The 144,179-nt window shown below is 34.6% G+C and overlaps 1 protein-coding gene across 1 annotated transcript; it reads right to left on the bottom strand.

Annotated features, from left to right (window-relative positions):
• Nucleotides 1-53,893: 53,893 nt before the first annotated feature.
• LOC149546541 (cytochrome c oxidase subunit 5b-2, mitochondrial-like) lies at nucleotides 53,894-124,168 on the bottom strand. The gene is made up of 6 exons (XM_089791247.1): nucleotides 123,917-124,168; nucleotides 93,343-93,431; nucleotides 93,189-93,239; nucleotides 70,163-70,229; nucleotides 66,607-66,686; nucleotides 53,894-54,531 (listed from the first exon to the last, which is right to left on the bottom strand). The coding sequence occupies exons 1-6, from the start codon at nucleotides 124,095-124,097 to the stop codon at nucleotides 54,490-54,492; spliced, it is 510 nt and encodes a 169-aa protein (XP_089647373.1). The 5' UTR covers nucleotides 124,098-124,168; the 3' UTR covers nucleotides 53,894-54,489.
• Between the last annotated feature and the right edge of the window lie 20,011 nt (nucleotides 124,169-144,179).

Genomic DNA, 144,179 nt, shown 5'->3' with positions numbered 1-144,179 from the left:
AGAAAATGTATCATAATATAAATTTTAGAAAACAAATTTTTAAAAAAATTGAAAAAAAATTAGAAAATTTACAATAATATAAAATTTATAAAACAAATTTAGAAAAACATTAGAAAATATATTAAAAATAGAGCTTGAACAAAAGTGTTTGCCAATGGAGATACTCAAGAGTTTGATGCAGCAATAGTAGAATTGATGGAGAAGAATAGAGCTCAAGCAGAAGAAATCAGAATACTCAAGCTTGAACAAGGGTCACATGCCATGATGTTGTATCAGATAACTGAATAGAAGAAAAGAGCCATTGAAGACAGGGCTATGATTGAGGATGACAAGAGAAATCTTACCATAGACTAGAGAAGAAGACAATTGAGTTTGAAAGAATCTCAAAAATGCAGCTGGACACCTTAAGTCAAATGATGAATGCACATCATGCGCTAAATATGAAAGACATTGAGATCTCTACACTGAAGATGCAAAATGAACAATTACAAAATGACCAAAAAAGAGAAAAGGAGATTGTAGAGAGCTACAACAAATCTAATGAGGCCATCAAGTACTTTGAGCAACTATTGAAATCACCAAGGGCTAGCACTGATACTTCAGGACTTGGTTACATCAGCACTGAACAAGGAGAGTCTTCCAAGACTATAGAAGAAAGGAGCAATAAAGGTAAGAACACTAAACCTACTTGTCATTCGTTTGGTAAAAAGCGACATACTTCCAATTGTTGGAATTATAGATGGAGTAACTGAGAGGGGGCGAGGGTGGCGGTGAATCAGTTATCCCAAAAATAATTCACAAATCCCTTAGATGTCTATAATGCTTATTTACTGCTAAAACTTGGTAAACAATGCAGGAATACTGTAACTTGGTAGATTAACTAGTTAGCTTTCATAGTAATTAATATGCATGCAAAGGTTAAAATAAATGAACACAAGAGACACCAAATTTAACGTGGAAACCCAATATGGGAAAAACCACCAAGTAACTAGTCACCAATTTTTCACTCTTCTGAAGTGATCCCTATTAGGAGCCAACCCTGCTAAAGGTTACAATACACACTGTTAGATGTGACCCTATTAGAGGATTTAATCACCCTGTTAGGAGTGGCCTTGCTAGAGGTCTTTAGAACAATTCAACTGAACTGTCACCTTGTTAGAGGATTTACAAAATGGTTGTTAAACCAACTTTGTTAAGAGGTTTAAAATCACTGCTACAATGGTTTGAAAGCAACAATGAATTGACCTGAACAAGTTACAACTGAATTTGTTGGATACAGGTCTCTATTCAACATTATTAGATCCTCCTTGATCAAATATGGCTCTGCTACTCCTTAATGATCTTTGATCATCCTTCAAATTTGTTTACACAATAATTAGTCTTCATATCACATTAACTTCTCATACCTCCACATACTTCTTTTTAATTCGCAACTTGACCTCTTACTTATACCATTCAGATTTTCAAGTCGGCCCATTTACATGTTACATTTACCAACAAACCATTCATTAGTCGGCTACAGATATTACTATAAAATAATGAAATACTTTACTGGCCTACCGTGCTTGGTAAATAATGTTTTCAAGAATTTCCTGAGTTAACCATCTTGACTCGGTTAACATTGCAATATCCTTAAAATTGTTTGTCTGCCGAGTTTTACTCAGTAAGAACTGCTTTTGCCAAATTTCCTTTGATGACTGAGTGAGCTCGGTAAGAACTAAATTTCATTGATTACCTTGAAAGCTCGGTAAGAACTATATCTTCCAATTTTCCTTTGATGACCGAGTGAACTTGATAAGAACTACTTCTTCCATATTACCTTTGATTATCGAGCGAACTCAGTAAGAACTGCATCTTTGCTTGGCTGACCTTCTGAGCTTGGTAGACACTACCTTTGTCTTGCTGACCTTCTGAGCTCAATAGACACTATTCTTTGCCTTGTTGACTTTCTGCGCTCGGTAAACACTGTTTGATAACTGATATGACATTTGTGTGACATCAAAGACAACACACAATTGAGCAATTGTATCCAACACCAATGTATGCAAGAGCAAGAATGCCCATTAGCATGATAAGCCTAAGAATACAAGTTGTTGTCATAAGTGCAAAAAGCAAGGACATCAAGCACATAACTACAAGACTAGGACTATCAAAACACCAAAATTTGAAGATCATTACGACAATTGCAAGAAGTATGGACATAGAGTATTTGAGTGCAGATCAAAGCGTATGTGGACATCAAATCAGGAAACAAGAGAAGGTAACCATGATTATCACTACAGTTGGGACTATAACACCAAGTATAACTATCATTACTGTCAGGAATATGGACACATTCCTAAAAATTACATAAGGACACATTTCAAAGGGAACTACAGTAGATGGTTAAATCAAACCACATGTTTTAGTTGCTTGAAGATCGGTCATGTCAGCAAGAATTTCTCAATGAAGTCAAAGGAAACCAAGTTAGAAGTCAACAAAGGAAAAGAGAAGGTAGATGTTGAATACATCAGAGGAAAAATGAACAAGACTTGGAAAAAGAAAGATGAGGTTAGCACATCAAATGAAGGGATCACTTCACCTAACAGGTCAAGTGGTCACACTTCATCAAACTAAGCAAAAAGGTGTATGGGATTGATATACAAAGCTACATTATACATCAGTCCCAAGATTAAAAAAACATTGCAAAGAAGAAAACGTGAGAAAAGATGCAAAGTTAAAAACTTAAAATTTTTGCAAGTGTTGCTAAGTCGTCCTTGGATGCCAAGAAAATGTTAGTATATGTTGAGTAGTCAATTGTGACCGAGTTAATAGTTGATGCGGAGCTAATCTTTAGTTGACGTCGAGTTAGGGAATTCCAATGGAAGTGGAGTTATGTTGAAATATTCAAGAGCAAAGTGTACAATTGTATATGCTCTAAGCATTTAATGCTAGGTTCTGAAAGAGTATAAGGTCAATTTTTTCATCATTTCTTTTCATTCAAACATAGAGCAAAAATGAGAAGAGCATAAAAGTGATTGATGAATAGCATTAAAGCTTTTTCATGGATTTCAACAAGATCAAGCACCATTTTCATCAATCTAAGGTATTCTTCAAGTGTCAAGTTGTGCAATTATAAATTTTTATATCTTTTGATACCCTAGAATTACAAAAGGGCATCCAGTTCTGAAAACCCCAAGGAAAAGGAAGGTTTTGAGGTTCAGTTAGTTAGTAACGAGGTAAAATAACCCAATTTTAGGCCAATTCTAGAGGTAGCCTATAAAAATGACCCTGCTGGTGCACTCTCCATTATTCCACCCAAAGTCATGATGGTGTAGGATTTGAGGAAGTGTTACAATTGTAAGATAGGAGTAATAGGAGACCTAGAGATTTTTCAAGCATATGATAAACTATGTGATAACAGAGTGTTGAAGGAAGAATTTCAAATAGTTGAGAAAAAGGGTTTAACCCATGCCCTACTTTTCCCCATAGTTATCAAAATTGAGTGGATAAGAATTGTCCTAAGTAGGATACATAATGGTTGTTTATGGCTAGAAGAAGGACCCATCAAGATAATAAAGAGAATCATGCATAGGGTTATAGGTTTTCCAACCCTAGATCGATAAAAGATCCTGTGAAGTGATTCCAAGGAAGCTATTGAAAATAACACCAGGGCTAAATGGAACAAAAGGGGCATGACTATTAGTAATATCATAGATCCCCTTCTAGATTTTGCATTGAGAGTGATATCCCACAAGTTCTATTAATCAAGCAGATTGAATAGTGTTCCTTGCATTGTTGTGGATGTGGCTTACTAACTTGTCAAGAAAGATCATACATATGATCTAGCAGAATTGCTATTATAGAAAATCATGGAGAATTTGGGAGCAATCAGAAGATCAAAAGGTGTTCAATGTAAGTTTGGATCAGTCCTAGTCTGCATATTTTTCTATGTTTTGAAAGAATTTCTCTCTTTTGGCAAAGTTAATTGGAAATCAAAAAAGTTAGCTATTACTCAGATCAATGAGTACATTGAGAAAATGTGAGACAACTTTGAAGCTCAAATGACAAGTTACTTTGAGGATTTCAAGAACTCCATGAAACAAAGGCTTAGGATACCAATTTCCTTAGTGGATCAGCATATCAATGATATTTTCTTTTAGTTGATATTGATCACACTTATATCCAAGTAGTTGTTCCAAGGGTTAGATCAATAAGACCATTGGGATATGAGCTAGACATTGACGAAGCATCAGTAGCAATCACAACATTGCTTGCAGAGGAAATTGATAAGGAGGCACCCCATTTCAGAACATATGATGTTGTGAAATTCAAATTTGAAATGGAGTTGAAGATAGACTTTGTGATAAAGAGGAAGGATAACCTAGTGGGGAAACTAAAGAAGAAATTTGGAGAAGGAATTGAAGGGGCTACTGAAGAGGAAGAAGAAGATGATGATGAGAGTGAAGAAGATGAACAGGGGCAAGGCCCACTATAGATTACACAAGGCTTAGATGAGGATGAAGAAAAAAAATAAGGTGCCAAGGAAGAGAAGTTGAGGAAGCACTAGCTCAAGTGGAGCCCAAGAAGAGAAAGGCCAAAGCTTAGCCTATAGCCAAGCCCAAAGCAAGGAAGGTTGCAAAGCCAAGCCAAGCCAAGCCAACACTAGTGACAAGAGCCAACATAAGGGCCTCAAGTCAAAAGGAAAAGGAAAAAATCAAAGAGAAGAAGAAGGCTATTGAACAGACTGGTGCAGTGCAGAAGAAACAAAGGAGAAAATATGTTGAACAACCACAATTTGATGACAAGGAAATAACACAATCAGAGGACATCAGCCAATTTAGAGTGGTAAGCCATGTTCCCAAGTCCAATATTGATAAAATCTATAATAATGTTAGAAAGAATGTAGATTTTTCTAAATTAAAAGGTATTGATTTCAATAAATTAAGTAGAGAGGATTAGAATAAGGTAGAAGAATCAATATATGCCATGATGGTTGAATTCAAGAATACTCTTCTTGAATTGGACAATACAATGCCCAAGGAGTTGCATGAAATTATTGAAAATAAGTGGCATTATTGTTCGAAAATGGAAAAGGAAATAAGAGAACCAACATTGGCACAAGTGATGCTAGAATTGACTAGAGGTCAAATTGCTAAGGCAAATAAGAAACATGGGGGCAAGTTTGCACCAAAATATAAAGCCTTGTGCATTTTGCAAAACAAAGTTGAATTCAAGAATACTCCTCTAAAATTGGACAATAGAATGCCCAAGGAGTTGCATGAAATTATTGAAAATAAGTGGTATTCTTGTTCAAAAATGGAAAAGGAAATAAGAGAATCCACATTGGCACAAGTGATGCCAAAATTGACTAGAGGTTAATTGCTAAGGCAAATAAGAAACATGGGGGCAAGTTTTCACCAAAATGTAGAGCCTTGTGAATTTCACAAAACAAAATTGAAGAAGTTGTAAATCAATCCACAAGATTGTGGAAATCAATATATAACTTGGCTTTTGACAAGGATGGAGAAGAAGAGGGACAAAACACTAAAGAAGATGATAATGAAAATAAGGAAAAGGCTAGTGAGAAGGAGAAGGTAGAGAAACAAAATGAGGAAAAGGAAACAAAAAAAGGAGAAGAAGAGAAGAAAGAGGAAGAAGAAAAGGATAAAGGAAAAGAGGAGGAGACACAAAAAGGAGATGAAATGGCAATAGCTAATCAACAGTAGTGGCAAGAAGAAAAGAGTGTGCAAGACACACAATTGCCACCTCCTAGCCCTCCACATGTCATCACCAGATTTGCAGATACCATAATTGTGAAAGATGTTCCTGAAAAATCTTGTTAGAACATCAATCCACTAACTATAGATGATCTCAAAATTATCCTTGACCAATCCACTCAATAGGATAAGTTATGTACATATCCAATATTGGTCAGTGTGGATGAGTTACAAAAGGCAGTAGCTAACTCAATTAGAGGTAAGGACAATCCACAAGAATGACCTTCTATCATCTCTACAGCTACTAGTGCTCAACTTCTAATGCTTCCATTACCATTTCCAACAATTGACACATCAGGAATATTTAACATAATGTAGCTAAAGCTGACTGCAGAAGAAGAAAAAGATACATCAACAAAGCAAATAGGATAGACTAATACATCTGATCCTATAGTAAAAATTGAAGGTACACCCCTATTGATTGTGATTGATCTAAGGATATTAGATGAAGATAAGGAAACAACAAAGGAAGAGGAGAAATCTATCATATAGACATTGGTTAATCTACCCACTACTAGCACTCCTACACAAGTCCTTCAAAAGTCGAGCATTGATGCAATGCCATTGCAAATTTCTACACTAGGCTCGAGCTCTACTAAGGTTACAAGGGTACTTCACTATGGAGACCCTACATTAGATGAAGATATAGAGATACCAAAATTTTATTATGCAACCATGAGCCTTGAACAAATAAACATCATGCAGCAGGCCTTGGAAAGGAAAAAGAATCAAGAGATACTTAGGAAAGAGTATAAAAAAAAGAAAGCATTACATGAAATTAAGGACATCTTTTTGGATGCCTTTAGCTTGCAAACACCTGATGGAACCAAGCCAATATTGGAACAATTGTCAAATATTATAGAACAGGTGACAAATGAAGACCAGGAAACCAATGTAAAACTCATGGAATGGTCTGAAAAGAAATTCCAAGGAAAAGTCAATGAGAAAATATCAAACAATCTAGTACCTTCACAAGTTGAATTGGCAAAGAAGATTGAAAAGACAAAGATTGTACTTGACAATGTATTCTCATTGTACAAAAAGTTGTGTGACTTCTCATATTTCACATAAGAGACATATTGAGCTTGGAGAGAAATCTAAAGATTTCTAGTGTGCAGCTACCAAAAGATCCAGCTCAAAGTGAGAAGCATTTTGCTCAAACACTTCACACACAAAAAGAATTAGCTACACTAACAATAGAAGAGGCCAATATCAAGGCCAAACTGATGCAGATATAATCTTCCATTACCCCACATTTGGAAGTACTCCATAAAGAACAAGCCTATGTAGAGACTATTCTAAAGAAAGATCTTAATCTTTCTACTTTGGAAGGACTTGTTCATCTTGCAACAGAGACTGCCATCCAGCATAAATCATTGGAAATTGCTTTGGAGAATTGGGATGCAACTCTCAAGATGATTATGTATGTAAATAGTACATTTTTGGCAAAATATGGTCTTAACCTTTAGTACCCTTTGACATCAGTGTCGAAAAGGGGGAGATATAATAAAGGGGGAGAACCAATAACAAGGGTAAAGACATAACATGTAAATAGAAAGGGAGAGATATAATATTTTGCGGGAGTTGTAAATAAAAGTGGAAGGTAGTACAGAAAGTAGAAACAGGGCAAAAGAAAAGAGTATCAGATACATTAGCATGAGACAAATCTAGCACAAGAATTTTGGTTATAGGAATGGAAATGGCACATCAGCTCAAGGGGAGTTACAAAACTTTTTGAGGTATATATATAGATAGTTTTCATATAATTTTGAGAAGTTTTGAAGTTTTGTATATATGCTAAATTGTATGCATATTTTAATCGAGAAAATTAGACTTTGATATATTGCTAAGTGTTTTTGACACTCATGTCAAAGGGGGAGATTGTTGAATCTAAGACTTGGTTTTAATAATTGAGTGTCAACACACTTAGCCAATTTTCATATAAAAGCCAAGTACACTATATATGCCAAGCCACAGTATGTGCCGAGCCAAAATTCCAATAGGTGCTGAGTGATTTCAGGTGTTGAGTGAACTATATGTGCTGAGTCACAATTGATGCTAAGCAAGCCAGAATGCTACATGTGCCAAGCAAGCCAGAATGCTACATGTGCTAAGCAAAATAGAATTGCTATAAGTGTTGAGTGAGCCAATTTTTCTATATGAACCAATCATCAAAGGTAACAAGTGTTGAGTAACACAGATTTGATATAGTTGTTTATAATTGCACAAATGCCTATGTAAACCATTTTTTTGAATCGACATAGAAGAATCTCAAAGGATATTAAAGATAAGAATGAATCTTTTATATTTCCCATGCAACCAACATGCAATCAATAAGAAAAATGGAGAAGGCATGTAACTAATAAGAAAAGTGCAAGGAATGAGCAGAAAATAAAGATTTAATATGGATCATAGATTCATTTCAAACCCTAAGTCTTCAAAGCCTTTATAAGAAGGAAAAGATCCCTTAATTTAAAGGTGCTAAGAAAATGAATAATTGAGGTAAGTGAATTGTAGAACAAGGCAAGTAGTAGGAGTGTTAAAGACTTAGTGATTAGATCATCATTGCATATTCAGTTGATCAAAACAGAGCAAGGGCATCAAACAGATATCAAATCTCAAAGGATCAATATTAGAGAGACCAGATCAAGTGCCTAAATTCAGCAATCAAGGATTGTAAGCTATCAGGTTTATTAATCTAATACTTTACCAATTGTATTAGAAAGAAAATCCTATGTTGATAGGTTAGCTTAATAGCTAGGTTGTAGAACCTTTGACAAGGTGATAAAATCCTTTAATAGGGTGAGACTTCATATAAAGTGTTTTTAAATCCTTTAAATAGGTCACTATTGATATAGTGTAAAGCCTTTAATAGGTCAGGCCTTTAACAGGGTAGACCATAGAAGTGGTCAAACATTATTATTGCAGTGATATTATGTGGGTATCATCCCCATCCCAGCTTTACCTTCTCATTTTGGAGGGTTTCTAGGTTACCAACTTTGGTATTATGTATTTTGATGCATGTGTTTACTTTATGCTTAACTGATATGTTTACATTCATGCAATTTATTTTTAGATAAAAAAATTTAACGTTAAAAGTGTGATACTTCTGATTCACACCCCCCCCCCCCAAGAAGTATTGTTCCCATTTGATTATTCCAACAAAAGATCCAAATCTTTCTACATTAGAAGGCCTAGTACATCTTGCAATAGAGATAGCCATCTAGCTCAAAGCACTAGAAATTTCCTTAGACAATTGGGATGCTTCTCTAAAGATAATAATGGAGGTAAATTTTAAAAAATTGGCTAAATATTCCATTCATTCTTAGGACCCTTTGACATAAGTGTCAAAAAGGGTGAGATATAATAAAGAAAGGAGATAACAAGAATGGAGGAGATAATACATTATGTAGATAAAAGGGGGAGATATAATAAAGATGGAAGATAATAAAAGGACCCAAAGGAGAAAGAATACCCAAAGGGGGAGATATTCAAATTTTGAGTTTTGAGGAGAGATAAGGAAATAAAGTCAAAAGGATAACAAAAAGTGAAAGGAGATATGTGAAAGGGGGAGCAAAATCAAAGGGGAAGTACAACCAGAGTAGATATAGATCAGAAATAGAGCAGACAAAAATAGAGGCAAAGGAATGATAAGGAAAATAATGAAATTAGCATGAGACAAATTCAGCTTAAGGAATTTTGGATACAAAAATGGCACATCGGCTCAGGGGGAGTTACAAATTTTTAAGGTATATGGTCTTTCACAAAATCTTAAACAAGTTTTTTAAGTTTTGTACATATGCCAAATAGGATGTGTATTATACTCATAGAGGCCAGATTCATAATGCTTAGTTAAGTGTTTTTGCCACCCATGTCAAAGGGGGAGATTGTTGGTCTTAGATTGGTTTTGACAATTGAGTGACAATACACTTAACCAATTTCTAAGTTGATGCCGAGTATAATATAGATGTCGAGCTTCACTATGTTCTAAGCTAGGAATTCAATAGGTGTCAAGTGAACTTCAGGTGCCAAGAAAGATTCAAGTTCTAAGTGATAAGTGATGCCAAGTCACTATTGGTATCGAGTAGAGTATAGATGTCAAGCAAGACAGAATTACTATAGGTGTCGAGTGAGACAAAATTCCTATATGTTTCGAGCATCAGCAATTAGTAAGTGCCAAGTAACACAAAATTAGTATATGAGTTCGTGTCTTCACAAACTTAGATATAAACCATTTTTTAGCCCACTCAAGATGAATCTCGAAGGATCTTAAAGATAAGATCAAATCTTTTGCATTCCCTATGTAATCAACATGTAGAAAATAAGAAAAATGGAGAAAGCATGCAACCAATAAGAAAAGTGAAAGAATTGAGTAGGAAAAGAAAAATGAATATTGATTGTAGATTCATACCTAACCCTAAGTCTTCAAAAACCTTTAAAAGGATTTCGATATCCCATAATTTGTGTGTGTGACTATTGTATGGGAGAATACTAGTGAAGTTTAGAAGGGTGTAAGGACTTAGATAAGGAAGAGCAGCATTGTAGAATCTAGTTGGTTAGAACAGAGCATCAACATTTTGAGTAGAGACATATAAGATTAGGAAGGATCAGATTAGATTGGGTAGAACAAGGATATGGAATCAGTAATTAAATATTATAAGTCATTAGGTCATCAAATTGTAATACTTTCTAGCCATTGTATTAGGAATGAAAATCCTATGATGATAGGTTGGTCGAACAACCATGTTGTAAGTCTTTAAACAAGGTGCTAGATACTTTAACAGGGTAACATTCCAAGTGAGTATTTGTAAATTCTTTAACCAGGTCACTTTTAATAGAGTGTAAAGCCTTTAATAGGGTAGGCCTTTCACACAACAAACCATTAGAAGTGGAAGTGGTCAAACTTTGTAAGCTTAAACAGTTACATATTACTGCAGTGATAATTTGTGGGTGTCATCCCCGCTCCAGTTTTACTTTCTCATTTTGGAGGGTTTTTGGGTGACCAAAATCTTATGTTATCTATTTTCATGCATGTCTTTATTTTTCATGTTAAGTAGATATGTTAGATGCATGCAAATGATCTCAGCTAAAGGTTCTAATAGGTTAAAATTAGTTACTTTTGATTCACCCCCCCCCCCCCCCCTCCCCACTCAAAAGTAAACCTTCCCACTTGTAAATTCCAACATCATTAGCTCCTACTTGGTGGGAAAACCCTAGTGACACCCATTTTTTGGCCATGGAGAGCCTCCATCATTTATGGCCATCCTGTACTGGAGAGTCTCCAAGGTGCTCTATGTGTGTTCCAACTCATGGGCCCTATCAATGAAATGTCTAATGCTACAAGACGATCATGTCAAGGTCTAACAATAACCTATCTCATTTTTGAGAGATTGTATTCTTTTTGGATTCAACACAGCAATCTCACTTGAATCCAAAACTCATATTGTGCCTAAGCTCATTAGTGCATCACTATGTAACTTTGAAACCATTGATCTTGGCATCAAATCATCAGTTTCATTAGCTCTAGATGGGTAGGTGAACCCTAGCGAAACCCTTTTTTGGCTACAGAGAGCTTTCATTATTTACGACCACCTCATACCAAAGTCTCCAAGGTGCTCTAAGTGCATTTCAAGGTTAATCTTTTGAGGGTCATAACTTAGAGCACATGGGGGCTATCAATGAAACATCAAATACTAAAATATGATTATTCCAAGATCTACAGTAGCCTATCTCATTTTTGAGATATCATATTCCATTTGGATTCGGCACAACAATCTCACTTGATGCTAAAGTTTGCAGTGCGCCTCGGTTCATAAGTGCATCATTGTATAACTTTGAAACCATTGATCTTGACATCAAATTGTCAATTCTATTAGCTCCAAATGGGTGGTTGAACCCTAGTGACACCCTTGTTCTAGTCACAAAGAGCCTTCATCATTTGGGGCCACCCTGTACCGAAGAGTCTCCAAGGTACTTTAAGTGTATTTTAAGGTCAATATTTTGAGGGTAATAACTAAGTTCATGGGGGCTATGATGAAACATCAAATGATACAAGACATTCATTCTCAGGCCTATAATAACTTATCTCATCTTTGAAAGATCACATTATGTTTGGATTCCGCACAACGATCTCACTCAAATGCCAAAACTAGCAATGTGCCTCAGTTCATAGGTGCATCACTATGTAACTTTGAAATCCCTAATCTTGTCATCTAATCATTAGTGTCATTAGCTTTGGATGGATGAGTGAATCCTAGTGACACTCTTGTTTTAGCTACAGAGAGCCTCCATCATTTGTGGCCACCCCATACCAAAGAGTCTCCAAGGTGCTCTAAGTTTGTTTTGAGGTCGATATTCTAAGGATTGTAACTCAGAGCTCGTAGTGGATATTGATGAAATTTGGAATGCCATAGGATAGTCATGTCAAGGCATACAGTAATCTATTTTTGAGAGATCACATTCTGTTTGGATTCGGCACAGTGATCTCGCTCGATGCCAAAACTCACAATGTGCCTCAATTTATAGATGCATCACTATGTAACTTTGAAACTGTTGACCTTGGCATCAAAATTTCAGTTCCATTACCTCTGAATGGGTAGTTGAACCCTAGTGACACCCTTGTTATGGCTATAGAGAGGATCCATCATTCATAGCCACCCCATACCAAAAAGTCTCCAAGGTGCTCTAAGTGTGTTTCAAGGTCTATCTTTTGAGGGTCATAACTTAAAGCTCATGGGCGATATCAATGAAACATCAAATGCTATAGGATGGTCATGGTGAGGCCTACAATAACCTATCTCATTTCTATCATATCACATTTTTTTTGGATTCAACATTGCAATCTCGCTTGATGCCAAAACTTGCAGTGTGCCTCAATTCATTGGTTCACTGTGTAAATTTAAAACCACTAATCTTGGCATCAAATTGTGAGTGCCATTAGCTCTAGATGAGAAGGTGAACCTTTGTGACACTCTTTTTCTAGCTTTGTAGAGCCTCCATCATTCATGGCCATCCCATCCAAAGAGTCTCCAAGGTGCTCTAAGTGTGTTTGGGTGGGTGAACCATAGTGACATCTTAAGGGATTGCAAAGATCATTTCAAATTAAACATATATGATATTATTTCAAAATAAACATTGCATCAAATTTTGATAATAAAGGTTGTTAAAAAGTTATTCATGAATTATTTATTTGAATCAAATATAACAAACATGGTTAAAATGAATGATATTCCATAAACATGAACAATAAACATGATCCACAATAAATTAAACAATACTATACTAAATTAATATGTATATCATTGTGCACATAAATGATAAATATATATATCAAAGTACATGTATCCATAGAAAAATTACACAAATATATACCAAAGTTCATGTATTCATAGATAAATTACGTAAATATATATCAAAGTACATAGATCCATATACAAAATGTGGTTGATCATGCCATTGGAATGTGTATAATATCAATATTTTTGTACACAATGCGGCATATGCCAACTCAAAATGTCTCATGAACTATCCTATGTTGCTGATGGATGATCAAAATGCAACCTTTTTGTTGCACTAGGTGGATCAGATGCCTCCTACATCAACAAAAAAGAAAAACCCAAAGTTAGACTACTAAATTTATATGAATCTATGTATCTAACATTGAATTAATCAAATGTATACTGATCATTTTTTCAATGAAGATTTATAGTATTAAAATTTCATCATAAATACTTCTCTTGTAAACCTCTTGCATTGGTCAAGAGTCCTCTCATATGTTTTTGGTAATGCTTGAACCTCGTTGATTGTGGCCTATATATGTAAAAGTATGTTTGTTAGATGAATCTACAACTTAAACTATAACATTATAATTCATAGCTTACTAAATTGATAACATATAACCAAAAATTCAAACTAAAAATTACCTCTATCAACTCCTCCTCTCGATATAATGGTTGCGTAAGCAAAGATACAAAACTCTGGTGTCTAGCCTCCTATTCACTAGGTGTTTCCTATGAGATACAAAATACTAGTTGTTAATATCATGGAAATCAATTTTGATTTTATTTATGAAAATAATGATAATAACAAATAAATGATACTAATACATATGATAGGGCTCTCACTATGAATGGAAATGCCAGAGGGTCTACAACTCTGAATCTGCCTAGACTCATCACCAGTAGCCATGTCCTATACTATTAGAATTACAAATGTGAAACATATACTTCTGAGAGGGAGGGTGAATCAAAAGTTAAAAATTTAGAAATTAAAACCCTTTTACTTACCATTCATTACATGCATTCAATATATAAATTGAAATAGCATGTGAAAAAAATGCATCTAAAATATATAATCACACATACACATTTGACACCTAATATGATTACCTAGAAACCATCCAAATGAGAAGGTAAAACTAGGATGGGGATGACACCCACAAATATTTGCTCCTATAGCAATAAAGTGTATCCAATTAAGGTTACAATAGGTTGATCATGATACATGATCTGCTCTATGAAAGGCCTGATCTGTTAAAGGCTTACAAAGACTATTAAGTCCCACCTTGTTAGAGGATTTTAACACCCTACTAGAAGTGTGTCTGGTTAAAGGATTGTAGAACATTCGCTTGGAATGTCACCCTATTAAAGGATTTTCTAATGACTATTAATTTAACCTTAGTCTAAAGTATTTTACCCTAATTGATACAATTATTAAAAAGTAATAGTAGAGCTTTTGATCTGACACAACTTACAACTTTATCTTGTAGATTTTAGATCATAATTTAGTCCTTCTTGATCCTCTCTGATCTGATATAACAATGTTGTGTCTTCAATCCTCTGTTCTAAACTTAATTGATTCTGCAATTCTTTCTCACTACTAAGTCACCTTGAATGCTTTCTGAACAATTTGGTCATTCACCCCTTGATATCTTCCTTCTATTACTGCTCTCTCAATATAAAAATTTTGGAGCTTCATCTTCCTTATAAATTATTTGGTGGCTTAGGGTTAGGTATGAATCTATAGCTGAGATTCATCCATATTGCCGTTGAACTCTTCATATTTTTTGATTGATTGCATGTAATTACATAGGGAATTTAAATAGATTTTTCCTTATCATTAAAAGTTCAAGATCTATCCATAACTTGTCATAAAAATAGTTTATATAGTTTTTTGTGCCATTAGAAACAACTATGTTCATTATGTGTTACTTAGCACTTGAAGTTACTGATGCTTGGCACATACTATGATTCTGCTTTTGGCTCGACACCTAAACTACTTGGCATCAACTGTCTTGCTTGGCACTTGAATCACTGGCATCATTTGTCTGCTTGGCATTTGAGTGACTTGGCACATGAGTGACTCGGCACTCACTACAACTAATCACAGTCTTGTATTTACATATTATACTCAGCATGCATTACTAGTTTGGCATGAACTAAGTGAATGTCTTAAGTGTGTTGACACTCAATTGTCAAAATCAATCTGAGATCAACATGTACAATAAAGAATGTAATTAAATTTCATTACCAAAAACATTTTACAAGAATGCATCGATATTTAATCACTTTACAAGCACTTAATTACCTTTCCCTTATCAATGAGTTGGGTCTCACCTCCCACACTCTGCCCCCCCAATAGGTGATACCTGTAAGAGAAAAGAAAGATTAGAAACCATATATGCTCCAATATCAAATAGAAAAATAATGAGAACACAACATAATGTACTGTAGATGTCTCAAGGCCAAATGAAATAGTTGAGAACATCACAGCATCAACTTGTTTGATCTCTTCCTTAAACATCAACTAAACATGAATGAAGATCACGTACATGTATAAGTTAGTATGGGTTAAAATTACTCTATTATAAAGATTAACTTTAAATCACATATGTCGTAACAAAAAATTGTATACATGCACAAACACAATAGGATGTCATGCCTTTGCATGCCCCTCTCTCACATCAAAGTGTGTAGTCTTAGTATGCACGTCTAATGTATCCTTCTCCTAAAATACAAACTGATACTTAGAAGATCACCTATGGGACCCACACAAATATTCTAGTATGGGGCACACAAACGTGTGATGAGCTTTCTGATAATGAACTCACACCAGCATCATCAGCATGGGAAGACAACACTAACCTATCCTATGATATGGGGCACACAAACATGTGATGAGCTTGTTGATGATGAACTCATGCTAGCATCATCAACACAAGGAGACAACACTAACCTAGCCTATGATATCAATAGGCTACTCAATCTATCGATGGCCTTAATAGTCTAAGAGCTATCCTTTGTAATATATCAGGATGTTACACTGGAGGAGGGGGGCAACATTAATAGGGGGGAATAAGTGTCATCTTTTTTCCATTGGGCAAAGAGTTTATTTTGAGGAGCTCCTCTTCCTACCCAAGTTGGGCCTCATGCCCCAATAGTTCACCTTGAGGTGCAACACAAATTCAACATACATTTTTTTAATGAAATAAAATGGCATGTCTAAATTGTTGTGTGGAGGGTTGTCAAAAACTATCCACCAATAATCTCAAAAGTACGCACGCATAGCCTCATTTGTGCACCATTTAATTGATAATTTGGGCTTTGTGTGATCTAATGGTTTACCAATTTTTGGGTTTGCTAAAAGTCCAACTATATCATCTTTAGTTATATTTAGGACTGCAACCTCATCATATTCCAACCCATCATCAAACATGGCATGCATTTTCTCACACCGGTGAAAAGCAAAAAAAAATTCATTGTTAAGTGTTTCAATATTATCCACTATGGTATTTAATGTGGATAACATGGGAAATGCAGGTATATTTTTATATGTGGTTTGCAAAACCCTCAGTTTGGAAAGATTTTCAAATATCAAATCTTCAATTCAAGGATGGTTTTGAGGGGGTAGGGGACAATTTGGTGGAGGGTTATGAAGAACTTTGTTTCCTAGGTTAGTATCATCATTTGGGTCAGCCATACCTATTAATTTGCAAAACATAATTCCTATTAAAAACAACCTAAATTTCAACAATTTCTATTAAAAAAACCTAATTTTTTACAAATTCTATTTAAAATAACTAATTTATAATAATATTCATTCAAATCATAAAAAAATACAAAAAAAAAAAACTTACCTTTATTAGATACCCATTTGGAGATCCAATACTCGAAATGGAGCACAACAATAAAACCCAAAAAAATGTAATGCAAAATAGATCTTAGGTTTTTTCTTAATCTATGTCACAGGTTTCAGGTATCCGATTTCATATTGGATACCCGATATGATATCGGGTACCCAAAACCTATGACATAGATTCTTGAAAAGGCTTGGCCCAAACTTTTTAGCCTTGGTATTAGGATGGGTGGAAAAAAGTTAGAGCAGATTTTGAAACACTTTTAGGCATTTTCAAACTCCACTTTTTTCACATTGCCACTTTTTGGCACACCATGATCTTGCACATACCCCTAATGTTGATTTGAAAAGAAGTGTAGATGATAGAAAGAGCACCAATGATGGAGCATTCTTCTTGGGAGGAAGATTAGTTTCTTGGTTGAGAAAGAAACAAGATTTTACTTAACATAGTATGTAGCACTAGCAAAAAATTGTAATCAAAATATTTGGATGAGACAAATGTTGATATAGTTCACTAAACTAATTATCATACATTGTGATAACACAAGTACTATAAGTATGTTAAAGAATCCAATATTACATTTAAAGACAAAATATATATCTATTAAGTATCACTTTTTGGGAGAAAAAGTTGCAGAGAAATAAATCAAATTGGAATATGTTAGTAAAAAGGAACATATGTGGTGCAAGGAGGGATCTAGACAACTAGGGTCAAATGCACACCTAGCTATCCAACCACCTTGTTGAGTAAACACAATAGAAGAAAAAAGACAGAGAACAACACCATGGAGAGTGAGAATTAAAAAAAATATTGATTCATCAAATTATCAATATACATGCCCAGCTGCAAGGCCTTCTGGGCTATGACCAGATACAAATTAAAACTTCAAGATCTACGGTGCAGCCTCAAATTTGCACTTCCAAACACATTTTCTCTTAACTTTCTAAGCATGCCTAACCTAAACCTAATCACTCTTATTTATACTTTCCAAAATGACTTATAGAAGATTCTATCATTAAATTCACAATCCAAATTAAATTCACCAAGACAAGATCCTATCATTAAATTCACGATCCAAATTAAATACATAAGTCAGATTGAATTAAGAACCAGTCACAAGCAAAATTGGTCAAATAAGGAAATGAGCATCAGTAAATATCAAGTTCACTTGGCATATGAAGGAATACTCAGCCAACACTAGACAATTCTACCAATACTGGATAACTTGATAGCAAATAGAACTCAAAAGCAATTGGAACTCGGTATTAATTGGTACTTGAAAGTAACTAGTAGAATGAGCCAAAATGAGTAGGATTACAAGGTGACCTAGGATGCTCTTGCATCAGACAACCAAAGTTAAAAGAAATAATTCTCCTAGATCATTGAGATATTACAACTTGATTTGAATCCAATTTAGATTGAAAGATCCATGTAGCATCTTCAATTGGTTTATTTTTCCACTTCACCAAATATTCATAGTATTATTTTCCTCTTGTGCTTTTGCCAATTCTATGATCCAATATCTATTAATCTCTTCAATCTACTTCTTAGGATAATCATCTAATACAACAACTTCATCAATAGGCTAGTCATACTTATGCAAATTAGAAACATTAAATATAGGAGACATATCCATGTCATTAGTTAACTCAACCTTATAAGAATTACCACTGTGAAACTTTCTCAAGATCTTACAAGTTCCAAACTTCTTTATTGTCATCTTACTAAAGATTCTAATAAGAAATCTTCCTTTCTTCAAATGAACCATCACCTCATCGCCAACTTCAAAAATATGATGTCTCCTAGACCTATCAGTATTCTCATTATACTTCTGATTACTTTTTTTCAACTTTAACTTCACTTCCTCATGCAAAGACTTCATAAACAAGAAAATTCTTTGCCTTCAGCAATTCTTTTCTCTTCACCAGCAACATCCCTCAAATATGATAGTTCAAAAGCTTACACCCTTGTCCAAATTTTTTACTTAAGGACAACATTGTGAAACATGGAAACAATCTCCAAGTTGTGGGACTTGAACTATGAGGTTGAGTCTCTGAAGAAAGCCAAATTCCTCTACTATTAGGATGCAATTCACTATTATTGAAGAGAAAAGGGAGAAGGAATTTATTAAAGCAACTATCTAATCTATTCTAAAGAGGTGATGTACCAAAATAGGGTGTTTAGGCTAGTCTCTACCCATACATGCACAGTACTATTACTATGACAATCCACAAATATACGAATTCAGCCTTGATTCAATCTATCAACTACATAAAGATCAGACAACCATATGAGTAATAGGAGGAAAAAATGTTTCACTTCTTTATCATTCATGGGTCAATAGAGATATATAAATATAGGTTATAGATATTCACATCACATCAAAGAGAGGAAGATAGAGTTTGAAGAGTAGAATGATGGTCGAAAGAGATAAGACAGAATGTCATATAATTTAGAGGCAAAGAGGGAATTTACAGTAGCATGCCAAAACAATACCAAAGAAATAGAGAAGTTCCAACCCTAAGAAAGAGTACAACATTTTCTTTTACAGTGCAAGCATAACTTACATAACTTCTATCAGAAGACAAAATTCAACCACTACAATTAAATCTACAAAGAATTGTTAGAAATACTTTAGAATAACTAAGAGAGGGGGTGAATCAGTTATTCAAGGTCTAAATGTCCTGATAAAACTTTTTGACTAAGTAAAGTGAGCCCATTAAACTATTCATGCATCCAAGCTTAAACTTTCCTACTTAGCAAGTTACTGTAAAATCAACGTACAAGAATAACACATAACATAGTGATTTACATGGAAACCCAATTTGGAAAAAACCACCAGTAACATGCTACTCAATTCTCACTCTTCTAAAGTGATGCCATTTGAAAGGCCTACCCTGTTAAAGGCTACAACACACTATTAAATGTGACCTAGTTAAAGGCTTTCAACCACCCTGTTAGAAGTGGGCCTGGTTAGAGGACTTTAGAACATTCACTTGGAATGCCACCTTGTTAAAGGATTTACAAATGGTTGTTAAACCAACCTAAGTCCATAGGATTTTTACCCTAGCTGATACAATTGTTAAAGAGTAACAATAACGGCTTTTGATCTGATACAACTCACAACTTAACTTGCAGATTTCAAATCTTGATTCAGCTTTAGAATTCTACTGGCTTTCAGTCTCTACAACTCTAATAGCTTATCCTCCTTTCAAAATTTGTCTCCTTGAGTCTCCATGCTCGATATACCATTGCAATCTCCTATGTGGTCACCTATCGAAGTAGAGTCTCTATACTCTATTCTACCTCTCTTGATGCCTTCACCTTGACATCCTACTAATCATTTCAACAACTTGGCAACTCAGAAACTCTTGCTTTTTGACCTGTAACTCCTTAAATAGAAGTCTAGAATGCTTTTCTCGCTCTTTCTTTTAGGTCATATGGATTGGTTAGGATTCAATGAATCTACCCTTAATCTTGTTTCCTTCTAGAAACATCACGAAGAATCCTCTTGAATTTTCCCAAAACTAGTTTACCTAAAATTCTATGCCACCAGCTCATCATCCTTATCCTCCATCTGCTTCACAAAATCCAAGGTAACAAACTTGTTAGCTCATATTTGGAGAATCTGTGACTTTTCAAATAATGTAGCAACTCGGCACTATTGAAATCCTAATGCTCAGCACATACTGTATTACTCGGCACCAACTATGTTTTACTGATGCTCGATACCTATTGTGGATTCACTCGGTATCAACTAAGTTTTTACTGATACTTGACACCTTTTATGTGCTCCACACCTGAGCTTGCTTAGCTCCTTCTATTTCCCTTGGCTCACACTAGATTTTGCATTTTTTCAGTACTTACTAAAAATTTTCTCGAGATGAACTAGCTTGCTTGGCATCCATTAATGAACTTAATCAAGCTTTATAGATAACTTTGTTACAACTTATTCTTCTAGAGTTTCTAAGTGTAGCCAACATCTGTATCTTCAAGTATATTACCAATACATCATTTTATCATTGTTTTAATTGATCCTTGCACTTCATTACAAAACCATAACTCAACCTTTCCCTTAGGTGCTTTTGTTACATCTTACTGATTAAATCCTCTTAATTAATCAACTAAGTGATAGTACTTGGATCTTATAAGCAATTGTCATTCCATCAAATAGTAGGTTTGACATCAGTGACAAAATAATGATTGAAAATATTCTTTATCAACAATCTCCCCCTTTGCAAAAAATCTCTCTTCTTCAATAATGATCTTTTCAAACCTCAACAAGAATAATCATTGAAAGACTGGAAGATCTTATCGTAGCACAAATCCATACACGATAAGATCACTTCTTCACCAAACAAAGCTCAGGAAGGTCAAGAATGATGGTTATTTGCTTTTGATTGAATGGATGGATCAACAAGTGGTGATGGAGTATCTCTTTCCATTTACCAGGCCTAGGAATCAATGAAATGGTTGCAAGAGATTGGAAAGATTAGATTCATCATTCAAGGGACTACTTCCATTGCCATCAACTCACCAAATTGATCATGATTTTTTGTCAACTAGGATTTAACCATCAAGTCTTTCCATGTAGACCAAACATTTCTTACCATTATGCCACTCTCTCAGCAATTCAATCTTTATGTCTTGCATTTGATCGTCCATAATTGCAACGTCGCCACCACTTTCCTTTAATAACAATTACTGATTGTGAAACCATCATCCATTGATAATCACTGCTTCACAACCCACTCTTTGCATTTTTTCTTAACCATTATGACCTTGCGAAGGTTGAGATTGGACCATATCTACACTATCACCACTTTAACCCAAGGTTCCTTTCTAACATTTGCAACCAAGCGAAACAAGCAAAACCACCACTTTGCAACTCAAATCTTAACTATTTCTTGATCTGTAGTGATCATGTGTTGGCCATTGATCAAAATGATCTAACGACACAGGATATGTTTTTGAAGCATTGAAGATCTACCCTTTCCACACTATCATATCTTAAACCATAGTATGTTAACATAACCATGTGATCAAGCAAAAAAAAAGTAGTTGCACCTTCACCATCTTGACCTTGGTTGGTGCTCAACAAACCACGACTATGAAAATTGCATGGTTGCAACTTAAAACATTCTAAGGCATAATATGAAATATAACCAATGCTAACTTAAAAGCTTAGGTGGTCATTGAGAAAATCATCATTTGAATTTGATTTCCTAGAAGGAGGGCATTTTGATTAACATTTTTGGCAACTCAGAGGGGATGTAAGCCTGCTTAGCACATGACTAGTGACCAATGAAAGATACATTTGTCTATGGAGTCTTTGAAACCATGAAAACTCATCAAATTTATCACAAGATCACCTTCCCTAAAAAAATTTACCTTAGCCTTCCTATCAAATCTTTTCTTCATCTACTATTGATGTATCTCCAAATTCTGTGTAGCCTGATTTCTTTTTTCTTCCAGTTCCATTAGATCTATCATTCTTATAGTCATGGTGTTATCTTCACTTATTTCCAATTGATGGGCCAATTCAAGAATAGGAAACTCTAATGAGCTATGAAGTCTAGCTTCCCTACCATATACTAACATGAAAGTAGAGTTTCCAATAGCTCTCTTAGGAATTATTCTATCAACCCAAAGGGAAGTCTTCAACTTTTGATGTCAGCACCTTTGATTATCTTCAATATTTCTCTTGATGATTCTGATTAAATTCTTATTGGATGACTCAGCCAAGCCATTTCCTTGAGGGTAGTAATTAGAAGATGTACTTAAGAAAATACCATGATCAATTGCCCATTCACAAATCTAAGCTCCTATGAATGATTTTTCATTGTCTAATATTATAATGGAAGGGGCACAAATCCTAGTAATAATCTCATTAAGGAATTCTACATCTGAAGCTTTTGTAGAATCCTTCAAAGATACTACCTCAATCCATCTTGTAAAGTAATCTATAGCAACTAGAATCCATTTGTGACCAGATCTAGAAGGTAGATTAATAGGACTAATAAAATCTAACCCCCACAAGATAAAAGGTTGATCAACCTAGATGGGATGAAGTGGAAGGCTAGAAAGTCTTTGCTTACCTAAAAAGAAAGCACACTTTTCACACTTCCTTACACATCTATGGAAATCATGGAACAAAGAAGGATAATAATAATCAGCTCTCATGACCTTCATTGTAGTAGTTCTTGCTAAAAAGTGGACACCGTCATGACCATCATGAAGCTTCTTAGTCATCTTCTCTAAATGATCTGCATCAATACATCTTAGTAAGGCTCCATTGAAGTCTCTCCTAAAAAGAACATCATCAGTTATAACATAAGGAATAGACTATAGTCTAAACTGTCTTATTTTGGCTTTATCTAGTCCTTGAGGATATCCATTCTTGACTAAGAAGGTCTTCATGTCAACTATCCAACTCCTTGAGTTATCATTATTTGCCTCATGTTATTCTGACAACACCAAGGCAACTTATTCATTAGGCTCGTGAGATCAGATCATCTATTTGCACAACCCTTTTCCTCTTACTATCTTGGTAATTTGAATATCCACATCATACTCCATCACTTTGGTGATCTAGCTAGCCCTCTTCTCACTAATGTCTCTACTCAACAAGAAATCCTTAACACTCACATGAGGGACCAATAAATGGAGTTTTATATGAGATAGTAGGTGGTTGAATTTCTTTAAGGCTCTTATTACTACAAGGGCCTGCTTTTTCACATAGCTATACTTATTTTCATATTCTTTTAGCCCTTCACTAAAGAAAGTAATGGTTGGTCCTCTTTTTTTTCATTTGACTAAGTCAAAATAGTAGAGATACTTGACTTATCTCCTAGAGTGTAAAGGATGAAATCCTTATCAAAATTTGGATTAATGAGAGTAGGGGCTAAAGTTATGGCCATTTTGATTTCTTCAAAACATTTTTTCCCTTCCTTAATCTATGAGAAGACCATACTCTTTTTAAACATTTTTGTAAGAGGCTTTACCATAGTAGCTAGATTAGGAATGAATCTTCTTACAAAATGTATTCTACCAAGGAAACTTTGCGGACCTTTCTTATGGATGGGAAGAGAAAGGGCAAGAATTGCCTTTGTTCTTTTTGGGTGAATGGTCAGGCCATCTTTAGATACCATATGTCCTAATAATTTCCCTTGATTAGTGGCAAAGACACACTTAATTGGATTCAGAGACACCATACTCTATACATCTTATAAACACTTGTCTGAGATAACCAAAATGTTCTACTACATCCTTTGAATATATTGTGATGTTATCAAGGTAAACCAAAAAAAACCTTTCAATCATATTTTTGAAGGCCATCTTCATTACATTTTAAAATGTAGCACCTATATTTGTTAGTTCAAAAGGCATCTTACTATAGGCATAGGTGCCCCACTTGGTAGTGAAAGCAGTCTTATATCTATCAGCTTCTTTGACCAATACCTAATTATAACCCAAGAATCCATCTAAGAAGGAGAATCTTTCTGAACCACTAACTTTGGACAATATTTGTTCCATAGAAGGGAGAGGGTGATGATCTTTAAGGGAAGCTTGGTTTAGATCCCTAAAATCTACACATTGTCTAATTTCTCCATTCTTTTTTCTAATAGAAACAAGGTTTGCCACCCAAGATGAGTGCTTGATAAGGAATATGATATTATCCTCAATTAATTTGGGTAGCTCATTTCACATTAGTGACTCAATCTTGTGATTTATTGGTCTCTATTTTTTTCCTAATAGGCTTGACATTATCGACTAGATCTATAGTATGTTGAAACAAACTAGGATCAAAACCCCTTAAATCACCATATGTCCAAGCAAATATATCATTGTATTCTTGGCATAGATGGATAAAGTTTACTTACTCGATTTCAAAACATACCTTCCCCATGTTTAGTGTCCTTCCATCAGCAACTATGATTGGTGTATGATCTCCTTTTTTTGCAAAAAGATTCATGCCTCTATCCCTTTCTTGGTCATCGGGATTGATGACCCTCTCTAAGGTAATGAGACCCTTAGGAAACCTATTTGAGCTAAGGTTGATGATTTGATCACCATATTCGCCATGCAATCTAGATTGATTTCTATCTGAGAACTCTGCTTCAAACTCACAATTTGTGCATCAAATTCAAAAACCTATCAATTAATATTATTATCAAGGACAACAGGCCTAACCACCACTTTGATTCTCTGTCTTTCATCTTTGAGGCTTATTGGGATATCATGAGATGCACCCGCTACCACAAGTCTATCAACATGTCTATTTCCTCTTCTAAGGATACTCTAAATGTTAAATGCATTGAAACCTTTAAGAAACTCACATACTCCATGTTTATAAGACTTGAGAAAACCATTCTTAGTAACATTTTCACTTCTCACCTAGTTGACTACTAACTCACTATCTCCATATACACTTAATTCTAGAATTCCTCTTTTTTGGGTAAGCAAGAGACCTTGAATCAATGCCTCATACTCAGCCACATTATTAGTACAATTGAATTGAAGCCTAAATGAGAAGTAGTACTTTTCTAGTGCATGAGAAACCAACATTACACTAGCCCCTAATCCATTTTTATTCATTGATCCATCAAAATACATACTCCATATTCCACTTGTGTCTTGTTTGGTTTTGATCAAGTTGGAAACAAGAGCATCCTTTTATGATATACAATAGGTTCCAAGGCTTGTCTCTAAGGTTTCTAATATAGGGTCAAACTAATATATATTAGCCCATTCATCCAAGAGGAAATTAGGTATCTTGGCTAAAGAAGTGGCAGGCACATTTGTTGTGTCATTCTCATCTATTTCTAGGATAAAAAAATTTATATTAATAAGATTAGGAGTGTAAGGCTCAAAATGATGGAGGGCTAATGGTTCTACTCTAATTGAGGCTTTGGTTCTATATCTAGTTCTAAAAAACATATATGACCAGTCAGAAGATATGTAACCACCTATTTGGGCAATGAAATCTCTTGAAAGACAGATGGCAAAGTGTGCTTTCACTTTAGCAATTAATATATCTTGAATTACAGTACAACTAGGGCATGCATGTAATGCCATTTCCATATTTCTAAGGATTCCCATAGTCTTGATAATACTAGAATCTAATTGCAATACATCCTTAATAGTGGGTTCATATTTCATTTCCAAAGTATCAACAACACATTTGGGCATTACTAAACTGCTACCCCCCAAATCAGTCATGTAGTTGTGAACTAGTTTGTCTCCTATAATTAGAGAAACATAAAATGGAGAAGGTCTAACCTTTTTTCTTATTTCTACCTCTTTTGATGGTTGTACCAAACACATGGCATTCTCCATGCTAGGCAGTTGATCTCTGAATTTTGCTTTCCAACTCCTGTTGCAACAATCTCCTTTGTGATGGTACAGTAGTTACAGCATCCCACACAGAAATTGTCACATTCATCTTCTATATTTTCTCTACCACACTAAAAGATGCATTACATATTCTGGTAGCAGCCTTGGATGGAGAAGGTAAAGATGGAACAGTCTGTGGGTGATTTACATCATCTCACTTTCACCCTACTTTTGTTGTTGAGGAGCGTCAGTAGGTTGATTACCATTGTGTTGTTGAGAAACCATTTGTACATGGGGCACTGTACTTGATGTTGATGGTTGATTAGGAGTTTGAGGAGCAATCTCTTCCATAGCTCTTCTTTTGCTTTTGGTATTGTAAGCATTGTAAGCATAGGAATCCTAGTTTACATTACCATACTCTTCTACCAGGCGGTTCATGAAAGAACAATCACCTTGCTAAAAGGAATTAGCCAGGTGGTTAGCACTATGTTGTTGGGAAACTACTCACTCTGGTATAGTTAAAGTTAGGTAAGATTCCACCTTCTGACACATGTAATATCCATAGGAGTAGTTACAAGAAGGACAAAAATCTTGATCTTGGGCAAGGTTGTTTTGAGGGACTAAAGCCTAATTGAGGTTGGTGTTTGAAGATGAGGGTGGTCGATAGGTCTATTTTGATTGTAGTGGACATGACTTTGATTTGGAGGTCTACCATGAATGGGACCTTGACTCCAGAGTTGGAGAGGCTTATTGTTCTAAGCTAGTCGCCTCTTCATGGTTACCAACTCATTTCCTATCTTTTGCACTATTGCACTATTGTCCTCCATTTTCTTTTCCTACTCCTGCATCCTCCTATCCACATTTTGTATTAGTATTTGCATCATAGCTTCAATACTATCAACTCCATTAGAGGATGTGGAGGCTACTGGGACTATAGTAAGAGGCTAACTTATGAATGAAACATGAATAGGGGCTACAACAGGCTGATGATTAGGCATGTTAGGGAAGAAAGGCATGAGGGGGCCTTGGAGATAACTTTCCTCCTTGTATCAATATGTTTTCTTCCTTTATTTCTATCTCATAGGCATTTGGTAGAGTGTTCCCTCCCATGGATTACAAGGTGATAACAATATCACTGCTCAAGGCTCTAAGACAATATAAGAATGCAATATCAGGAGAGGGCTTCATTGTAGTAGATATCCTATCCAATGTCTTTTGAAATCTATAATTGAAATCATTCATACATTCATGGGGGGGCCTCTTGATAGTTTTCAACTACTCCAAATGTGATAGGTGATCACTTTTGTCCTCAAAATGTTTGCATAGTGCTACCCCTAACCTATCCCAATCAGTAATAGAGTTATGAGACAAAACTCTATACCATTACAATGCCTTTCCCTTCAGGGACGAAGCCAAAAACCTGATCGATACATCATCTTCAATGATGCCATGGATATTGCAAACATGAGATACCTCCTAAATATGCTCAATAGGGTAGATGCAGGTTTCACCAGTAAACTCACATAAACTTTTGAGTTTAGTCATGGGTATGTCATGTCTTTGGGCCAATAATATAGGACTTCCACCTTTAAAGGTGGAGAATACATGAGCTCTAGGTTGTGCCATATAGGAAAGTGTTCTATTAATATGATAAAATAGTATTCTAGGCTAAGTCCTAACAACAAGAGGAGTGGAGATAGATATTGCAGGGGTATGTGTTATTGCTACACTCTTAACTAATGATAGAGGTACTCTAGCTTTTCTTCTTGGATTAGAAAAGGAAACCTCTTGATATTGAAAATTACCTCTTAACATATCCATCAATCCATCCAATAGGTTTAACTATAGATTTGAAATCATCTTTCTCAATTTGATTCTAATTCAAACCCAAACCCGATTTAGATCTAGTTTTCTTCCTATATTGAAACTAGGGTTTCCTAATGTTTTCTTCTCAACCAAATAAAATATCTAAATACCAATTTCAATTATAGATTCAATCACAAGAGTATTCAGACACATAGACATGATGAAAATAGAAAGAAAAATAGTGCATAGAGAATATGTGAATATCACGAGTGCACCTGGACAGTGATGCTAATCCATCATGCCTCAGAAGTCTATAGAAAATCTCTTCCTTCTCCATCATTCGCAATTCCTCCAAGATCCAAGCCAACCGAATCCTCCAAGTGACTAGAAGTGCTAGAAGAAGCATGGGAGCATATAGAAGCATATGAGCATGAAGAAAAATATGGGCTTGTAGCTTGTAGCTTCCATTAAGCTTGTAGCTTGTAGCTTGTAGCTTCCATTCCGCTTCCAAACACACTAGGAGAGTCTCTATTTAAAGGCCTCTAAGATGCATCTAGAGTGTCTCTAGAAACAACTAGAAGATAAGCATGACAACCAAGCATGGGTCTTCTCCAACCTTCTAGATGAGTCTTAAGGTTGTAGACACCATGTGCTCAAATAAAATGCTAACTTCTAAGTGTAGACAACTAGTGCATTCTTAGAGTGCAAACTTCTGTGTTGTCTACATGACAACTTTCGAGAATTTGCCAACTCCTATGTGAGCAAACATAAAAATAATGCACATTAATTAATATAATATTTAATTTACTCTTTCCAATTTTATTTATTTATTTATTAAATCTCATGCACTAACTTTAATAATTCCACTTTGCAATCTTAATATATTTATATTTTAATCACATGAGATTTAGAATCTTTTATTAATTTAAATATATCTTCCACTTTTTAAATTTCATTTTCCAAAACTTAATTGCTAAAATATCTATTAGCTTTAATAATATTATTATTTAGTCATTTATTTAAAAATGAACTCCAAATATATTGTTATTAAAATAAATATTGTCACATTCCAAATTTAAACTTTTAACTTTTATTTTCCAATTTAATTATTTTATTTAATTAATTTCCCAATTAATTAAATAAAATAAATATTAAAATATCATATTAATTTTGCATTTAATTAAACCATTAATTAAATCTTTTAATTAGGCTTAATTAATAGAAGATACTCCAAAGACTCACAAGGTAAAAATACGAAAATCCATCATAGCCAAAATACATACAAAATCAAACCAAGGGTTTATATCATGAATTACGTTATCCAATGTATTCGGAGGGTACTCAACTCAGATACTTGTCCTAATTTTCTAATTAGAACAAATGGCTTAAAGGGTTGGGATTTGGACTTGAGAATTTATCTCCCCTCTCTTATCATTGAGATAATATGATAGGGTACGCTCATCCTGACAATTCAAGGAAGTCGATACCCGGTACCTGCAACTTGCATAAAAACCATGCATGTACAAGCACAATATATACTAAACTAAACAGGCAATGGCAGGAAGTGGTGCATCGTGTAGATCCCGACTAGCAGGTGACTACAACTCCCTTCCTTAACCACATCAGACACGCCATACAAAAGTAAACACGCACACCATACACATGCAAGTATGGGGTAAGTATCCATAATAAAACACATATGATAATAAATCATCTTACTAATCATCATTAATAATTGAAAGCAATGTAATAATCACCATCAATAATTGCGAACACTAAAAATAATCATCATACATACATGAAATGCAAAATCTAAGTAATCTCATCACATAATAAATTGAATCCATAGCACAATATTTGTTAATCTCATAACAATGCTGCTAACCATCAACATAAAACTAGCTCCAAAAGAGTTCAGCAATGATAACAAAATGTGAACCAGGGCAGGCACTACATCCACCCCCCCTGGGATTAGGCTTACTCCTAGAAGCCTACAAGAATGAAAAACTAAGATACTCACTTTGCAAGTCCCATTGAACCCTTTTTCCCTATGTAGGGAAACATGATTCCACTGAGGATATTACTACACCCTTAGAGCAATATGATTCTAGTTTAATGGTAAACCGAAAACCATATCGATCCAACATCATTCATTTAACAACTATTGAAATAGATCCCCTAATATATTCTAAACAAGAGCAACCTAATGCGCAAGAAAATAATCAAAGGCATAATACCTTAAAACATAGATAGAATGATACATGTTTTACAACTAGAATAAGTTTCAATTTTCTAGTTTTGCCCATGTTTAGGTTTAAGTAGAATTTTTCATTTTTTGAAACCTAAGTGTTGAAGTATGAAAAATATGCAAGTAACAGTTTAGGCTTTGTTTTCATTTCACCTAGTTTCAAGTTTTCAATTTGAAAGAGATACACATGATAGTTCAAAGTTTTCATTTTGTTCAACTAGTTAATGACTAGTGGCATTCAAATATACCCAGAGCTCCCAATGTTGAAACTCGGGCTCTGATACCAAATGTAATGCCCCGCCAAGGGATCCAAAGAATTACACTAAGTTTTTCAAACAATTTTTTTTTTAAACATGAAAGTAAAACCATTCATACACATTCGCGGAAGCAATAGTAACAAATCAAATGAAAGTAAACATAACATAACATATTACATTCTTTAAAGATCCCTTAATGTTGAATTACTTCTAATCATAACTTATTCATCTAACATTACATCCTTAACAATGAAATAACAAGGATACATCCAATGTTCTTAAACCATATACAAGTGTACATTTTAGATTGCTCAATCATCCACTATACATGTTACAAGGTATGAAAAGCTTAAAAGAATAAACATCCATGTAAATAAAGTACATCATCATCCAATATTAATCCATGACGTAATAACATAATGAAACCATAACCATACATGATACATCATCATCATAAAGATATAAACATCCATCATAAAAGATAACCATACATCACAAACATAACTAACTAAGTGCACGTTTCCTCCCAATCGTAAATAGCATCATTAGACCATCGTGGATCCTAGCCATCCCTCCATGTGTAACATTCCAAAGCATCGAAGAGATCATCGGTATTATCATAGTAGGAATGTCACTCCTAAAACATCCTACTAACATGTAAAGTAAAGCATAAAGTAACATCATCTAACATATGCAAATGATCAATATAAGAACATACCAGTAAATACATCCATCATAAGGTATATCATCTATCATAATGCTCCAAGAACAGAATGAAGATAAATACCAACCATGAATACTTCAGCCACGGTGTCTCGGACAGATCTCAAATGATAAGAGTGAAAATACACTACCACCCGACCGTGTGGAACCTAAATGGTCCACTCCCACCGTGCTGAGGAGATAATCTCAAGTCCCAAACAGACTATCCAAATCACAAAGCATATATCTCTATGAGTCCAGGAATCCTAAAAGTATACTAACTCAAAGGTTCCAACACACACAAAATCGAAATCTAATTCCTAGAGGCGCACAATGACATGTAGGAAACCTACTCTGCAAGCAGGAAAGTGTCATTGCATTTATCACGTACAAGTTACCCTGGCAATTAGCTAAACTCCACAGGTCCATACTGATCTCATGCGACCACTAGTATCCTCTCATACTGACGAGGCATACTATGGAATGCAAGGTCACAACCATGCGTTCTCACTACTCTCATCCTAGCCTGTACAAGCATTCAAGGCATGGGAAAGAACCAAAACAATTATCTTTTTAGGTTCATTTAATCCCCATTTAGTGTGTAAATGTTATCACTTATTAATCAAACTTACAATGAGTTACCCTGGCAGCCACTTAGGGCCCCGGCCCCCATTGCAAGCCACTTCCCGACACTACAAGTAGATTACCTACCCTAATGCTCATGGAATCATAAATCACCACAGTCCTGTACAAGCGACTATAAAGAAAATCCAAAAGATAATCCATAAAACGAATCATCAAATATCCATGATAAAAGCATCAAATATCCATAATAAGAATCAATATTCTCCAAGATAAGAATCATCAAATCACCATGAGCATCTCAAAAACATCCATAGAAAATCATGACCACAACAGTCCTCTATTGGCAACTGAAGGCATCACTGATAATCACAAGTATCCATTGGTTCTCAATAAACAAAAATATCTCAAAATAAATCACCATATCCATTGGTTCTCAACAAGCAACCAAGAATATCTCAAAATCATACTGATCGAAGACTCCAAAATGGTTGAGTCAAACATGCCACAACATGAAATCATCAAGAATAAATCCACATTTCAGTCCCATCATGGTGACTAGAAAATAAACCAAGGATAACTGATCGATGACTCAAAAATGATTAGCTCAAGTGTCTCATACACATACATCTCAACTTCGCACATGAAGACTGATGAACAATAACAATCAGTAATCACATCCAATACATAGAGCACACGATCACATTACCATGGTTGGGCTTATAAAGATCGAGACCAATAAAAATCAACATGCCATCACATCTCATAATCCCCGAGCCTCTGGTAACAACCTAGGACTGTTCAACACTAGTCAACCCAAAACCCAAAACAAGAAGCATATAGAATACACGATGCAAACACATGTTTTGGTTTTTCCATATTACATAGTTGAATCAAGTGTAGGGGTTTCCAGTTTCCATTTTCAAGTATACTTCAAGTGTCTAAGTTTCATCATTTGACCTACAAGTCAACCCATTTGTTCCCCCGATAGCGTTATCCTTCCATTATTAAGAATTACATTCTAAGAATAACTTAAGGATAAATATTCACTAAACTTATCATCGTTGACCCTTAATCAACTCGTTCTCTTTATTTAACTATGATCCATATTTTAATTGATTAACTTTCCTATAATGTTACTTCAACTTTTCACATAAATCAAGGATCATTATTCGTTATCATATAAGAAAGCCAATTATCAATCTTTGAATAAGAATATTATAACTTAATTAAAATGATCAATTAAATCAATCAATTAACATAGGTACACAATCCATGACCTATTAACATCTAATAGTTTCCAATTCAATATTACTAAGTCTCACCATTAAAACATCTAAGGTTATTATTCAAGTCATGAGAGTACGACTTATCAATTTCGATGTAAATACTTCACAACTTTGCTAGAGGAATCGATATTAGCATATCAATTAAAACACTATTACATAACTTGATTATTAATTAAATCTAATTAACCCTAGTTAATTGATTTAATTAATAATTGCATAACCATAGCAATGTTCCAATTAATATTAGTTGACTAATAACTAACTAGAATTCTGTAAGATAAAAGTCAACTATAATTCAATACACAAATAATCATATTAATAGTTCAATAATAATAACTTGTTAATATTTAATAACAAGCTATATTGAGAATCTTATTAATAAATCTATAATGACCACATTCGTCATTCTCTCAAAGAAAACTAACATTCCATTGACAAATTTGTATTATCAATAATTATTTCAAATAAGACTCTATCGCACAACTTAATTATTAATATCATAGATATAATATCAATTTGATTTCAACTTTTTTTTTCAATCTCGCTAAAAGAATTATATTAGTTAAATCTCTATTACATGATTATTAATTAAATCCAATCAACTCTAGTTAATTGATTTAATTAATAATTCCACAACCATACCATCAACCTAAAGAATACCAGTTGACCTACAGCAGTTTGTACGTAGAAAGTCAACTTCAATACAAATATTAATATTTCAATAATACTAATAGTAATAATGAAATCTTATCCATAATGACCACAATCATCATACCAATATCTTCTTAACATACTCGTATCAATGATAATCATCTATACTCTATTTCATTAACATTTGAGTTGATAATAATTTAATAGCTAATTGACAATCTATGATGGTAGATTCTTCATTACTTTACTAACAACAATGTCACTAGTAGTTTGAATATAACTTCCTTAAGATACAATCCCCATATACGAGTTATTAAGATAAATACTCAAATAAATAATCTATAATTTCCTTCATGCACCTCGTAGGCAATTCATTTATCTAAAATAATCTTTAATAATATTCATTCATGAATTCATCTCCATTATATTTTCTTAGTAACCTTAATTAGAATAAATTCTAATTAAATATTTAGATTAATTTAAAACAATATTATTTATTTGAAATCTTACATATCTTAAAATTTCATTCACATTATATATATATATATATATATATAGACACACACACACACATATATATAATAATTATTAATATATATATATAAGCATGCATATATAAATATATATATAGATATATTATATACATTAAAACTATCATCTTTTAACAATGTTTTAACAACATCATAAAAATTGAATTTAATACAGAACTCAGTCATACATAAGCCGCATCATATATATGTACTTCGTTGTCACGCGGCAGTCAGGTACCCTGTTGTCGTAGGGCCTACAGCGGCAGCGGGTACATGGTACCTGCTGACGTCACAATTCTTGCTATCGCAGGTACCTTGCATTATATGCATAGTGCGTGGGCATGGGAATCCATTCCCCCCCACTGCGCATTAAAACATATATATATCTTTTATAACATTTTTAATAAAAACGTTTATTGCATACGCGATTCGATTTGCTTCAAAACGATTTTTCACTACGTTATATGATTCGATTCTTTAATTAAATATATATACATAGGTATATATGCATATGTATATATATATATACATATATATATATATGTATATATATATATATATATATGTATATATATATATACAGAATTTGTTATCAATTATCATTGCATCTAAAATATATATATATATATAATTTTTATATAACATTTTTAATAAACTGTTTTCTCAATGCGAATTTATAAAACGATTTTTACACCATGCGATCTAGATTTATTAATAAGGTTTCTCATTTTAACTTACACAAATATATGCATATATGTATATATATATATGTATATACGTATATGTATGTATATATATATATATGTATATATATATGTATATGTATATATATATATACATAAAATTTGTTATCAATTATCACTACATTTTAAATATGTATATATATATATATATTTATTTATTTATTTATATATATATATATATATATGCAGATTTACAAAAGAGCACATATAGTTAGATCAAAACAAAAACGGCTTTTCTATACAAAAAGTTTCCCTTTTAAATAATTGTTCTCAAAACGTATCCATCAATCCATCCAATAGGTTTAACTATAGATTTGAAATCATCTTTCTCAATTTGATTCTAATTCGAACCCAAACCCGATTTAGATCTAGTTTTCTTCCTATATTGAAACTAGGGTTTCCTAATGTTTTCTTTTCAACCAAATAAAATATCTAGATACCAATTTCAATTATAGATTCAATCACAAGAGTATTCAGACACACAGACATGATGAAGACAGGAAGAAAAATAGTGCATAGAGAATATGCGAATATCACGAGTGCACCTGAACACTAATGCTAATCCGTCATGCCTCAGAAGTCCATAGAAAATCTCTTCCTTCTCCATCATTCGCAATTCCTCCAAGATCCAAGCCAACCGAATCTTCCAAGTGACTAGAAGTGCTAGAAGAAGCATGGGAGCATATAGAAGCATATGAGCATGAAGAAAAATATGGGCTTGTAGCTTGTAGCTTCCATTAAGCTTGTAGCTTGTAGCTTCCATTCCGCTTCCAAACACACTAGGAGAGTCTCTATTTAAAGGCCTCTAAGACGCATCTAGAGTGTCTCTAGAAACAACTAGAAGATAAGCATGACAACCAAGCATGGGTCTTCTCCAACCTTCTAGATGAGTCTTAAGATTGTAGACACCATGTGCTCAAATAAAATGCTAACTTCTAAGTGTAGACAACTAGTGCATTCTTAGAGTGCAAACTTCTGTGTTGTCTACATGACAACTTTCGAGAATTTGCCAACTCCTATGTGAGCAAACATAAAAATAATGCACATTAATTAATATAATATTTAATTTACTCTTTCCAATTTTATTTATTTATTTATTAAATCTCATGCACTAACTTTAATAATTCCACTTTGCAATCTTAATATATTTATATTTTAATCACATGAGATTTAGAATCTTTTATTAATTTAAATATATCTTCCACTTTTTAAATTTCATTTTCCAAAACTTAATTACTAAAATATTTATTAGCTTTAATAATAATATTGTTTAGTCATTTATTTAAAAATGAACTCCAAATATATTGTTATTAAAATAAATATTGTCACATTCCAAATTTAAACTTTTAACTTTTATTTTCCAATTTAATTATTTTATTTAATTAATTTCCCAATTAATTAAATAAAATAAATATTAAAATATCATATTAATTTTCTATTTAATTAAACCATTAATTAAATATTTTAATTAGGCTTAATTAATAGAAGATACTCCAAAGACTCACAAGGTAAAAATACGAAAATCCATCATAGCCAAAATACATACAAAATCAAACCAAGGGTTTATATCACGAATTACGTTATCCAACGTATTCGGAGGGTACTCAACTCAGATACTTGTCCTAATTTTTCAATTAGAACAAATGGCTTAAAGGGTTGGGATTTGGACTTGAGAATTTATCTCCCCTCTTATCATTGAGATAATATGATAGGGTACGCTCATCCTGACAATTTAGAGAAGTCGATACCCGGTACCTGCAACCTGCATAAAAACCATGCATGTACAAGCACAATATATACTAAACTAAATAGGCAATGGCAGGAAGTGGTGCATCGTGTAGATCCCGACTAGCAGGTGACTACGACTCCCTTCCTTAACCACATCAGACACGCCATACAAAATTAAACACGCACACCATACACATGCAAGTATGGGGTAAGTATCCATAATAAAACACATATGATAATAAATCATCTTACTAATCATCATTAATAATTGAAAGCAATGTAATAATCACCATCAATAATTGCGAACACTAAAAATAATCATCATACATACATGAAATCCAAAATCTAAGTAATCTCATCACATAATAAATTGAATCCATAGCACAATATCTGTTAATCTCATAACAATGTTGCTAACCATCAACATAAAACTAGCTCCAAAAGAGTTTAGCAATGATAACAAAATGTGAACCAGGGCAGGCACTACATCCACCCCCCCTGAGATTAGGCTTACTCCTGGAAGCCTACAAGAATGAAAAACTAAGATACTCACTTTGCAGGTCCCATTGAACCCTTTTTCCCTATGTAGGGAAACATGATTCCACTGAGGATATTACTACACCCTTAGAGCAATATGATTCTGGTTTAATGGTAAACCGAAAATCATATCGACCCAACATCATTCATTTAACAACTACTGAAATAGATCCCCTAATATATTCTAAACAAAAGCAACTTAATGCCCAGAAAAATAATCTAAGGCATACTACCTTAAAACATAGATAGAATGATACATGTTTTACAACTAGAATAAGTTTCAATTTTCTAGTTTTGCCCATGTTCAGGTTTAAGTAGAATTTTCTATTTTTTGAAAGCTAAGTGTTGAAGTATGAAAAATATGTAAGTAACAGTTTAGGCTTTGTTTTCAGTTCACCTAGTTTCAAGTTTTCAATTTGAAAGAGATACACATGATAGTTCAAAGTTTTCATTTTGTTCAACTAGTTAATGACTAGTGGCATTCAAATATACCCAGAGCTCCCAATGTTGAAACTCAGGCTCTGATACCAAATGTAATGCCCCGCCAAGGGATCCAAAGAATTACACTAAGTTTTTCAAACAATTTTTTTTTTAAACATGAAAGTAAAACCATTCATACACATTCGCGGAAGCAATAGTAACAAATCAAATGAAAGTAAACATAACATAACATATTACATTCTTTAAAGATCCCTTAACGTTGAATTACTTCTAATCATAACTTATTCATCTAACATTACATCCTTAACAATGAAATAACAAGGATACATCCAATGTTCTTAAACCATATACAAGTGTACATTTTAGATTGCTCAATCATCCACTATACATGTTACAAGGTATGAAAATCTTAAAAGAATAAGCATCCATGTAAATAAAGTACATCATCATCCAATATTAATCCATGATGTAATAACATAATGAAACCATAACCATACATGATACATCATCATCATAAAGATATAAACATCCATCATAAAAGATAACCATACATCATAAACATAACTAACTAAGTGCACGGTTCCTCCCAACTGTAAATAGCATCATTAGACCATCGTGGATCCTAGCCATCCCTCTGTGCATAACATTCCAAAGCACTGAAGAGATCATCGGTATTATCATAGTAGGAATGTCACTCCTAAAACATCCTACTAACATGTAAAGTAAAGCATAAAGTAACATCATCTAACATATGCAAATCATCAATACAAGAACATACCAGTAAATACATCCATCATAAGGTATATCATCTATCATAATGCTCCAAGAACAGAATGAAGATAAATACCAACCAAGAATACTTTAGCCACGGTGTCTCGGACAGATCTCAAATGATAAGAGTGAAAATACACTACCACCCAACTGCGTGGAACCTGAATGGTCCACTCCCACCGTGCTGAGGAGATAATCTCAAGTCCCAAACAGGCTATCCAAATCACAAAGCATAAATCTCTATGAGTCCAGGAATCCTAAAAGTATACTAACTCAAAGGTTCCAACACACACAAAATCGACACCTAATTCCCAGAGGCGCACAATGACATGTAGGAAACCTACTCTGCAAGCGAGAAAGTGTCATCGCATTTATCATGTACAAGTTACCATGGCAGTTATCTAAACTCCACGGGTCCATACTGATCTCATGCGGCCACTAGTATCCTCTCATACTGACGAGGCATACTACGGAATGCAAGGTCGCAACCATGCGTTCTCACTACTCCCATCCTAGCCTGTACAAGCATTCAAGGCATGGGCGAGAACCAAAAAAATTACTTTTTTAGGTTCATTTAATCCCCATTTAGTGTGTAAATGTTATCACTTACTAACCAAACTTACAATGAGTTACCCTGGCAGCCACTTAGGGCCCCGGCCCCCATTGCAAGCCACTTCCCGACACTACACGTAGATTACCTAGCCTAATGCTCATGGAATCATAAATCACCACAGTCCTGTACAAGCGACTGTAAAGAAAATCCAAAAGATAATCCATAAAACGAATCATCAAATATCCATGATAAAAGCATCAAATATCCATAATAAGAATCATCAAATCTCCAAGATAAGAATCTTCAAATCTCCATGAGCATCTGAAAAACATCCATAGAAAATCATGACCACAACAGTCCTCTATTGGCAACTGAAGGCATCACTGATAATCACAAGTATCCATTGGTTCTCAATAACCAAAAATATCTCAAAATAAATCACCATATCCATTGGTTTTTCACAAGCAACCAAGAATATCTCAAAATCATACTGATCGAAGACTCCAAAATGGTTGAGTCAAACATGTCACAACATGACATCATCAAGAATAAATCCACATTTCAATCTCATCATGGTGACTAGAAAATAAACCAAGGATAACTGATTGATGACTCAAAAATGATTAGCTCAAGTGTCTCATACACATACATCTCAACTTCGCACATTAAGACTGATGAACAATAACAATCAGTAATCACATCCAATACATTGAGCACACGATCACATTACCATGGTTGGGCTTATAAAGATCGAGACCAATAAAAATTAACATGCCATCACATCTCATAATCCCCGAGCCTCTGGTAACAACCTGGGACTGGTCAACACTAGTCAACCCAAAACCCAAAACAAGAAGCATATAGAATACACGATGCAAACACATGTTTTGGTTTTGTGATATTACATAGTTGAATCAAGTGTAGGGGTTTCCATTTTCCATTTTCAAGTATACTTCAAGTGTCTAAGTTTCATCATTTGACCTACAAGTCAACCCATTTGTTCCCCCGATAGCATTATCCTTCCATTATTAAGAATTACATTCTAAAAATAACTTAAAGATAAATATTCACTAAATTGATCATCATTGACCCTTAATCAACTCGTTCTCTTTATTTAACTATGATCCATATTCTAATTGATTAACTTTCCTATAATGTTACTTCAACTTTTCACATAAATCAAGGATCATTATTCGTTATCATATAAGAAAGCCAATTATCAATCTTTGAATAAGAATATTATAACTTAATTAAAATGATCAATTAAATCAATCAATTAACATAGGTACACAATCCATGACCTATTAACATCTAATAGTTTCCAATTCAATATTACTAAGTCTCACCATTAAAACATCTAAGGTTATTATTCAAGTCATGAGAATACGACTTATCAATTTCAATGTAAATACTTCACAACTTTGCTAGAGGAATCGATATTAGCATATCAATTAAAACACTATTACATAACTTGATTATTAATTAAATCTAATTAACCCTAGTTAATTGATTTAATTAATAATTGCATAACCATAGCAATGTTCCAATTAATATTAGTTGACTAATAACTAACTAGAATTCTGTAAGATAAAAGTCAACTATAATTCAATACACAAATAATCATATTAATAGTTCAATAATAATAACTTGTTAATATTTAATAACAAGCTATATTGAGAATCTTATTAATAAATCTATAATGACCACATTCGTCATTCTCTCAAAGAAAACTAACATTCCATTGACAAATTTGTATTATCAATAATTATTTCAAATAAGACTCTATCGCACAACTTAATTATTAATATCATAGATATAATATCAATTTGATTTCAACTTTTTTTTTCAATCTCGCTAAAAGAATTATATTAGTTAAATCTCTATTACATGATTATTAATTAAATCCAATCAACTCTAGTTAATTGATTTAATTAATAATTTCACAACCATACCATCAACCTAAAGAATACCAGTTGAACTACAGTAGTTTGTAGGTAGAAAGTCAACTTCAATACAAATATTAATATTTCAATAATACTAATAGTAATAATTAAATCTTATCCATAATGACCACAATCATCATACCAATATCTTCTTAACATACTCGTATCAATGATAATCATCTATACTCTATTTCATTAACATTTGAGTTGATAATAATTTAATAGCTAATTGACAATCTATGATGGTAGATTCTTCATTACTTTACTAACAACAATGTCACTAGTAGTTTGAATATAACTTCCTTAAGATACAATCCCCATATACGAGTTATTAAGATAAATACTCAAATAAATAATCTATAATTTCCTTCATGCACCTCATAGGCAATTCATTTATCTAAAATAATCTTTAATAATATTCATTCATGAATTCATCTCCATTATATTTTCTTAGTAACCTTAATTAGAATAAATTCTAATTAAATATTTAGATTAATTTAAAACTATATTATTTATTTAAAATCTTACATATCTTAAAATTTCATTCACATTATATATATATATATATACATAATAATTATTAATATATATATAAGCATGCATATATAAATATATATATATATATACATACACACACACATATATATATATAATAATTATTAATATATATATAAGCATGCATATATATATATATATATATAAACTATCATCTTTTGACAATGTTTTAACAACATCATAAAAATCGAATTTAATACAGAACTCAGTCATACATAAGCCGCATCATATATATGTACTCCTCTATCACGCGGCACTCAGGTACCCTGCTGTCGCAGGGCCTGCGACGGCAGCGGGTACATGATACCTACTGACGTCGTAGTTCCTGCGACCACAGGTACCTTGCATTATATGTATAGCACGTGGGCATGGGAATCCATTCCCCCCCACTGCGCATTAAAATATATATATATCTTTTATAACGTTTTTAATAAAAACGTTTATCGCATACGCGATTCGATTTGCTTCAAAACGATTTTCCACTGCGTTATATGATTCGATTCTTTAATTAAATATATATATACATATGTATATATGCATATGTATGTATATATATATGTATACATATATATATATATATGCATACATATATATGTATATATATATATATATATATATATATATATATATATATATATATATATATATATATATATATACAGAATTTGTTATCAATTATCATTGCATCTAAAATATTTATATGTATATATATATATATATATATATATATATATATATATATATATATATATATATATATATATATATATATATATATATATATATATATATATATATATATATATATATATATAATTTTTATATAACGTTTTTAATAAAACGTTTTCTCAATGCGAATTTATAAAACGATTTTTACACCATGCAATCCGGATTTATTAATAAGGTTTTTCATTTTAACTTACACAAATATATACATATATGTATATATGTATATATATATATATGTGTGTGTGTGTGTGTGTGTGTGTATACGTATATGTATGTATATATATATATATGTATATATATATATATACACAAAATTTGTTATCAATTATCACTGCATTTAAAATATGTATATGTATATATATATATATATATATATATATATATATATATATATATATATATATATATATATATATATATATATATATATATATATATATATATATATATATATGCAGATTTACAAAAGAGCACATATATTTAGATCAAAACAAAAAGGGCTTTTCTATACAAGAATTTTCTTTTTTAAATAATTGTTCTCAAAACGTATCCATCAATCCATCTAATAGGTTTAACTATAGATTTGAAATCATCTTTCTCAATTTGATTCTAGTTCGAACCCAAACCCGATTTAGATCTAGTTTTCTTCCTATATTGAAACTAGGGTTTCCTAATGTTTTCTTCTCAACCAAATAAAATATCTAGATACCAATTTCAATTATAGATTCAATCACAAGAGTATTCAGACACATAGACATGATGAAGACAGGAAGAAAAATAGTGCATAGAGAATATGTGAATATCACGAGTGCACCTGGACACTGATGCTAATCCGTCATACCTCAAAAGTCCATAGAAAATCTCTTCCTTCTCCATCATTCGCAATTCCTCCAAGATCCAAGCCAACTGAATCCTCCAAGTGACTAGAAGTGCTAGAAGAAGCATGGGAGCATATAGAAGCATATGAGCATGAAGAAAAATATGGGCTTGTAGCTTGTAGCTTCCATTAAGTTTGTAGCTTGTAGCTTCCATTCTGCTTCCAAACACACTAGGAGAGCCTCTATTTAAAGGCCTCTAAGATGCATCTAGAGTGTCTCTAGAAACAACTAGAAGATAAGCATGACAACCAAGCATGGTTCTTCTCCAACCTTCTAGATGAGTCTTAAGGTTGTAGACACCATGTGCTCAAATAAAATGCTAACTTCTAAGTGTAGACAACTAGTGCATTCTTAGAGTGCAAACTTCTGTGTTGTCTACATGACAACTTTCGAGAATTTGCCAACTCCTATGTGAGCAAACATAAAAATAATGCACATTAATTAATATAATATTTAATTTACTCTTTCCAATTTTATTTATTTATTTATTAAATCTCATGCACTAACTTTAATAATTCCACTTTGCAATCTTAATATATTTATATTTTAATCACATGAGATTTAGAATCTTTTATTAATTTAAATATATCTTCCACTTTTTAAATTTCATTTTTCAAAACTTAATTGCTAAAATATTTATTAGCTTTAATAATAATATTATTTAGTCATTTATTTAAAAATGAACTCCAAATATATTGTTATTAAAATAAATATTGTCACATTCCAAATTTAAACTTTTAACTTTTATTTTCCAATTTAATTATTTTATTTAATTAATTTCCCAATTAATTAAATAAAATAAATATTAAAATATCATATTAATGTTCCATTTAATTAAACCATTAATTAAATCTTTTAATTAGGCTTAATTAATAGAAGATACTCCAAAGACTCACAAGGTAAAAATACGAAAATCCATCATAGCCAAAATACATACAAAATCAAACCAAGGGTTTATATCACGAATTACGTTATCCAACATATTCGGAGGGTACTCAACTCAGATACTTGTCTTAATTTTCCAATTAGAACAAATGGCTTAAAGGGTTGGGATTTGGACTTGAGAATTTATCTCCCCTCTCTTATCATTGAGATAATATGATAGGGTACGCTCATCCTGACAATTTAGGAAAGTCGATACCCGGTACCTGCAACCTACATAAAAACCATGCATGTACAAGCACAATATATACTAAACTAAACAGGCAATGGCAAGAAGTGGTCCATCATGTAGATCTCGACTAGCAGGTGACTACGACTCCCTTCCTTAACCACATCAGACACGCCATACAAAAGTAAACCCGCAAAGAAAACACGCACACCATACACATGCAAGTATGGGGTAAGTATCCATAATAAAACACATATGATAATAAATCATCTTACTAATCATCATTAATAACTGAAAGCAATGTAATAATCACCATCAATAATTGTGAACACTAAAAATAATCATCATACATACATGAAATGCAAAATCTAAGTAATCTCATCACATAATAAACTGAATCCATAGCACAATATCTGTTAATCTCATAACAATGCTGCTAACCATCAACATAAAACTAGCTCCAAAAGAGTTCAGCAATGATAACAAAATGTGAACCAGGGCAGGCACTACATTACGTAATCCAAGAAAGAAATCCATACTAATGTCACTCAAAGGTTTCTCAAGAACAAAAAAAGGTGTATACAATCCATTATTTTGAATTACTCCTTTTGCAACTTGAAAAACTCCACAACTCCTTAAGAACTTCTAAACATCCTTATACATGTGTGGCCAATAATATTTTTCCTTCAGCAAACTCAATGTCTTATCAGTTCTAAAACGTCTAGCCAATCTACCACAATGCTTTTCCTTAATCAAATTAACCCTTATAGAACTTCTTGGTATAAATAATTAAATTTATTTAAACAACATACCTTCTTGAATTAAATATTCATTATACTTACTTATATGATCTAATAGATTTGGTTCTCTACACTCTCTTCACGTATTATAAAAATCAGGGTCAGTATCATGCAACTTTTTCATTTCATCAAAACCAACAACTTCAATCTTCATTTCGGTCAACAAATAACATATTTTTCTCAATGCATCAGCAACTCGGTTAGTAACTCCACTTTTATGCTTGATCATAAATGTGAAACTCTACAAATATTCAACCCACTTCATATGCCTCTAATTTAACCTATGTTTACTTTCCAATACTATAAAGCTTTATGATCAATATACAACACAAACTCCTTAAGAATCGAATAATGTCTCCACTTCTTCAAGGCATGAACAATAGCATAAAATTCTTGATCATACACAAAATATCTTTTTTTAGAATCATTCAACTTCTCACTGAAGAAAGCAACAGGTGTACCTTCTTGACTCAACACAACTCCTATTGCACTACCACTTGCATCACATTCAACTTGAAATATCTTATTGAAATCAAGCAAAGACAATACAAGTAACTCAACAACCTTTTGTTTCAAAGTCTCAAAACTCATATTAGCTCCATGTGTCCACTTAAAATCCTTTTTATCTCCTCTCATTGTCTGAGTCATAGCATTACAAATAGAACTAAAATTATTTATAAACTTCCTTTAGAAACTATCCAAACCATGAAATGATCTTACCCCACCTAGATTCTCGGGTGTAGGTCATTCCAAAATTTCTTTAACCTTCTTAGGGTCCATTCTCAAACCATCAATTGAAATCACAAATCCCAAATACACAATCTCCTCTTGCATAACAGAACACTTTTTCAAATTAATCATCAACTTCTACTCTTTCAATCTTTGTAATACTTTTCTAACATGCTCAAGATGTTCTTCCTTAGTATTATTGAATATTAGAATAACATTCAAATAAATAATCACAAAATTAACCAAAAATCTCTTGAGGACTTCATTCCTCAACCTTATGAAAGTACTAAGTGCATTAGTCAAATCAAAAGACATTACCAACCATTCATACAAACCATCTTTTGTCTTGAAAGCAGTCTTTGATTCATCACCTTCTCTTATTCTGATATGATGATAACCACTCTTCAATTCAATCTTGATAAAATGCTTTTCTCCACTCAAATAATTCATTATGTCATCCATCATTGGCATAGGAAACCTATATTTCACTATGATCTTGTTAAGATCTCTGGAATCATTAAACATCCTCCATTATCCATTCTTCTTAGGTGCTAATACAATAGGTACATCACATGGACTCAAGCTTTCTCTGATTAAAACTTTCTATAACAATTCATGCAATTGTCTATTAAGTTCTTCATTCTCTATAAGTGTCAATCTATATGGTGGTTTATTCAAAAAACTAGCTTGAGGAATCATGTCCATACAATGACTTATACTTCTTACTAGCGGTAAACCATTAGGTATATCTTCTGCAACAATTTCTTTGTACTCATTCACCAAGCTTTCAATTTCTATTGGTACTTAGCTAACACTACTAGTTTTTATTGTCACTTGGCCTCTAACAATTTCCACTATCACTCGGCCTCTACTAGCTTCTAGTGCTTGATCATTATTATCACAACTCGACTCTCTTGGAACTATAGAAAAAAGGATTTGGTTCCTTTTCATTTCTTTTTTAAGTTATTTCTCATTGACTACTAAAAATATGATAGTAGTACAATTAATCTCATCTAGATTTTCAATCAAAGGAAACAATACTTGTCCCTCATGCACCCATAGAATACATTGATTCAATTTTCCATCATGTATAGCATATCTATCATATTTCCAAGGTCTACCCAAAAGAATATGATAATAATCCATAGGCATAATATCACACAAAACTTCATCAAAGTAATTTCAAATCTTGAACTTCATAACACATTATTCACTTACCACTATATTATGCTCATCCTTGATCCATGAAACATGATAGGGTTTAAGATGCTTTAGCCTTTGCAATTGCAACTTTGTAACCAGCTCCTCTAATGCCAAATTTTTTGAACTTCTATTGTCAATGATCACCTTGCAACATTTTCCAGCCATCTCACACCTAGTCTTGAAATGATTTCTCCTTAAGATAGGTTCCTCATCAATTCTCTTATTACACAAAGTTCTTCTCACCATTAGATTTTCTCCAACCTTAGGTCCACTTGGTGAAACCTTGAGGTGTCCTTGAATCACAACATTTATGTTACCTTGTTCATTCTAACTAGGGTATCTACACTCAAAGGATCTATGCCCTTCTTTGCCACATCTAAAACAGTTACGACAAAAACCACTTCTAGAATAAGAATTACCTCTTCCTCGATAAGAACTAGTACCTCCTCAGTAACAATTACCACCTCTCCATTTGGTCTTGCTTTGTCATCATTTTTCCATTCATATTTTCTTTTATCTTGCAATGAATTATCAAATCTTCCACCTTCTCCATAAGATCTACCTCTGCCTCTCTAGAATCTACCACCTCTACCTCTTTGTCTTTGTTCATGCTTCTTTGTCAAGATATCTCTAGCTTTAAAGGCATACTAGTATGCTTCTTCCACACTTTCCAATTTCAAAAAACTTATTTCATCTTGAATTCCAAATCTCAATCCATTTAGATACCTTGAAACTTTCTCAAGTTCATCATCCACATGTTCAGATCTAATGTCCAATTTATACTCCTTCACAATCATGTCCTTTTGTCTCAAATTTTGCAATCTTTCTCAACAAAAAACTTGGTAATCAGTAGGAAAGAACTTCTTCTTCACCTTGTTCATCATTTTCAGCCAAGTCCTGATCTTCTCCTTTCATCTCCTTTGTTTATTAGTTTGCAAATGCTCCCACCATAGTGAGGCGTGACCTTTCAACCTAGTGACTACAATTCTTACCTTCCTATTATTAGGAGTATTTTCAAAAGTTCTCCATATCGGAGATCCAATCCAACACAGCATTGGTGTCCAATTTTTCATCATAAGGAACAACTTCTACATAAGGCTTTCAATGTGCCCTAGACAATATTGTGAACAATCTTTCCTCATCTTAATCTTCTTTAGGTTTTAGATTATGGTCTGGTGTTATTGTTTCATCATCACTCACATCATCAAGATGTTCTTTTCTCCTCTAGGATATCTCCACAACATCTAATATGGTTGCAATTTGTCTCAACATGTCCATAATATTAGTGTCATCATTTCCTCTACCTTGAACCATCTTTACAAATAAGTTCCTATAAGATTATAACCCTCTGTAAGTTATAGGTCAAATCCATAGATCTACAACCCTACAACCAAATCCAACTTAGGAGTCTACATGATCAAATCTCCACAAGGATGAAGCTCAAGCTCTGATACCACTTGGTGCAAGGAGGGATCTAGATAGCTAGGGCCAAAGGTACACCTAAATATCCGACCAATTTGTTGAGTAAACACAATGGAAAAAAACACACAAAGAACAATACCAAGGAGAGCGAGAAAAAAACACTTTTATTGATTCATAAAATTATCAACATACATGCCTAGTTGTAAGGCCTTATGGGTTATGACCAGATACAAATTACAACTTCAAGATCCATGATCTATCATGAAACTCACACTTATAGACAAATCTACTCTTAACTCTCTAAGCATACCTAACATAAACCTAAACACCCTTATTTATACTTTGCCAAAATGGCTTACAGAAGACTCTAGATCATTACATAATAAAAAGGACAACCTTAAAATGGTCTACACTCATCCCAAGACAAGATCCTATCATTAAATTCAAAATCCAAATTAAAGACGTAAGTCAGCTCGAACTAAGAACCAATCACAGACAAACTCGATGAAAGAAGGAACCAAGCATCAATAAATATCAAGTTCACTCGACACATGAAAGAATACTTGGCCAACACTAGACAACTCGTCTAGTACCGGATAACTCGGTAGCAATTGGAACTCGGCAACAACTAGAACTTGGCAATAACTAGCACTCAGTAATAATTGGCAAAATAAACAAAAATGAGTAGGATTACAAAGCAACTCAATATGCTTCTGCATCAAGATGGAAGATATATTCACAATTTTTTTGGCTAAGGACACAATTGAGTATTTGAGAGGTATGCTTGGAGATTATGTCCCAACCTACCTTTGAGTAGTTGATGCAAAGATTGCATCAGTCTAGGTGGTAGTAGAGCACAATTTCTTTATCTAGGTTGAATGCTTGATGCTTCTACTATGGTAGAGTATCCAAGTACAAGTTGATTCATGAAGGACTCTTGGTATTGGTATTCTATAGTGTCTTTTGACACTGGAGCTTGAACAAATTGTTTTTGAAATTATTGAACTTAAAAAATTGACATATTGATACCTTTGTCATTGATGTCAATAGGAGAGAGATGATATATATACATGAAAAATGTCCTCTAATATGTCTATCTAGGGAGAGATAAATATTGTGTGTATGGGAGAGAGATGTCTATTTGATTGATGAGGAGGATTGTTGATTGATCAAGAGGATTTGATTGATGATGATGATTTGTTGATTGATGAACAAGATTTGATTAATGAAGAGGATTTAAGAAAGATGTTGATGTATGAGGGAAATCAACACCTTCCTTGTGCACATTGGTTATGGTATGGCTACATTAATGGGAAACGTGAATGTGGAAGCAAAGGCAAATGAGTAAGAATTATATTTGGTATTCATGGAATCTAGATATTTTTTATCTATGTTTTCATCAATGCCAAAGGGGTAGTTTGTTAGCATGAATGCTAACAATATTCCTATGGGGAAGTATCCTAGTAGTGATAGAGACATAATTCCATGCATATCTGTTAAATTCATAATAGAGTTTGTCATTGATGTCAACATAGTTGTTATTTTTTAACACAAAAAATTGAGATAGATTGGCTTCACATAGTTTGGGGATTGAAGATCAGCTTATGCACACTTGATGAAATGTTATATGTGTAGAGGCTTTAGTAAAGAAAATGTATGAAAATTTGGAGACTAGGTAGAGTTACAAATATTTTAGTGAAGGCATCTTTCAGACACCATTTTTTGAAAGCAAGTACTATTGTTTGGATTTCATCTCCTAACAAAGATGGAATCTGGTTGAGTAAGACAAGACAGAGGTTGAAGACATGATGAAGATGACCTGGTTAGCATGATCAAATGTTTATCACATGAGAATTTATGAAAATCATTCTCCCATAGATTGATTGTAAAGGTAATGTGTATTATAATATATTAAGATGGTCCTATAATATAATTCTAAATTGCGAATGCCTCAAGGCCAACTCAATAATTCTTTTTAGGACTTGGTATAAAGGAAATGTCATTTTCTTGTGGTAAACTGTGATATGCAGTCATATCTATGTGATGTATATTGTGTGATCTTGAATGCAAATATATTTTGGATCAGTATATAGATTAGTGTGGTTAAGGCACTGTGAGCTTATAAAGAATTGTATTTGGAAAGACAAGTTATGGTAAAAATGTTGTTGATTCACAATTTTATTAGTCAGTGAGGATAATACATAAGCTATTTGGACAATGGGTCCAACTAACCTCCCTTCAACTCCTAACAAGTTTGGCACAACTCCTAATGGAGTTGGAATCTCATAACATGGATTCGAAGTCTCTGAATAGAGACTTATATGTACTGATTGTAGTCCATTGACTCCTAACAACATTCATTCTTTCATAACAAAATTTTATATTGTTGTTAGCATGAACAGTGATGGTATTCATATGGGGGAGTATCTTAGCATTGCCAGAGACATGATTTAGAGGTTGTGTGTTGTATTTATGACAAAAAAATCTATTGATATCAACATATTGGTTGTTCTATGAAGATTGGCAGAGAAAAAGACAAAGTTTGGTTCTGTGCAATTCAAGGATTGAATATCAGCTTATGCATATTTGGGATAATGTTCTAGAGTATGTCTAGATGCTATAGTTAAAGAGTGTGTGGAAATATGAAGACTAGATAGAGTTATAATGGTTTTAGTAAAGACAACGTTCAAATATAGTTTCTGGCAAATGATTATTGTTGTTTGGATTATATCTCCTAACAGAGATGGAATATGGTCATGCAAATTTGGACAAAGGAAGAAAACATGTTGAAGATGCTATGGTTAATCAAGCACAACCAGATGAGCATGGAGTGAAGAGTTATGAAGACTATGCGCTGATAGTTTGTGTGTAATTCTAAAAAGATGTAATGCTGTGATATAATGTGTAAATGTAATATCTTAAGTTGGTCCTATATTAATATAGTAAATTGAGAAAGCCTCAAGAATAACTCAATAACTTATCCTAAGACTTGTTATAAAGCAAATGTTATTTATTTTGTCGTAATTATTAGTGAGATCATGTTTATGATATGCAAACTTGAGAGTGAGATCCATTGTGAATATTATACTAAGTGAACTTACGTGCAAACATCTTTTGAATCAGAAAAGTGGTTGGTGGAGTTGAGGCACGGTGAGATTACAAGGAACTATATTTGGAAAAGAAGTAGTTGTTGGACAATGTTGATTTACAATTGTATTATTCAATGAGGATAGTGCAACGGCTATTTGAACAATGGGTTTGGTGGTCTTCTCATCAACTCCTAACAGGGTCGGAATCTCAAAATAGAGATTTAGAGTCTCCTAATAGGGACTGATATGTACTCAGTGTATTACATTGACTCTTAACAGGATCCATCCTTCCATAAAGAACTTTTATATTAGTACATCATCTTGTGGGTGTATGCATTAGAATCGGGATGCAAAAGATATAAAGTCAAAGCCAAATATCTAACAAACTAAATCAATTGACAAACACATGATAAACCAATACGAAAACCTAAACAACGAATGCAAACCTACAAGTCTTTGTAGCCTCTTTGATATGTAGCTATGGTCGTGATTGTGGATGTGTCCTCAAATCTAGTGGTCAAGCTTCAACAATGGATGAATTTGATAGATGGATGCATAAAAAATTTAAATATTGCCAAATAGCACTTTGAGAGTAATTAGCTCTCAAAATGGTTAATAATTCTACCCAAAAGGTGGATGATTCGCGAGGAACAAAGAATTCAATCCATAGACAATTGGGTGAGGAGATAGGAATTCCCTGATGGATAGTTGAGAGAGATGTGAGATAGACTTTAGTTGACTGAGATAAGTAGAAGAGATGAACTTTTTTGTTTAGAGATGGATGAGGAAGATGTGATATGAGAGTGAACTTGGGCTTGAGTCAAAGGAATTACTTAAATATTAGATTTAATTAAATAAAAAAATTATTTAATTAAAAGAAGATTATTTGGTGCATATGCTTAAATTAAATATATGAGGAATTATTGGTGCATGAAATTTAATTAAATAAATAAATTATTTAATTAAAAGGAGGGTTATTGGTGCATATGAGATTTAATTAATTAGATCTTTGGTTGAAGAGTTAGCTTGTGTTGCAGGGATTTAATTAATTAGAGAGAATTCGTGTTTGGAATATTACTTAATACTTGTTTGGTTGACGTGGAAGAGTAGGAAGATGCATTTTGTGTGTTTCCTTGCAAGAATTAGAATTGGAAGAGTCTCTATTTTTCAGATTTAATCTTCTGCAAATTGTGTAGTCTTGTTGAAGGGAGTTTTTATGTTTACGTCCTATGGTCTGTCAAAAATTGGGGATAATTGTAAGGGCTTACTAGTAGTAGGATGAGTTTGATTCCCTCGACATTAGCCTGGCATTAAAATCACTTATCGTCACATTCTGGAATGGCAACTTGAGTGACTCGTCGTAGCTCTGTCTTCATATAGAGGCAGATAACAAACAGTGTAACGATGCAATTATAAATATTTCCACATCAAACTAATATTTGAAAGAATGTACATTGAATTTTTTTGAATTTTGTCACTCTCAACCACTTCTATAGATAAGGTAGGTCTTCTGCTAAACTAGGTCAGTCTGGTATGTTGAAATTGAAGGAGATTTTTGTAGCGTTTGGCCAATGTATTTGGGAGATATCCACCCCTCATAGAACCGCCTTCCAACCCCTGCACAAAAGCGACCACTCCATCGTCACGCCACACCTTCAATCTTGCTTGCCATAGGAGAAATCACCATCTCTCAGGTCCTCTCGCTGTTCAACCTGTCATTTGCATTCAACCCTCGCTTCCTGATGTTAAAAAATTGTAGCTAGCACTGCAACATGCACCACCAACAAACCCCCATACTTCTCTAATATTTCATCCCCGACGACTGGTTCTGCGCACAATCAACCAAAACACTTCCACGCACAAACACAATTTCCCCCCCGAGAAATTTAGCACATTTTGGCAGACCCGACCACATTAATTTTGTCTTTTAAAAAAATAGAATAGGAATAGGTTATTCTTATTCCACCTTTTAAGAGGGAGGTCTGCTCATTTTGGACTCAAATTAAAATTAGTAAATTATAATTCTACTTTTTGCTTTTACAACCAAACATTGAATTTCCAAATTCTAGCAGTCGAATTTTCTTATTCACATCCAATTCCTCCAACCAAACAGGCCCTAAGGAAATCCACTAACCATTTTACAAACAATATAAAACCATGGGGACAAAAAACACCTATTGGAGCCCATACCCAAAACAGCCCAGTTGTGACGGTGCAACACCGCAGAGTCTTTAAGACATCCAATAATAGATAAGCATAAAGACAAATTATAAATTATATGAAAATATTATTAAATTGAATGAGTGTTTTTCTCATGTTTCAACTATCAGTAATAGAACACTCTAGACAGCAATTCACACCTGATCATTTGAAACATGCTGTGTGTTCATTCTGAGGCCCAAGGTATTATATATCCTCTTCCAACTGAGAATATTTTAGTTCCCCTTGTGCTTTTAAATGTGTCACATTAAAAAACAATAGCAACTCAAGACTTAATTGTGCCTTATTCATGTCAAATTCAGGACCCACTACTAAAACCTAGAAATGATATATGACCAAGCAAAGAAAACATAATTCTTAAGCTTCAGTGTCATGGTGCAAAGTATGCCCGAAATATATGACAATGTGCAGCATACTATTTGCTCAGTTTTCCGAAAAAATTGTAGAACAATGTCAAAACAATTGATTTTCATATGTTGTAGCCCTAAAATAGGCTACTCCAATTTCAAAACTGCATAAATAAGATGCAAAAATTATCACGGAGCACAACACAGATACATTATTGAGAGTACAGTCCAGTGTTATCTATTTTCAGAAAACAATTTCGCATGTCTCCACAAAGTTAACTTTTTGCAACTCTTGCATAATCTAAGAGTGCTGAAGTGAAGCCTCTGCAGCTAGTTTATTGTGGGTATGGTCACAGGTCGCCAAGATGCAATATGCATAGTCCGTACTTGTGACCATCAGTATCCACTAGGGGGGCCTCCGGGCCCAATTACCTGCAGCTGCAAAAGCCCAAGCAAAAAGAAAATTAAAAACCAAATTGACTGTCAAAATTGATGATATCATATAAAGGGCATAAAAGTGATGAAGAAATCATGAAGTCAGCAGACATAATTATCAGAATATTTCTCTAGTAACTGATCAGAAAAAATGTGAAAATGACGTACTTTCAAAGATGCTTTTGACTGTAGAATAAAATTAGCCAAATCAAAATCTAATTAAACCACATCTATTGCACCCACCGCTGTACCTACCAAACAAGTTTGACAATTTGTCTGCTTCTTAAAGAATATGTTTGGTTTTAGAAATAACTGATGCTTACCTTCTACGATTACATTAATAAACACAATAATACAATATGCAGATTGATATCATCTAATGAACAAAACCAATTTCCAGTGAGCTTAAAGGCTTTTGAGTCTAAGCACTTTCGTTGTACTCCAAGACTTCTATTTTGGTTTCCACCTTGAGGAGAGTACCCAAGGATTATTTGGATGGCATATATAAGTAATCCAAATATTTAAGCAAATAAAATATATCTGACTGATCACCTATTCATGTCTACATAATTGCTGCTAAGGTTTCCGTTCAATATTGTGTACACACTACACAGTGAAGAAACAAGGAGCCTAATCCCACTCCTCAGCCTTACTTCTCTGAGAAAGACTAGCAGAATTTAGAATCAGCTGCAAGTCTTGGAGACTAAGAACAACTGATGAATCTTTACCACTTAGGAACATTCCAGTTTCCTTCTATTACACTACTCTAGAGCTTTACTTTTGGTTGAGCTCTTTAATTCTGTTGTCAAAAATTTGGAAAGCGGTTATTTCATTTGCTATTTTCTGGGCAAGCATCCAGTCTCTTTACCAAGTAGTAATTCACATATAGATAGAAGAATATTGGCCCTCTTATCAATAATCCTTTGTATCTTCGCTCTCTAATGTTTCTATTTTTGCAGTTAAATTTCAATCTCAAGCAGATTATGAGTTTGTGCCAGCACAATGATCCCTCATTTTTTGGGAAGAGCAGTCTCCATGTGTGTACATGGCACCCAATTTTTAATCAAGCAAATTGGAGTTTTTGTGTCCCTTTTTGGATCTGATTTTGTGGCCTCCCCCTGATTTGTGAAATCCAAATCTTTTTAAGACTTTTTGTGGAATAGGGGATAACTTGTTAGAATCAATCCACAGCTGGCCTCCCATGATTTGTAAAATTCCAAATCTTACAAAGATTTTTAATGGAATAGGGTTAACGGATTTATGAATTGCTTTGTTAGTAAGTGTGATCATTGTTGAAAAACTCGGAAGAACCCAGCCAGTTTTACAAACATTAAAAAATTCATAATCTGTAAAAAAAAAATCTTTAGACATGCATAGTACTTTAGTTTGGGAACAAATTACAATTTTACTTATATATAGACCAAAATTAGAGTTCAATACACAACATAGACCAGAAAGCAAGTTCAATTTGTAGTTCAAATTTCAATATTGTAGAAACAACAAAATCATTTAGAAAACTAGCAGATATACAAACAACTGAAACATTGTATTCTTTTTGGAAAACTCTTGCAGCCATAAAGCATCTGATATTAAGAATTTCAAGATTGTTGAGGTTGACATGATTTATTATACTTGTATTTGTAGCATTAATTTTGAGAAGCATAGATTTTCATTTTTCTCATTTTTTTTTGTAAATCGCGTCATTAATAGCTTTCAGAAATATCTGTATGGACCTTGAGCCTTGTGCCTGTCAAGTTTCTTTGTTGGTTCATAGTGCAACACTAACGCAGGCTGTGCGTGTATAGCATGTTATGTATTGCTCAAACCCTAGAACAGTTGGGAACCTCCACATAGCTGCCATTTAAAAGACCTGCAACCCATTGGCACTCGATGCCATTGAGAAAACACCTAGGTAAATTATATTCAAGACCTGGCATATACTATTAAAATCCCTCTTGTTCCTTCCTTATCACCAGCCAAGTTTTGCCCTAGCATGACAGTTTCAAGGATTTCCCAGCAATTTTTTGCATATTATTTGGTATAAATTGCAGCAAATTTTACTAAACTGATACCATCAGGGAAAAGAAGCTGTCTGCAAGTGGATGCGCTGTCAGCAGCACCGTACCTCATCTGCAGACTGCTATTGTGGATGATAAGAGGACTTCCTGCTGTGTGGTGGAGTGTCCTGTGTCCTTTTCATGAGTGCCCGCATTCATTGTTTGGAGTCAGCAGTTTCAAACCTTGTTTTTGTTTTCCCTTATTTTTTGTGGGTTAGGGTTTCTACATGCAAGTGTGGTCTCGCATGTGAGTGTTTTGACAGATTTTGATTCTGAATCTTTTGGTGCGCGCCGCTAGCATTTAGTCCTATACTTGATTGATTGATTAATGGCCTCTTCAATGGAAAATGATGATAGAGAGAGACCGAAGGAAGGTAATAATGAAGGCCCTAAACCCATTAATATTAATAGCCATACGATGTAGAAGCCTTCATATCGAGCCATGGTTGCAGATTCTTTGTTGCCTACAATAAATACCAGACTCAGCCACTTTCAATGGAACATTCCGAAAGATAGACCCAAAGGAGGGGAATCTGCAGGAAGAAAGGAGCTTGTGGATGAAAGGTAAGGTCCCACTGCCTGCTGTGGAACCCTCAGTCTGGAGCTGAGCAATGACATGGTAAAAGCTATTAAAGTTAATCAAGAGAGATTGAAAAATGTTGCTATTTTTTTTTCTATGTATGGATTTGAAGTTTCTTCATCATAAGTTTCTGGGTGATTGGTTTAATAATGTGTGGGGCAAGAAACTAGGAATCTTTGTTAATTTTAGCAAAAATGCATGTTTGTTGTGTTTTTGAAGAACCATTTGATGCAGGAGAAAGTGTTAAAGAAGGGCCTTGGAATGTAGGGCATTTCCTTGGGCACCCAAAAGCAAACCTGAGAATGTTCAAGCATCCTCTTCTCCATTTTGGGTTGAAACTAAAGGGGTTCAACTTGAATTTCGATCCTTCATTTCTCATATGTTGAAACCAAGGTTGCATGGGTACTCGTACCCACACCCCTGGTACTCGTACCCACGTACCCAAGTACCGGGTACACGTACCCACGTACCGGGTACTCGGTGGAGAGCATCATAGCTAAGGACCTTGATTAAGATTCTGAATTTTTTTTTTTGGTTTTTTGTTTTTGTATTAGCTTGTTGTTTATCAAACTTAATTCAATACCAAATCAGTTTGAAACTTTGATACTCATTAACAATAAACTTTATCACTGTTCAAGTTAAAAGTTTATCATTTGCAATATGTCATTGTCATATGGTTTAGGATCTTCTTGTTCATGTTTAAAGTCTGCCTTCTTTGTTATGCATCTAAGCATTTATCATGTATTATTATTTCAAACATATGAAACTGAAAACAGTACATTACATTTGCAAACTTTATCACTGTTCTTGTTTTGAAAAACCATTGTCATGACTCATAAAATCAGATTTTTTATAAATATAAAAGTGTAATTTTTAAGTAAGTTTGACATACCCAAGTACCTCCGTCCCCAATTATGAAAAATACTTTAAACATTCAGCAATAGCATATATATATATATATATATATATATATATATATATATATATATATTTGATTATGGCTTATATTTTCAAATTTCTTGTTTTGAATGCTCAATGTCATGACTCATGACAGATATTTTGATTTTTATATTTTCTATAAAATATTAATTATATAGAAAAAATTAGGCTTACACACGTACCCCCGTCCCCTATTTTGAAAAATATGCGTACCCGTACCCGCTCCCGTACCCGTTCCCGTTCCCGTACCCACGTACCCATGCAACCTTGGTTGAAACCATTGGGGCTACCTTTAATGATAAGGACACTAGTGTCAGTATATGTAACATCTATGCCCCCAATGATTATAGAGATAGGGATAAATTGTGGGACTAGTTTGCTGATAATCTCCCTAACAGCAATTGGATCTTCACAGGTGACTTTAACATGATAGATAAGAAAGGTGGGATAAGCCATGACTGGAAAGGGAATGAGTTGTTTTTCTGGTCTAAACTCAAAAGGAGATTTAAAATCAAGGACCCTCTTGAGAAGAGTGGGCAAGAATTTGAAGGCATCCGGTCACTTGGTGTAATAATCAAGCCAACAATAGGAGAATTTATTGTAGGCTGGACAGGGTTTATCTGAACCCTTTTATATTTTCTTGCCAACATCTCCCAGGGGTCTCTCCAATAAGGGTCATGCCTGCAAGTCTCTCAGATCACTCTCCTGCATCTATTAGCATCCAGTTTAATCATAATATAGGTGCTAAACCCATGACTAGAAAGAGCTACTTCAATTAAACACCTCTTTGTTGATGAAGACACAAATAACGCAATCAGAAATGCTTCTGTTCTCTCCAGATTCTGTAATGGTAATTGCTCGGCTAGACAGAATTGGAAGACTATGATTGGTACATGGAGGAAATTGTTTCAGATCATTGGGACCAACGAAGCCAAAGGCAAGAGAATGAAAGAGAACCTGTATCAAAAAAGACTTAGTGAAATTGATATAGAAGTTCAAGATAAAGGTACCGATGTTACTCTTGAAACTGATCCGATTAATACTAAAAAACAGTTGAGGAAGATTCGGAATCATAAAATTCAAGGGCAAAAAGTAAGAGCTAAGGCTAACTGGCTCAAAAATGGTGATAGAGGGTTCAAGTATTTCTTTAATCTTATCAGAGCTAAGTAGTCTATATAAAATATTGAGGTTATTCAAACTGATAATGGCATGACTAGCGACAATAAAGAGATTCAATATATTTTTCACATCTATTGCAAAGATCTATTCACTTCAGAAAGGGATCAAGACAACATGGAGACCCTTAGAAAGTGTCTAAAGTTCATCCCCCGTAAGGTCAGTTGAGGACAAGCTAATATTTTTAGCCACAGCATTGAATTTCAGGAGATTGAAAAAACTATTAATTCCATGAGTATTAATAAGAACTGTAAGTGGCGGACCCACATGCTCTCTTTAGCTGGTAGAGCCCAACTGGTTCTAAAGGCTCTCTCTTCCCATGCAGTTTATTATGCTTCATCTTGGATCTTTGCCAACTATCAATACAGTAATAAGAAGAGGCATTGTGTGACGTGGTGAAGTCGGAATGGTGTTGTCTTCCAAAAGATCTGTTAGTTGATAAGTTTGATACCAAGCTGTTAGTTGTCCAATGAGTCGCCATGTTTAAAACTCTTTCCTTGAATTTTTTATCATCCAGCTCTTGAAGTCTTTCCTTTGTCGCCCCATGTATTCGCCATCTGTCAAAGTGTTGTCCAAAATCCCTAATGCTCTTTGTCACTGTTTCTTCTTTTGAACCACTTTGAACTCCGGTTCAAAGCAGTTCAAAGTAGTTGAACCAAAAGTGTTTTGCACTAAAAAAAATTTGCAGGAAACACGCCCCAAAGCAGCGAGGTGTTCTTTTGAATTACTTTGAACCTCGGTTCAAAGTAGTTCAAAGTTGTTCAACGATAGAGGTTTCTTGGTGAAGGTGGATTATGATGTACGACGCGCCATCATTTTGCAAGGCATTGATTGCTGTGTCAGAGAGTAATAATTAAAAGGACGTTTTTATTCCCAATGTGAAAGATCATGATTATGAGGAAAAGTGGAAAATCTTTAGCCGAAAAGGGGAATGGATGTCATAATAAGGCTAATCATTATTGATACAGCCGCAAAGGAGGTTATTAAATGAGAAGATTATGTCATACGGCTTTCGAACGTGTAAACCTTAACAAAGAGTGATTTGTCATAAATGCCTCATAATGAGGCTGTACATTCGCATGTAAGTACTTTTCCTTCTTAAAATAAACTCGGCTTTCCCTTTTTGTTTATCGTGCGAAGAATTGAAAGCTTGAAGGAGAAGCTGTTAAAGAGGGAAGGAAGAGAAAATCATTGTTTCTCGGCAAATCACAAGTGAGAAACATAGAAATTCTTGTTTTTGTTCTGCAATCTCTGTGTTTTCCAAGAAAATCAGTTTGAAGCCTTGCTGTTTTGATTAAGGATGGAAGTCTGTTTTACATTTCTTTGGCAATGTTTCAAGTCTGGAATGTAAAAAAGCTGTCATAAGTGATACGAACTTAGAGGATATTAAGTTGGAGAATTTGCAAGCAAATTTCCTTGAGTATGCTGATGGATCGAATGGGTGCATGCAAGTTCTAACCAGTGGACTAATTGAAGCTGTGGCTTTTCCCCCATCCCTTCTAAGTCCCAAGTTGCTACAAATGTGTATTGATCATTATGATGTTAGGAGCAAAAGTATTGTAAGCAAAGATGGTGAAACAGTGCTCTCAATTTCAAGAGAAACTATTGCCTCCGTATTGCGTATTCTAGAGAGCACTTTTGCCACATTCTCCCCCATTCAATCCCTAGCTGAATATAGAGAAACTCCTAGCACATTTCATAATACTCTGGCTAGGAAATGGACCAAAACCAATTACGGTGGGGGCTCTAGGTTACCTAAAGTTATCACCAAAGATCACCTTAAACCTCATATCCACGACCTTGTGGTGCTGTTGCATAGAGTCAAAGGTTCAGCTGATGTTTTCCTCTTTGAAGAATAGATGTACAAATATATAGAAATCATTTTGAAGGGAGAACAATGGATGCACTGGGTAGAGATTATCGCTAGTTCACTAAGGACGCAACTCAAGCATGCCAAAGAATCTAGAAAAAATTTATATATGGCTTCCTACTTGACTTATTACATTGCCTGTGTTTGTGACCTTACCCCTCTTCCTCACGGATTCTGGAATGAAGAAATAACAGTGTACCAATATTGCCCTCTGCAAAAAAAAGATAAAGTGCTGGAGAATTTTAGGAAGGTTCATGATGTGTTAATTGAAAATGTGCATACACCCTTGAAGAAAGCACCAATGCCTAAATTGTCTTCCGAAGCTCAAAGGTTGATTCAACAATACGGAAGTTATTTCATACAGTTTCCCAAGTTCACTTACTTGAGAATAGGCGGATTTGAATAGGAACCTGTTAAACTTTCGCGATATGCTTTGGATTGCTTTGTTTTGACTAAGATTTGCAGGCAACTATTCTCTATCATTAAAGATAATTTACCACAAGAGGATTGGGAGACAACCTTCCAATTAAGTTGGGTTCTCTGGTCTGTGACAACATGATTAATGCTTTTGTTATTGGAAGCAATTTGCTTGGATTTAATTTTGGTTCTTATCATAGTAGAAGAAATTTTGATAGTAAAGGATATGCAGTTCAAATTCTTGGTCTTGTAGGTCACCCATTAGCAACTCCACAATTAGAAGATCTATGGCAAGATTGTAAAGATGAGGAGAAGGTTTTGAGATGAGACCATTCAAGGTTGACATTACAGCAAATCAATTCCCTAAAGTTGAAGGCAACACAAGGTTCAAAAAGAAAAGATGTCAACTCAGGGGCAGGATGCTGCTAATGGTGATGTGCAATTCATCGAGGCCTCTAAGGTGGATCAGCCAAGGTTCATGACTCCCACTAGAGATGCTCAGGCAATCTCTGTAAGTCTTGCTATCCCTTCCAAGTTATCCAATACGATCAACAAGAAAAGAAACCTGCAGCCAGTTTCAACACCGGTGAAGGACATTGTAACCAAATATGTTGCTCGAGGTTCAAAGGTTAAGAAATTGAAAACGGATGCCCATCTAACCAAAGACTCAGTGACTAGAAAGATAACGGTTGAAATAGCCACTTACAAGCAGAAACCAAAGTCCAAGGAGATTGATAATGAAAATTTTGAAGTCACCTCAGTCGAATTGGGGACCATTAATAGAAGCACTGGTAATCACTTTTTCAAATTTTTTGCCGACCATATGTTAACTCAATTGAGAAGGATAGCAAAGAGAAAAAGGAACTTAAGGGCATGGTGATGACTATGGCCGTGTATATCGATTCTTTGATGAATCTTGGTGCATTACCAATTGTTCAAGCCCCTCAAGCCTTCGACCTGAATTCTGCAGGAAGCCAACAGCTAGTGAAGCAAATGCAAAGGGAGAAGCTGCTAGTAGATGCTATGAAAGATTGGGTGGATGCCATCATTAAAGAAGGTGATAAGTTTATTTTGGAATTCACCAATGTATATGCCGAAGGGGAATCGCTATTGGGAGAAATTCAAACTTTGATTCCAAGATGGGAAACAGAGCAAAGCCAGTGTCAAGCGGTTGTATTTCAAGAGACTGAAGTTGAAAGTTTGGAGCGCTTAAGTTTCTGAATGAGAATTCCATGAAGAATGTAGATCCCTGTATGTTGTTCATCATGAAAAACAACATGGGTTGGAAGGAGTTGGTTTATAAGGAGGCAATTAAAGAAGTGCAGGGCATCGAGAACAAAATTACTGGAATGCATGAAGAACTCCTTAAAGATATGAAGATAGTAAATCCTACAGGGATTTTGCAATTCGATGACGGGAATATGGATTCTGAGACACTGACTAAGAGCTTCGATCAAGCCGTTGAGCAGATTAGAGATAATGAATCACCAAGCGTTAATGACTTCACTGCACTGGCGAATATTGAATCGATGTTATGTCTCAACAAGAACCTCATGCCACGTTAGAACCTAAAGATAAAGGAGTTCAAATGGAAGGACGCATGTAGGGCTAGGTTGCTGAGTCTAAAGAATCTGCATTCTCACGCAATGCAGGAGTTCATGAACACTTTAAGAAGCTCGAAGCTGGTGCGTCAGACCGTGGGCGAGGAAGAGAAGACTGGCGGCGAGGCTTGAACAAGATATTATTTTCAGTTACATTTTGACACCTGTTTTATAACTGTTTTTTTGTTTATAATTGTTGCTTGTTTAAACCGAAACGGCTGGGTTTTGATGGAGGCCTTTCGGATCTGTAATGAAACTATAAATGCTAGGGCATTGAACTTATTTAGGGGTTAGAAAATAGATAGCTAGAAATTCTAATAGATAGATACTTTGAAAACCGTGATCGAAAGATAGCATATATATGTTTACTTGTTGAATGACTGTGTGCATGAAGTTTTAGATATATATATATATATATATATATATAATCTTGAATTTGGCTTGGAAACTTTGCGTTCGAAGTATTTAAATCATTGTTACTTTGTGAACTCTAATTTATCGGTTCAAGTTATCTGTTGCTGTTCCTACTGTAAGTTCGTTTAAATTAAGATTCTTGAATAGTTGTTATCAAGTTGTGGTATTATTCATTTCTTTGAAATAGATGTTCTGCTGAAGCAGAGTTTGATAAATTTCCTTTTTGTTATTTGAATGAATTCTTACCTCACTACCTAAGAGTATGTGAGAGAACCTTATGTGCTTTCTGGTAAAAGTGCGAAAATAATCTTTGAATTCATTGAAAATTCTATAAGGAAGCTGTACCTTTAAAATACAGACAGAAGACAAATAATATGAAGTTTTCTCGACTGTTTTGAGCATTTTGTGTTTTCCAATACCATTGGGCATAGAGTGAATTTGTTAAAACATTTGAAAAGACAATCTGTTCACCAACACAAGCTTAATGCTTTTTGGTTTTCTCTTACTAATGTAATTTTGTGGTTCATCTAGAAATAAAGGAATGAGGAAATCTTTCAGCATAGACAGCAGGACCTTACTGGGTTTTATATGAAATTCACCCTCTCACATAATGTCACAGGTTATTGCTATATTGGAGGTGCCAAGAGAAAGGTTCATGCACAATGTTCTTCACAATGTGGAAAGTAACAACAATAATCAAGACACTCAAGCTAATCCTACAGATCTGATCAGGGTCCAGAACCTTAATTTTTCTGTGGAGATGGTTGGGATAATCCCATATACAGGAGCAGCCATAATGATGGCTGCAACTAGTCTCTGTTGTGTTTATAGTTAATATCTTTTTCTTTGTGTGGATAATGTATATCTGCCAAACATATAGCTAGTTTATCTCCAGTCCGATGTTAATCCCAGGCTGAACTTCTCGACATCTTCTGTGATGTTTTTGGTTCTGCTCCTGTTAACAAGTTGATATACTATCTCTAATAGAAAAAAACTGATACAATCAGCATATGATAAAGCTCACAATTATTTGCTAGTCATTGAATTCAATTAGCTTGCATCCCTCAGATTCGATTTTTTCTATTGAAGGCTTCCCCTTTGATGTTTTTACTCCAATCAAATGGGCTATTTTCAAGGTTGCATGGGTACGTGGGTACAGGAACGGGAACGGGTATGGGAGCGGGTACGGGTAAGCATATTTTTCAAAATAGGGGACGGGGGTACATGTGTAAGCCTAATTTTTTCTATATAATTAATATTTTATAGAAAATATAAAAATCAAAATATCTGTCATGAGTCATAACATTGAGCATTCAAAACAAGAAATTTGAAAATATAAGCCATAAGTCAAATATATATATATGCTATTGCTGAATGTTTAAAGTATTTTTCATAATTGGGGACGGAGGTACTTGGGTATGTCAAACTTACTTAAAAATTACACTATTATATTTATAAAAAATCTGATTTTATGAGTCATGACAAGGGTTTTTCAAAACAAGAAAAGTGATAAAGTTTGCAAATGTAATGTACTGTTTTTCAGTTTCAGATTTGCTATATGTTTGAAATAATAATACATGATAAATGCTTAGATGCATAACAAAGAAGGCAGACTTTAAACATGAACAAGAAGATCCTAAACCATATGACAATGACATATTGCAAATGATAAACTTTTAACTTGAACAGTGATAAAGTTTATTGTTAATGAGTATCAAAGTTTCAAACTGATTTGGTATTGAATTAAGTTTGATAAACAACAAGCTAATACAAAAACAAAAAACCAAAAAAAAAAATCAGAATCTTAATCAAGGTCCTTAGCTATGATGCTCTCCCCCGAGTACCCGGTACGTGGGATACGTGTACCCAGTACTTGGGTACGTGGGTACGAGTACCAGGGGTGTGGGTACGAGTACCCATGCAACCTTGGCTATTTTAGGTGATTGTCCAGTTCTCCCAAGGCTTCCTCCTTTAAAGACTATTAAACTTTAAAAGTCAATCCTGGAAATTGGATATCTAGGCTCTGAATGCTTTAGAGAAACCATGGCTGGTTCATTATGGTCATACTAAGGATGTCAGGTTTTACTTATCAATGGACCACAGAGGTAGGCATAAAAGACGTGTCTCAGATTAGGGGCCCAAATTGGAGGATTCGTGTTCTTTGGACTTTGTATATGAGTTTGGACCTCTAGAGAAATACTTTCAATCTCTCAATCAGAAAGTCTGGTGTAAAAGATAATTGTGACCCAAAAAAAAAAGATAGGTGAAAATCAATGCCTGACAACCAAGGGACTACGTATATCGTATTTTTCAGGACAATTTTCTTTGGGTGAACATGCCAAGGTTTTGATTAAGTCTAATGGATTAGAAAATGTAGTGTTTGTACCTGTCGTTTCTCTGCAAACCTACATTTCTATGGTTGTGAAAATGTTGACTCCCACCTTCCACTCTGGATACTCTTTCTGCCTTCGCCAAAACCCAGAGGGCATAAAATAAAAGCTGAATGCCATTACTCTGAAGCCAATGACTTTGTTGATCTAGACTCTTAATATACTATGGAAGCTCTACTCTCTAGAAGGAGGAAGAGGCAGCCCTACACTCGCTACTTTTTGAGATTATCCCGAAGGCACAAAGGTGTTTCGAATTTCAACACACAATTTTGGTTTCTGTGTTAATTATTTGTATTTTTGCCAGCATCTCAAATTGTTTCCCCTGGTTTGAGTGTATGGTCCTAAAAGCTGTAATGAGGATGTTTCTTTCTTGAAACGATGTTCGCTTACTTGAATTTATTTCCCAAGCTTACATGAAAAACAGATAAAGCCATATCAGGAAAATTCCCTGTTTTTTATTGTAGTCATGGGCTAGGATCCCAGTAGATTCACTCATTCAACAAATCATAAGATTTATACAGCTCAATACCAAGACACTGGAACTTTGCCATTCGCAACAAGTATGCTCAACATTGATATTGCTTAAAGCCTTCAATTTAATGGAATAAAAAAGGGATTTTTCAACATACTATACCTGAAAATATTGAGAGCAGACTGGGCATTCATAAGGCTTGTCTTTCTCCAGCCAAAACCATATTACTTCATGCTCATCATCTGCAACATATAAATGTCATACAATATATATATATATATATCAGAAGTCAAAAATTAAAAATGTCATAGGCATCTCACAATAATCTAGACTTTCAAAAGTGTCCAGCACATATACTACAAAAAAACATGAAATAAAATTACACTTTCAGAAAATTGATAAGAGCAAAAAAAGAGAAAGCATGAACATTAAAGCAACTTGGGGACACAGAACACTAGTTCAAGCTATGCTAACCTGTTTAACTTTAATCAAGGTCACCGGGAGACGGGGAGACTTCGAGGTCTCCGGTACTGGTACTGGTACCGGTACGGCAATTTTTCAAATAGGAGACAGGGGTACTTGGAGACGGCAAAAAAAAATTTTAAAATTTTTTTTAATAGTTTAAAGAGTCTAATACTAAAAGTAAATACAAAATTTGAAAATAGTAATACTGTAAGACTAAAGTAAATAATAATAGTAATGTCACATTAAAAATTAAAATAGACTCATAGAGTCAGAGATTTCAAAACTCATATGATCACAATATTGTATCTCATAGACATTTGTTTTTCGAATATTGCATATGATCACCATCATATCAGATTGATAATCGCTGAGATTATCATTACATATTCAAATTTTAAATTCAAAAAAGTATAGTTTGATGCTGAATTGCCGATATGCAAACAAAAATGAACACTTTGTACAATAAACCAAAAAACAGAAATATATCTAGTATTAGTATGTCGATGGTACTATCATCTACTCCACAAAGTTGTGATCATCCATCTCAAGGTCTTCAGCTATCATGCTCTCCAAAAAATCATCTCTCCAAAAATATTTTAAATGATTTAATTATTTAAATTGTTGAATAAAAATAATTTTTTAAAAGTGTTTCTAATGTTTTTAAAGTTATTAATTTATTAAATAAAATATTTTAAATGATTTAATCATTTAAATTGTCGGTGGTCTTAATTTTTGTATTAAAGACATTAAAATGAGGGCTAAAATATATAAAATTATTTAATATTATATTTTACATTTATATTTTACCAAGAGACTTCGGGGAGACTTCACTTTTTGGATTAGGAGACGGGGAGACTTCAGGAGACTTCGTCATGAAGTCTCCAACCTTTTTTGAGGTCTCCGAGTCGCGTCTCGGTCTTCGAGACGCGACTTTTAGGGGGGAGACGGGTCTCCCGGTAACCATGACTTTAATGAATAATTTTTATTTTTAGTTGTTCATGTTATTTAAGCATCTAGTTAGCTGCAACTACACATCCAAAGCTATGTCACAAGATTCAAGTTTGTGTTCAGCAATGATAAAATTGAAATTAAGTTTGGCCAGGGAAAAAATTCAAAACAAAAATGATGATTAAATTTGCCTACTATAAATTTGAAAGAAACTGCAAAATATAAATAATAAGTCCATTGAAATGCCAAAATAGATTAACAATTGCTATACAAACTTGAAATAAAATAGTACAAAATATTCTTTGGTAAAATAGAACAATACTATACATATGGGAGTGGAGCAATAGTCCAGACGAATTAAAACGAAAACTGCATATGAAAAGAGAGCCATCAAATCTACAGCGAAGGAGCACCTGAACATATCTTCCATCAAATATTTCTGACTTGAAATGTGTGAAAATGGGCTAGTCCCAAGGTAGAGAGAGAGCAGTGCAGACAGCGTATGTTCCATCAAATATTCTAGGGAAAATAGATTCAATAAAAAAGAAAACATCGACAATTTAAATAGAACTTTGAGTTTAAATACATTTTAGTTAATTAAGCATCATAGCGCGTTTTGTGTGCACTGTCTTTGACCACTGATTAGTTAAGAAAGGTCTCTGTCTTTAAATATTAAGAAATTAAAACAGAAGAAACGATACTCGCAGAATATGAACAAGAAAATGACTGACAGACTTCATCCTAGAAATGCAAGAAAAGTAAAATTCTTAATTGTATGCACAGTTTCAAGAGTTTTGTACTTTCTTTGACTACAAAAGGTTCCACAACTTCTGACTTTAGTCATACAGTACAAAACTTCACATCTGCATGTTGTGATCAAAAGGCATCGAAAGGAACAGGTACATAAATCCCCCAGAAGAAGGAATGGAACAACAAATTCCAGTGAATTTTTGTATGCTTCCATTTTGCTCATGAGCACAAACAAATATCAGTGATCCAGTACTTGTATTCCAGAAGAAAAAGGAAATAGTCTGCAATTGACTAATGAATTGTTGTTATTTGAAGGTAGAGAAATTTCAAGTATAAAATAAGAAAACTGAAAAACTGAAAACACCCAGGTAGACATTATAGAAAAAAACAAGAACATAACTTCAAATGTTTGAAATCCTATATCACCATGCATAAAGGGGAAAAAGACAATAACATGCAAGATAATACAACATATTCTCACTACATGATTCCAAACAACAAAAAGAAGTTTTGATTATAAATACAGAATTTTAGGCATATAAACTATAAGCCAATGTAATGTCCCATTTTTAAAATGACCATGAAAGTTGTGAATTTAGCCTATTATTGGGTCCTTGTACCCTATACTGGTGATTAGGACCATGTTAAGGATTATGGCTCCGTTTGGTGGGACTTACTATTTTAGTAAGTTAATGAATTGTTCTGATGAGCCCAGATGAGTTAGAGGAGTCGAATGATGCTCTCTGTTTTTATTTACAACTTTTGGTTTGGGCTCCAAGAAACTTGGAGGGAGCACTTATTTTTAGTAAGTCACACCATCAAGTGAATCCATCGTCTTTCATCATCAAAATCACTCATGTGCTGTCAGATTTCAATTATGATGCTTCTTCTATTATTTTCACAAGATGGGTGAATTATGATTATCATTTAATGAAATACGCTAAGGTTGTATAAGTCTATAAGTCATCTCATCATAAATCATCATGACTAATCATTAGGAGATATACTATGAACAGTCATGACTGCTCATGATCTTGGCATCAATAGCACTATAAATATAGACCGAGGATGAAGAGATAAGCATCAAAATACATAAATGCTTTGTCCTCTTCAGATCTACGATTTCAAGATATAATTATGTACATTCAAACTTGACATTCAGTCCTCAATAAAATTGTTATTGAAACTCATCTGTGATCTTGATTATCATCTGCAAAACAATAATATCAGTATACCTCAGAGTCTGAGAATCGCCATTAGTATACCAGTCTGATCATAGGTTTGATTCACATTTACATGTTCATTATATATATTTGCAATACCTTTGCATATGTTGCATAAATAAAATATAGAAGAAAGAATTTGTAATTTCAATTTCTATGCATTGTTATATATTTCATCTTCTGAAAAACCAAAAAGCATATATTTGAAAAAAATTTAAAAATCCAATCTTCAGCATATAGTTTGAGTGAGAGCCAGCAGGGCTCATTAGAGCCGATCATCTCCCTAGATTTTCAGAATATTTTAACAATGTGTAATTGCAATAATAACTCACCATCAGGTCCACCGGGGCAGCCCACAATTCGCTTGTCAAAATAGGATTGCACAATAGCAGGTGCTTCCTGAAAAGGAGGGAAGCAGAACATTTCTATTACATGTTGAAAATCTTAGATCCTCCAAACTAACAAAACTACTGATTACTCAATATAAGAAAAAAAATTCTGAAAAGGTTTTATGCTTAAGTTAAACTTTGAACAATAATGAGAGTTTCCTTATAAACTGAGTCAAGTGCAAAAGGTAGAGATTAATTGGTTAAAGCATTGGGTTTTCATTCTGTAGACCTAACTTCCAATAGGGATATCTAAAGTTGAGTTCTAAGTTGTCTCTAGATCTTCCATAGTTGGCTTCTAATATGAAGGTGGTTTCTGAAAAAGTGCATTTCTATATAGTGAGACTTGGTCTTCTATAGGTGATTCCAAATGCATCTCCTCGCAAGGAGCTTGTATTGGTCTAATGTTGATGCTCATATGAGAAAGGTATTTGTAAGTGATATTCAATTCAAAAAGAAAACTGATTTACCAATCTTGTTACCTGTAAGGCAATGGTTTCAGCCTTCGGAGATTTCGTTCATGGATTCAATAAAATAAAATAAAATGGTGTTGTATTAATTCTGCTTAAGGTTCACCCATACAAAAACAAATAAATCATAAATACATACATATCTGCAGACTATAATCAACGATATAAGAGGTGTTTAATAATTTTAAAATTTAAATGCGGAGGAATATTTCATAATTTTTAGTTTCGGAGCTTTACCAGTTGGATATTTGGCTTTTAAGAGCCTTTTTTATTATTATTTTTATGTAACCACTATATTATATATTATCAGGCTATATGCCTTCTGACAAAAAAAAAAATGTCATACCATATTAATAAAATTAATAAAGAATATTCTTAACATAATAATAAACTATTAATTAACTATTAGTTTTCTAATTTTGCATTGTTGATAGTAAAATTAATAATTTATTTACATTATTAATATTATTAAAATAATAAATATATTAATTTTATAAAGTAGATTAAAAGTTGATTAAAATTTAAAAAATTAATAAAAAGATTAACAGACAAAATTAATATATAGAAACAGCCTTGACTCTTTTGTTCCTAGCTCTAGAAAGGTGATTCACTTCTTTCTCATTATCCATAGATAGTTTTGTGGGAATTCAAAAAATACCCGCATCACAAAATTCTGGATCAACAACCTCCGAATCATCTATTCCCACAAATATTATCATTTTGCCCACCAATTCAAAACAAAAACACTGGGAGGGTTAATGTTTTCAGGGGTCCCGAAAATCTTGACCTAGAACACGCAATAATTGGAGGAATCTTAACAGATGACTATTAAAATATTTTAATATTTCTATAATGGCCATTTTAGTTAATTTTTAGTTTCTAATTCTAGCTTTATTTGATGATGAAGATTTTTTCTCTTATCTCTATTGTATATACCGATTTATAATAACATGGTATCAGAACGGGTTGGTGGGATCTTAAGGTTTGGATATTTTTTATTTTCTAAAATTGTGGACTCTTTACTTGGAATTTTTTCCATGAAAATTTTTAATCATTTATTAAGAAAAAATGCATATTCGCGCGGGTCTTCCAATCCAGGATTATCTGCTTGAGGTTGGGTTTTGTTTGCAAAAGATCACAATTTGCAGATCAAGATTTGTTTTTCCCTGCAAATAACCGTGTGTTTCTTTTTCAGGCATTGTTTCTTCCCATTAAAGTGCTGCATATAGTCAGCCCGCATGAAGGGTTTCAGCAATGTTTTGAAGAATTGCCGCCATTATTTGGTCATTGTTTGTTGGTTTGTCCCATGCAACATCTTCTGCACAGGCCATGTGGGCAAAAACTATAACCTTTTCATTCGCATATGGGGTTTCTTTGCGCATGTTTTTTCTGCTTCTCCATAACTTTCAAAAAAAAATTATATATAGAATTAATAATAATGCAGAGATGACTGTAGAGCTGTTTGTATTTCCCTGAGAACTTATAGAAACTGCTAAGAGATTTACTGTGTTAAATTGCTTCTGTCTGTCATATAGATTAAACTATGATATATTTTTAGTGTACACGTACTAGGTTTATGTGTATTAGTCTTTATATTCTTTGGGTCCTTAATTGAAAAGCACACAATTATATTGAAAGTGGGGAGTGAATCATTAGCCAATTTAAAAAAATTTATCCTAACAATTGTTTTAATAACTTTAAATGTTGAAATAGACAATTATGCATATGAACACAATGACACCATGTTTATGTGGAAAACCAATGCGGAAGAAAACCACGGCAAAGTAATTGCTTTTATATAAACTTGTTCTTTTACAAAGATAAGTACGCTTCAACCTACTAGAGGCTCCAACCTCTATGTTTATGAGCACCAACTCTCTGTTGTCTTCGTGAGTACCAACCCATTGCGCACACACTGCTCTTCCACCTTGTCAACGTTGCTTGCTCAACAGATGATGGATCTAACATAACTCTTCCTTTTCAAAAACACTTCCTCTTCTATATGTATATTTGATATATATATACGTTTTTTCCCTTTTTTCCCTCTTTTAATATCTATATCTGCATGAATCTTTAAATGCAGCACACATGTATATCAATTCAATTCACACTTCTTTCCTGGTATGATTACACTTTTACTTTTCTAATTACCTCACTGTTACATCTGTATTGATCTTCTTATATATCAAACCTGACACATATAAATCTGATTATTCTTCAATACATCAGAACTAATTCAACTTAATTATTATCTTCTATTTAACACATATCTCAAACTTTTGTACTTCACATTCTTTTTACTGCTTTCTCTGACTTATGGGCCGCGCCTTCTTTATACAAATGATTCTCCACACTTTATTTCTTTCCTTGATATTTTTCTACATGCTTAACTATTATTCCAGAAATACTAATCGCAATCTTCCTCTTATATACTCGTTCACATACCTTACTCTCTCATTCATATCTATATCTTTTAATATAAGTTTAAAAGCTATGTCTGTGTTGGAAATTTAAAGGAGTAACTACGAGGGGAGGGGGTGAATCAATTACCACATAAATAAATCCAAGTCCCTCAAGATGTCAATATAACTTTAAAACAATTCCTTGCTGAAACTCGGTTAACACTGAATATGCAGATCTTACGATGTTAAATGAGATTCCCCTTAATTAACTTAGTTGCAGAAACATAACGCAAATAACATTAACACATGAAACACCAAGATTTAACGTGGAAACCCAATTTGGGAAAACCACCAATTGCAACTAGTTATTGTTTTCCACTTTTCTGAAGTGAGCCCTATTAGAAGCCAACCTAGTTGAAGGTTACAAAACACAATGTTAGGTGTGACCTAGTTAGAGGATTTAATTCACCCTGTTAGGAGTGGCCTTGTTAGAAGTCTTCAGACACTTCAATCTAGAAATACCACCTTGTTAGAGGATTTGTCAAATAGTTGTCAAGCTAACTTTGTTAAGAGATTTGATTCACTGCCACAATTATTACATAGTAATAATGACTTGACCTGATTGTTGATGCAACTGATTTTACAGATTCAGATCTTTGTTCTGGCTTGGCTACTTGATCCTCTATGATCACAATGTTCTTTGCAACTCGGTCAACTCAGTTGCTCTGCCCTATACAGATATCCTTCAAACTCACTTCCTTCATTCATCTTCTTCAATTCCATACTTTTATCTTCAACTTGACCTTTCATATATATGATCCACCTTGTCAAGTCCGCTTGAATACTCTTTTAATCAATCAAATATTAACCCTTAAGTTGGCTTGTATTAACCAATAAATTTATCATACTCAAAATGCTGACAGTCGGCTAATATAGAACCAACCCAACTCGGTTAGAACATGAGTTCTAACGTTAATCAACCCAACTTCATCAATATTGTCTTCATGCTAACTTTCCTTTGGTAACCAAGCGAACTTGATCAACACAAGATCCATGCCAACTTTCCTTTGGTAACCGAGTAAACTTGGTTAACACAGGATCTACTTTCGATGCCCGAGTGCGCTCAGTAAGAACTCTAAACTTGGTTATAACTGGAATGCTCAGCATACACAAGAAACCGTCTTCAAAGCCCGAGTGAGCTCGACAATCACTAATTACTTGGTAAAGGCTTGACATTTTGTGTAACATCAAAGATAACATACAATTGCATAATTATTTTCAACAATCTCTCTTTTTGGCATTGATGGCAACACAACATGTCATGATACAAAGAAATTTTAGAGCAAAACAGAAGTAAGGATAATATCCTTAGTTTCATTCTGATTCTCATCCATGAGAACTCCCTCTATCAGTGAGAACTCCCTCTGACATCAATCTCTCCCTCTAGAATAATTTCCTAATTGTACTCATTGCAATTTCTTTCTCTAACAACAAACTCTCCCTGTGATTTTTGTACAAAATTTCTCATCTAATATGACATCAAACTCTCCCTCTTTGGCATCTCATGCCAAAGACAACAATCAATAAAATTTGCCGGTAACTAATGTACTAATTCATTTGCAATCTACTCTGACAATACTGCATCAAATTGACTGATTTTCAAAATGCTTAGTTGATGCATCACTAAAATCTGATTAGTAAGCTTCAGTTAGGGGAATGATCACTAGCTTACCTCTTAGATACAAGAATGCATCCTTAGGTAATGGCTTGGTGAATATGTCTGCAATTTGTTCCTTTGAATTCACATATTCCAATCTAACCTCTTTGTCTTGCACTAATTGTCTCAAAAAATGATATTTTATTGCAATGTGCTTTCTCTTGGTATGCATCACTAGATTCATGGATGTGTTAATTGCACTAATGTTATCACATAAGATAACTATTGGATCCTTGATTTCTTCCTTCATTCCTGACAACAATTGTTTGAACCAAAGGATGTTGGAACAATTAACTGCTTTTGCAGCATATTTTGCTTCTGCTATAGACTTAGATATGCAATTTTGCTTCTTGCTTGTACAAGACACTAGCCTCTTTCCAAGAAAAAATGCTCCACCACTAGTGTTTTCCCTATTATCAATACTTCCAACTTAATCAGCATTCACTAAAGTTGTCTCCTTTCTTATACCACAAACTATAATCTTCAGTACCTTTTAGATATCTCATAATTCTTGTTATTGTCATCGTGTGATTTTTCCTTAGGATTAGCAGAGAATCTAGCCACCATACCAACTGCTAATGCAATATCAAGTCTTGTGAATTCCACATACTAAAGTTTTCCAATCATTGATCTATATGTAGTCTAATCTACCTCCTTGGAATCATCATTTTTGGAAAGTTTATGTCCAGTAGACATAGGTGTTCCAACTAGTCTAGAATCCTCCACTCCAAATTTCTTCAATATCTCCTTGATGTATAGATGGTTGTTTTCATTTGTCCTTTGAAAACCAATCTTTATAAGATATTTATGCAATCTTTCATACTAGGCTTTGGGGCCTTGTTTGAGACCATACAAAGCTTTGTGTAATCTGCAAACCATAGCCCTTTTGTTAGGATCTATGAAACATTCCGGTTGCTCAATATAGACTTCCTCTTCTAAGATCTCATTCAAGAATGTTGACTTCACATCCATCTAATATACTTTGAATCCTTTATGTGCAGCATAAGCAAGTAGTGTTCTAACACCTTCTAGTCTAACAACAAGAGCAAAAGTCTCTCCATAATCAATACCTTCTTCTTGAGCATATCCTTTGCATACTAACGTTGCTTTATTTCTTGAAACTTCTCCATTTGTATTCAACTTATTTCTGAATACCCATTTTGTGCCAATTAATTTTTTGTCCTTGGGTCTAGGAACAAGAGTCCAAGTTTTGTTCCTTTCAATTTGTTTAAACTCTTCATTCATTGCCTCAATCCAACTTTCATTTTCTAATGCATCTGTAACAATTCTAGGTTCAAATTCAATAAGCAAACATGCACCCTTTAATTTGTTCCTTGTCATTGTGCCTTTAGACTGATCTCCAATGATTTTCTCAAGTGCATGATGCCTTCTGGCATATCTAGCCAATACAAGTACCTTCTCCTTGGAATTAGAACTTATTTCACTCTATTCACCATGCTCAAAATGATCTTTTCAATCAGGCTCGGGTCTTGCTATCTTTAACTGGGGTTTGTCAAACTATGACTCAATTTGCACTCGCTAAAACTCAAGTCCTTCTAACTAAGACTTGAGTCCTTCAGACTATGACTCAAGCTATACTGGCTGCAACTCGGGTTGAACTAGGAATTTTGGAGACTCAAGTGATGAAGACTGTTCATTTCCAATTGCATTTGCTTGAATCTCAAGTATAGTATCAGGTTGAAAGTAGACAAAGCTCCTATAGTTTTTGGGTTCTTTTCTGCTTTGTTCTTCACTCTTTTCTACAATATCATCAATTTTCACATATGCATTGTCTATAATCTTGTGAGTAGTAAGATTCAGACATTTATATACTTCTCTTATTGGAGTATCCCGTGAATATTCCTTCATCACTTTTCACACCAAATTTTCCTTTCCTAGATTTTTTCAAAATATAACATTTGCTTGAAAATAATTTGTAATAACATGCATTGGGTTTATAGCCATACCATAATTCATAAGCTGTTTGATCAGGGGGAATCTTTACCTTTGCACTTTCCTTTGCCTTCTGGGAATCTTCTTGCAAGCAGGGCTTCAATGACTTCAAGATCATCATCAGAATTATCTTCATCTTCACTATCAAACCTTATGCTTTTAGATTTTCCACCTCTCTTCTTGACTGATAGTTTAGCTTGAAATGCAGACTCAATGCTACCAAACTTAGGAACATGGTTATCAAAGTTATCTAACTCAAAGGCTGTCAACCTTTCCACTAGTGCATCCAAAGTTATATCATTTTTAAGATCACATCTCATTTCTTGAATAGATGACATTCTAATTGCATAAACAAGAGGAAGAGTTCTGGGTACCTTGTTGACCACTATCACATCATCTATTTTCCCTCCTAATGCTCTAATTGCACTCATACTTGCTTTGATTCATTCATTGTATTGTGTGATGTTTTCATCTTCTCTCATCTTCATCTAATCAAATTGCCCTCTTAGACTTTCTGCCTTAGCTATCCTTACATTGTCGTCTCCTCTGTAGATATCTTTCACCTTGTTCCACATTTCATGAGCAATAGGACAATCTTTGACTTCATCAAATTCAGCATAACTGAGAGTAGAGGCAATGTCAATCACATTATGTTATGATTCTTTTTTTCCACAATTTGATCCACAGACAAAGGTCAACTAGGCGCCACATATTTGTTCTCCAGATATTTCAGGTCTATGTCCCCAATGGTTGCCAAATGTAGCTTCATGAGTTCCTACCATGTTTGGAAGTTATCACTGTTTAGCTTAAGAATCTCCCTTCTGTAAGACATCTTGATCTTTAGCTTAGGTCCTTGAAATCTTATCTGCAAGCACCAAACGCTCTAATACCAATTATTGGAAATGTAAAGGAGTAACTGAGAGGAGCGAGGTGAATCAATTACGACAAAAACAAATCCAAGTCCCTTGAGATGTCAATATAACTTTAAAACAATTCCTTGTTGAAACTCGGTTAACACTGAATCATTATCAATAGGCTAACAATGAATAAATTGATGTAACTCAATTAACACTAAACATGCAGATCTTAAGATGTTAAATGTGATTAACCTTAATTAACTTAGTCGCAAAAACATAAAGCAAATAACATGAACACATGAGACATCAAGATTTAACGTGGAAACCTAATTTGGGAAAACAACCAATTGCAACTAGTTATTATTTTTCACTCTTTTGAAGCGAGCCCTGTTAGGACCTTGTTAAAGGTTACAAAACACACTGTTAGGTATGACCGTAGAGAGGATTTAATTCACCCTGTTAGGAGTGATCTTGTTAGAGGTCTTCAGACACTTCAATCTAGATATGCCACCTTGCTAGAGGATTTGCCAAATAGTCGTTAAGCTAACTTTGTTAAGAGATTTGATTCACTACTATAATTATTAGAGAGTAACAATGAAGCTCTTGATGCTAATGGAACTAACTTTGCAGATTCAGATCTCAATTCTAGCTTCATTACTTGATCCTCTTTGATCAGAATGTTCTTTGAAGCTCAGTCAACTCGGATGCTTTGCCCTTACAGATATCCTTCAAACTCGCTTCCTTCATTCATCTTCTTCAATTCCATAGTTCAATCTTCAACTTGACCTTTCATATATTTGATTCACCTTGTCAAGTCCGCTCAAATACTCTTTTAATCAATCAAATATTAACCCTTAAGTTGGATTGTATTAACCAATAAATTTATCAGACTCAATATGCTAACAATTGGCTATTACAAAATTCAGTTCTCAGTTAACACTGAGAATCCCTTCATTAACCGACCCAAGTTGGTTAGAACATGAGTTCTAACGTTAACCAACCCAACTTGGTCAATACTGTCTTCATGCTAACTTTCCTTTGGTAACCAAGTGAACTCGGTCAACATAGAATCCACGCTAACTTTCCTTTGGTAACCAAGTAAACTCAGTTAACACAGGATCTGCCTTCGATGCTCGAGTGAGCTCGGTAAGAACTAACTCTGAACTTGGTTATATCTGGAACGCTCAGCATAAACAAGAAACTGTCTTCAATGCCCAAGTAAGCTCGGCAATCACAGATTGCTCGGTAAAGGCTTGACAATTTGTGTAACATCAAAGACAACATACAATTGCATGATTGTTTTCAACAGTCTCTTGCCCAAGAGAAACATTGGTTCATTAGAATCTAAACCTTTTAACCTTACTTTATAGTAAGATTTTCTTAATTAATAACAACAACCTTTTTAATATATCAAACCCTTATTTCTTTGATAATGATGTTTCAAAATTATATCGTATCCTTGTTTTCATGTTGGCTTACGTCTCCATTATATCGTCCGTATAATATTGTGTAGGCATCTGGTCTTATATTTTTATATCCAATATCATTGTACACCTATAGAGATAAATTTTGTTGTAGTTCCATTTCAAGCATTTTGTCCATCATATAACCTGACCTATATCTTTTATCAGGCTCCATCTTCTTGTCTTCTACTCTTATGATTTCAGTCTTCCAAGTTGCCGTATATCTTCATTTCCATGCATTGGCCCCCACTTAATTATCTCGTTCTGATATGCCACTGGAATCACAATTATTTCTTCTGCCCCTGTTATGACTATGCAACACGATATCCTTATCATACTTCATGTTTACGAAAATACATCATCTAAATCAGAGAAAATGTTTAGTTCGCTGGATATACGTCGGACTCTCTATTACTCGCCATCGTTTAATATTCAACCATTGCTTCACTGAATTAAGTGATGTGGCATTTGTTTGGTATTTTACTTATCCTGATTCTTACACAAGCAGCCGCTTATCAACAAGCTGCTTTTTCACTATAATATTTTCTGAATCCATTCTTGTCGTCATAGCGTGTATAATGTTTTGCCATTTAAACTTTATATTTATTGTGCTCCTTTAAAAAATAATCTGCATCGGGCTTCCTTTACTTATCAATTTATCGAGCCCTATGTTTACCTTTTGACGTGGAGTCCTTCAAACTAATTGTGGGCTCCTTTGGCTTCACCAAAAATATTGTCGCTGTTTTAGTCATATGCGTGATAATACATCTGACTTGTTTGATTGTTGCGTATTGGCATCAAAACTGTCGGGCCATTAGAATTCATAGATATCATTCCTTTTACTGGAAATACTTTATTTGACTTCTTTTACAGAATCGTAGTTAAAACTTAATGCTGCTCAAACATATTGTTGATGGCACCAAATATTTTGAACATGGTAATTCTTTTATTAACGTCACCAGTTTGCACTTAAATCTATCAATCGATAGCTCGTTTCCTCTTCAGCGAATGCACATAGACGTCCAAGAATAGAGCCATACAATACCTCCTATTGTCTTCAAAAACTGATATCATGTATTCTTGTATTTGCTAACTTCTATCTTATCAGAATTTGCTTACTGTGCGTTCTCACAGTTCTTCCTTTAATGGGCTTATGAACAACACTGCTTGTGTGGTAATTCTATTACTGCTTGAAGAGAACATTTATGTCTGATAATGTCATCATCATTGAGTATTGCTGTTCATACTTGCCATTAATTTATATTGTCACCATTCAAGTAACCTCTGCTCATTTTTATTCATCATGAGTTGGTTGCTATTGTCATTTACGAACTTGCCACTTTAGCATCTATTCTGTTGCTGTTGTATTTGTTTTGCCATGTAGCAAACAAGTTATCATTCAAGGTATTGATGTAGTTGCTGCTTATGCTATCCTGTCCTCTTATCACTACCAAGTATGCTTTTGTACAGTCCAATTATTATATGCCCAATCATTTCATTTTCCCTTCATTACAGCTTACATAGTCTCTGCCTTATTCCATATTACTGCTTTCTTTCTTTTCCACTCTAGTGTATATGATTGTCTTAATTCTTTATTGCTTTTATATATTGCTTCATATTTGTCATCAATGACAACCAATACTTCCATCAATTTTACTTATTGGTTTTGGCATCAATGACAAAATTTCCATCATTAATGTCTCCTTATTCGATATTACCTGCTGTGTTACTTCTCTATAATCTGTGGGTATACCTTTTATTTCATTCGATGATTCCGTTCTTGTCGAAGCCTTTCTTTCTGTGGTTTGCAATGGTGCTTTATATGCCTTTGGGAATGTGTATTGATTCCCATATATTACATAGTAACATTTCTTGATATAGACATGATTCTTGACCATATATCTAGTTATAAGACTATTAATTTCAACATTTAAAATCATTTATATGGTCTTAGTCCAATTACTACTAATGATATATTACATGTTAAATATGATTATATATTACAGCATTAAAATATTAATATTATAGTAATTAGAATATTATTGATTTAAAAAATAATTAATTATGATATATCCCAATTTAAAATATTATTATATATTTACTAATATTAGCAAATTAATTTATACTCTAAAAATAGCTTTTTTTTACCAACCAAAAAGTATTCATGCAGTTTCACGTTCCATAGTCTTCATGTGATTCCTACTACTCTGTCTTTTTCCTTTCGTTTTCTCTTAGCCCCCCTCTTTGCTCTGCTTTCTAAAGATGGTTCATTGCCCTGCCTTCTCACAATGTGTCTGTCAGATTCTCTTGATTTTCCTTTGCTCTGTATGTATGTATGCTTTGAACAATTTGCATTTTGATCAACTATAATTGTATTCCAATGTATTTTATATTTTAAATTTTTATCATCATTATTTATATAAATCCTATTTTAGAAAGCAGACATCACAGCCCAGTCTTTCCATGCAGTCTGTTTTGTTGTTCCTATTTGGTAAATGCAGAGAGGTGGTCTTCGATTTGTAATTTTGAGACACTACTAGTGGATGAAAGTAGTTTTTACCGGTTTTAATAGGAATAAACTATAAAGTAGTGTTCTTTGGGCAGGTTTTAAGTTGAAAGTTTTTAATGTTTTCAACAGCTGTAAAATCATTTGGGATCTCTTAAGTTTCTCTTGTAGTGCCTACAAAGATGCAACTCTACCCCAGACAATGATCTCCTCCAATTGGAAAATTTATACCTTACATATAAATTTGCCCTCCTCATTATATAGTTAAGCACGCTATGGAAATTATTCATCTGTTTATCGATCAATACCTGATGATATTAATTAATATTTGTTTAAGAGTAGATGATCTCAATCATCAGTTCTATGAGTATTTTAATATATTGATTGGTTGCTAACTTGCTATCTATTTTTTGGGTTTGTTAACTTGATGTTCAAGAGATGTTACCATGAGTTTTGAATTGGTTTTCGAGAAGTTAAGACCAAAAGTGGGTAATTGTAAGTTTAGTTCCATCAATGCCTTATCTGTTGATACCTGTTGCTAAGAATGCGCTGATCTACATTGCTCATTGGCGATATCAAGGGTCATAACAATATAAATAAGCTCATTAAAAGTCTCATTCAGACCATGGTAATAGAAGTTTTCTTCGTAACACTTCACAACACCTCTAAAAATTCACCTAAGCTATTACATAGATAAACTATAACAAGTTCATCTTGGAAGTTTGTAGCAAGAAAGATGGAGGATTTCCATCATCTCAAGTTAAATTCTCGCTTTGAGATGATGTTTTTGCATGAGAAGCATTTTTGGCGTTTGTCTTTCTTGCTTAGTCTTCGTTGTTGAAGCTAACGGCTTTGGAGAATAGACGTGTTGTGAAGGTTGTGTTCTGAAGACAAGTTTAGGGTTTGGTAAAGAAATTGAGTAAGGATGGTTGTCTAGAGAGCATGAGAATATGATAGAGAAATATCACCTTTACGAGGGTCAAAGAGAGCATGACTAAGCCATGCACGTGAGAAGCTCATTATGAGTGGTTGTTGAAAATAGTTTGAGGTTTGTGATTTGAGAGTTTAAGGCTGAAAGCTACAGAATTCAGCTCAGAGCTCCACCTTCATGAGGATTGAGGAGTTAGCCTGATGATGTTCAGCTTGATTCATAGTGTGATCTTCAAAGAAGATTTTCTCAAAATATGTCGTCATATTATGTAATCAACATGTTTGGGGAGCCAAGGTATATGTTGTGAGGTTTTCACACCATCGCCCCAAAATTCTTGGGGACCCCCTTTTTTCGGTTGCCTTAGCAAATTTGGAGTTGTCCAAAGGTTTCCGATTTGACGATTTTTACACCTTGGACGCCTTCGGGCTAGGAGGGATGTGATTTGATTTTTTATTTTTTTTCATCCAATGCGAAACTTGATTTTCCGGAACACGTAATTTTATCCTTAGGCCAAACGGGTTTCAAAAAAAACAACGTTCTTTCGATGGTTAGAACGGTATCAAGAAGGATAGAATTGCAAATTTTGCACTTAGATAGATTTTTCAAAATTTGGTATAATGATTGAATAAGATTGAGCATTTTTCAAAATAAAATTTTTCATTTTATTGTTTTGGAAAATCTTGAATTTTTTTTGGGTGGAAAGGGAAATTTTTGATAGTGAAATTGGAATTGGAGTTTGAATTTCGAATACCAAAAGAAAGGATTATTTTGGTGTTAAAAAATTGAAATGGTATTGCAAAATTAAAATTGAATTAAATTACAAAATTGCATTAATTGAGTTGAAATTTTGCCTAGAAGATTTTTAAATGTTAAAAGAAATTGGTAAATTGGAATTTAAAATTGATTTTAGCTTGTTAAATTCGATTTTAATGATATTTTAATTGCCAAAACATTACTAAATGAAAATTTGGGCATCCCCTAACCGTACCTTGTTTTTATTTTGCAATTTTTGATCAAAACTGGCAATTAAATGGGCCAATTTCACTATGGACTAAGTAATTTTAATGTTGCATTTAACTATGGGCCATTAATTAAATAGCTAATTTAATTTTGTTTTCCCTCAAGTAGGTTGGCCCACTTGGAGAGGCAAAAGGTTTCGTATAAGAGGGGCTTCCCCTCTTATTTTCTCATTCCGTTTTCCTTCTCCTCCTTGGATGTGTGATTTTCTTCTAAAGGTGGAATTCAGACTTGGGCAATTTCTTCTTGGGGCATATTTCTCCATTTCTTGGGGACTTTTTTCCTTCTTGCTTGGGCGAATTTCTTTGGCAGCAATTCCTCCTTCCAGAATTGGGCAATTTTATTTGGTGAAGAGCCTATATGATTTAAGGTCTGATTTTTGGCATGTGTGGGCAATTTCAAGTAAGTTGAAATTCTAATGTTTGCTAGGGCATCATTATTTGCAAGGAAGCAGGAAATTTTCGAGATCTGATCCGAATTTGAAGACGGTCCAATTATTGGTAAGGGCAGATCTAAAGTAAAATTCTATTCATTTTTAGAGGTGAAGATTGGTGAAGGCGGATTCTATTCCTTGTTCTTGCTTTTGATTCATTTCCCTTATTTTCTTCTTGCACTCATCATCCACCACTTCATCATTCCATTGATAGGCTGAAGTTGGGAAATATAAGTGTAGATTTCATGATAAGACACTTGGAGAGGCAAAAATAAGCTAGACCACCCTAGATTTGAAATTGGGAGATATAAGTGTAGTCCATCCTAAGGTAACGAAGAGGCAAAAATAAGTGATAGTCCCACCCTTAGGATTGAAATTTGGAGATTGATAAGTGTAGAGATAGAACTTGGAGAGATAGAAATAAGCTAGATTCCATCGATAGAAAGTAGGTTGGAGATTGATAAGTATAGTCCATATCATTTAGAACGAAAGGGCAGAAATAAGTGTTTAAAATGGTAAATGTTAGTGCAAGCAAGAACCTAAAGGGAAGTGTAAGCAAGCACCTAAAAGGAACAAATACCAAAAAATGACAAAGAAGACATGATGCCTAAGACCACCTTCTTCTCGAAAGTGAGGTGAGTAAGCGATACCAATATCGATACAGTGAACATGGTACAGTTGAAGGATAGATTGAAAGACGGACAATCCCCCATGGCAAAAAAATCTACAAGAGTGGAATTGTACACGCGGCAGCTTTTCTTCCTACCTTGCCTTGTCTAGAGTTGGTAATGGAATGTGCATCCCAATTTGATATTATTACTAAGTCCATCATTTCTGATGAAGGGAAGGGAGTGTTATAGCCAACATCGGCAGACAAGTGGTCGAAGAAGTATTTAATATTCCTCAGTATAAAAGCATGACAATGGCAAATGATGGAACAAGCGGCCAAGTTATTTTAGGATAACCAAGAGGCTTATTGCATTCATCTAAAGCAGGACTGGTTACACGAAGGCAAGAAAGGAGTTACCAGGTCATCAAAGCTCACCAAATCATATTTCAAATTTGAGTATGGCGATCTTATTGTGCTTCTCAGCCGAATCATGGGCATAGCTCAAGGTATGCAATTCGAGGACTAGATGAATTACTTTATTGATGAAATTGAAAATGGAAAGAGAGTTTGATTCGGCTAGAATTATAAGTGAGAATTTAGAGTTGCAACTTAGGTCAGTGCAAAATCAAAAGTAATTCTATATGAGATCCTATCTTTTCTATCTGATTGCAAGATTATATGAAAATCCTGGACTTAAGGCCTTAAGAGTGATTGGCAATGGGCCAAGGCAATGTTTGGTACGAGTGCTATCCATAGCTTCATTTGCATAACACCAAAGATTATAAGATGTTTTATGACCCCTTTGCCATGAAAATGGTAAGGATATTACAAGGGACACCTGCTAAAAGGCTCTCTCGGAAGCGAAAGCAAAAATTAAGAAGTGTGGGAGTTAGTTAATTCAATTTCCATAATTCACGTATATTAGAGTAGCAAGAAGTAGAGTTTGTCCGAAGAGACTTCCAAGGTACCCACCCGACAAGGTAGTTTTGGTAGAGTTGGCTAGGCAATTGGAGCATTATGACAAGATGATGAAACTCAAAGGTGAGACAAGGATTTTCTTCTCATTTGGAATAGGCAATGATACTTGTCCCAATCCTGTCGCCTTTGCAGCTACAGATAAAGAGTTAGAATGGTGTCGTCTAGGATGGTATAGAGCAAGACAAGGATTTGATCCTAATGGCCTTGTCAAGGCATCTCACGGAAATACATTTAGACACGTTCCTACTATAGAAGATTTCTAGGCCAATGCACAAGATGACTTTCATGTGAGGAAGCTAGCTTTCTCAAGGTTGTTAGTGAGCATGATGAGGGCAATCAGATGGAGAGGCCTTGATATTCCTAACCAACTAGAAGATGATGAAAATGTGCTAAGAGAAGATTATGATACAGTGAATGGAACAGAATTGGGCCCAGTGGATTGGGATGATCATCAGGATCCTTCCTTGGAAGTAGTTACAAGGACTGCTGATCTACACACCGACTCGTGGTACAATGAGAAGTTAAGGCAATTACAAAGTCAGAAGGTACACCTTACTTATGAGAAGATGAAACCAAAGGAAGAAGGTCTAGCGAAATCAATCGGACAAAAAGGTGAAGGCAATAGCCAGCAACAAAGAATAGTTGAGAGCAAGAAGAGAAATTTGGAGGTTGCAAAAAGTAAAGAACATCAAGAGCCTCCAACAAAGTGATGGAATACAGCACCGTCAAGGGAGAGCATAATTGAGGCTAGAGGCCAAGAAGATAATATAAGTGGACAAGGGGCCATGGTGGAGGTGAGCTCTGATTTGGAATCAGGCAGTTACAGCAACAGTACCGAGTACTCCCCTCTCTCGAAGAACCAACATGGAGATGATGTGACAGTCACTAGTGAAGAAGAGGATAGGCCAATTGATATTAAGGAAATAAGCCAGCGCCCAAGGCCGTAGGTGATGCTTTGCTAGTCGAACCGAAACCATATTTGGGGAGATGCACTGCACCACTATGGTTAAGGCAAATGCTTATGCCAAGAGGCGAGGTGTTGACTGTCCAAACAATTGAAGATATTCAAGGGTTAGTGGAAAACGATGATAGCAAGAAACAAAGACAAATCACAGAAATGGTGGCAAAGATAATCAGGAGCAATGATGAGGGTCACCGAAAAGTTTAGATTGCTATACCAAAGGTTAGCAAGGCAATAGATGAGATTGTAGCCCAAGAATATGAGATAGTAGAACATAACTTGGGAAAAATCACTGATGACGTGGAATGTGAGGAGATCCAAGAAGGCATGGTTTCAATTAGAGAAAGGTTGAGAAAGGCAAACGAAAAAATTGTAAAGTTAGAGGCCGAGAACAAGTATTGGAGAGATTGCCAACCTGTCCAACAGTTGCATCACGCAACCCTTCCACAAGACAACGGGAGCAACATGCAAGAAATATCGACTCAACTGCACAAAATTAAAGATGGGATCCATGATATAATTCAAGGTAGGCGAAATTTCTTGCCTTCCTTTGTCTCGACATTCAAGTCATTGGTGGCTATTAGAGACAAATTTAGAACATTTGAAGGTGAGTGGAAGGATTTCCTTCCGGTCAAGACTTGGCCATTCCCAGGCTACAGGGGCAAGGTAAGGGCTAACCACGAGAAACAAATTGGTTGAAACCAACCTAACCTACCCAACAATCGCTAACGGGGGGCCAAATTAGTAATCTTTGTTCGCCCTACTATTAAGGACATATCTATAGAAGGGGGCCAGATCAATAATCTTCGCCCTACTATTCTAAAGGCCTACTACATAGAATTGATAGGGCCATCCATCCTATAAAATTTGCGTGAACCAACCAAGACATTTATTGAGCTACCAGAGAAATATTTGGAAAGAGTCAAGTTGGTAGATGAAAGAGGAATAAGTACAGTGGAGTCTTGGTTTGTTGCCTTGACCATCAGATTGAGGATACTTGAAGAAATACGGAATGAGATTGCACAGCATAGCCCAAGCATTGACACTTCCATTTCAACCATGATGAGCGATATTGGGGCTACACTTGATTTTGAAGATATCAAAGAGGAGAACATTAATGAGACAGAATTTGGATCAAGATTGGATGAGTTGGGAAAGGTTGCCATCAAGAGAAACATTTGGCACCCTCAGCTCCCTCAATGCTTTTATTGGATATGCGAAAGAATATGAGAAGACACTATAAGCAGTAAGCAACAAGCAACATGATGAATTCAACTGAGCTCAAGATGAAGCACATGCTTTGCCCTCTCATGAAGGAAGTCAACGACATGCTAGCCAAGTTCATTGCCTTGGCTAAAAAGATGAAAGAAAAAGGTAGATTTATATTAGAAGATTATTTGATGTAAGCCCAAGTGGCAAATTCTCCTTCTTCATGAGTAGCATAGGTGTTTAGTTTTGATTGGCTACCATTTTGGTGCTTTCTCATTGGTTGCCAATTTTCTTTTTTTTCATTGATCCATTGATGAGGTGGTGTCTTCTCATTGGCCGATGGGGTGGCAACCCTAATTAGGGTTTCAAGGATCTAATGTGGATTGTTGATTTTGCCTCTTAATCTCTATCGTTGGTTGTAATGTTGGCCCCTATATAAGGCCATTTGCTCTCATTTGTAAAGGATTGAAGAAAATTATTGCTTAAGATAATGCCAAAATTGCCTCTCTTTATCATTGTTGTGACTTGCATGGTGATTAAGAACATTTGGTGTTATTGCATGATTTCTACTTCCAATAGTTAGGATTAAATTTCATTGAAGTTGTTAAAGCAGATTTTATTTCAACAAAGTTGTTAAGAGTAAGAATAGATGGATAGTTTCATGGTGATATTAGTGGATGTTTGATAGAGATCTATAAACTAGGCCACTAGCATCCTAGCGGCTAGTTAGGGAGCCTTGAATGGTAATCTAGTCTTTTTCCCTTGAATCATTACATCTATGGAGGTAGAGCCATTGGTAAGCTTTCATCAGATTTGATCCCCGTCCATTTGCTAATCTTTCCACCATTCATAGGAGTAGGAGTAAGGCAGCAAGTAGTATAGTAGTTGGAATTCATGCTTAGAAAGTTAGGAAGGCATAAGTCATATGAACACCTACGCTCCATCATCATCACCATTAACATCATTTGGCACTCGTATACATTGCAAAACCAGACATCATCACCATCACGACAAGAGTTCAACACCCCTCGAATGAACAACGTAAGGCAGCCTAAGTGATTAACCAGCAAATCACATTAATATAATTGAGTTAGTATCCACAAGTGTAAGGAACATTAAGAGTTTTTCTCATGTCTTCATGAGTATTTACTTTTCAAGAGAAGGATTGAGTGTTTGATATTCCATATCAAGTATTCAATCACTATATGTTATGTAGTGGTACAAAACTGACATCAACAGTATACTTGATAATTAAGGATCAATGTATTAAGAGAGGGACATTGCTGTAGAATAATACATTCGTGAGTTGTAATGCAGCTGTAACTATCCTAACAACAACCAATTAGTAACTTTTGTCTTCGCTCTGTTTCCTTTATGGTGTACATTCACTCCTTAAGTTATTCAATCAAATCATACATAAACTATGCATTCACATATAGAGCTACCAACTTTTGGCCACACCTCAAATACAATGTATTACACATAAGAGACCAAAAGCCATTGGAAATGGAATTAAAGAGTTCCAAGAGATTACTAATCAACAAATTGTCCAATTCTATATGAATGGATTGGCATTCAATGTTCTATATACCATACTGGCAAAAAATGGGGAGAAAAATAAATGAGATTTTAAAAGAGTACAAAAAACGGGATATTGAAGTGTGTAGCACCTTATTGATAAAGAAAAAGAAATCGTAGATTTCATTAAGTCTCATATGGGATTATTTAAGCAGTGTCAAGGGTGCCTATTATTTCCAATAGATGGAAAGAAGCCAAAAATGGCTCTTTGATCAATGTGATTGTAAATCCCCTTAAAGGACAATGTTTTTGAGAGTTATGTATTGTTGGAGAAACATGAAGATGGCTGATTTATTGCTGAGATGCTCAAGACAATATTTGAGAGAGGGGCTAATAACATTGTTGAAGCCAGAATTAACAAAAAAAATTGTGGGTCACTATTTGGTTAAGAAAAATTATTCAGACATATTTTTAACAGTTTGTGTTGTCCACTTCTTCAACCTCATCCGACAAAAAGATCAACACCAAAATTGATTCCATCAAAATTTATACATCACAGCTAAAGAGATCTGAATATTCCTCACCAAACACCCCATCTTGCAAGGCTATTCAAAAGATTATCAAAAATCAGTGTTGTTTTAGAGGTAAGTGAAATGGTATGAGTTTTATGCTTCACGGTGAGTGAAATGGTAAATTTGCACCTCGTTTTCTTGTGATTAGATATCAAAGGTTCTGATTACTGCATTTATAATATTCTGGTTCAAAACATTAACAACATGTATATACATGTGTATATGTTTATGTGAAAAGGCCCTTTATAGAAGCTTCCCTCCACATGCTTTCTTAAAAATCATACAACGTCAAAAGAAAAAAGGGAAAAGTGTGATTCAATTTGAATGATATTAATCTACAATTATTTAAATAAATTATCTTAGTTTCAAAATTCATAATACTAGGAGGTCCTATAAATTTCAAAATTAAAATGTAGCCTAAATATAATTAAGAATCAATACTTGTTGTTTATTCTACGTGCATTCAAATAAAATAAAATAAAAATTCCACTAACCATCTATTGGAGTTTGGTATCCACCTTGCAAGGGTTTACATAAGTCATTCAGGACTATGTCAACCCTAGAGTGTCACATTCATGTTTTCACCTTTTTATTATTTTTTTATTTTTTACAAATATATCATCAAAAAAGTTATTATACCCCCCAATATTTCTACTAACAATGACTACTGTCATGTAGTGACAAATTATCTGCAGTTTTTCTTGAAATTTAAGGGTATTTAATGTTTAGGGGATTTCAAATTCTATCATGAAGTCTAGATTTCAAGTTCTATCATGAAGTCTAGAGAAATCTATGAGTATATACGAACATGTACATGTGTATTTTTTTATATTCATATATCTATGTAGATACACATTTACTTTGTATACACATAGATATATACAGTAAAATGATATTTTATTTACACGCATATATGAATGTGTATATTTATTTTATGGATGTTTTAAGGTTATATGCCAATGGGGATGTAAACAAAAGCTTGTGTCATTTTATTCTCATGACAAACAAGGTTCAATTCTTTCAAGGGCATCTATAATACCCCCACTATTAGGGTTAGCTTTGGACAAGTAATTACTACAAAATAAATATTAGAATTAAACAATAACAAATCTAATATAGTATACTAGCCTCTATCCTAAACCCAACTTCAAAGATGTCTCCAAATTGGGTTTTCTAACCCTTAGCTATTCCATTGTCTTCTCTCAAGTGCACCCCTTAAGGTTCTTTTTGGACGGGACATCCTCTATCCAAGGGCAAACACATATGCATATGTTGCCATCATCAGAATTTTCTGGCACATGGGAATTATACTAGTCCTAGTCATGTTAGGCAAATGGAGATTGCAACAATCTCACATACCAACATTATAGGGACTATACCAATCTCCATTATGTCGGTCAGATGGAGATTATGTTAATCTCTAATACCAACACTACAATCTCCTCTAGCCATCCATATGAGGTTGTGTTTAATCTCTCGCACTTGCTTTATAGTCATTCATACAAAGTTGTACTAACCTCTCGCACTGGGATTATGAGGTTTCATTTATCCAGTCTTAGCCATTCATATAGAGACGACCTCAAACCCTACACTAGCACGTAGCCATTCACATAGAGATGAGCACAATTCCTACACTAGCACAATGAGAATTACTTCTTATATTCAATTAAGAATTATTACATTAAATATCATTATGTGAATTTCTATTATTAAATATACATAAAACATTAACTATCATTTGGATGAACATATATTTCAAATAAAATTACATAAATAAACACACATATATATAAATAAAAGTCTAAACAATATAACATACATTATATACATTTCTCCTTTTAATACAATTCTTCCTTTTTCTTATTCAATAATAATTTATAAACCTTGTTTTATTTGTCATCTATGTCCTTAAAAGTCACAACCCTTCATAATCACAATCCTTTTGAAGTCGCGGCCCTTCATAATTACATTCCTTTCAAAAAGACACAACACTTCATAATTAAAATCTTTTTGAAAAGTCACAACCATTCATCATTGCAACCATTTGAAAAAGTCACTTCCTTATTTTCTTCTCATTCTTTATCTCTTCTATGAATCTCACCTTAACTGCTATCTTCTCCTCTTCCTCCTTTTTAAAATATAACTCTTCCCTTTTATATCTTTATTTAATGCAATCACATTTCTTTATTACATCTCTTGACTTTTCATTAGATTTAGTTAATTTATATTATTCTATATTATATTATTTATTTTGTGTTTATTATCATTTATTATTAAATCCTATTTAGAAAGGTAACATACTTTCTACAATATTCTCTCTTTTATTTTTATTTTTTGTTCATTGATTGTAGTTTAATTATTATTTAATTATTTTAGATCTTATACTAAATATTATCTTATTGATAATATATTATATATTTAATTTAAAAAATAATAATATATTTTCATGACTATTATCATTATTTATTAAAAAATATTGTATCATCGAATTGTTATTAAAATTCTGTGTATTATCGAATTGTTATTAAAATTCTATCTTAAAATGGGGACACAACATCATCTTAACATCATGAAGCCTGCTTAGCAATAGCCTTGCCAGAAAGGCAAGTAGAATGCACCAAATAAAGTTGGGCTATGCAGCTAGATCGTGATGAAAGATGCAGCAAGAAAAGTATATGGACAAATTGTGACAGCTGTTGTCCAACTACAGTTTTAGTTAACCAAAAGCCTCCAGGTTGGGGAAATGTGATCAAAAATATCAGGTCACATTGAAAGGTCATCAAGAGTATGGTTGCTGATATCAATCTTCAGTATAGCCATATGCATTAACTTCATGCAATCTGACCATTTCAATGTATTTTGTAAAGGGATGTGATAGAGCAACTAAAGGTAGAATGGGCATCATCTTCAAAAGTCCCCAAGACAAAATTGCAAAACTATAAATTCACACAGAAAGCCAATTTCAGCGAGTTCTTCAGTGCAAAAGAACAGAGCAAGTGTGTAGCAACTCTTGCTAGAGTTTTAATCCCCTGTTAAATGGTTTCTCCAGCTATTGTTTGGAGCTTTAGAAGCACAATGCTCCTTTACAACTTTTGTCTTTTAGGCCTTTTACCTATCCATACTCCAAGGAATGGCAACATAGAACACATGATCAAAAGGAATATTATATAATATACCTCAATTAGATATAATCAGCTCCAAATCATTTTCAAAACGTATAGTATTCCTCAATTAGATATAATCATATACATGCTACAACCTTGAAATTTAAACCATCGAAAGGAATCCTAGCATTTTTTCAAAAAATTACAAAATGGATCAAAATGTAATATAGAACTCAATTGCACCTTTTTTGCAAACCTTTTAGCAACTAACCTTTGTCCCAAATGGGCCACAAGGAGGTTCTAATTCAATACGCTGCCTTCCCTGTATTACAGTTGAAAAATTACCACAACCATTATATCTTAATTTGAATGGTGGTAATTAAGAATCTCTAAATTTTACATTTTTCCAACAACAACAAAAAAACCTTAAGTTCACACTCAATTTCTTCACGCTCAGGACCAGTTGCAATTGGTGAGACATCTTCCACTGATTTCTCGGTCTTCAGAGATTTATCTATAACAATTCACTTTAGATTATATTAGTAATGCATGAACAATATGCCAAATAAGGACGGGTAAGACTTATTTCTCAGTGTAATATATTAAGACTTAAGTAGCTGACAATTGCCTCAAGATTAGATAGTTTTTTCCAATAAGTCATCAAGTGATTGCGACATTATATGTGCGTGATCACAAACATCTAAAATACAACAAGGAACCTTGAAGCAGAATAGAACCGTAATCCAGTCACAGGAACAATGATTTCTCAGTGTAATACAATAAGCACAGCTAATAATGATTCTTGGTGTAATACAATAAGACTTAAGCAGCTAACAATTGCCTTTAAATTAGATTTTTTTTCCAATAAGTTATCAAGTGATAATGAAGTAATATGTGTGTAATTACAGAACATCTACAATAGAAGAAGGAACCTTGAAGCAGAATAGAACAATAAATCCAGTCACAGGAACAGAAATAATTGCTTATTCTAGTATACAGTGTAACATTGTGGTGCCCTCATTTGATTGTAGCCCTCAGTCTATTTATTTTAGTTCTGTACGTACAAAATTATATTTTGACATTTTGTATCAGTACAAGTACATGCAAATTATATATAACATTTTGAAAGAAAATTATTCAAACATCTGGAAAAAATATTACTCAATTTTCATTCTTTGGACATTATTATGCATTACCAAAGACTTATTAGCTTCTTAAATACGGATATATCAAACCCCTTTGAGATTGAATATTACGCTTTTGGGACCTTGGCATATGAACAATTATCTGGTCACAAAATTTTGTATGGTCAATCACTGATCTAGAAGTTTCCACAATGATATTCTCAAGCAATGTTTGTATGAGAATTTCAGAATGATTGTCATCAACAGCACATCATTGAATTCTAGCATGCACTTTAATCATACACAAGTTTCATTGATGCCATCTGCAACATATGCAGATCACTGGAATAACCAAAAACTATGTAGGCATTGTAGTAAGGATGTGTGGCTCCTTTAATAGGGATAATTCTAGCAAGTTGCTCAACAATCATTAAATAAGATGATTCAAGGGATTGATTACAAATCAATCAAGAAATATAGGATAAATAATTAATTACATTCATCAGCAATAATGTTTGGACCGTAAAACGTGTTGTAGGAAGGTGCAGCAGGACCAGTCCTCCCTCATCAAGCATGCCACCCTACAATGGCTCAACAATCATTAAATAAGATGATTCAAGGGATTGATTACAAATCAATCAAGAAATATAAGATAAATAATTAATTACATTCATCAGCAATAATGTTTGGAACGTAAAATGTGTTGTAGGAAGGTGCAGTAGTACCAGTCCTCCCTCGTCAAGCATGCCACCCTACGATGGCAAGACTGAAGGTCCTGCCATATTTGTCAACCAAGGGGCCAAATGACTTGGAGGCTCATTCTGTCTTGGTCTTGGTTAAGGAAGACAGTATCCTACCATCCTATAAAGCTTCTCCATTGGATTCCTAATAATATTCACTATGCAAAATAAGATATGAAACAGATATGAATGCTGTTAGGATACTTGATTTCAATAGAGTTTATAGGTAAACAAGTTTCTTACTATAATTGCTTTGATGACAGTTACGATTGTTTATAGGACCTAAATGTAATATCCCCTTTCAAGACCACCTTATAATTTGCCCTAAATTCATAAATCCAAAATGAAAGAAGCAAAAATGAAAATGTAGATAGAGATGTAATTCTTACTCGGAGTAAGATGAGATAAGCCATATGAATATCTGAAGTCTAATTTCTCATATCGAGTTGATCTCTAAGATCAATCTCCTTTATTAGATAGAATTGTTCTGCTCAGTCTAGTCTCAAAATCTCAATAATGCTGTTTACTTCTTGCTCCTTTTTTATTGGACTGAAATTTACTCCATACTTTATTAGTGAAAGGGTCAAGACTTTTTAATAGAATTGAGTCACAAATTTTCAATGTTGCATTCGAGAATAACATATTATCTCTCAAATTACTCTCCCTTGGATGTCCTTGTAATGTCCCCTTCTCCATGCTAACTTTATTGGCGCCTAGGTGGTCTATCTTTCATTCCAGATAGGCTAATGGCATTTAATTTAGGATGCTAGCAAGTCACAGGAGTTTGGGTTTCAGTTAAGAAGATTTAAATGGGAAATCCTAAGGTTTTAGTCACTTAATTTTTTTGGATTGAAATATAAAGTACTTTATTATTTAAAGACACTTTAGGACAAAATGACTTAAGTGACTAAAAGACGAAATAGTCTTTTATCCCAGATTGCTAAAATGTTTGTATCTCCCCACATTTCGAGGTTATTTAAGAAAGCTTTTTGCCTTGGGATTAACATCACGAATGAATATATGATAATTCTACAAAATCCTAATGGTTGCTGAAGTGTCACTGAATTCTTCCCAAGGACGAAACCCCTTGAGGAAAGTAGTGATACTAAATGCAAACCTAGTATTCACATGCAAGTTCTGAGATAACAGTGAGTTGATACATTGTTTTCAGACTTCTGGAACACATCAGCAAGTAGCAGGCTTTAGTATTGAATTTCGTAGAGGGATTGATCATAATCTGGATAGGTTTGGATACTTATCCAAACTGGGTATGAGTGACAGTCAAAGGTTGGTTAGCATCTGCATATCAGAATAAGGATCAGTAGCAGTGTAACTTCATTCCAAGCGGACAAGGCAGGGATACTTATAGGAGTAAACCACAGTGGTAATGTGATTTCTAGAAGGGTTTGAGATAGGCAGTGGCTCACGGGCTTGCACTAGCAACAGGTCGGGTTCAACATTCATGGGTCACCAACAGTGACCATGACTGTAGCGGCATAGAATTTTGGAAATGTGAAGGTGATATAGTACAGCGAGTTCAGGACAAAATATGCATAGATACACGGCAGGCTGACTAAGCATTGAAAGTGACGTCAAGTCGTATCTCCGCTGCAGGTTCCAACCACCATATCAGCATACATAAAAATCACGGGTCTATCATTATCCTTTCCTCATATTTGCTTAGTTCTACACATTGTAATCTTGTATAAGAGACTGTGATTCTGTCATCAATTTAGTAAAACTTTAATAATAAAAACGTTGGCATTATTTAATGAGTTCAAGTTATTGGTTCTGTATTTAGTTGAGTTCTGGGTAAAATTGATTGGTATATTCTCTTATCAGTATTAGTTCAAAGAGACAGTAATTTGGGAATGCCATCATATTTTCTCTTAAAGACTAGTTCACATAACAACTGTTTGACAAAATTCTCGTAGCCAAGTTCAATATTTCTGAGCCAATCCAGTAGAGATCATTACAGTCCTCCTCAAATGAAACTCACCTTTATATATATTACAAGAGGTAATTGATACATAATTGAATGATCCATTCACAAAGAATGAATTGTTTTTACAGAGAGTAGGAAAAAGATGTTTCCATGAAGAAACATAAAAATAATAAAAAGAATCTATACAAGATATATACAAAATCTAGAAGTAACCATTAAAAATAGAAATAAACTAACTTAGGACATATTATTATTTTAGATAGTGTTTTAATACCCTTCCTTAATGGTCTCCTATCTACGACACCAAGCTTCCCCCTAAATTTGACGATCTTCTATGTAAGTAGGGACTTGGTGAAAGTATCAGCAGTCTGGTCAACGGTAGGAACAAACTACAAATGGACAGACCCATCTTTAACCAGTTGACAGATAAAATGACAATAAATGTCAAAATGCTTAGTCTGCTCATGGAAGACAAGATTTTTCACAAATTCAAGGACAACTATGGTAACTTTCATAGGATCACTGCAAATCTAATTGCACTACCTGATTGGTATGTGTTTTCCAAATGGCAACAATCTCTCTTATATTAAAAAAATGAGCCAAGACAACCCTTCATGGGATATGTCTGATCATTATGAAGTAATTAATATAATAACAACTCTTATTTAATAATATATATTTTCACACAATAGTTGATTATTTTATATATATATTTATATATATATATATATATATATATATATATATATATATATATATATATCTCACATACACATATATAATATATATAAATATATTTGCACTTTAGCCTCATAGTTTATCCAACTAATACCAAACACCAACAAACTTGATTGTCATAAAAGAGGCGTGAACTTGTTGTCCTACATTTTGTCACCACAAAATGCAAGTAATAGTACGAAAAAATTTCAAACTAGTTTCGCATCTTTCTAAGTTGAATTTGATATTCAATTACTTAATGTTGATCGATCAATCAACTTCAATTCGTATATCAAATTGTTTTACTGAAGACTTTCATCAAGTCTTTTTCGTTATTCTTTCTGTCGAGCCTTTGCTTGATTTTTTAGGCTTTCATTGTCCTTTTCTTTGTTTTGAGCTTGTGTTTGTTGGTTTTTAGTCCTTTGGCTTTGCTCAAGTTGTGGCTTTCAGTTTTCCCTTTAATTTGATCTAACATTGAGCTCAATAGGAGTTGTCAATCAAAAGATATGGTAAAGAGTGGACCTTTTTGATGCAACAGCACGAATTAGAAATATCATGTTATATTTTTACTCTGACATTCACTTTTTGAAAAATATAACTTAAATTCACTTTATGTTATGTTTTTAAGTTACTTAAACATTTAAATTTTCATCTCAAGTAACTATAGTGCACTTTATATTATAATTTTAAAATGAGTTACTTTTTGATTTTTCACTTAATGTGACCACATTAACTATATAGTTTAGTTTAATTTTTGACATTTAAATCAAATGCTCATTTAAATGTTACTTTCTAAATGATATTTATGTGTTATATTTTTAATATGATATGTAAATATAGTTTATGTCCCATTTAAGTAACATTTTAATGAAATTAAATTGACATATGTTTATTAAATCACTTTAAGTTATCAAAAGTGGATATTTTATATGCCATTAGATGTAAAATCCATCAAAAGTGGACATTTTACATGTCACTCCATATAAAGTTCAACTTAAAAGCATAAAGTCATCAAAAGTGGACCTTTTTGGTGACATTGCATCTAAAGGTAAGTTTTATAACTTAAAGTGTGCTATTGCATCCAAAAAATGAGCTTTCACTTAAAATATGCAATCCATCCCAAAAGGTGTGATTTTAACTAAAAGCATATTTTAAAACATGCCATGCCTCCCAAAAGGTGCAATTTGCATCATAAGGAGTTTTTAAAACATGCAATTCATCCCAAAAGGTGTGATTTGTACCTTATGCATATTTTAAAACATGCATTGCCTCCTAAAAGATCCAATTTGCACTGAAGTTCACGTATTTGCTCCCAAGAAACCCAATTTTGGAAAAACACATCCAAAGAGCCTCCAAGAACCCGATTTTGAAGATTGTGAGAGATTTACTTGATGGTTTTTCACGAGATCTTCTCTACTAGGGTCGTTTTTGCTTAGCCATGGATTTTCAAGCAATAGAAATCAATTTATCTTGTTAAAAAAAGGTTTTTCTAAGCTCCATCCAAGGGCACGTTTTTGCTAAAAACTCCAAATACATCCATTTTTGGCTCACGTTTTTGCTCCAAAAGGAATCGATTTTGCATGTTGTGGTGTTTACATTGCATCTTGGTACACGTTTTCAACTTTGGAGGCCAAAACGTTTCATTTCCATGCCTTGAAGAATCATGTTTTTGTCCAAAAACGTCTCATGTGCATGCAATCCAAAAATGTTGGGATTTAGAGCAAGAATAGGGCACCTTTTGCCATCTAACACTAAAAACGCCTTGTTTGCTGCCTTCTCTGATTCGAATTTGCAAAGTTTGAAAGATTCAAAGTGTTTTTTGAAGAAGTTTTCAACACTGGAGCATTTCCCTCCATTATTTTTGGCACTTAATCTTCACGTAAGTGGACAATTTCTTATTTGCTATTTAATTTGTGTTTATCTTTCTAATTTTATGCACATTATTGCTTAATGATTGCCACTTGTTGAAGTTAATACCATGGAAAGTGCATTTTTTCTTTAAAAATGAAGAAATTGTTCATTTTCATGTTTTTGGTTTTTCTCCAAACTCCAATTCAAGATTGTGTGTTGAAGTGCTTTGCATATTGACATGTTTGAGTTACATGTTCTTTCCCAAGAACCTGTTATTGGTTCACTTCATGCGAAAGCATCATCACATTCCATTTCCACCATCCATGTCATAACACTTCGCATCTCATCCAACAAATGTGATTACATGTTTTCCATTAACCTTGGTAACTACATATGCAAAACTATTCAAAACGCCTTGGCCCTTAAGCATGAACTAAAAGTTCAATGAACTTGGAGGCTTTATACTTCCTGCCTGAATTTTGATGATAAGGATTTCACACATACCCTATTTGAACTACGACCAAAATTCTCGCATGTTCCTCAGCTAGAAGATTTTTGGGCCAACTGTGATGATGACTATGAAGTTAGGAAAAGGTGGTGGTCCAGGTTGACCCTAGAACAAATAAAGGAATTCAATTACAAATGAACGTGAAAGGTTGTATGAGAAGACAAAGGTGAAGAGGTTGTTGATCCCTTTTATATAACACAGGTTGAAGCCGTTCCCCTCCCTGAGATAGATTGGGATTCACCTGAAGAAGATGATTTGCAATCTCGGACCAAGCCAGTCATAGTGAGGACCAAAAGATGGTTGAAAGAGAAAAGGCAATCAAAAGTGAAAAATTCAGAGCAAGCAATCCATGATACTGATACTGACAAAGATGTCACCTTTTCCTCTACAGGTATCTTGAACACTGAAGTTGAAGTTCAGTTCGAAGTTTATAGTTCAGTTCAATAGGCCAAGCCAACAAGATGGACCCATTCTTGTACTAAGAAGAAGATTCAGAAAGCTATTGAAAAGAGTGTTGGCACAAACCAACCTCCTAAGGAAAGAGCACAAGAAGGCATGGATCAGAGTCTCCAACCAATAGAAGGCGACGCCAATGCTTCTAGGTCAACAATGGCCAATTATGTTCCCCCTACTTTTTACAAACACCCCTATCCAAGGATACTTCTTCAGCACCAAATTGGTTTGATATGTTTGTAAGCAAGAAAAGGAGTTTGGTGTCGAGAAGTGCCTCAGTTGAAGATATGGTTGGTAAATGTCTTGAGAAATCATCAAAAATCAAAAAGCCAAGGTTAGAGGCCATGCTTGTAGTTATGAACAAACAAGGGATTGGGTAGCCGATGTATTTAAGCCATCCAAGGGCAAAACACTTGAAGACATCACTCCTCAAGATTATAGGATAGAGAAAAGAGTCCTTGACCCAACCTCTAGAGCAACAGACATGAAAATCCTTGATGTAGGACATGCGAGAGTCACCTGCCGCATATGGAAGGATTGGAAAGACAAGAAGGAACTAAAACAACCCATTCATGTGCTGGTGGAATACATTCATAATCTACAAAATGCAGAACTTGAACAGCCCCAGGCAACTTCTATGATTGATGTGATCTCCCCGACAAGCCAGCAGTTCATCGACCAAGTAAAAAGGGATAGGTCAGTTTCTAAAGCTTTTGATGAGTGGCATGAATCAATGGTTTCCCATGAAGCCACCTACATTGCTCCCTTAGTGGAGACAAAGGAGAAGGTCGAACAAATGATGGACGACCTGGAGGGAAATTTAAATGCATGGGTTGAGGAGAAAGAAAGATGGGAGGAAGTTGTGTCCCACATCACAAACGTTCAAGAATATAATGCAAAGAAATTCTTAGCTAAGAAGCAGAACCCTGGAGTGGATACAGGTTTCTTGTATGTTTCCCGGACTAACCTAGAGTGGAGGAACATGGTCATCAAGCAGTGCCCAGATGATGTTTGAAACTAGTCAAAGAGCTCAATTGCTTGAAGAAAATATTGCAAAACAATGCTAAATGCATCAATGATGAAATCTTAGCCAACAAAGATTAGTCTAACAAGGACTTGAAGAAAATAGAAGTTGAATGCCAAGATAAGTTGCTAGCTCTCAAAGAAGCTAAAGAAGTATCAACTTCCATCCTAGTAGTCGCCGCTTGTAGAGATTCCATAATTATCATCAGTGATGATCATTTGATGATGTAAATCAAGAAGATGAAGCATGCCCACCAAGTCATCACCATTTGGCAGCTGAGAACAAAACAGCTAGGAGTCCCGCAACAAAAGGAGATTGTGGATTTTGAAGTTGCTTACAAGGACTGGAAAACTACAAGTGGCAATGTGAACGCGGAGCAAGGACAGCCAAGAAACGCAGCCAATATTTCAGTTACTTAGCTTAAAATCCTAGGCTTTGGCCTTTTAGTTTCTTAGTTCTTAAGATAGTTGTCTTATGGTTTTTAAGTTTAGTATATGCAACTCTACTGGGAAGTTAGTTTTATAACTGTTTTATGGGCCCTGCATGGCTATATATTGTGAAACTTTTAATGTTTTCGGTATTGATACTCCGGTATTTTTTGCTATAGTAACTTTAGTTATTGAAGCAAGTTCTGACTGGACCAATTTTGTTATGCTTTTTATATGAACAAGAAATATATACAAGAATATATTGGTTGGTCATTTGCAGTTATACATATTATTCATTGGGATTCATTTCATATGGAGTGTTTTCGTGGTTATGGTCAATGGTGATATTCTTTGTTCTATGAATGGTATTAATTTTATTGTTCAGAAATCAATCATCTTTAATTCAGTTATTCTTCAATACATTTTAAATAAGTCTTTTGGCTTGTCTTTAAATCAATATTATCTTCGCAATACTTTTTGCATAAGAGATGGAAAAGTATTTCTAAAAGCCTTAGTTCTTTATGGTTAAAAGATCTCTTTTGATAAATTCTTTTGAAATAAAGGAAATTAATGTTTATCATTTAAGGAGGGAGTTGTGCCTCAAAACAGAGAGTTCGATTAAAGGAACTCAATTGTTGTGAGAGATTTTTTGGTTAATTAACTTGCATAACTGAAAGGGAAAAATTGTTCACTAACAGTCTCCCAACCAAAACTTTCCATCAAGAATTCTGCTAAGTATAATCTTAGTCCATTCTTCATTATCAAATTCGTAATAGAACAAAAATTTCACTATGTCATTATCCTTCAGATACTCAACACCTTATTTATAACTCATGTATTGGTTGTAAATTAGGTTGAATTCCTCAGAGACATGTTCTTCTCCTACTGTTTCAAACTTGCTTCTAAGATAACTACTTGCATCCTCTAGGTGAATGACGTTTTACGGAATTTTTTAAAATGCGACACTAGGGTCATCTACCAAGGGTTTCACAAGGTTTACCTTCAACTTAGGTCTTGCTTGTTCCTCAACATTATGAATCAAAGATTTGTCCATTTTAAGACTTGAAATTATTAATTGAATTCGCTGCTCAAATGTTTGCATAAAAGTAAAATACCTTGTATCAACGCATAACTAGGGCTTTCTAAACTTTGCACTATAATTTGCCTTGAACTAGCTTTCAATTCACTTTCACTTCACACTTTACTACTCTTTATCTCTTCACACGATCAAATGGATAGGATCTCGTTCGCATCCCTTAAATCTCACCAAATTGACCTTTGCATTAATTGTGCAAGAACGCAATTCGTAAAAAGTTGTTTCTGATTACCAGTAAACTTGTTTTCTTTTGCACACTCACATACGATCTCCAAATGACATACGCTCTTAACCATAGCTTCAATGGATTATGAAATACCTCATACAAATTGCTTAAGTCATAATCGCTTCTGCTACCTTTTTTGTCTTTCTGATGTTAATTCAGTTATGAAAGATGCTCAATTCAAATAGGATGAATCATAAATGATTGTTGACTTCAATCTTCCTTTAGGTGCATCAAATGATTGTTCTTCCAATACTACATGCAAGCTTGATGGATCTTTTACCTTGACAAATACTTGTTTGAATTCTTCCACATGCTCTCTCAACTCATCTTTCTAACTATTATTGCTGCTAACATTTCTCCTGATATTTTTGTTGTTGTTCCTTCTGAAATTCGAGTTCCTGTTGATGTTCCCCATATCCATTCTGCAAAAACTTGCTATATGACCAAAGTTATTGCATAGCTGGCATACTAGTGCATTGTTTCTGTAATTAGGTCCAGAGTGGTAGGCAGGTGCTCTGCAATTTCTAGCAATGTGTCCAAGGTTGATACATTTGTAACACACAATGTTGTTCCTTGCTCCATTAGCTCCTTCATTGGCTCTTCTTCTTTTTCCTATAGGGTTAGTAGCTCTAAACATTCTACTATTTCTAACTATTACTATCAAATTTAGGTTTCTTACAATCAACTGCTCTATCACCAAAACCATGACAATTATCACAATAAAAATTAGAAATAGGTTTGAATGACTTACCTGTAGGGTCCCTTTTCATATGACCAATTTTATTACATGCAAAGCATCTACCTTTGAAGTTGTACCTTACTTCCTTAGGTGATTCAGCTTACTTAGTTTGCTTAGGTTCATCAACTCTCAAGCTGATTGCTTGCTCAACTTCTTTTGATGTATCTTCAAGTTGACTTGATTCAATTTTATTATGGTTATCTTTCTTATGTTCAAGAAGCTCAATAATTGGATCTAGTTGCTTTCTTGCTTCAAATCTCTTGGCTGATTTTTCTCCAATAAGGTATCCAAGACCAATCTTATCATAGGAAGCTCTCTAAATATATAGTTGCTCATCAATTTTCTCACTATAGGAATATAACTTCTCTAATTGTTGCTTAGTTTGGGTCAACTCTCCTTTCACAATAGAATTATACTTCTCAAGTTTTGCATGGTCTAACTTGGTGGATTCAAGTTCAGATGTAACTTTTATAAGATGGGCTCTTAGATCTACATTCTCTGATTTCAAATTTGACTCAATTTTGCTATCATCTTTCTTCAAGCTTAGCTTCAATTTAGTGATTTTCAACTCATGTTTCAGAATCTCATTTTCTTTCATCAATCTTGATACATCATCATTATCTTTTGTCCGATCTTTATGTTCCTTTTTGAATTTGAGATGATCAATCTAGTCATTCAACTTGCCAATGTAGTCTTTTGCATCTTCATATCTTTCTTTTAGGTTGTCTCTTTCTTCAATAAGAATGTCAAATAGCTCAAGAGCTTCTTCTAGGTTCTTTTGTCACTGTTCCATATCCATAGGGATCTTACTTAAGTTGTTAAGCCTCTTCTGAGTATCTGGGCTCTTATAACAATTGTTAGAAATAGGGAATACTAAGACGGGGGGTAATCAATATTCTACAAACTTTAGCCCAAAGTTGAATAATATTAATTGCCTTATAACTTGCATATGAAAGCATACTAATTATATTGAATAATAAACATAACAATGCAATAAGAGAGCTCATTACACTATATTTTGTTAATTAGGGAAACCTTGGCCAAGGGAAAACCTCGGTGGCGATGGTACCCACAAAATGATCCACTAATCAAAAGTATTTGGTTAAAGATATTCACCCTATTAGGAGTCTATTACATGCATATAGTGTTTCAATCCTTGTTAGAGAACTTAGGCCTTGTTAGAAGCCCCAAACCTATTAGGAGTTGCTTCAACCCTATTAGGAGTTGGTACATATACATATACAAAATGTTGTACAAGTTGAGCTCACCGCCCAAACATGTAATTTATACAATAAAGATCTTCAATACAAGAGATAATTACAAAACCTCTTTACAATGTTGATATCTTCAATATCTGATATTTGCCTATGCTGCTCATCACAAAACTCGCAATCCTCTTATCATACATTAGAATTCGCATACCATATAGTTCACATAGTATTCATAAGAAACACACTTAACTTCGCATATTCTAATCTTCTTATATACCTTTACAATTTACAAAATTAATGTCCAATTGGCCTTCAACCTTTCACGCACTTGACAAAATACAAAATTAACTCTTGCCTGCTTAGGGTTAACATCTAGGATGTCATCCCTAATTAGTCAAGTAGTTATTTCGTGAACAAATTAATTCCTTAACTCACAATTAAACATTTATTGTTATGCTTTGTTCTGCATGTACACTGTCGCAACTCGTAAAGCCTTTATATCTTCTTCCTTACTCGTCATACCAACTTGCGCACTTGAACACGTAATCTTGACACTCTATATGTCCATACCTAATTGCACACATGTCAATAATGTCTCAGTCAACTACGCATACCAAAACTATATCTACTCTGCTAAATAGCTAATACTTAGACAATTTTCTAAGTCTAACTATTGAATCTTCATATGTACATTGTACCTTCTTTATACAAGATATATGTTGACATAAATGACAACTCCAACTAATTTACTTAGCCAAGTTGCCAACAGAAACCCCTACCAAACTTAACGTCCAATAAATAGCCCTTAATACTCTAGCTAAGCGGGGAGAGATGGTCAAGATTGCCAACCAGACACTGACTGGGAAGAATATGCGTTTGGATGGATTGAAAAGCCTTTAGTAATGGAAATATCTCCTAAGAAGAGGAAAGGATCCCCTTTTGTTGAAGTAACTAATAAACAAAGTAAGAAAAAGAAAGGAATTGATAATCAGATATTAATTAGCTCTAATGGTTTTAAGAACAAACAAGGAGATATCTCTGATTGTTTTAGTAGATTGTATAATAATGGTAAAAACATCTCCAAAAACCATGAACATGATCAACATCCATAGCTGGAATGTTAGAGGATTGGAGATGGCTGATAGGAAATACATTGTAAGGAGATGGTGTAATAAAGTTAAACAAAAGGATTTCATATGCCTTAAAGAAATTAAAGTTGTCGAACTTCAGGCTCATACTACTTTGAAAATGCTATGAGATCAAGCTACTACCTTCTATTCTAATCATGAAAGAGGTAGGGGGTGGCTATACTAATTGGACCTAACTGAGTTGATTCTATTGTAAACGGAGGGGTCTCTCCTTGTCACAGAGCTCTATGAATTGTGTTTAGTAAGAATGGGCTGACTTTTGGGATTTGCAAATTTCTATACACCTAATAATTATAGAAATAGAGCTTCGTTATGTGAATGGGCCACAGCTAATCTACCTAACACTCACTGAATTTTTATTGGTGACTTCAACATGGTTGAATATAGAGAAGACAGAGTGGGAGAACTCTTTTAGCTAGAAAGGAAATGAATTATTCTTTTGGAATAAACTCAAGAGAAGATTTAATGTTCTAGACCCTATAGAAAGTAAGATGACTTCCAAGACATTTGGTACACTTGATGTAATAACCAAAAAGGGTCTCAAAGGGTTTATTGTTGGCTTGACAGAATTAACGCAAAATCTACCTTCTTTTGCTTTCAATCATAACCTGGTCACTCTCCTACTTTTTCTAATCCTACTTCTCTCTCAAATCGTTCCCCTATTTCTGCTAAGATATGTTTTCAAGATGAGGAACCAGCTCCTAGGAAGACTATTTGTAGATCCTTTAAGTTATATCTATCTCTCCGTAAGGAACAAGATACAATTCATGCACTTCAACAGGTGACCTCTCTGTTTAAACTGACTAATTTAAATACTCAACCAAGAGAAATTTGGGAAGGTTTGGTTGAATCATGGCAAAAAAATTTTGAATAATTGGAAAAAAAAAGGAGCATGGACATAAATATTGAAGAAACTGGGGCTCAAGCTAACCTTAACATGTTGGAAAAGGAACTCCAGGTTAAAATTAAGGATTTAAGGATTTGTAGTGCCTCTCCCATTTGACTGTTGTAAGTCGTCCTGATGGATGCAACCTCGATGATCTTTTGTTGTGATGGGATCATGATTGTGACCCTGAGTGGTCTACACCGTTGAGGTGTTAGGAATTATGTTTATTTATCAGTTGCTTTGTTTATGCTTTTGACTGATCTTTGAGATTATGATGTGATTTTTGGTTCACTGAGGTTTGTGCCAGTGGTTACCAGGATCGATGTGGTATCATGAGCTTGTTCTATGATTACCCTGAGATGTGTGCAGAGATTGCACTGTGTACTATTACCATGCTACACTGGACTAGGTTCGTGTAGCAGTGGTTAGTCATGTTTATGACTGTGTTCGCTTATGTGTTTTAAGTGCCTTATTAAATGCATTAATGATTAGAAATGGATTATTCTTGTTGGATTCTTTGGTTATGTGTTGCGGACATTTACCTTGTTTTATTTTGATTAGAGAGATATTTGTTACTCATGTTATGTTTACATTTGAAAGGACCTGAGGGTCAGATGTTACACTTTGATTTCAGTATCATGGATTTTAGACTACTATGTTGTTCAGTTAATCATATTGCATGATGATGCCATTTTGAGATGACAGTGTGTTTTATGATGATATCTGGTTATCTAGTATTTGGACATACCTCTGATTTTGTTATGTGATGGATTTAATGCTATGGTTATTTACTTCATTCCTGCGTTGTTATGCTTTATGCGAACGTGAGTGATGTAAATAGATTATTTTAATATAATTAAATAAATGGTTAAATTAGGTGATTTAATGCATTTATTGCTTCGGCTATGTTATTATATGCAATTGCACTTGATCGTGTTGTTTAGTGTGCAGGATTTATATCCCTGGCAGTGGCACATGGAGTTAGTGATTCAGCCGTTCATATTTTACCAATGTCGTCCTTGTATGGTCGACGTATCCTTAATTAAAATGTTTAATTTAAACCTTTCGGTGATTATTAAATCCGAACTCATTTGCATTATGTGATTAGACCAGTAAGCGTGTCTGTGCATTTAGAGGTTTGCATTGTTGCGAAAGTTGTTTATGTGTGGTCTTGTTACATCATTGGGATTCGTGCAGAATCCATACTCTCGGATTGAGGCCGATTGAGTGATTTTATGATGTATGGTTTTATTGGCTTTGGGATTCGTGTAGAATCCGTCCTTCCCGTGTTGCTTTCAGTTGGGTGTTTTCTTTGCATTGTGTTCTCATTCCTGTCCTTGTGTTATGATCTTCGTGATGGTGGTGCGCCACACACGAGTACGTACGCGTACATTTGTTGGGTGACTTGCGAGGCCCGATCTTCCGTGGATTTGTCGGAAGTTATGATCATTGGGGTTGGGATGGGAGTATGCATGCCCACGGGCACTTGTCGTAGGATGAGCATGGGTAGGGTAGGGTAGCATATGGAGGGGGCTTCTATCTCGCAACCCAACGATCATGGCGTCATGGGTTGGCAGAGGAAGCTTTATTTAAGTGATAACTAAATAAAATGTGTGACTGTTAATAAAACTTAAGATAATAAAATGGTACTTTTGTGTATTGGCCTTCCGTTGAGGGAGTTGAGCTACACAGATCCGAGCTTGGGTTTTTCGATGCCAAGCGACTCTCCATGATGTCAGCCCCTACTTAGTAGCCTATTGAGTGTCTGACCAAGACATGTACTCCTTGCATTGTCTTAGGTTCTTGGTTGCAGCCATCATACTGTCTGGCGTGAGTGTTAGCCATGGATGTTGTGATTTTTATGTGTCTGTGGTTGGATCATTATCTCCATCAGCACGACGGGTGTGGACCTATGGGTGCCACGTGGTTGGGAGGCGTAGCTACCTTCACCACTGCTAGGGATCGGTGTACAGAGACGATCTTTGTCCTAGTGCGACCGTTGCTGGACGTCTTCACTTGGTACTTCGGGTTTCGAAGTATGCTTTCTTGTGATTTATGCTTTCATTGGGATGCTTGTATATCATGTTTAGATGATGTTATTTATTTAGCGCATTCCCTTATTATGATGTTTAGCATATGATTAGATGATGTGATTTGCTTTAGTAGTATATCTGTTGCTTATGCTGTTTAGCATGTGATAGGTGATGTTATCTACTGTAGGATTATCTTATGCTTTTCTACTAGCATGTTAGATTTCCTTATGCTGTTGTTATGCATGTTTTAGTAGTGACGTCCCTATTACGACATTACTGACGATCTGGTCGGTGGCTTGGGATGTTACACGCGGGGGATGGCTAGGATGCACGATGGTCTTATGATGCTATTGACGGTTGGGAGGAACCGCGCATTTATTTGGTTGTTTAGTTCTGAAATGTATTTTGTTCATTGCAATGTTTATTTCAGTATGTGCTTTGCTTTTATGTTTTAGATGGTTAGATGTTTCTCTTTCCTTGCTGTTAGCGCTCTCGAGTGTTCATTCCTCGATTTACGTGGCTCTGGTACTCCCCGGTGTGGAGGTTTCCTTGTTTGTTTAGCTTTTTGTTTGTGTTTTGTGTCGCGCTGATTTGTTTCCTCGCGCGAGATTGTATTTTCCTCGCGCGAGACTGTTTCTTCCTCGCGCGAAAGAATACACTTCCCGCGCGAGAATGTAAATCTTCGCGCGGCGCATAGGAATCCTCGCGCGAGAATGTGAATCCTCGCGCGAAGCTCAGTAGTCCTCGCGCGAAGCGGTGAAAGATCTCGCGCGAAACTCGAGACCAGTTTTGTTTCTCGCGCGAGAAACAGGGGCTATCTAGGCTTGTCGGATGAAAGTTCGGAAGTTGGTTTTGGACACCCTTTTGGTTTTTACACCTTTGTGGTTCAAAACAAATTTCCTAGGGGTTTAAAATATATCGTTCCTTATACTTAAGATATATTTTAATATATGCGACAAATCGTTTGAGATAGGTTTCAGACCTCTCAGAGATAAGTTATGGATTCTAGGAAATTTCAGGGCTTCAGAAATCCAGACTTAGCCAATTTTCAGGGCTTCAGGATTTCAGACTTAGCCAAATTTCGGGATTCTGCATATTACCCCAGCTTGGTGTTTTGTTGATGAGTGGTCATTTCTTATGCCCTCATCTTGTTGTTGTCGTTGTTGGCTTTGTTTGTGTGTGTCAGTTTGGTAGTGGCGTTCGGAGATTCGTTGGTTGCCGGGATTGTGTTGAAGTCTTCCGTTGCGATCGTTGTGATCCCTGTATGATGTTGTCTTCTGCATTCATACTTGTAAAAAAATATATATATATCTTGGCTTGATTTGAATCCTTGTTTCCAAGGATCTCCGTGCGGGGCATTACAAGATTGCTCTGATTAAGACCAAAGACTCCCTGAGGAAGATTCAAAACTATAAGATCCATGGGCAAAGGACTAGATCCAAACTGAATTGGATTCTTGAAGGAGATAGAGCGTCTAAGTATTTTTTTAATATCATTATAGCTAAAAATAAGAGGGAGTTTATTGAGAGTATTCATATCAATGATGACTATACTTCTTTCTTCTCAAGTAACTTTTGTTAATCATGAGGCTCTTAACAAGTGTCTTCATTTGAGTCCCAAAAAAGTTATTGATGAAGATTTTATTAGGCTCCATGATTTTGACTGACAAGAGGCAAGAACATCAAACAACAACCAAATCTGTCACTTTGGATAATCAATTCAAGACATTAAATGGGCCACCTCTTTATTTTATTACCTATCACTCTGGAAGAAATTAAATTGGCTATTAACTCCTTAGTCAACAATAAATCTCCTAGAATTGATGGACTTCTTGCTAAGTTTTACAAGTCTAATATAGATTGGATATCTAGTGATCTCTTAGCATTATATGAAGACTCTTTTAGCAGAGGGTCTTTGGGTGGGAATATTAATAAAGGAATGATAAAGTATATCCCAAAAGTTGGTGATAAATCTCAAATTAAGAAATGGAGACCAATTGCATTGCTGAACATTTTTTTATAAGATCATTGCAAAGCTGCTAGCCAAAAAAATTGAGGATACGCTTGATAGGTTCATCTTAGTTGCATAAACTGGATTCATTAAGGGAAGATACATTTTGGAGAACTTAATAACAAGTTGGGAAGCAATACATTGGGCTTATAAGAACAATCAGAATGTGGCAATGAACCCACTTGATTTTGAAAAAGCCTACGACAAAGTAAAGTGGCCATTTGTTATTCAAATGCTTAAAACATTTGGTTTTCCTAATATTTCTGCAGTTGGATTGAGGCGTTGTTTAAAGATTCTTCTATAGTCATTGATGTGAATGGCAATCTTCCCAGTCTCATGCCTCTTGGGAGATCAATTAGATAGGGCTGCCCCATTGCCCCCTCCCTCTTTGTGATAGCAGTTGATGCCTTCTTTTATATCCTTAGAGACCCTCTCTTGGTCCTCCTATCGAAAGTCTTCTCCTCCCTAATGAAGATACCTTACTAAATTCTTAGTTTGTTGATAACAATGCTTTGTTCTTGGAATTTGAAGAAAGAAATTTTTCTAATGCCTTGGACATTCTAGAATTCTTTTGTTTAGCTTTGGGTGCTAAAGTTGCTACACATAAATTTTCTTTCCTAGGCTGGTCTAACTTTCCCCCTAATTGGATTCAGTAAATGGGTTGGCAATGGAAAGGCCTAAATGAAATTGTCAGATACCTTAGTATCCCTTTTGTTATTAATCCTTCAACTAAAGACATGTGGCAATGGGTATTCGATAAAATCCAAAATAAACATATTAAATGGCAAACCCATCACCACTCACTACCTGGAAGGATTCAAGTTGTCCAGAAGCTGTTGTCCTCTCATCGTCTGTACTTTGCCTCTACTTGGTTGATGGCAAATTACCAAATGGATAAGATAGAAAAGATTTTAAGAGATTTTTTGTGGTCTGATGGAATGGGTAACAAAAAAAGACCTTGTGTGAATTGGAATTGGTGTTGTAAACACAAACAATATGGAGGCTTGGGATTGAAGGATCTTATAAAGCATGTTATTGCTCTTGCTTCTAAATGGGTATTAAAGGCTATACATGACAATGAGCCTTGGAAAGTTCTAATTAGACATAATATTCTATGCTCCACTATATTTGAAGTTAAGAATTAGAGGAATATCCCATTGTGTGACATGTTGTTGGGGGACTTCAAAATCAAGATTTTTGACTCTAATGTGTTCACTACCCTATGGAAAGCTTGGACCCATGCAAAGATATTCCTTCCAATCAAAGTTGTTGTTGGGTCTTCTCCATCTTTATTGTCTTGGATAGATCAATTTGGTGGGGGCTATAGTCAAATGGAACACCATTGGCACTAACACAATGTTCTTCAGCAAACCATTGGAATGATCTTGGTATTTCATTAATCAATAGTTTAATGATCAATAATTCGTTGGGAACCTAGGAGAACATTAGAGCCATGTTTAGAATCCCTCAGACTTGCAAAAAAACTTATACACTGATTATTAAGGCACTTGGTAACCGTAACTTTTCAAAGGTAATTGATTCGGATAGTTACTTTAAACAAATGATGTGGTATGATGGGACAGTGTAAAAACCCTTACTAGTCAAGCATCGACTTCTTTCACATTGAACAGTTTGACATTACAAAAAACACTTTCCAAGCAAACTTTGTTACTAGTGTAAAAACAAGGTATGCTTCGACAAAACTATGTATGCCAGTGAACAATGTATTGTGTAAATTTTAATATATTCTTCTTTGAACTTTCTGAAGATATAATGGTTACAAGGAGAAATACTATATTCTATTACTACTGAAAGAGAATACAGAATTTGGCAAATTATCATAAACTAAATTCCAATATTTTAATTAACAATGGAACCTAATTTTTCAGTAGCATAATCTTTGTGTTGCTAGTTGGAGGCAAGAATCCAAAATAGTTTAAGGGCAGCTTCTTTACCCAGCATTCACCTTCACCATTCTCAACGCAAAACCCCCAAGGACTCAATCACACAGGTCTGGAATGATGGATGTGGCTCCAAATAATAACGACGAGCAAACTGATAATGACATCCAGCTCCAATATAGACTACACAAGCTGATCGCAGGGTTAACTCAAAATGCCATGCCGGCGATTGGTTATTACTCCTCCCAAATGCCAATCCCGTGATTCATCCAGATTATTCCTCCAAAATAATTACGCTTAATTGACCTCTAAAAACTGGACGCAAGCTCTACGTTTCTCACGCGGCCAGTATGCAAATTGCTAGTTTACTGTAATTGTCGTCCACTCTCCTAGAGTGTAAGTGCGGTTCAAAATTACACTAGAAACAATTATTGTTTCTGGATGCCGCCTCCAAATGAAATTTGACCCTTCTCCATTTCCAAACTTGTTTCTCAGCTTGCAAACACTAGAATGAAAGTAATTCAATTTCAATTCAGATCCATTAAACAATCTCCAAGTCACAACATGAACAGCAAGGGATGAGCAGATCGTTATACCACAGCAACGATTTGCAGTAAATTGTAATACTCAGAAAATTCTCAAACCTTTCGACAGATAATTCAAGAAGGAATGTATATTCTCAAGATATTCTCCTTAGCTACAAAAGAACAATAGAAGATGTTGGCCAATTGTATAATTCAGCACAATTGCCAAAAACTTCTCAGACAAGACCCTTATACTTCAGCAAGGGCTCACAAATCAGCAATCAAGAAACGCCACTAAGGCACAAAAGCAAATATATAAGCAAGCATGCTTTTTCTCAATGAAAAAGAGCTCTCATTTATAAGCTTTTCATTGGAAAAAGTTTCCATAAAATTCCACTTCAAAAAATGTGGAAGTTTCCCAAAAGAACTCAACACTAGAAACTTTCCAACTTGCTTTTTAGAAATATCTCTTTAACTCATTATTATAATAATATAAACGTAATTATAATAATGCAACTCAATGAAAAATTAAATAAGAGCTCATGTAATTATTAACCCAATCAACCGCAAGTGACGACCAACTGCCAAACCATCTACTGCGCTGCTAAAAATAGCACCTACCCATAAGACTTACTAAAAATAGTAAGTAATCAACCGAGATTCCCAAAACACCCTGCCAGTTCACGAGGGTCGCTATGATGAGCTGACACAATCAACTACACAGACTGGCCAAAAATGGGGACATTACAGTCCTCCCTCCCTGAAATTGCTTGTTGAAACAAAAATCTCCACCAGGATCCCACAAGAAGCATGTGATGTCCCTGTCCTTACTAAACCAACTCAATGCAAATGCCATGATCAAGACCCATAACATAACCTGCAACATGGCACCAAATATCTGTGTTGATGATGTAAAATTTGGAACATCACTAACTAGCGAATTCATGGGAGATCTCGACACACTCTCCTTCATTATGCCTACCCAATCATCTTGCAAACAATCCAACTTAGGCTCAGGCCAACTCTGTGCCCAATGTAAATTTTGAACATGTGAGTCAAATACCAAACTATAAATACTCATCACAGTATAAACTCTATCATCAATATGATCATATTCATCGACATCCTCATGCTGTTGTGATGACTGATCCTCAATCATATCAGTGTAAACCCACATATACTACGATTTGTTGCTCCCTTTGGCCTTAATGCGCAAGTATGAACCTTAGAGAAAGGCCCCTTGCACCAAAAGCAAAGCTGACGCCTCCTCAAATCTTCCCTACAAGTGTCATTAGATCTCCCCACTGACTTGTCCTGGTCCTCAACAACTGGTGGGGATTCCTCATCATCAAGCAGAAGAGCAGAAGATTTCAACGCAACCTTACTTCAAGAAGAGGACTCCAAGTCACACGCCTTCCTCATCACTAATTGTAGAGAAGATGGGTCCAATGACTTCACCCATCCACAAAGTGGCTCAGTCAATCCCGCTATGAATAACATCACTTGTTTGCACTTCGAAATATCATAAACCATGACCAAAGCCTCTGGAACTCACTGATGTAGCTCTCCAATCCACCAAACTATTTAGCTGAGCCAACTCACGCAAGTACACCTCCGCATCCTTCCTATCAAATCTTTTGATCAAGCGATCCACAAACTCCTGGTAGGAAATGATCTAATCATGTTGCAAAGAAACCAACCCATGATACCACCAATCATGGGCAGCTCCATCCAAATGCAACACTCCAAATCTGATAGGGTCCACTTTAGACATAGGACGCAAAACCAAATATGTATTGAGCTTATGAATCTACACTCTAGCTATAACTCTCCCAATTCCATCAAAGTGCTCCAAAGTCATCTTACTGGCAACTTGTTGTAACTCATTTTGTAGAGGCCGTTGTCTCTCAGGTCCCGACCTCACTTTGGAATGCTCTCGTTTCTAAGTCAGGAACCTATCAAAATTCAAGTAATCTTTAATTGCCTATGGTAAAGCATCCCACTTCGTAAAGTTTGCCAACACATCATCAGCAAAAGGAGTGACCTCAAGGTCAATATTAACCGCATCCATCTCAAGTCTCAAAAACATGGGCCTCCACAACCTATCATGAGCGCCAATATGTATGTCATCTCTATCAACAAATCCACCAAGATCCTCAACCCGAACCCAATCTACATCTTTGTACCCAACACCATCTCAGGTTCTATCCTCGCCTCAAGATCTATGAGAACCAACAGAAACATCTCGAGCTCTCTCCCTACTCCGTCACTGAGGAAGTGTTATCTAAGGCAGAGTATTAGATAACTGTTGCAGTACATCCATCGCCTGTTGTTGTCCAGCTGCAATATTTCTAAATGCCTACAGGGCATCTCTATCAACCTCAGCATCTGTGGGTTGTGGTCCAACGCCACCAGAACCCCAAGCTACCAAACTGAATCTCTGGTTCACCTTCCCTAGGAGGCAAATTACATCCCCTTTGAGTATAGTGCATACCCGGCACAAACCTCCTATCATCACCCATGATATAGAAAATAACAAATCAAATACTAACTGCACTTCGAACCAAGCACTGACCAAAGTAATAACTAAGTCCAATTCCTATAGGTTGGCAGGAAACTGCTTTGATACCACTATAAAAACCCTTACTGGTCAAGCATCAACTTCTTTCACATTGAACGGTTTGACAAATAAAAAACACTTTCCAAGCAAACTTTGTTACCACTATAAAAAACAATTTATGCTCCGACAAAACTATGTATGGCGGTGAACAATGTTTTGTGTAAATTTTAATATATTCTTCTTTAAACTTTTGGAAGATATAATGGTTGCAAGGGGAAATACTACATTCTATTACTAATGAAAGAGAATATAGAATTTGGCAAATTATCATGAACTAAATTCCAATATTTTAATTAACAATGGAACCTGATTTTGCAATAGCATAATCCTTGTGTTGCCGGTTGGAGACAAGAACCCAGAATAGTTTAAGGGCAGCTTCTTTGCCCAGCATTCACCTTCACCAATTTCAACGCAAAATCCCCAAGGACTCAATGGGGACTCGATCACACAGGCCTGGAATGATGGATGTGGCTCCAAATGCTAACGGCAAGCATACTAATAATGACATCCAACTTCAATATAGAGTACACAAGCTGATCATAGGGTTAACTTAGAATGCCATACCTGCGATTGGTTATTACTCCTCCCAAATGCCAATCTCGTGATTCATCCATATTATTCCTCCACAATAATTACGCTTAATTGACCTCTGAAAACTAAACGCAAGCTCTAAGTTTCTCACACTGCCAATATGCAAATTGCTAGTTAAATGTAATTGTCTTCCACTCTCCTCAACAGTAAGTGCGGTTCAAAATTACACTAGAAACAATTATTGTTTCTGTATGCCGCCTCCAAATGAAATTAGACCCTTCTCCATTTCCAGACTCATTTCTCAACTTGCAGACACCAAATGAAAGTAATTCAATTTCACTTCTCAATTTCAGTTTAGAGCCATTAAACAATCTCCAAGTCACAGCATGAATAGTAAGAGATGAGCAGATCGTTATACCATAGCAACGATTTGCAGTAAACTATAATACTCATAAAATTCACAAACCCTTCGACTGATAATTCAAGAAGGAATGAATATTCTCAAAATATTCTCCTTAGCTATAGCAAGAACAATAGGAGATGTAGGAGATGTTGGCCAATTGTATACTTCAGCACAATTGCTAAAAACTTCTCAAACGAGACCCTTATACTTCGGCAAGGGCTCACAAATCAGCAATCAAGAAAAGCCACAAAGGCACAAAAGCAAATATATAATCAAACATGCTTTTTCCTGACAAAAAGAGCTCTCATTTATAAGCTTTTTGTTGGAAAAAGTTTCCATAAAATTCCACTTCAGAAAACGTGGAAATTTCCCAAAAGAACTCAACACTAGAAACTTTACAACTTGTTTTTTAGAAATATCTCTTTAAGTCATTATTATAATTATATAAACATCATTATAATAATGCAACTCAATGAATAAATAAATAAGAGCTCATGTAATTACTAACCTGATCAACTGCAGGTGACGACCAACTACCAAGCCATCCACCGCACTATTAAAAATAGCAACCACCCATAATAGACTTACTAAAAATGGTAAGTAATCAACTGAGACCCCCAAAACACCCTGTCAACTCACGAGGGTTGCTATGATGAGCTAACACAATCAACTACACAGACTGGCCAAAAACAAGGACATTACAGACAATGCTTAATGAAGTAACTCCAAAGCAAATATACAATATGTTTGTTTCAGATCCAGATATCTACCAAAGAGTGATTAAGGGTTGGGATTTTTGATCTCCATTTTCTGATTAGTGTTTCTTTTTTCAATATTTTTGGCAATCAAAAGTTGAACAAAAGAAGTTATGTTTTAGATAGTTATTATTACTTTAAAAACTTGCTTTAGTCTCCAATTTGGAATCCTTGAGTCTTAGCCCTAGACATTGCAAGATTTGTGACTCAATTGAATCTTTTGAACATGTCTCTCCTTAATTGTGAGATTTTATAGTTCCTTTGGAAGGAGAGAAATAAAGAGGTCTTTCAGCAGAATGATAGAAGGCTTACTGGGTTTACATGTAAACTCACACATTTTTTCATTATGTCACATTTTCTCTTCCCTTGGAAATTTCTATGGCTCAATTTATTATGTTGATTCAAGATGGTATGTTGCTTATTCACAAAGACGAGGTCAAGGCTTTCAAGTATCTCCATCTCCATCAATTCAAAGATATGTTGGACCTTGCTGAAATAAATCAACTTGAGAAGATGATGGAAGATCAACACATTTCCAATAATGCTCAACATTTTGCTAATGTTATTAGTGATCATGAAGAGGCCAAAAAACTTAGTGACAATGCTCCTAAAGAATATGCGCTTGCAAGCTGGAATGATGAGTTTTTTGATACAGTATTTCTACAATCATTGGCTTCTAATGATGGATGGGGCTCGAATGGGGAAGAATAGCAAGCATCTGGATATTTTTGAATCGGTTATCTTGTTTTATATTTTGAAATTAGTGTAGTTGCTCTGAGCTCTTCATACTTTATATACTCCCATTTTGGCTATATGGGATACTCTTTTGATATGTAATCAAATGTATAGTGATGTTGGGTCTATAATCTAGGTACTAAAGTAGTTGATTAAGTTGGATACTCTTTACTGATTACTTTCAGCCAAACTCATTGTATGCAGTTTCTAAACTATTCTAATATCAATTCATTAAAATTGAATCATGTTGCCTTTAAGAATAATATGCTATCCCCCAACTTGTACTCTCCAAAATGTCTCCCTTTTATATCTCCCAATGTGAGGAAAAGTTGCACCTCTTCATCATGACTGCCCTTTGAAAGTTGCAAACCTTAAATATTACCACCTTTTCAAGAGTCACAACTCTTCATCATAACTTTTTCCCTTTGAAGGAATCACTTCCTTATTTTTTTGATACTTCTTTTTTGCTCTTCTACTAATTCTTCCTTGCTTAACACCTTCCTTTTACTCTTCCTTCCTCTCTCACCTGTTTATTCTCCTTTTTTGTAATCTCATGTTTGAGGAAGTCACAACTTCTCATTTCATACCTTTTGACTCTTCATCAGCTTAACTAAACTTTTTATTTTAATTATCTTTTTATTCTTCTATATTTTAATTTTATTATTATTTATTATTAAATCCTATTTATTGACTAAGACATCATAGGAGTTATTCAAATGGTCATTTAAGTCATTTAAATCATTTAAGGAGTTCGATTAGTATCTTTCTATTCTATAAGTCACTCAGTTTTGGTAACTTACTATTTTCTCTTTAGTTCTAAAATGCTCTTGTTATGGAAAGACCTTTTGTAATTTTTTATAGGAGTATTCCTCTCCTTTGTTTAATACAACAAAGTTCAATAAGTGGTTATGTCAAATCTTATTCTTCAAGCAACATGATACAAGTGGAAGTCAATAAGCAATTGTCAAAGCCTCACAAATGGCAATGATAAATTTAACTTTAATGGAACCTCACAAGTAATTTATGCCATACAAGTGTCAAATTTCTTTATTTGAGTATTGTGATAAGTAATTGAGTAGAATGGAACATGTAGTGTCAAATATATTTTGTTTCTTTAAAGGACATACATAAAAAAAAATAGTAGCAAAGGATGAAATATTAATCGAATGATATTCAATTAGAAAGGAGATGAAAGCTTCTTAAATAGAGATTACAAGCTGACTTTCTCAAACAAAGAAGAAAGATGGAAAACGAACATTCTAAATAAGAACAAACAACTAAACGGAAAAATCCTAACAGAATTACCATTATAGAAACATTACAATATAACAAAAGATCCCCTAGTGGTTATTGACTATTTCAAAAGGATTTTTTCCCAATTGGCAACTGAGGAGGTTCCCATGGGAGATAGAACAGTTTAAAAAAGTGGTTCACTTGCATTCTCACACTGCAACTAATGTAGCTATCAATTTTTTGGCCAGTTGTGGTGTAAATTATGAAACATAAACAGCATTGTACATCAGTTTTCCATCCACATGGGAAAGTTTTAACACTTTCTTCAATCAAAAACCCCATAAGGGTTTTACAATTTTTCATTTTTATGGACCATTGGGTCTCTTCAACACTAAGGCAAGGCTTAACAATGGAAGATGTTCTTAAATGTAGTCAGATGGGTATGTGCTCAAACCCTCTCATGTGAGCTCTAGCATTGTATTTATTGCTTGGGAAGATAAAGCACATAGATTTCAGCAGCACAAGAAGACTGAAGACCTTACATGCATTCACTTCATGTCACTTGATCCTTCTATGTGTGAGGAAGATGGTCAAAACACCAATGCAACCAAAGTCTAAAACACAGTTGAATGAGCAACAGTGAATTCTGATTTGGGAAGAGGGGATATATATAAAGTTTTAAAGATTATTTGCTGGAGAGGTGGTGTTTGTTTGCAGATAGTAGCAGTAGCTTTTTCTTTTTTACTCCACATTTGGTCTGGCTAGTGGATGCTCAAAGCTCACATGTGTTATTCACAACAACAATTTTCCCTTCACAAACTGTTATGGTCATTTAGCTCTTCTACATCCAATAGAATCTAAAGTGGGATAGAAATGGACTAAATAACACGATTCGTTAAAACATAATTTCTATAGATTTTACTTTTGACTTTTTTTTATCAACAGGAAGAAACATTTGGTGCACTAAGATGTAGATACATGAAGTTTCAAAAATAAAATACAATTTAGCTCCAGAAGTTAATGTCAGTCATGCTGATGATGCTCTTTATGAAGAATAATATGAATAACTGCTGACTTAATAATTTTTCATTTTCATACTGAACAATGAATATCCTAGATCACGACATCAGAGTTTGACAAATTGGCATTGAATTAATATTGTAATAGTTATAACTTATAACTCATTTTCCTTATTATATGCATGTTATATGATTGTATCCAATATGTTTCTGTGATTTTTAGTTTATTTATTTATTTGTATCCAATATGTGTCAAGCTTAAAAAATTGGCATACTACCATACCAGAATCTCAATAACCAAACACACACCAGTAACTTTGTAAAATTTATGCATTTATAAATCAAAAATATGTTTGTCTTCTATGCAAGTATGTGCATGAATTGCTTTACACAATGTGTTGCATTTAGAATGTAATATATTAGAAACACTCTTTACCTCACATTCATGACTTAAAACGTCTCAATTACACATTAGACAAATAATGCTCAATGCTATTTCAGAGTACAAACATAACGGACAAAAAGACATCTGGAATAAGAAGGGTGGCTGCATCTAGCAGACCATGGGATGGTGTTTAACTCAAGAGATAGTCCAAATGATGGTACGATTTCAAATCACCCAAATATGTTGTGCCTTATAATACAGCCATGCAGAAATGGACCACCCATGGACAATTCTGACCCCTGGTCATATTCAGAGAAACCTGTCAGATGTGACTTCTTTGAATTAAGGTGATTTAAGTATTTAAGGCACATTCCATTGTACTAATGGTCCAATTGCCTCATACTGGAGGTGTATCCCATCCTATTATTGGGTCATTCCCTCCTGTGCCCCAATTAAACACAACTAACTTAGTGTATATTGGAGGTGCTGAGGCCATCAAACCGGGAGATATCTGAGAACATTTGCCAGCTAAAGGTCATTTGGGTAATTAAGTTAATAACCACCAGTGATTAACTGCACTTCGCTTCTTTCCTGTGCCATTTTCATCTCAAGATTTGCCTCCTCCAGCAGCAATGACATGGCCAACCCAGCCAACAGAATGCTGCATTATATAAAGCACAGAAGGAGGATGCTCTTGTGGCATTGTATAAGGAAAAGAATGTTCTTGATATGAAAACAAACGATGTCTTGTCTAGTGCATAAGTTGGTACCCCAGCTTTTGTAGATTTAGGTGGGTAAAGTTCTGATGCAGGAGCATCCATGGTCTATAGGTTATCCAGCATAAACCAAAAACATTTTTTTATTTTCTAGCTTGGTATATTTTGTTCTCAGGTTGTTGTTAGTATGTAATATGTGCCAAATATTTATTAAAATAAATGGGCACCTTATTTATAACCTCCAAGCGTACTTATCCAAGCTTTTCATGGCATTTGACAATTTAAAATTGTAAAATTCCAGCCTAGGCATTGGGTTTTGAGGGAACACCTACTACTTTAAAAATAATACAAAAGAGGTAAGAAAGCATCTCGATAAATTCATTATTGCAAATTGGGCGCAAAGGAAGGAAAATCATGCAAATACTATCTATGGAAGTAACCAAAAAAGATAAAGGGCAAAATCAAGCCGCCTAACCCAAAAATCTTAGAAGTGTTATGAAAAGACCAAGTAAAGACATTTTAGGAGGGAAAAATGAAGAAAACTCTCTTGATTGTGATTTCTAAAAGGGAAAGAAAAATGCAATTTTATTTGCATTTTTTTCCCTTCAAAATGTCAACTTCAATGGGAGTTTTTCATTCTCATTTGAGCAGTTTTGGAGCATTGGATATGAGAATGCTTGGAGAAGGATTTTTGGAACTATTGTCACTGTATATTCGTGTTTTTGGCAAATCAATATCAATATTCAGTTTATGTTCTCAAATTTCAATAGAAATCTCTCAATATTTCATGCATATTGTTGTGAGCTTTTAGCATTGTATTTGCTGCTGCAAAATCAGTTTTGTGACAATTACTGAAGGGAGAGAATCGCTCTAAATCAACTTCAGGGCTCTAAGCTACTATGTCTCTTTTTGTTTTGTATGTTTCTTATGTATATTATAAACAATACAACTTATAAAAGCTCAGATACAAACATAACAATTTATTTTTGTCTGGAGTGAACCAAGCCTTGGATTGTATGCCTGGGTATTGGATAACCAAATACACAGGTATTCTTTATTTTTTTTAAAGATTTGGTAACAATAAATCTAAGTAATGGACGTTTCACCAGTCGCTTTTGGCAGCTGTGGTCCTGTAAGCATACAATTGTAATTGGTATATATCATTATTCTTTCTTTATTTTTTTGCCTAAGCCTCAATTGATTTTTTGTATGGGGCATTCCCTACTATTACTTATTTGAGGTGAAAGTTACAAGCATGCAATTTATCAATATAAAGTTTAAATATATACATAAGAATTAATAATTATATAATCGGGTAACCTCTTCCTCGGGGCAAAGAGGGAGCAGCAGTACACAAAGACGACAAAACTTTGCTTGAGGGTAACAGCGGAGCTATATTACGGAGAAGACACCGTTATATTGAGGACAACAACAGATTAATATTGCAAAGCAATACAGGCTGACTTGTGGGAAACAACAGGGTGCAAAGAAGAAAAGCTTGGGTTGCGGGTAGCAAGTTATAGCATAGATGGCAGGCTTGGCTCAAGGACATGAACAGAGCGAAACCGCAAAGACGACAAGCTCGGCCTGAAGGTACCAGCGGTGTGATACGATATCACAAAGAAAACAAGCATAACTTCAGGGCAAAGATGGAGCCATGTCACAAAGAAGGCCAAATTTCCTCACACAAAAAATAACCATAACCCACATGGAAACCTGAAATGCATAGTGCTTGGATAATTACACCATTTCTGAGTACAATTCTCCCAGAGGCACTGTTATTTTCTAATCATTTAGAAACCCTAGATTCTCTTGATGATCTATATTAAATAATCACATTTTCACATTCATCGTTTCTACAATCTGCTCGTTCCGTTTAATTTTAATGCAATGCAAGACAGATCAACCAAAATAAACAGATCAAATTTCAATACACGGCGAAAGGCGGCGTTTAAACAAAATTTTAAAAATAAATAATCTTTAACCCAATTACAAAGCTATTTAACCGATCTGTTGAGGAGAAAAGAATTAAATTTACCGGCACCGTGTTCGGCGAAAAGAGCGCCCGTTCTGCTAAACGGAGCAGCCGCAGAATGAACAAACGACGATGATGACGATAGAGGCCTCTGGCAGCACTGGCCGCTACCAGATCGTGGAACAGCTACAAGCTGTTTAAGCAGAGCTAGGGTTTCTAACCTGGTTGCTGCCCTTCTCCACATTCTGCCTCCCTGTGTTTTTTTCTCTCCTAGGAAAACCAACGGATGGAAAAACAAAATGGAGGAAAAAACGTTGTTGTCGACTGTTTTGACGGGGTTTTAAGTAACAAAGGAGGTGAGAATGAAAAAAAAACTCCTCGGGGATCAAAATCATTTCGAGGTTTTGCTCTTTTTACGGGCACGTGGTAACGTCCTCTCCGCGGATGGTATGTTGCTTTCATGTTGCCCAAGATCGACGGCCTGGGTTTGTTATGGGTTTTGCATAAACGAATTCGGTGGCTTGGATTTAATTTGTATGGGAGATGTTATATCTTAGGCCTCGTTTGTTTGCTGGAATTAACCTGGAATAGAGAAATGGGAATAGAAAAATTGGAATAAATCTATTCCAATTTTGGTCCAAAATGAGAATAAATCGAATTCTGCTGCATTCCCTATTCTTACTATCATTTTGGCCTGACTGGTTGGAGGAGATGTTTGTTCCAAAATACAAAATTGGAATTAGAATTTGTCTATCTTAATTTGATCCCAAAATTTCTAAAAATAGATGGAATAAAAATAGCTTATTCTTATTTTAGTTTTTATTAAACCCAATTTGATGGGTTGTTGGGTTTGCAACTTTGTTGTTTGATTATGCTTTTTTTTTAAATGACAAAAAAGACTAATATCATATTTGATATCTTTTCTAAACTTTCATAAAATTACTTTTACAAACAAGGGCTTTGCAAGAGCTAGAGTCCTTGCCTTTTGGTGAAAAAATAGATGATTGTTTTAGTAATTGATTTGTCAAATTTTATATGAATCATATCTCTCTCTCACACACACACACATCCATAAGTATGTAATTAGAACATAATATACAAATATATAGTGTGGATAACCTGATGAACCTTGACACAAATATATATTTCTTAATTGTCAGAGCTATCTCCTTTGCATAAGGATATTCTTGAAAATGCCTTACACTCTGCCAATATCCCCACATATATTGACACGGAGGGGTTCCAAGCTATTGTGAATCACATTTCTTCATCTCATTACCTCACATTTTCTAAAGAATATGACAAATCTCTTAGTCATCCCCATAATCTCGCCCTCCACATAGAAGTCCAAATCTTCCATACTTGTGTTCATTTATTCCTGATAGACAATGGTGCAAGGTTAAACATCATCTCTTTCAATGTTAGTCAACAACTAGGCATGTCTGAATTTGCCATCGAACCTAGGCAAAAGATCACCATCAAAGCCTATGATGAGGTCAAAAGACCTTCTAAAGGTCTCATTGTGTTACCAATCTGCATTGGTCTGATTGAAAAAGATGTAGTCTTTCAAGTCCTAGACATCCCACTCACATATAATTTGTTGCTAAGAAGACCTTGGATTCATGATATGCAAGTAGTACCATCTACATACCACTAGTGTATAAAGTTTCCTTTCAATGGTACTAAGATAGTTGTCCCTAGAGACAACTCAATGTCCATCAATACGTTATCCTGTTGTTGAAACACTGGTTCCTCACAATCGCTCTTCTCATGAGCTCAAACCATCTTTCACAGAATGTGAACACAAATTGAAAATGACAAGCTTGGGTATGGGTGAGTACACTCTAGATTCTATTGCTACTCTACTAGTTTCCCCTCGTTCTTATGAGAAACCTTCTAAAAAATTGAAGCCCTCAACTTCTGTTGTGACCATTTTTTGTAATTTTGTTCAGTCCTCATTCCCCTAGAAGCAGAAAAAGAAGATTGGGCTATTAGAGATTGGATATATAGGGAAGAGGAAGATATGGAGGAAGTCACAGTCACTACCCCTATCTCTCTTAAGTGTTGTGGCAAAGGATACAAACTTCTACAAAACATGGGATGTTAGGGCTATGGGTCCTTAACTAGTAATAAGAAAGGTCTCATAAAACCCTTAAGTCACACTGAGAGTCACGAACATAGAGACATTGTTGGCCTAGGCTTTGGTCTCAAAGATGAATTACCTAGATTTTATAGAAGAGCTGCCATGTTTAGTGAATCAGAGGATGATGACCCACCCTTTGTTGCTACTACTTTACAAGACAAGGATTTCATACCTCCCACTTCTCTCCTTCGGGGAGAAGAATCACTAATTACTTAGAATGATGTTGAGGCTTCTACCTCTAGATACCATGAACACAATGAATCCAATCATGAAGACTCGAGTAGAGACAGGATAGAAAGAATATTGCTCACTTGGTTGCTAGGAACTAGAGTACAGATTTAGGTGAAGATGAATGGTAAAGTCTTTCTGATGCATCTTATGAATTGGGGGTGGATTTCATTCACACCTATGCTACCAAACCAAACATAGTTGAAGAGTATAGTCTAGGGTCTAATGAGTTAGGTTCACAAACTACTTTAGTGGACCACATTAGTTCCTTTAGATATATTCCTGATTTGGATTCCTTTGGAACTTTCACTATAGACTTGACTTCTTATGTCACTGGAGATGACTCTTTCCATATCAATAACCTTGCAGCCTCCACATCTCTCTCATTAATCCACCTTGATCTCATAGATTGGTCTATTCAACATCAAAGACCTAAAATATTGTCTTTCCAAAATGACTATGAGATCACTTGCTACCTCAACGCTATTGAACCCATGATATCTTCCACCGATGAAACCATGATCAACATGATAGAAGTGGATATCAAGTACCTCAGTCATAAAATCAAAAGAAAAAATAAGCATTCAAATGGCAAAAACCACTTTGTGGTAGTGTTTGAACCACAAAAAAAGTAAAAGTAAAGATGAATCTAAGGGTGAAAACCTCTTCAAGGCACTTGAGGATGAGGTGCTTGGTAGTTTGCCAAGTTATTTTTAGGATAGATCGTCGATTCTCATTGAACCCACACAACCTATCAACTTGGGTACATAACAATCTCCCAAAATCATTCATGTGGCTTAGTCCCTATCAGTTGAAGAAAAGGAGAACTTTACTAAGTTCTTTCAGGAAAAGAAAATTATTTTTGCCTGGACTTACTCAAATATGCTTGGTCTTAACATTGATCTCATTATGCATCATCTATATATTTATCCTAGTGTTAAACCTATTAAACAAAAGTTGAGAAAAATGCATCCACATGTGGCTCTCTTAGTCAAGGTAGAACTAGAAAAACTCCTAAGTGTAAACTTCATCAGAGCTATTGATTATGTAGAGTGGATTTCCAATATTGTACCTGTGTCTAAAGACAACAAGTCCATTTGAGTGTGCACTGATTTCAGAGACTCAAATAAACCATGCCCTAAGGATGATTTCCACTACCCAAAATAGACATGATAGTGGACATGACCACGGGTTATGAAATGTACTATTTAATGGACAACTTCTCTAGGTACAACCAAATCAAATTTTCTCCTACATATCAAGAAAAAATAGCCTTTACATGTGCATGGAGTACCTTTTGTCAGAATGTCATGCCCTTTGGGCTAAAGAATGTTGGAGCTACCTATCAATGAGATTTGACCACCATCCTCCACGACATGATGCACAAAAATATAGAAGATTATGTTGATGACACATTCCCCAAATTTAAAAAAATAGACACACGTCTTGATAACCTCAGTTTGATATTGGACCATATGGAACAATTTTAGCTTAGGCCAAACCCAAAAACTGTGCATTTGGTGTCACGTTAGGTAAATTTCTAGGTTATATCATATCAGCAAAAGACATTGAAGTTGACCTTGAAAAGGTGCAATCCATCATGGAAATGCCTCCTCCTAGAAATATCAGTCAACTCAGAAGTCTTCGGTGACATCTACAATCAATTAAGAGGTTCATGTCTCAGTTGGTTGATAAAGCTCAATCTTTCAATAAAAACTTGCACAAAGGTTCTACCTGTATTTGGAATGAACATTGTCAATAAAGCCTAGATCATATCAAAGGGTATTTGGCTAAACCTTCAATATTAATGCCACACATACTGAGAAAACCTTTGATATTATATATCTTAGTTACAAATCCCTCCCTAGAAGTGTTATTAGCACAAAATGATGAGACTGGAAAAGAGTGTGCTATCAACTATATCAGTCTTACTTTGGTTGCTTATGAGATGAACTACAACAACATTAACAAGGCTTTCCTTGTAGTGGTATTTGCCTCCCAAAAGCTAGGACACTACATGTTGGCTCATACAATCCAACTCATTGCCAAAATTATTCCCCTAAAATACTTATTAAGTAAAGTTACGCTTACTAACTGTCAAGCTAAATGGATGATGATTCTGCCTGAATTTGAATTTAGTACGTTGAAAACAAAGCTATCATTGGGCAGATCATAGCTAACCAACTGGTTGATTTTCCATTAGAAGATACAACTCTTATGCATATTGAGTTTCTAGATGCTTCCATCATGTCTATCACTGAAAGAACTTGGAAGATGTTCTTTGATGGTTCTCATACCCAAAATGGAGTAGATGCAGGCATTTTGTTTGTGAAACCTCATGTTTACATGATCCCAAAGTCTTACAAACTCTTGTTTCCTCACACTAACAATATTGTAGAGTATGAACCTTTAACAAATGAGATCAAAATGGTTTTGGAATAGAGGATCATAGAGCTGCATATTTATGGAGATTCTCAACTTGTCATAAACCAAGTCAACAATTATTATCAAACTAAAGATGACAAGTTGTTACCCTACAAGAAGTTGATTGATTCTCTACAAAATTACTTCACATTTGTGACATTTCAACAAATTCCTAGAATAGAAAACAAGGTTGTAGATGCTATGGCCACCCTCGCATCTATTCTCTAGTTACAAGAACATGAATTGCATTTTGAGTTCTTGGTGGAAGAATTACGTCACCCCACTTATGACTCCTTTGACAATCATGCATGGTCTGCATTACTATCAACCATGACTCCTCACGTTACTCCACCATCTCCTACTTGTGTGATCGGTTCATTCTTAAAAAAAATCATTTGAAACCAAAAATGCCAACTCCTTTGCAATGCCTCACATTACACTTTGGTCTCTAGTGATTTGTATAGGAAAGGTATAGACGAAACACTCCTTAGGTGTCTAGAGCTAGAAGAGTCCAAAAAGGCATTAGTCGAAGTCCACGACAACATTTGTAGGGCACATTCTAATGACTTTGCACTTTCTCATAAACTTCTTATGACAGGCTATTATTGGCCAACCATGCAAGTTGACATTGTTTGATACACTAAATCTTGTAAGAAATGTCAACTTCATGGTAACTTTATTCATGCTCCTAGATGCAAGCTTATACCTTCTATTACATATTGACTATTTCAGAAATGGGCCTTTGACTTGGTGCAAAAGATTCATCCAAGTTCGTCTAGTGGTCACAAGTTAATCATCACAGGGATAAAATACTTCACAAAATGGGTTGAAGTTGTACCTTTATGTGCTTATATAGACAAACATGTTGCCTTATTTATACTCAACCACATTATTTGTCACTATGACATCCCATCCTCCATTATTACTAATAATGGAGGACAATTAAAAAATAAGGACCTAAAACAACTGTGTAAGAAATTCAAGATCAAACAACATTGGTCCTCAATATACTATCCCCAAGGGAACAACTAATTTGAGGCCTCTAATAAAAAAATGCTCAAAATCTTGCATATAATGGTTCACAAATCAAGTAGGGACTGGCACTTATAGATCAATCTAGCACTATGGGCCTACAGAACCACCACACGTACTCCTACACGTGCCACACCCTTTTCTTTAGTCTATAGTTATGAGGTTGTCTTACCCTTAGAAGTTGAGATTCCTTGACCATGAGTCTCCCTACATGGGTTGATAACTAATGAAGACCATAGGGCTATGCAGATACAAGAGCTCAAAACCCTTGATGAGTGTCGCAAGGTTGTTTCGACCATATGAGGGCTTATCAAAAGCAAATGTTTACTACCTACAAAAAGAAGGTTCATCCTCGTGAGTTCCAAGTGGGTGAACTTATGCTTAGAGAAAACCCCAAAATCAATAGAAAGGGAAATTTGAGCCTAACTGGTTGGGTCCTTACATTGTCACAACAACGTTTGGATCTGGCACATATCAACTTTCTACTCCTAAAGGGGAACAATTGGTTGAGCCCATCAACATTGTGTTGGACTAACCGCCAATGTTCCCCTTTGACATTAATGACATGGCTTAACCACCTCCTATGTTATATAAGTCTAGTGGTTGTATCGGGCATTAACTGGTCGATCTTTTGGTGCAACGACAACTCTAGCTTGTAATAAGTGGTATTAGAGCTAATCTCCTCTAGTAACGCTAAGGGGGGGATTGTTGGACTAACTACCAACATTCCTCTTCAAGATTCGTGACATGGCTTAACTACCTCATGTGTTCTATAAGTCTAGTGGTTGTATTGGGCATTAACAAGTCGATCTTCTAGTGCAACGACAACTCTAGCTTGTAACACATTGTACATTTGAAGAAGTTATATGCTTAAGACTCACAAGTCAGCTATCTATATATATCTATTGATCCTTAAAAAATAGAAAATGTCCTAAAAAATGATCATCTTAGTGAAAACCTAGCAATAGATGCTTTGATGCATCACCCCCAAAAATTGAAAAAAAAAATGAAAAATGAAAAAAGTCCTGGAAAAATCTACCAAGTGGTGAAAACTTGGAAATAGGCGCTACTTGAGAACCTCGCACCTATGTCTATCAGTCTCATTCATTCACTTTGTCACACATTTCCTAGCTTGGAATTATCTCTTGTTCTCATCTCGGGGGCATGGTTGTTGAGCCTATTCGAATCACCTTATGCATTAGGGTTTCTTTGGAAACTCACAAGATAGTTTTTCTCAACACTTCCCTCTTGAGATTGAGTGTTTCTCAACACTTTTCAATACCTTACCTATAATCTAGGATGCTATGATATTTCTCACTATTAGATGCGAGTCTTGAAGAAATGGCCATATGACATACACACACACATTGAAACATTAAACTTGTTGAGCTATGAAGAACTTTATCTTCTTTGTCTGTTTTCTATGATGATTTCTTTACTAAGTCTTCCCTCCCTAATAGTCTTTCGAGGATGTCATGGACTAGAAGACTGGTGACATGGGGCATGTTTTACTTGCTTTTTGCTTGTGGGTATACTTTGTTAATCTAGAGTGTTTAGAGCATTCATGCTTGTCCCACTTAACACTCTGGACCTATAGTGTATCATCCTTATTATTTTTGCAAGACTGCAATCTGGGGTTATCCTGGTGCTTATGCCTTGATACAGGTGTAATCTTGCTATATTAAACCTAGGGGATCTAACTGCATTATCCATATTGACTTACATGTCTTTAATGCTTAGGTTGGATTCCCACATTCCTATCCAATATAGATCATATACATATCCTCATAGTTACACTAGTGTTGATTGTATGATCTTATGATGTCCCTAATAAATGCTCAATGATGAAATTATGAGTCTAAAACATTTTGCATCCCTTGCAAGTAAACCATCTTTGCATATTAGTTTGCATCATAGGTTCATTCTAGCTTAGTCTTGCATTTTTGCATGCGAGGAGAGCTCTCTCTTCATTTTCACAGACATCTTAGCTATTTTCTTTCATGCTTCTTTCAATTTCTTCTTGATCATGTCTTTTCATCCTCCTGAACTTTTGCTTTGCCTCTTTGTTATCCTGTCATCACAAGAGGTTAATCTAAAAATCACACTTGATCTATCTAAGTATTACATTTTCAAAACATGAGTCTACATCATACACATGAGAGCTAAAACTATACATGAGAGAGATCCATGAACATATACACATAAAACTGAGCATCTATGAACAAAAAAATGAAACATCACATGGAAACATAAACTAAAAAATGCTAAAACATATATATATATATATATATATGGTATACAACAAATTGTCACAATACAACAATATGGGATCTAAAATCTAGATAAATGTCTCAAAATACATATGGTACAAAAAAAGTGTCATAAAGACATCAACCTAGACCTAAAACTGGCTTCCCCCCTCGTGAGTAGGATGTGCTTGGGGAGGAGCCATTGTTACCCTCAGTGGTGGTTGATCTGATCTACTAGCCCTCTTTGAGTACATAGGTACCTGTTAGTCCATTGGAACTACAACAATATACACGCCATGGTAGTAGGCCACCCTGACCATTTGTTGCTCCACCTCCTTCATGCCCTCTAATAAATCACCCCTTAGAGATCTATCTTGCCCATCAACCTCTTCTCATGCATCCCCTAACTATTGATCTTGCACCGCTAAGGTAACCCATGTTGTTTGCAAATTTGCCTCCAAGGTTCAGATCCTAACATCTCAGTCAAATTCTCTCCATTTCCTCTGATAGGTTGCTCTTTTCGTGCCTCCATTTGCCTCACTCTCCTATGTCTTAGTGGATGCTCCTACCTCCACCTTTGCCTTTACCACCATCTCCTCCATCTCCCCCCATCTTTCTACCATGGGTGGGGCATCTGGTCATTTGAATCTAGGAAAAGGATGCCTCTGCATCTCATACATATATGTCAGGTCTGCTCCTTCCTACATTTGCAACTTTTAGGTAGTAGTCCCAAGGTTCTCGCATCAAAGCTATTGTATCCCTCAAGTTGACTTGATAATCTAACATGGGTAGCCAACCATATGCCTCCTTATCATGGACTGTGCATAAATGGTGGTCTCCACTAAGATCGCCTGTTGCTGGCCAAATTGATGCCATACTTGACTGATGACAAAATGCTCCACTATCTCTAAATGTCTCCCGACTAGTGGCTGAGTATAGTACATATACTCGAGCTCCCATACGTCAAACCATCTATGGCACTCAAGGTATGGTCACCAATAAAAGAAGTGAGCTCATTTAAGAGATGCCAATAGTAAGTCACATCTCCATTATGACTATATGGAATGACACTGATAGTAAGTCACATCTTCGTTATGACTATATGGAATGAACCCTGTATACTTGAAAATGAAGGGCACACTACACTCTCGCAACTGCACCCACTATCGAATCACCACAAAATGCTCCCACACCCATAGCTGGGCCAACACTGTACCACATGCCCATGTTTTCCCCTCTTTGTAGGCTATCTAGTGAAGCTCTCAGTACATATATGCAAGAATCACTAGTCCCCATGGCATCCTCTGAGGCCACCCAAGTAAATTTGCTACTAGTCTACCCCATCCTAGTGGGAAGCCCTTTTAGCCCCTATCAGTGACCAGAGCCTAAGCAACCGGTGAACATAAAAGGCAAGGTTATGAATACTCATTCCTGTACTTATCTATGAGCCTCTCCCAACTTAGGTGATGATCCAAGATGGTCGCATCTTAGAATTTTTTTGTACTGCTAGTCTCTCCTCCATCGAGGTCTAAGTGTAATATACTCGTGACATGCAAAACTGGCATCAGTATAAATGGATATCATAAAATTAACAACAAAAGAACAACCAAACTTAAAAACTCATAGGATCACCATAATAGGGAACACGAAGGATGTGATATACATCCTCCAAAGTAATGGTAGCCTTGCCAATTGACAGATGGAAAGTGTTGTGCTCACTATGCCATCACTCAGTTAAAGCACTCAGTAATCTGCGATTTGCCTATATATGGGGCATGTGTATCACTCACTTCAGCCCCATACTCGATATGGCAGCCTTATCATCATTTGAATGTTGGAGGACGTCCAACCCCACCACTTTGGGGGCCTTGATATGAAGTGCAAGAAATATAATCTACAAAACCAAGTCAAATGAACATCAAGATATGCTATCAACATCATCAACCAAGTAAAACAATGGAAAACAATGCTCAAACATGCAAAAAAAGCTCAAGAATAGACCGTGTGGCACTTTTTACTATGTGCAGGTGATACTTTATGTTGATTAAGTATTGTTCGATACTTTTTTATACCTGGGAGATTCTTTTTATCTGGGTGATATTTCACACCATGTGAGATGACATTTGGGTACATCTAGGGCAATACACTCTGTGAAGTCGTGTGATACTTTCGATTTGACAGAAATATCATGCGATATTTCTTAAAGTATCTGTGCGATACTTGTTAGTTTGTGGTGACTGATCAAGAAAGTATTGTACATACTTCATAAATTCTTTAGGGCTAAAATTTTTTTGGGCCCTATTTTATTGGGATTTTGGGCCAACATGTAATTATTAATTATAACCCTAAAGCGATAAAATTACTTGTATAAAAGGGCTTAGGGTTAGGGATTGTTTCATGATGCAAAATTTGGTTCTTGTAGTTTTATTGAGCTGTAAGGGATTATAGATTGTAATCAAGTTGTAATCAATGGATCGTAATAATATCAAATTTGTTATTTGGTGGACGTAGTCCAGGGATTGGGTGAACCATGCCAAATCCTAGTGTGTTGTGTTCTTTTCTGTATGAACTATTATTTTTTGATATTGTTTATATTTGCATGTAATTGTTATTTCTATCCGTGGTTTAATCCTAACAAGTGGTATTAGAGCCAGATTGTTCTTTCAGTTATCCTCTGTAGGAAAGTCTCATGTTGAGTGGGAGCGATGGCAGATGAGGGTAAGCTAAGGGTTGATAGGTTTAATGGGTAGAACTTTTAGTTATGGAAGATGCAAATGGAAGACTATCTTTATCAGAAGGATTTATGGAAGCCGTTGGAAGGCAAAACCAAGAATCAGGCATCTATGTCAAATGATGACTAGAATCTTTTGGATAGAAAGGCACTTGGAAGCATTCAATTATGCCTGGCACCATTGGTGGCATTTAATATTACAAAAGCAAAGACAATAGAAGAGTTGATACAAACCCTAGTGAAATTGTATGAAAAGCACTTCGCTTAAAACAAGTTATTTCTCATGAAGCGTTTATTTAATATGAAAATGACAGGTGGATCTGTTGCAAATCATTTAAATGAGTTTAATACTATTACTAGTTAGTTATCTTTTGTGGGAATCAATTTTGATGAACAAATTAGGGCTCTCTTGATTTTGTGTTCTTTGCCTGAAAGTTATAATGGCTTAGTAATGGCTGTGAGTAAATATATTCCTAGATCTAGTACCCTAAAATATGATGATGTGATTGGTGTTATTTTGAGCGAGGAAACTTGTAGGAAAACCTTAGGTGGATCTATATCAGGAAGTGCTTTGAATGCACAAAGTCGAGGCAAAATGACTGAGAGAGGAAGTAATTCTAGAAATCGTGAAAAATCAAGAGGAAAGTCAAACGGGAGGAGGTCTCAATGGAGAGTACCAAATGATTGCTGGTACTATGGGAAACCAGGGCATAAAAATAAAGATTGTTGGACTTGAAAGAAAATGAAGGAGATAAACCAAATGGAGACAAGGAGGCAAATGTGGTAACAAATTTGAACAGGATGCTTTGCTTCTGTCTTTAGAAAGTGTTGATGGTTCATGGGTTTTAGATTCTGGTGCTTCATTTCATGCTACACTTCATAGAGGTTATTTCATTGATTATGTCCAAAAGGATTTTGGGCTTGTTTATTTAGGGGATAATGAACCCTGTCAGATTGTTGGAAAGGGAAAATTTAAGATTAAGTTTTAGAATGGAAATCATTGGCTACAACATGAGGTAAGACATGTTCTAAGGCTGAGTAGGAATTTAATTTCAATAGGGCAACTTGGTGATGAGGGTCATGTAGTTACTTTTAATGATAAAAATTGGAAGGTTTCAAAAGGTTCCCTTGTAGTAGCAAAAGGTGTGAAAGTAGGCACCTTATATCTTTGTACAGGTCATATTGTTCCTTCTACTTTAATTGTTTTAGAGAAAAATGAATGTTTAGGAACAATTGCTACAATTGAGCAGGGATAGCAAACAAATGTTGTAGATTCTGATACAACACTGTGGTACAATAGACTTGGGCATATGAGTGAGAAAGGTATGAAAGTGCTTCATTCAAAGAAAGTTTTACTAGGTCTAAAATGTGTTAATATGGATTTTTGTGAAAGTTGTGTGTATGGAAAACAAAAGAGAGTTAGTTTTGTGAACACTAGGAAGGAAAATAAAAAGGAGAAATTAGAGCTTGTGCATAACGATGTATGGGGACTGGCTCAAGTATCTTCCCTTGGTGGCTCTCATTATTATGTTACATTCATTAATGATGCAACTAGAAAAGTATGGGTTTATTTCCTTAGACATAAATTTTATGTATTTCAAACTTTTAAGAAATGGAAATGCTTGGTTGAAAATGAGACTAGTAAGAAATTAAAATGTTTCAAATTTGATAATGGTGGTGAGTATTGTAGTCATGAATTTGAATATTATTGCTCCACTAATGTTATTCATAGATAAAAAAACTATTTCAAGGATTCCACAAGAAAATAGAGTGGTTGAACACATGAACATGACTATAATGGAGCACGCAAGGAGCATGAGGTTGCATGTTGGATTGCCCTTACACATGTGGGCTAAGGTTGTCAATACTGCTGTATATTTGATTAATAGAGTTCCTTCTACTCCTTAAGGTTGTGATATTCTAGAGGAAGCATGGACTAGTAAGAAGGTGAGTTATTCTTTTCTCCAAACCTTCAGTTGTGAAGCATTTGCTCACATAGATTTTGAAAATAGAACCAAGCTGGAAGCTAAGTCATAAAAATGTGTATTTGTTGGATATGGCATAAATGAATTTGGTATAGGTTTTGGGATTTTGAAAATCATAAAATTGTAAGAAGTAGGGATGCCATATTCAATGAGAAAGTGTTGTACAAAGATTTGTTGTAGCAACATGAAAAGAAAGAAGATGATTATGTAGTGCTAGATGATACTCCAAAAGATGATGTTCCAACCATTCCTCGTGATGTACAACAACCACAACAACAAATACCACACACTACAATGAATTTTAGATGGTCAACAAGGAAAATTAGACCTCCAAAAAGATTTTCTCCCTCTTCGTATTCTATTTTACTAACAGATGCTGATGAACCTGAATGTTATCATGGTGTGCAAGTGGATACTAAGATTCAATGGGAGTCTACAATGAAAGATGAAATGGACTCTTTGTTAAAAAATAAGACATGGGATTTATGTAAGTTGTCTGTAAGTAAAATGACTTTAGAGAATAAGTGGGTTTACAAGTTAAAAGAAGAGGATGGAGGCAAGAAAATATTTAAAGCCAAGTTAGTTGTAAAAGGATTTGCATACAAAAAAGGGCATTGATTTTGATGAGATATTTTCTCCTATTGTTAAGATGATTTCTATCCGTACTATTTTAAGTATTATGGCTACTGAAGATTTGTATTTAGAGCAGCTTGATGTTAAAATAACCTTCCTTCATGATGATTTGGATGAAGAAATATATATGAATTAGCCACAGGGATTTGAGGTCAAAGGTAAGGAGAACTTAGTGTGCAAATTGAAGAAAAGTTTATATTCTTGGAGCAAGCACCTCGGCAATGGAATCTAAAATTTGATAGTTTTATGCATGATCATGGATATAGTAGATGTCATTTAGATCATTTTGCTTACTTTAAGAGGTTGGATAATGATAGCTACGTTATTTTATGTTTATATGTTGATGATATGCTTGTAGCTGGGTCTAACATGGATTAGGTTAAGGGGCTGAAATGCCAGTTAGCACATGCATTTGCTATGAAGGATTTGGGGGTAGCAAAAAAAATCCTTGGTATGAAGATTTGTAGAGATAGGAAGAACAGGGAATTGACGCTATCTTAGGTTGATTATGTTGAGAAGGTGTTGCAACATTTCTCTATGGAGAATGTTAAAGCTATTAGCACACCTTTACCTGGTCATTTGAAGTTGACTAAGGAGATGTGTCCCAAGACACAAGAGGAGGAGGAGAAGATGTCAAAGGTACCCTATGCTTCAGCTATAGGAAGCTTGATGTATGCTATGGTATGTACAAGGCCATATATTGTATATGCAGTGGGAGTAATTAGCAAGTATATGAGTCATCCAAGAATTAAGCATTGGAATGCAGTCAAATGGCTTCTCAGATATTTGAGAGGAACATCCAATAAGTGTTTACAATTTGGGGGCTCTATTACTGATTCATAGAGCTATGTTGACTCAGATTTGGTAAGGGATGTTGATAACAGGCAAAGTACTACAGGTTATGTATTTATTATTGGTGGGGCAGCTATGAGCTAGGTTTCTCAATTATAGAGGTTAAAGCTTTATCCAGCATAGAGGTAGAGTATGTTGTTTCTACAAAGGTAGCTAAGGAGATGATATGGCTTCAATTCTTCTTGGAAGAATTGGGACACCCTTAGAAGGATAATAATTTGTTTACAGATAGTTGAGTGGCATTCATCTTGCAAAGAATTTAGCTCTGTATTCAAAGACAAAACACATATAGTTGCGGTACCATTTCATTTGGTTAGTTTTGGAGGATGGATAGTTAAAGCTGGACAAGATACATATAGATGATAATCCAACATATATGTTTACAAAGGTAGCAACAAGGGAGAAGCTGAACTCCTCTTCATCTTTGGTTGGTTTTCTAGACTGAACATAAATCAAAGAACAACAACTTTTAGGGTGGTTTGATCTAGTGGGAGCCCCATGTGGTAGTGGTATTGCTACAAGATCAGTCTCCAAGTGGGAGATTGTTGTCTAGTGTGGAGTCTTATTAGTCCCCAAGTGGGAGATTGTTAGTTTGTGGTGATTGATCAGGAAAATACGATACATCATAAAATATTTGGGGCTAAGTTTTTAATTATAAAATATGATACATCATAAAATACGATACATCATAAAATACGATACATGTAATTGTTAATTATAACCCTAAAGCAATAAAAATACTTGTATAAAAGGGCTTAGGGTTAGGGTTTGTTTTGTTGTTGTGATGCAAAAATTGGTTCTTGTGGCAATATTGAGTTATAAGGGATTACAGATTGTAATCAGGTTGTAATCACTGGATCATAATAATATCGGACTTGCTATTTGGTGGATGTACCCCAAGGATTGGGTGAACCACATTAAATTTTGGTTTCTTGTGTTCTTTTCTATGCGATCTATTATTTTTTGATATTGTTTATATTTGCATGTAATTGTTATTTATGTTCATGGTTTAATCCTAACAAGTGGTATCGATGCGCCGAGAGCTAAAGAATTTATGAAGTATGTATAATACTTTCCTGGTTAATCACCACAAACTAACAATACTTTTAAATTATTGCACAATATTTCTTTTCAAAACCCTTAAAACACCAAATAAATGCAATAAATGCTCCAAAAAGTGACAAAATTTTGATGACTTATTAGGGCCTCATACTCAGGTGACCAATTGTCCAACCGGCTGCACTCGAAACAATGTCAGTGGGTTAGAACACCTGTTAAAGCCATTTTATCTCTCTAAATCACTCAAAATCTCTCAAAACCACAAAAGACATATGAATTTAAAATGACCCTTGGACCCCTTATATAGCCCTCCGACCTCATTTTGACTCATTTTTCAAAATCCTCAGAATTTTATGAAAATTGTACCCCTAGCTAATTTCAACGTTCCAAATCCATTTTCAGGATCAAAATCAAAATCTAAGCTCATCTTGATAGTCAAAATTGCATTTAAAAATTCTACCTTCTTCTGTGCAGTTAGTTGACCTCTTGAGGTCTAATCTTCAAATCTTCACTGGGGCATCTTCATTTATCCATGTCTTCATCATTTCTACACTTCATTTCTACTTCATTTCACATCTTTCACTTCTAGATCATCTTTTTACTTGATTTGACCTTTTTATCCTTCTTGGTCAATTTTGGTCAAACTAGGGCATCCTATCACTTCTTTATGGTCACTCTTTAGTTCTATCACATATCTTTCATCATGGAGTTTTCTATATCTCAATTTTCTCATTTTTGCATTCCCTTTACCTCATTTCAATTTTGATAGCAAGGGGGCAGAAATACTCTATAATCACTTGCTACAACTATCTATTTCTCAGGAGTACATGTTTGATCTTTTCATTTGCTCTTGATCTATCTATTTAACTTGGTGTTGCTACTCTTCTTGAGTTATGATACCATATCTTTTCTAGTGTTTAGTACTATTGTTATCAAGGTGTACATTTAGGACTTGTTATCTCTTTCTGCATTTCATTCTTCAGAATCAAATCTCTCTATCTATTGTTGCCTACTTGGCTTCTATATTCTTTGACATCATGTGTTCCTAGATATATCACACATTATTCAAAGAGGGGCAAATTTTATCACCTAAAAATGGTCATTTAGACTATTAGCCCCCTTTGTCAGCATTTTGGCCAAATCAACTAATCATTTGTCTAGGCCAAATTACTAAAATTCAATTAATTTTATTATAACCTAGAGTTTGACTATATTATCCTAAGTTAATATTTGATTAAAATATGTTCCCTTTTAATTAAATAAAATACCTTGTTCTTCTAACCCACTCAATGTGCACACACAAAATCCTTTTTCTATTTTTAAATTAAAAGAAAAGGCTTCTTGGCTTTTTGTCTCACATGAAAAATGAACTCCTTTCCATTGGTTGAGTTGCTCTTGCACATGGATCATGCCAAAGTCAACTCCCACCCTTGATCATCCATTCCTTAGTTTTTATCTCCATTGTCAATACATCTTTAAAAGAAAGAGCTCTCCCCTTCTTAAAGGATCCATCTTCTTGTGTATTGTTATGTTGCAGGTTTTCTAATAGGTCTTCTTAGAGCTTTGTGGAGAACTTCTCATTCCTTGTCTCATTCTCTCATCACCATTGAATATTAGCTTAGATCCATATAGTTTAGCTTTTCCTTCTTTCTATAGCTTAATTCACATAGTTTAACTAAAATGGCTATTGTAACACTCTCATTTTGATTAAACTAGTTGCATTGTTCATATCATTGTAGTTTAGATTATTCTTGCATTGCATGATTGAGAGTTCTTTTGGACACTTGCATTCTTTCTCTTGTCTCAAGAATCTTCCACTACATGGTTAACTAGTAAGGATTGTGTCTCAAAGACTTAGTTGAGAGCTATTCATATTGGTCAAAACACACCTTTGTACTTCATGGATAGGGAGCTCTAAGCCGCCATTCAAGCATTCTAATTCATGGGATCACTTGGATGGAAGGATTTAGAGGAGTGCACATTTCTAGTTTACACTTACAAAGTCATTGAGTGCAAGGCTTTGACATTGCAAAGGTCAAGAACATGCCTTAGACAAATTTAGCGAAATGGATACCCTTTAGTCCTTGGCTCTTAGCCAAAGAGTTTTAGTCCTTGGCTCATGCTCCCATATCAAGTAGTTGTTATAAATGGTTTTCTTTGTGTTATTTATTTAACATTTATATGTTTTATTATTGCCTTTTAAACTACATATTGTCAATGGGTCTTTTTTCTATTGGAAAAATTAAAAGGTTCTTACAAAGCCCTTCAGGGATAAAGTCTTGTTGAGTGCAAGGATCTGACATCAAAAAAGGGATGAGCTCGAGATCATGCCCCAGATGGATTTAGAAAAATGGATACCCTTTAATCCTTGGCTCTTAACTGTAGAGGTTCATTCGTTGGCTTGTGCTCTCATATTAGGTAGTAGTTGTAAATAGTTTTCTGTGTGTTGTTTCTTCAATGTTATAATACATTTTAAAAATTTTCTATTGGTGATAATTATTTACATACTAGTTATTGAATAACTTTGAATCCATTTTGAAAGAATATCTAATTTAATTTAAAAAAAGTATTGAATATCATTAAATTAAAACGTCACATCATCCACTATCTTACTATTTTGTTATTTACACCATTTATCAGAGTTTTCATTTACTTGTGACTATTAATGATATATATAAAACATATCTAATACAAGAAGAGACATGGACACATATGATATATATATATATATATATATATATATATATATATATATATATATATATATATATATATATATATATATATATATAGTCTTGACCTAGGATGTCAAAATATAGACAATGACATAAAAACTAGTGAAACATATATATAATAACATCGACGTGGTATATGAAATGATCATGGAATAACATCTCAATTGTGAGTTATGATGTCATATTCATGTCTCTCAATCCAAAATCCAAGCCATCCAAGCATCTTGGCCCTCCATTCATCTGAGTTCTTTGTCTGGAAGAATTTGTTGAATGTATGGGTGAACTATTGCCTCTACAATAGGTATATGTTCATATTTTCCCCTCTCAACAAGAAATAAAATAATAGGTTGAGCATCTACATGAGGCAATTTGTTCTACCTCATCATGCCTTTGTATGTTAAGGTTTTTCATGAAGTTGTGCGAAGTAACTTCAAAAGGGGTCATTTCTTAAATTCTTTTAGTTCATGTATATCCATGAGACACCTCCCATTTGAAGATGTTCTTTGTACCATCTTGCTTAAGATTCTCAAATTTCCTCCTAGAGAGCTTCATGGTGTCGGCGACCTACAAATTAATTTCATGAAATATGAGTTTCCAAAGAGACTCACTATGAGTTCTAGCCCTATCACTAAACACATTATCATTTCTAAATTCCAAATAAGCCAAAGGATTTCAACTGAAAGAACTAACAAAAATATATTGAAGTCTTTCCTAAGGCCTAGTTTTCTACTAGGTATGGTCTTAAAGGTGCTAGTATTCACATTAAGAAAGAAGCCAAACAACTTATGAATTTTACTTGCAAAGATGCAATAAAAGAATAGGTATTTCAGAGTCTTAGGCATTCTGTAGATTGCATATGAGTTATATCTCCCATTTGATTTCTTTAAAGGCAACTTGTGGAGCATCACTCTCTACAAAAACTAGTTGTCCTTGGGCTCAACAATCCTAGACTATAGATTATCAACAATAATGCACTAGGGAGAATCCAAATCAACTCCCTATCATATATTAGCATGTTCATAAATATCTTCACCATCGACAAGGGGTAAGTACACTACCTTAACCTAGGAAGAGGTAAGTCATCATCCCCCCTAAAGGAGAGGAATCTATGATTATTTACATGGTACTTTGGAAGAGTGGTGCACGAGCATCCTTAGGTTGTTGGCAATCTTGCATCCACAAAAATATGTGTTGTTCTAGTTATTGCTATTTGTTTGACAGTTTGATTTGGTAAACTCTTGTTTTCCCTTTCTAGATTCCATGAGCTTGGCTTCATATTGTGGACTTATCATGGATCATTATCCTAAGTGAATAGAATTTTTATGTTACAGCTAGCAAAAGTTATGCTTCATCTTCTCAGGTGTTAATTTGCTATGTTGTTCTTCATACAATGCCTAGTATTTAATTTGGTGAGGTTTTGTATTTAAGAGTTAGCTTACTCGCTCTTGGATGTAGGTAGTTGGTTGACATGTAGACCTATACCAAGGTTGCATAATGTTATCTCATATAATATATATCTAGTCATTAATTATTTGAGGGTTAGTCCTATATTTAATCCATGTTTCCTATTATTGGAGATTGTGAACTCTAAGTTGACTTGTGTATCCTGATGACTATATATGTAGTGTCCTTGAGTTCTAGAGGGATTATCATCTAGTGGTGGTCAAAGAGAAACATAGAGGAAGCTTGAGAGTAGCGAGATATTGCAATCTAGTCCTTATGGCTATATATGCATTTTTTTTAAGTCTACAACATGGAATGTATTGGTCGTAATCAAGAATGTGTATAGTCTGACATGTTGCTTATCTTTTTATATGCGAGTGATGTAATCAATCAGTATTCATAGATGTAAATGAATGTTGTGTGACTTCTTCTCCAAGAGAAAGTAAAGTTATAAAATAATCTTTTTAGAATTACAAAAATAAAGGATATTATGATTCTTTAAAAGAAATAATAATAAAGAATATTTATCAAAACTGCTATTTAAAGAGAAGATTATATTTTATTAAAATATGATTAAATGTGACTTTTAGAAAAATGTGTGGTAGTTTGGAAACCACCTCTTAAGGTCTATATAAGTCATTATTGGAAACCTGAAAAAAGGAAGAGGGAGAGAATGAATAGAGAAAATAATATTGGAAGGCAATTAAAGAATTAGAAAAGACATGTGTGAGGGTATAGGTAAGTTCTCCAACTGTGCATTAAGCATTGGAGAAGGGGCATACAGTGTGTGTCCAACTTGACATATAATGTAC

This window comes from Cupressus sempervirens, chromosome 7 (genome assembly GCF_028749045.1).
Source record: "Cupressus sempervirens isolate cs-2001-9-10 chromosome 7, ASM2874904v1, whole genome shotgun sequence".
Taxonomy (NCBI): Eukaryota; Viridiplantae; Streptophyta; class Pinopsida; order Cupressales; family Cupressaceae; genus Cupressus; species Cupressus sempervirens.
Note: the sequence above shows the minus strand (reverse complement) of the source record. Positions and strands in the feature narration are given on the sequence as shown.

Excerpts from the sequence above, each read along its gene's own strand:
- LOC149546541 (XM_089791247.1), bottom strand. The coding sequence starts at position 124,097 with ATGTGGAGAAGGGCAGCAACCAGGTTAGAAACCCTAGCTCTGCTTAAA. Across the intron at positions 93,432-123,916 it reads TTTCGCCGAACACGGTGCCG|ATAAATCTCTGAAGACCGAG; the intron begins GTAAATTTAATT and ends GAATTGTTATAG. Across the intron at positions 93,240-93,342 it reads AAATTGAGTGTGAACTTAAG|GGAAGGCAGCGTATTGAATT; the intron begins GTTTTTTTGTTG and ends ACTGTAATACAG.